General features: G+C 45.2%; 1 protein-coding gene and 1 non-coding gene across 2 annotated transcripts; both read left to right on the top strand.

Annotated features, from left to right (window-relative positions):
- Window positions 1-61,630: 61,630 nt before the first annotated feature.
- RASSF3 (Ras association domain family member 3) lies at window positions 61,631-142,611 on the top strand. The gene is made up of 5 exons (XM_070409802.1): window positions 61,631-61,900; window positions 132,177-132,284; window positions 135,110-135,329; window positions 137,240-137,349; window positions 140,004-142,611. Exons 1-5 carry the CDS (start codon window positions 61,790-61,792, stop codon window positions 140,151-140,153), a joined length of 699 nt encoding a protein of 232 aa, XP_070265903.1. The 5' UTR covers window positions 61,631-61,789; the 3' UTR covers window positions 140,154-142,611.
- LOC139007787 (U6 spliceosomal RNA) lies at window positions 128,140-128,246 on the top strand. The gene has a single exon (XR_011470949.1). It is a non-coding gene; the product is annotated as a U6 spliceosomal RNA (small nuclear RNA).
- Window positions 142,612-144,179: the final 1,568 nt, after the last annotated feature.

Genomic DNA, 144,179 nt, shown 5'->3' with positions numbered 1-144,179 from the left:
TCCTCTCTGTAAAAAATCAATAAAATATATTTTAAAAATCAATGGGAAAAAAATATCATTAGGTGAGGATTAACAATAAATAAATAAATTATAAAAAATTGAAAGAAACTTGGGCCCTGGCTGGGTAGCTCAGTTGGTTAGAATGTCATCCTGATACACCAAGGTTGTGGGTTCAGTCTCTGGTCAGGGCACATACAAGAAGCAACCAACGAATGCATAAATAAGTGGAAGAACAAATCAATGTTTCTCACTGTGTGTCTCTAAGAAAATCAATTTTAAAAAAACTTGGTAATACTGAATTCCATCACACTTCCAGTTTCACTTTAATATTGTATAATAATAAAAGCGTAATATGCTAATTAGACCAGATGACCTTCCGGATGACCTTCCTGATGAAGCCCAGGCTGTAAGGGAAGCCCAGGTCCAGGTGCCTGCCTGCGGCCAGAGGGAAGCCCGGGTTCCAGATGCCAGAGGGATGCTGGTGCTGTTATCGGGGGAAGGAAGGCCTACTCTTGCACGAATTTCGTGCATCGGGCCTCTAGTACAATGTAACGTTAATGCTCCTGAAAGATGAACCATAGTTAACCTGAAGATGAACCTGAAGCTTTGTGTGGGTTCCATCATATTTCTTCCTCCCCAGGTTGTGCAAACTCCAGCTAAGAACCTCAGAGGAAGGCAGCATTTACAGAGACCTCAGAGGTCACTTCCAAGCGCCCTTGGTTTTACAGATGTGAAAACTGAGAACCTGATCGCAGGCTGGTAAGTGGCAGAGCCAGCTGAGAAGTGGGAAATGCTATTTCTGTGCTGCTGAGGGGTTAGCACCAAATCCCGGCTGCCTCGCTCAGAGATCCGGCTTCGGCTTCGGGGAATAACATCCTCCTTGGCTAAGGCGCCAGGAATGTGATGCAACCATCTTCCCCGAGGGCCGACTTGAGATTAACCGAGGGACAGAAATGCTTCAAAGTCAGCAAAAGAGGGCGATCGGGGACAGGAAGGCGCAGCTCCTAGGAAGGCTTTCTAACCACTAGCGCCACTGGGGAGAGGATGCTTAGAAAGAGTTTTAGCAAGGAGCCAGACCCGTGTGACCGTCATCACAAATAAAAGCCATCGGGTTTCCAGTCCTGCTGAAGAGCGAGCAGCGTCGCTTCTTGTAACTCTGGACAATCACAGCGCCCCTTTCCCCAGCGCTGGGGATCTGGTCGGATGCGGGTTCCCAGCACTCTTGGAAGTACAGTAGTCCCCCATCTGCGTTTCACTTTCCGTGGTTTTTGTTACCCATGGTCCACCATAGTCCAAACATACTACATGGACAATTCCAGAAATAAATGAGTCATAAGTGGTCATTTGCACGCCATTCTGGGCAGCGCGATGACATTTCTCGGGCGCTCTGTTGCTCCGGGAGGTGAAGTATCCGCACTGTGTTCTCCCGGCCCATTAGCCCCTTTGTAGAAACCTCGGTCATTAGACTGACTGCCATGGTTTCATACTGATGCCTAGAGGCCCCAGTGCTGGTGGGCTCCCCTGTGAGAGTGTTTTCTTCTTTCTCAAGTCCAAGTAACCCTTCTTTTAGTTAATAATGACCCCAAAGCGCCAGAGCAGTGAGGCTGGCAATTCCGGGAGGCCAGAGAGGCCCTTAAGTGCTTCAGTTTAGGTGAGAAGGCGAGCACAGCACAGCAAGGCATTTGGAGAGAGACCACATTCACATAGCTTTCATTATAGGATATTGTAATAATTGCTCTGTTAGTTATTGTCGTTAATCTCTTACTGTGCCTAGTTTATAAACTAAACTTTATCACAGGTGTATATGTATAGCAAAACGCATAGTATTTCTAGGGGTCAGCACATCCGTGGTTTCAGGCATCTGTGGAGGGTCTTGGAATGGATCCCCTGCAGATAAGGGGGCGCTACTGTATTTTACAGGAGAAAGGGGGGCACAGTGAGGTTAAGTAACTTTGCAGAGGTCACCGGCTTGCCTGGGCTGCTGTGTCCAGCGGCCTTAAGGAAAACATCACAGGCATCTCCAATCCACCCTGTTAGCCCCTCCACCTCTTCCAACCTGATTTACGGGCGCGGCTGTGACCGTTTGACAGCCCTGATGGAGCCGCTGAGCAGGCTGGTGGCCAGTTGGAAAAACCCGCGATGAGGCTGGGAGTGGAGGGAGCTGGCCTCCTGGTGGGCTCTGACACACAGGTCAGCCGGCTGGCCGCTCAGCCTGTCGCCCTCAGCTGTCTCGCTGTGTTGCCGCAGAGCCGGGCCTCAGAGATGGGAACTGCGATTTACAAGCTCTCGGGCAAAATCAACTTTCAGGTGAAGAAAACTCACGTTCCCGGTAGGTCACCCTTGCTTCTGACAGTCTGATGGCAGTGGGGCCACAGGGAGGTGAGGAGCGCCCGCTGGTTCCATGGTGTGTGCCTTTGATGTTCATGAAGGACCCGGCTGGCCTTCAGGTAGGGGAGGAAGGCGCGGCCGGGCCTGCTGTGTTGGTTTCTTGTCAGCTGAGTTCCATTAGAAACCAGTTCATGAGGAAGCCTTACTCCTATAGGCAAACGTGCTTTCAAATTTTGCCCGAGTTAAACAAAGGATGGAGACCACGAGCCCTGCAGCTCCTTTCTCGCACAGGACAGCTCCAAGGCTGAATTTTCCATAACAGATGGAACACTAACTCCAGCGTTATTCGGACCAGTTATAAATATCAAAGACATGTGTTCTGCAGTTCAGATTCTTCCTAAAAGGGCTCAAGGACTTCCCGGCTTTAGTCCACGGCTCCTGAGTCTTTCTTGAGAAGCAACAGAAAATGCATTGGGGCTTGCAGGGCTGGGAGTACTGGGGGAGGTGGCCAGGCACAGCGGCACACCTGCAAAAGCTTGGTAATTACGTAATTAAAGATTACATAAAAGAGGGGTGTCTTCACTTTTCTCTTGCCAGTGGCTGATAGATTGCCCATCCCAAGGCTGATGACCGCTGCAAGGTTGGGAGTAAGAAGGAGGTGTGTGTGTGTGTGTGTGTGTGTGTGCGCGCATGCGTGTGTTTAGAGTAGGACGGGCTAGCATGAATTTAAAGAGGAATCCTGCCTGGTTTTGCCACAACCTGTCTTATTGCCTGGCGTGAGCAGCAAGATGCTTGCCTTCACACTAAGCTATGAGAAATGTTGCCAGGGCAGCGTGTCTGCCACATCACCGAATATCATGTTACTATTAGAGGCTTTCAACAACAACAACAACACGTAGGTGTATTTCTAGAATAGCTTGCCTGGTGATGGAGCAAGGCATTACCACGCTTCATCACATCTAAGACACCTTCGGTAGAGACACCATTCTATGGACCATGCTGTCGGTTACACTTCGACATGCCACTCACTGTAAGGTGTTTGCCCCCTTTAGAGATGTTTATCTGTGAAAAAAGAAGTGTTTTCAATATAGATGACATTTAGCAGAGAGCTGCCCTAAGTTCCTTTTAGTCGTATAATTCGGTGCCTCCTCACAGGAGTGTCCTGTCCTATCAAAGCTGCATTTACCTTAAGAAGAAAACTTCCCCGCTGCATGGGCTTGCCTCCCTTCTGTCAAGGGGGTTTGGACAGGAGAGAGTGGCCTGCTGTAGGCTCAGCATTGCAGAACTAGAGATGAACATTAATTAAGAATGAGAAACAAAAATGCATCAAAAGAGAAACTGTTTTCTACATCAGTAATGAATTAATCCCCTCTTACCACTGCACCGGGGAGCACACAGCTCTCTAATGCAATCTGTCTGTGAGGTTTATTACCACAGAGGCTCATGCACATGGTAACAGTGTCAATCTAGTTCCCAGATCAGCTAAAAAAGGGGAAAAAAGATAAAAGATGGTGCACAATCTTGAAAGAGGAAAAGTATGGAATAAGGAATTGGAATATATTGTATATCCCGTTCTGTTTTGCATTAAATACAGACAGTCCTCGGGTTACGTCGGAGTCGACGTACGTCATTTCGTGGTTACTTCGCCATCTCTCATTTATTTATAAAATCCGTCATTTCGACATATGTACATGTGTGCTTTATGTTTTTTATTATTTATTTATCACAAGTAAAGGTCAGGAATTATCTTTCTTTTAAACTTTTTTTACTGTTTCACTTCATTACTGCTGTGTATGTGCTCCATGTGAGTGACATAGGTGCTTATGTAGGTGGGTTCTGAATTACGGTTGAAATCGCGTTACGCCGCGCTGTAGGAACGGATCTCTGACGTAACCCAAGGACCTACTGTAAGGAGTTCTGTAGGATTTCAGCTCCAATTCCATTTGGGGGTTGACTTGAACAGAAGGTAAGCAGACAGGTGGAGAACTGGGTGCCCCCTTTCCTCTCAATATCTTGCCTGTATTTTTCGGAATAACCCAATACATGGCTGGTGTGTCTGCAGGCAGGACCTAGTCCCATCCGCCTTTGATCCCCCCACTGCCTGCCAGACTGCAGTCCAACTTCTGGGAAGAATGGTCGGCACTCCATGTCCCCACTCCCTAGCTCTCATTACTTCAGGACAATCTCTCTTTACTCTGACTTCCTAACGGCCAAATCTCTGAGCTCTGTTCTGTGCTCATCAATCGACCTCAGTGACACCTGACAGAGCTGACCTGATTTTGTCTTGAAACGTCCTCCCCTTTTGTCCTCCTCCCCCACTGTAGCTTACTTCTCCCCTTACCTCTGATCTCACTCCTCACGCTCCTCCTGATGCCCATCTCCCTCTGAGCACCCTTTCTGTATCAGTGATTGTTCTTGTCCTACTTCTTATTGTAGTAGGAGTAGCTGCCACTTTGTACGAGTTTCTATCCCAGAACATTCGAGGACACAACATGTTGCATCATTTATGGCTCACAGGAGCTCTGAGAGGCCCCATTACCCCCTCTGCTCACAGGTGGTAACGAGGGTCAGAGTGGATTAGTAACTTGTGCAAATCCTCAGGCTAGTAAGAGGTGGAGGCAGAATTGAAATTCAGAACATGTGACCAACCAACCATGCTCTTTCCAGTGTGCCGCTCTCTCAGACTCCTCTCGGTCACACTCGTCTCCCCTTCCACCCCAATGGGCTCAATGATGCTCACTCCACAGCCCACCTCGGCTCCCCCGCTCCAGGCTCACACACCCGATGACTTACTGGACATCCTCTCACAGTCCACGGGCACCCGAGTCTCACTCCGCCCAGAGCTCAGTCACCTTTCCTCCCAGGGCTCTCACCTCGTGGAAGGCCTCACCTGGAGTCATCTTGGCGTCCTCTCGCCCCAGATCCGAAGCCTGACAATGCTAGTTATATTAGCCTGTTCGGGCTGCCATAGCAAAACACCCAGATCAGGGGCTCAAACAACAGAAATGTACTTTCTCCCTGTTCTGGAGGCTAAAGTCCAAGATCAAAGTGCCAGCAGGACTGGTTTCTTCTGAGGCCTTTCTGATTGGCTTGTAGATGTCCACCTTCTCACTGTGTCCTCACGTGTTGCCCCTTGGTCTGTGTCCCAGTAGCCTCTCCTTATAAGGCTGGGAGTCAGATTAGACTAGAGCCCAGCCATGTCCCTTGCTTTATCTTAGTTACCTCTTTAAGGCACTACCTCAAACTGTAGCCACATTCTGAGGTACTGGGGGTTAGGACTTCAAGATATGAATGTGAGGAGCACAAAATTCATCCCGTAACTAGCTTTTACGTATCCCTAACATTTTACTTTCCATCTTCATCTGCATATGTTGGCGGTATGTGCTCAATATATATATTTTTCATTGACAGTAGTGTGGGTTCCAGAATGTTTAGAGACTTTACTGTAGAGATTATATTCATTGTTTTTTAAAAATATTTTTATTGCCGAAACCAGTTTGGCTCAGTGGATAGAGCGTCGGCCTGCGGACTGGAAGGTCCCAGGTTCAATTCCGGTCAAGGGCATGTACCTGGGTTGCGGGCACATCCCCAGTAGGAGATGTGCAGGAGGCAGCTGGTCGATGTTTCTGACTCTCTATCTCTCTCCCTTCCTCTCTGTAAAAAATCAATAAAATATATTTAAAAATAAAAAAAATAAAAAAATAAAAATATTTTTATTGATTTTCAGAGAGGAAGAGAGAGATAGAAACATCAATGATGAGAGCGAATCATTGATCGACCGCCTCCTGCACGCCCCCTACTAGAGGTCAAGCCCACAACCCGGCATGTGCCCTGACTGGGAATTGACCATGACCTCCTGGTTCAAAGGTTGATGCTCAACCACTGAGGCACTCATCTCCCTCAAATCTTGCTCATTCCCCCACCATCTCAAGATGATGGTGACAACATAGACTGCTTTATCCTGGGCCCGAATAAGAACCTCATGTGGAGCCCCCTCTAAATTTCCCTCCAGGGTTCTTCTTGCCCAGACACCACTGTAATCGGTAAAGTTATTTCATAAGAAAGCCCCTTAAATATTTCATAATCTAAGATCCCTCTTGACTACTGTTTAGAGGATTATGTTTGCTGGTAAATGGAGTTGCAGGCGTTTTTATCTGTGTTGTAATGTGGCTGTTGTAAGAGCTCTTTAAAAAATATTTACATAGTTTGTCAGTCCATCAAGAAATTAAACAGAGTCGCCACGTGACCCAGAAATTCCACTCATGGGAATCCAAACAACCCAATGTCCATCCGCTGATGAGTAGATAAACAAAATGTGGCACTTCCAGGCAATGGAATACTATTCAACAATGAAAAGGAATGACATTCTGGTACACATTAAAGCAAGGACCAGCCTTGAAAACATTTTGCTGAGTGAAAGAAGCCAGACACAAAAGGCCACCTATTGTATGATTCCATTTACTGGAAAGGTCCAGAATCGGCAAATCCTCAGAGACAGAGAGGAGTAGGGGATAGAGGAAGAAGAAAGGGGCGGGCGAGTCACTGTGACACGGTCAGGGATTTGTGCTCGGAGTCACGTAAATGTTCTGGAATTCGCTAGTGGTGATGGTTGTACAACAGAATGAATACACTAAAAAGCACTGCATTTTAGGACTTAAAATGGTGAATTTTATCTCAATTAGAAAGTTGCAAAACATTTTTACAGTCGCCTACTTTCCTGCCTTTGTGAAGCGCACCCACTGATACTATGTTTAATTTCAGAGAAGCCGAGACAGTCTGGCGTGAATGGTTCAGAGCATCGTTGTTCTCCTTAGTCCAGGTCGGAAGCTGGCTTCTGGTCTGGGGGCTTCGATCTCCCTCTGCCTGTTGGATGGAGAGAGACCCATAAAACCTCTAACCAGGAGCCCCGCGCTTTCTCTTCCAGACGGCAAGTCGATGTGCCATTCTTACTGCCGGGACCTGGTGCACCTGGACTGCCCACAGCGCGGGAAATCACCGAGCTGCGTGCGCACGGGTGAAGCGAGCCATCCCCGCGGCCAGCACCCCCAGGTAGGCACCGTCCCCGCGGCCAGCACCCCCAGGTAGGCACCGTCCCCGCGGCCAGCACCCCCGGGTAGGCACCGTGGGCGCCCCAGGCTCTGGCTGCAGGCGCGTCACCCACCTGCCCTCGGCGGGCCTCTCCCCTCAGCTTCCCAGAGTGTCTGTGCAGTTCCGGTTCTCTCGGTGCAGCGTGGAAGCTCAGCTGGGCTGCGGGGGGTGGTTTTAGAAATAAACGATGGCATGTGTCAGTGGTTAATCCAACAGATTTGGAATAAAATGAGAGGATTGGATCTTCGCGATTCAGGATGTGGCCGTGTTCACAGACGTACTCACCGCTGTGTGTGTGTGTGTGTGTGTGTGTGTGTGTGTGTGTGTGTGTGTTTCTCCCCCTGATGCGGAACCTCAGCGTGAGCGCCCTGCAGGGACTCCATCCTTTCCCCCCATTCCCGGTCCCATGAAAGGCAGGATTTCCCGCTGGCAGGCTGTTCTCTCCGTCCAGCAGCCTCAGCCTGTCTCTGCTGCACCCCCACGGCACTGCTCTCCCCGGTTTGCTGATGTTCTCAGCGGGAAAGGGGCGCCACGGGCAGCGATGCCCGTGTCTCTGCCAACGTGGTGATTTCTCGCATCTCCTCTCCTGGCACAGCAGGAGTTTTCTTGAGGAGTCGGTGGTCTGTTTCCAGGAGGCTGGGGACACGCGCATTACATGGTCTTCGGCGTCTTGTCCGTGTCTGGGCGCTCCCTGGCGTGTGGGACCAGGATTACCGAAACCAGGCAGCAGCAGCCACCTTCCCTTCCTACGCGAGTGAAATGCTATTCCTTCTGGGCCAGGAGGCTGGCCGCCTGCAGGCTGCTCCCCGACCAGCGCGAGTGCCAAGGCCCAGATGCCTGCTCGTGCCGCCTGTTTCCTCTAACAAAGGGAGCTGTGGTCACGCAGGAAGGGCTCTTGCAGAGTGTCTCTGGCGTGTGGGTCCCATCAACCTGGTGATGCTGGGCAGGGGCTCAGGAGGGGGGGGGGGGGGTCTGTGAGGGCAGAGAGAACCGCTTTTATGGCCGACTGAGGACTTCATGTCAAGTGGCAACTGATGTGAATTTCTTTTTTTTTTTTTTTTAATATATTTTATTGATTTTTTTACAGAGAGGAAGGGAGAGAGATAGAGAGTTAGAAACATCGATGAGAGAGAAACATCGATTAGCTGCCTCCTGCACATCTCCCACTGGGGATGTGCCCGCAACCCAGGTACATGCCCTTGACCGGAATCGAACCCGGGACCTTTCAGTCTGCAGGCCGACGCTCTATCCACTGAGCCAAACCGGTTTCAGCTGATGTGAATCTCTTAACTGGAGCCTATGGGAGCTCCTGCAAAGCTGTGCCCGCCTCACAGCTAACCCAGGGAGAAAAGCCTGGGGAGGGATGCGGTTTGTAATTTAACAGGGTGACTCGGAGCGAGCAGAGACCATAATGGAAGTATCACGAGAGGCTCTCGGGAGAACAGACCTGTGCTTGTTTGGCTTGAACAAATACGGAGTTCAAGTGTAAGGTTTACACAAGTGGAAGTTTCCCAAAAGGCACCTGCGCTACTGATGCTTGAATACTTTACATTTTTTATAGAGAATTTTAAAAAGTAATACTGAGCTCTCCCATGTGACCTTTTAAAAGTTTTAAAGAATGATAAAGCTGTTTGATATTTAAATATTTTAGTTCAATTATTTTTAAATTGTAGAACTTCAGATTTAGAAGTTGATGTTTGGGGAGCCCCAGGTTTGGTTTGCCAGACAGGGCCATGCAGAACACGTGAAGAAAGCATTCCCAACAAACAATTCTCCCAGGTGAGGTTAGGAATGTTCTCAATTGGGAATGCCACTCTAGCAAGTAATTTCCTGTATGTGCATCTAGGAGATTAGGAGAGGTACCTCACAGGAGCGACGATAATTAAATTAGATTTTGAATACTTTCTTTTCATGAGGCATACCCAAAATGTGGTGCTATACTGCAGTGCTTTAATATTTTACCGATGATCTATTCTTGTGAATTGGGCTTTGATACCGTGCTTTTCTGTTATTGGCCTTAAATTTACTAAATGCACCTTGGCCGGTGTGCTCAGTGGGTGGAGCATCATCCCCTGCATCGAAAGCTCACCAGTTCAATGCCTGGTCAGGGTACATGCCCAGGTTGTGGGTTGTGGCCTCGATTGGGGTGCATACAGGAGGCAGCCAATCGATGTTTCTCTCTCACATCCATATTTCTCTCTCTCCCTCCCTCTTCTTTCCTCTCTCCGAAATCAATAAAAACATATATATTTTTAAAAAATAAATAAAAACAAATGCAATGGCTCTAACATCACTAATAGAATTCTGAGTCTTGGCAATATCCCGGGTCTGGGATATGACCTTTTTGGAAGTGTGCACCAGCTGATTACGTCACAAGAGCTCTCTGTGTAATTATAATCCCCAATGCTACTGGCTTCACCACTGATAGAGAATTAACTTCAGAATGGTTTCAACTCAGTGGAGAACCTTGGAAAAAAACCCAGTTCAAACAGAATTTCCTAGAAGCTGCAGAACTTGACCAAGAAAATAATCCTCACACATCCGTCTTGCTGCTGCATTGTGATATGATGAGGACTTTGAAAGATTACTGGAGAGCACTTTTCAACTATAAGATGTATTTATCAACTTTAGATTTTAAGGAAACCTTGTGTTCAGTTTCTAAATTCAATACCATGAAGATTATAAAACTCAAATTCGACTGACTTTTCAAATCAAATTGCTTATGTATTGTATATAGTTTTGTGATTATGAAAGTAAATCATAACTATTATAGAAATTTTGGAGAATGTAAAACATTTTAAGGAAAGCATTAAAATTGCCTATAATCCACTACTCAGATAATCACTCTTAATATTTTAGTGTCTTGCATCCTTTTTCTCAGTATCTATTGTCTACATGTATTTCTTTGTGAAATTGGAATAATTAGATACATAGATATACAGATGGAGAGAGAGATCTATCTTCATTCTTCATTACAATGGGACCATTTTCCCTGTCACTCCATATTCTTTGAAAACAACCTCTAAGCTATAATAGTTCATCTTATGGATATTTCATACTTGATTTAACAATCCTGTTTCGGTTGGTGCTCTTTCTGACTATTGTAAATAACAGCTTTGTACAATAATCTTTTCCCACATTCCTGCTTATTTCCTTAATACAGATTCCTGAAGGAGAATTACTTGGTCAAGAGCTTAAATGGCTCATAATACATATTGTCAAATCCTTTAACAGTAAGTTTGTAGCAGTTTACACCTTCCCGAGCAGTCCCTAAGCAGTATAAATTCTCCTGTAGGCACCTGCATAATGTATTCCATTTAAAAATTCTTCTTTTTTTTTAAAACGCTTAGTTCCTTAAGACTTGGTGGTGAGGTGGGGACATAATTGAGTAATTCGGTCTACTCCAATGTTTGAAAATTGTAATTAGTGAAGGTGTTGATTTTGTGACCTCTTCACCCCTACCCCCAATCTGGTCTTTCTCAGAGGGTTATGCAGAGGGTGTGGGCTTCACAATCCATTGTCCTCGCGAGACTCAGACAGGGGGTCTTTTCCAAAGTGGGGAAAGAAATGGCTAGGAGTGAACTAGCAGTGCAGGGAGCGCAAGAGCCCACAGCCACCTGTTTCTGGTTGGGAGAAGGGCGGGCTATAAGGGTGAAAGCTGTTAGAAGAGATTTAGGAAAACAGCCCCAATTATTAAAATCTGAGGGGTTTGACTAAAGGTGAGGAGGGATTGTCCTTTCCCAGCTCTGGATCCCACAAGCCACAACATCATGCTTAAGGTCATTGTGCGTTTTGTTTGCTTTGGTTTAGCGCTTTAAGCTACACACTCAGACGCTTAATTGCTCCCCATACAGCAGCAACCATTAGGTCCGACCACAGGAAATTTCCATTTTTGTAGGTCAGAAATGGTTCAACACCAGCTAATTTCACAAGGATCAAACTCAAACATACTTAGGGAATTATTCTTAATCGTTATGAGTTCATGTTAACGTTTTCTGATGAGAGCACCTGTAGCACGGGCTCCGCTTCTTTGTGTGGGCCCACTGGGCGATCAACAGCAGGGAGACAGAAAGGTTGGGTTATTGGGCCAGTCAAGATCATTGGTTTTGTTTGTAACCGGAAAGCCACCAGAGGGCGCTCTAGCATTGACTATTGTATACGAGTATTTGAGCCCCAGATTCCAATTAGAAACCAGTAAATAGAAAAACAACGAAGAATAAAAATAAAATAAAAAAGATAAAGAAAAAAATTAAATAAATAAAAACCAGTAAATAAATATATAAAGATTGTTAGTATTTATTGAGTACCTTCTCGACAGAACTAAAGTTTTGACACATGACCATTAACACACACATTTGACACATAACCATTAACATTTTTATTGTTAATATTAATTAATTTTTCTGTGTGTTTACCACATATTTCATTTTATGTTTTCCACCGTTCAATCGGCAAGATATTATTTTTTACTTTTACAGATGAGGAGATTTCAGACTTACAGAGGTTAAGTGATTCTACAAATGAGAAGAATAAAACAGTTTTTATCTACAGACTCATCCCTCCATTAAAGTTCTCTTTCCTTCCCTCCCTCTTTTTTTTTTTTTCTTTTTCTAGTAGGAATCGAAAGGAGATATGCCCTTGCTTAAAAAGAAAAAGAGCTGAAGCTAATGTCTATAAAGTCAGTACACTTTCCAGTCCTGCCTCCTGGTCCTAAGGCAATACCACGTCCTGCCCTTCCCCCACTTGCCCCCTCCCCCCGCCCCCGCCCTGCTCCCACGCATTTCTCAGTCTACTGCCACTCCTCTCCCCCATCAAGCTCGCCCTAGATGACTGTATGATCTTGGTTTCATCTGTATTCAAATTTAAAGGGGTGAGGGCAGACAAGAGGAGAAGGTCAGGAATCTCCACAACCCCTTGAAGATGACAGCTACACTTCTATAGTCCTTTACAGTATAGACCCAAACTACCCACACCCAGCAAGTAAGAGCAAAGAGCTACAGGCACATAGCCACACCAGCTGGGTGGCCTGAGTTCAATCATTTACTTCATCCAGAGAGTGTATGTAGCAAATGTAATACCTTTTTTTAAATTTAACTATTTTTTTTATTGATTTTAGAGAGAGAGGAAGAGATAGAAACATCAATGAGAGAGAGACATCAATCTGCTGCCTCCTGCACGCCCCCTACTGGGGATCAAGCCTGCAACTCGGCCATGTGCCTTGACTAGGAATTGAACCGGGGACCTCCTGGTTCATGGTTTTGACATTCAATCACTGAGCCACACTGCCTGGGCACAAACGTAATATCTTATTCTTAGGGTTATTGTGGATTTACTTAGATGATGCATAGAGAAGCACTTAGCCCAGTGCTTCTCAGGAAACTATTCACTTAGAGTTAGTGATATTACTATATTCTTTAATTCTCCCAACAACCATATAAGGTAGGCATTTAGCATAGAATCTGGCCTCGACCCTGATTTGTTGAGTGCTCCAGAGGAGGAGACTTGGGTTCCAGAGAGGCCAAGAGACTTGCCAAAGGCCCACGTCTAGGATTACAATACAAAATATTTTCAGAAGTGTTTCAGGTTTTTGCTAGGCGAGCTAACAGATATTATTTCCAAATCAATTACAAGGCAGCAGTGCCAGCCCACCTCACACAAGTGCTAGGGGCCTTCCAACCACCATCAGAACCGCCGGTGTTGGTCACTCAGGGAATCAACAACCAGGGTGTCACACCCCACCCCAAATTTAGGGGAGCCTTAAAGTTGATTTTGTTTAAATATTGTAATGTGACTCTACAAGCAATTAACATTTTCTTTATGCTTTGATTATGTTTAACAATATATGGACCCACACCCAGCCAGTATATTTCAGTGGTTGAGCATTGACCTATGAACTAGGAAGTTATGGTTCAATTCCCAGTCAGAGAGTATGCGTGGGTTGCAGGCTTGATCCTGTGCAGGAGGCAGCCAATCAATGATTCTCTCTCATCATTGATGTATCTCTCTCTCTCTCCCCCTCCCCCTCCTCCCCTTCTTCCTCTCTGACATCAATTTAAAAAAATATCTTTTAAAAAAGAAGAATAAAAGTATAAAAGCCCTGGCCAGTGTTCTCAGTGGTTAGAGCATTTGCCTGCGCACTAGAGGGTCGTGGGTTCGATTCTCTATCTAGGGTAGATACCTGGGTTGCAGGTTTGATCCCTGCCTCCAGTTAGGGCACGTGTGGTGCGGGAGGCAACCAATCTCTCTCTCTCTCTTTCTCTCTCTCTTCCTCTCCCTCTCCCTCTCCCTCTTTCCCTCCCTCCTTCTTCCCCCTCCCCTCCACTCTTTCGCTGATTGTTGGACATTCAGAGGCATTGGTAGCTGGGTCAGCCCGGACAGACGGGAGTTAGTGCTGCTGGGCCCACACAGACTCATGTCTGCCACCATGCCATGCTGTCCATGGGCCCAATGCACCATTTGGGGGCTGGCTGATCGTGAAGGCTGACTAATGTCACCTGACTAATGTCACTTTATCTAATCTGTTGGTCAGTACCTCTTCCACGAGAGATGCTTTCTGGTGGTTGTTAACACATGACAGAGATGTACGCCATGCCCACTCCCGTGTGCCCACGCACATACCTTCACGAGCCCTTGACTCGTCAGGCCACTGGTCAGGCACTTGTGTACGTTCGGGCCACTTCTTCCACACAGAGTGAGTGAGCAGGTGCCCTGCCCGCAGTGCTGCCCAGAGGAAAACTCTCCCCTCGCCGTCTCCCAAATGTGGCTGTAATGCGGTCACCATCCATTTTCACTCACACCCACGCACAGAGCCAACCCATCTCCGAATCGAGCTCAGCCTTTTCTCTCCTCCTTCAGCTGCTCGTACGAGAGGCCACCCTGCCCCCATAGCCACATGTCCAAGTGAAACTGCCGGGTGGCAGGGGCTCTGGTGACGGGCTACTTGCTCATGCAGCACACTGATACCCGCTGGGCCGGCTGGGACTCAGTCCTGGATGTGCCATTTCCATCCTACAACTGACTGTGGCCAGGCCGTCCCACTATATGACTCAGTGGCTGTGTCAGAACCCAGTTGCTAACGGGCTGTCCGGGAGGAGTGGCTCCTGGGTGCATGTGGTCAGCATTCTCTCTGCCAGAGCCCAGTCACATGCCCAAGGGGGCTGGATGGCTCTGGGAACCGAGTCAATTTAGACGCTCTGTCGACGAGTCCTGGAAATCACTAGATACCCCCGTCCCCCTGTTTATAGTCATGACCAAGTGTGTCTTTGGGGAGTGGCTGCAAAAAATATATATATATTTTAATCCTCACCCATTGATTTTTAGAGAGAGGGAAAGACAGGGAAATATCGATGTGAGAGAAACACATCGATTGGTTGCCTCCTTCACTGCCCCAACCAGGGCTCTGGCCGGGGAGAAACCTGCAACCAAGGTACATGCCCTTGACTGGAATCAAACCCGGGACCCTTCGGTCCACAGGCCGATGCTCTATCCACTGAGCCAAACCAGCTAAGGCTGCAATATATATTTCTGCAGCGCTGCCGGGTCCTTCCCACTAGGAACCTGACCCCTCTTCAGTCAGTGGGTTTCAGATCTGAACACTAGCTCAGGTATGGGCACCGTGTGAGAGGTTGTGACTTTTTATTGGAGTGAACTCTCTCCGTGTCCCGCTCCTCCAGGCTGGCCTTGCCCGGTGTAGATGCTATGCAGCACCTCTTGGTGCTGGGGACACCGTGCTCCCTTAACCATCTCATAGGTCCCTGCAGGGCAAGCCTCCTTGGCTGTCCCTCTGACCTTGCTGGTTATCCCAGGAACTGTGGCCTCCTGGTTCTTGTCCTGTAAGTGTGACCACCTGGCCTCTGTCACTCTGGAGCCTCAGAATCCCACGGAGAGTAACAAGCCCCACTCTTATTAGTGCCTGACTGCCGCTTCTACCACTGGCCCTGACCTGCGGGGGAGCCGCCACCAACCTCCTCAGCCATGCTGGTGCCCCTCTCAAGGCCTAGGTGAATGGCCGGTCTTTTAGGTCCTTGTGGGTCCATTTTCCTCAGCATCTTTCGTCTTTCCTCTCCCATTCGTCAGGGTAACCAAGCATTTCCACTTCGCTCGGTTGGCTATCATGTCTCTAGGTTTCCGAGAGCCAGGCTAGCAGTTTGCCACATCCTCTGGGGTCATTATCACAGTCACGTTCTGTGTCCCAAGACAGTGGCCCCAAGTCAGTGAATTCTTGCTTTTCTAGTCTTATCTTCTGGCTTCCTTGATCAAATACCCTCAAATTACAATCCCAAGGTTACTCCCAGTTTCCGGCTGATACATCCTGGCTTCTTCTCACAGCTCCTTTGATGGGCAATCTCTTTCCTCGGCACTAAGCCCAGAGCATTCTAGGTCCTGCTGGGGTTTCACCCTACAGCTTGGTAGCTAGTAGAGGCAGCCGGTGGGCAGCTCCTGAGACTGCACTGGCCACCTTGCAGGAGAGGGTGGCAGCGCTAGCGCTCCTGTGAAATGTGGGCCAGCTCTGCAGCCTTGCAGGGTTCAGGGCCTCTGCCCAGCCCACAGCCCAAGGGCCAGCCATCCAGATCCCCATCCCACGTTTCCGAGTCCCAGCTTTCTCCAGTCAGCTTCCTGATCGCAGCATAACAGACTCGCCTTAGCTGAGCATTCAGACGTCTCTGTAGCCACGTGACTGTATCAGATCCCCCGTCAGCTGCTCAACTCTGTCAGTTTCTGAGGAGGTTCTCTGGCGCTCACACGCGTCTGTTTGTTCCTCAGCCCTTTGCAGGGCATCAGGGCAACTTAGCAGTAACCAGCCAACGCTGCTGTGCTTGAAGGTCCTGTCCCCCTCCTGTCTTTCAAATGCCTGGGTGCCTGCACCTGCCACAGCCTTCCCCTCCACGGGACACTCTCCCCGGTCGCCCCCGGAGAAACCTTTAGGAATCGTGCCACCGCCTTTTCCAGGGACCATCCTTGTGCCACAGCTGGCACCACAGGAATACGTTTGAGTTCTCTGAGAAGCAGAAGCCAAGATGGAATTAGATGTGTAAGACATTTATTAGGGGGACACTGGCTAAGGATAAAGGGGAGGGGGCCAGAATCGGCAGGGGAAGCCGTGAGGGAGAGGGGAAAGGCAGCGGGATCAAGTGGGAGAGTCCTGGGCTGCAGTGGCAAGAATTGTTCAGCCAAGCTGAGGGGGAGTCCATGTCACTCGAGTCACTCCCTAAATGAGTCCTGCGTGTTGCAGGACGAGGCCTGTATTCGTGCCCCTCCCTCCTTGCTCAGCCATTGGCTGGGAGCTGCCTGGGAAACTGTGCTCCAAGTAAGTGTGGGAGTGGGTCCAGAACATCAGCAGCTGGAGCCATCAGTCATCCGCACTCCCCACAGCAGGAGATCTGAGTGGTGTGTTTTCGTGGCCACCACAACCTCCCCCAGCTCCCCTGCTTACTCCGCTGTTGTCTGTATATCTTGTGAGTCATACAGTAAGGTGGTTGGAGCTAACATCAGAGACGATTTCATCTTAATGTCATCATTTTAAAGATGAAGAAAGACTCCTAAATTTTTATTTGTTTGTTTTTTAAATATGTTTTTACTGATTTCAGAGAGAGGAAGGGAGAAGGAGAGAGAGATAGAAACATCAATGATGAGAGAGAAAATCATTGATCGGCTGCCTCCTGCACGTCCCACCCTGGGGATTGAGCCCACAACCTGGGCGTGTGCCCTGATCGGGAATCGAAATGTGACCTCCTGGTTCATGGGTCAACGCTCAAACACTGAGCCACGCCGGCTGGGTGAGACTCCTAAGTTTTAAATAAACTTTCCCGAGGCACAGGAATTTTGGGTTGGACCTGTTCCCCACGTTGCAGCACACGTAGCATTCCTGGCCCCAGGACTAGATGCAGTGGCCTCCTTCCCCCACCTGGTGACGAGAAAAACTGCCCTCTCCCTCTGTGAGCACTCCTGGAGGCAGGAGTCCCAGGTACCGCTGAACAAAGCTCCCTGCAGATGTGACCTCTGTACAATGCACTTGCTTAACATCCCGAGCACATGCCCCAGGGAGCCCCACCCGTGCTGCTTCCGGGAGGGTCTGTATTGCCACAGCATGCATCTTGCATACAGATGCTCCTTAGCCATCCTGGTGAGGAGGAACCGAGCAGGCAATTCTGTGCTAGTTCAGCTTGCCTCTGGGCATCTCCACCTGAGTGGGTGAAAGGTACCTCAAAACCAAGCTGTCGCTTCTCCATCCTTTCCCCTACCTCTCCTCTCGCCTCTACCCAGCTTTCCCTTCTGAATATATGACACCTTTCTGAAGCTTAAAACCCAGGAGCCTTCCTCCATTTTTCCTTTCTCTTTCCCCCTACACACAATGAACAAATGCATTGGGCTCTGTCTTCAAAATACTGTAACCAATGTCTTTCCTCCATGTCCACGCTGCCACCTTTGTCCAAGGCCCCATCTTCTCTCCCCAGCACCCACTAGGACAACCTCCTGTCATGTTTCCTGCTTCTTTTACACACGACAGGTAGAGAATATTTTAAACACACAAATCCGGTTACATCACACACCTATTTAAGCCCCTAAATAAAATCCGCACTCTTTGTGGTGCCTTACAAGGCCCTTCGTGATCAGGCTCTTGCTGCCTCGCTGAGCTTGGTCCATGCAGCGCTGCACACCGGTTCGGCTCAGATCGGCTGGCTCTTGCTCTGTCCCTTACAGATGCCAAGCTCAGTCTTGAGCTCCTGTGCTCTTCACCAGCCTAGAATATCCCCCCAGAGCCTCTCAGCTGGCTCTTTAATTCACGTCTCAGTTCAAGTGTCACCTTCTCAGTGAGGTGTTCTCTGACCACTCAAATGAAGGGAACCCCCAAACCACCATTGTCCTCTCACCTATTACCCTGTTCTGTCCTCTGAACACCATTTACAATCATCTGACTTGATTTTGTTTATTTCTTATCTTGTCCATCTAGAGCAGCGGTTCTCAACCTGTGGGTCGCGACCCCTTTGGGGGGTCAAACGACCCTTTCACAGGGGTCGCCTATGACCATTGGAAAACACATATATAATTACATATTGTTTTTGTGATTAATCACTATGCTTTAATTAATTATGTTCAATTTGTAACAATGAAAATACATCCTGCATATCAGATATTTACATTACTATTCATAACAGTAGCAAAATTACAGTTATGAAATAGCAACGAAAATAATTTTATGGCCCGGGAGACCAAGATGGCGGCGTAGGTAAACACCGGAGACCGCTACCGCAAACAACCATTTCAAAAATACAACTAAAAGACTGAACGGACATCACCCAGAACCACAGGAAGGCTGGCTGAAGAGAGACTCTACAACTAGAAGGAAAGAGAACAGCAAATCGAGGCTCAGAGGCGGCGCAGTGTGGAAAATACAAAGGTACCGAGGTGCGCGCCCAAAGCAGGCTGGTGGCTGAGGGCGCGGTTGTCGTTTTCTGTCGGGAGTGAGTCTCAGACTCTGGGCTCCAGATCCGGGCGAGTCTCTAGGGACCCAGACTCAAACGGGAGAAGCGGGATTATCCGGCATCAGTTGGAACCTGAGGGCAGCTTTCTCTCCGAGGTTTGCAGCGGCTGCCGGGGTTCTGAGAAGCAGAGCCTCTGGGAACGGGACTGAGCGTGGCCATAACTGCTCCCTCCGCCCGCCCTGCTGATCCCGCCCCGCCCAAACCCTGCGCACAGCCATTTGCCGATCGCCTCAGGCAAAGGCTGGATTAGCGCCTCCCCAGAAGGCAGACCTTTTCCATACAGCTGATTCCTATAGCCAGTCGGCCTGGTGGTCAAATCCCTCTAGTGTTAACTACAACAGTTAAGGCTTGGCTAGAACAAGACTGCGCACAGAGACCACAAGGGGGTGCACCAAGAAAGCATAAAAGATGCGGAGACAAAAAAACATGACAGAAATGGAGGATATGGAGCTAAGAATCGCAATTTTGAGGGCTTGCCATAAATTTGTGCAGAGCCTCACGAAAACTAATGAGACCCTCGATGCTACGATAAAGAAATTAGAAAGTAAGCATACACGGACTGAAATAAAGAATATTATACCCAATAGCAGACCAGAGGAGTACAATAATCAAACCAAAGATTCGACAAAAAACACCCAATTGGAAAAGCAAAATGAAAAAAGAATCCGAAAGTGTGAAGATAGTGTAAGGAGCCTCTGGGACAGCTTTAAGCGGACTAATATCAGAATTATTGGAGTGCCAGAAGATGAGAGACAGCAAGATATTGAAAACCTATTTCAAGAAATAATGGCAGAAAACTTCCCCCATCTGGAGAAAGAAATGGACTTACAGGTCCAAGAAGCGCAGAGAACCCCAAACAAAAGGAATCCAAAGAGGACCACACCAAGACACATCATCATTAAAATGCCAAGAGCAAAGGACAAAGAGAAAATCTTAAAAGCAGCAAGAGAAAGAGGCTCAATTACCTACAAGGGAATACCCATACGACTGTCAGCTGATTTCTCAACAGAAACTTTGCAGGCCAGAAGGGAATGGCAAGAAATATTCAAAGTGCTGAATACCAAGAACCTACAACCAAGATTACTTTATCCAGCAAAGCTATCATTCAGAATTGAAGGTCAGATAAAGAGCTTCACAGATAAGGAAAAACTAAAGGAGTTCATCACCGCCAAACCAGTATTATATGAAATGCTGAAAGGTATCCTTTAAGAAGAGGAAGAAGAAGAAAAAGGTAAAGATACAAATTATGAACAACAAACATGCATCTATCAACAAATGAATCTAAGAATCAAGTGAATAAATAACCTGATGTACAGAATGAACTGGTGATTATAATAGAATCAGGGACATAGAAAGGGAATAGACTGACTATTCTTGGGGGGAAAAGGGGTGTGGGAGATGCGGGAAGTGACTGGACAAAAATCATGCACCTATGGATGAACACAGTGGGTGGGGAGTGAGGGTGGAGGGTGGGGTGGGAGCTGGAAGGAGGGGAGTTATGGGGGGAAAAAAGAGGAACAAATGTAATAATCTGAACAATAAAGATTTAATTAAAAAAAAAAAAAAAAGAAAATAATTTTATGGTTGAGGGTCACCACAACATGAAGAACTGTATTAGGAAGGTTGAGAACCACTGCTCTACAGTGTAATTTTCTGCGTGTCTGTTTGGTTCAGCCTGTCAGATTGGGTTCTCAGAAATATGTGTTGAAATCTGATGCACATGGTCTCTGCATAGCTAATGTCATTGCGTGTATTGATCACCGACTTAGATCCTTTGGCTTTCAATACACACGATCCTAAATCCTGGGGTTCGTTGTCTTAAATACTATCAATTGTCGGTGTTGACTTCAGCTCTCTGCTGATAGACAGTATTTGCTGTTTGACAATGGAACATGTGTAATTTCAAAACAGGACTTTTTTTTATAAACAAACAAGTGAGAGGCCTCCTGTCCTCCGGTAACTACTATTCTAATTTTATTGGGCTGGGGCTGATAATTCTTTGTTAGTCCCTAAATTTAATAAATGCCATTTGTCACATTTCTGCGAGCTGCCATTTTCAACAGAGAACCAATCATGTTCTTTGAGAAAACAATTCGGTTATGTCTCAAAAATTTTGCATGTATTTTTAGCAACCTCAAAACTAAATTCTGCATCCATAAGTAGTAGAGGAAGATAAACTACAAATATCCCATGAGCAAGAAATGAAAGGTTGAAGGGATCAACCAAAGAACTTGTATGCATGTATGCATAACCCATGGACACAGACAATAGGGTAGTGAAGGCCCGGGTTGGGGGGCAGGGCAGGCTAGAAGGGGTCAATGGGGAAAAAGAGGGACATATGTAATACTTTCAACAATAAAGATTTAAAAAATAAAAACAAACAAACAAATGAAAGGCTGGCATTTTGAACGGTGCACCCGAAAGGCCAGGGCCATGGAGCAAGACGGAGCACCTGTGGGTCTGGAAGCGCTACCTACGGGTTCTCGTCAGGGCAAATGATGAGAGGTCGGTACATTAGTGGGGGAGACAGATATGGAAATAAATACTATGAAGACAATAAGCACTTTTTTGCCCGTCCCTGATGGGTTCTATATGCCACGGAAATGAACGGTACTGTTGGCTTCACTGTATGACTGATGATCCGCTAACACCAAAACCACCTACTGCTCATGAATGCATTTGGATAAACCATAAATTCAAGACGAGTGGCACTCCAGAACAGTGTGCACCTTACTCTACCACTAGAAAGAGGGTTCAGGATGGCTCCCACCTTCAACACCTTACAAGTAAAGATAATGAAAAACAATTTAGCCCTGGCCGGTGTGGCTCAGTTGGTAGGGTGGTGTCCAGTGCACCAAAAGGTCGCTGGTTTGATTCCCAGTCAGAGAACGTGCCCAGGTTGCAGGTTTGGTCTCTGGTTGGGGTGCGTGCAGGAGGCAGCCCATCGGTGTTTTGCTCTCACATCAATGTTTCTCTCTCTCTCTCTCTCTCTCTCTAGAATAAAAAAAAATTTCATAAAAAATATTTAAACATGTAACGTATGGGGCTTTTCATGTCATTGCTTACTGTTAACTTTTACTGCTTACTGTTAACTTGATTTAAATTATTTGATTAAAAAAAAAAAGAAGACATGAAAGGCTGGTCCAGGAGCAGAGAAACATCTCCTGCTTCAGTTTGGGGGGTGTGTTAGGAGGGCACTGAGTGCGTCCTTTTGCACTGATCCCCGAAGACTGAAGAGTCTTGCTGATAGAACCCTATCCCGAATAGGAGAGGAGGGAAACTTCTCTAAGAATGCTCACCATCCTAGACACGTCTGCTTTCTTCCCCTCCAAGGAATGTGAACCATCATGTTTTACATTTTTTATTTTATCAACTAATCCATTTGCAGGGCACTGTTGCAAAGCATCCGAAAAAACATTCCAAAGCAGAACTCATTGGAAGTAAGGCCCTTGGCCTCCAACCTCAGTGCCCAGCCGCGCTCGCTCCTCATGAGCCCCCCTGCTGCCGGAGTGTTAACCAGCCCCAGGCCCTGACAGGGTCCTGAAAGGAGACAGAGCCCCAGTTCCCAATGGCTGCGGCAGGAGGCTCATTGTCCATATCACCCAGGTGGAAGTAAAGGTGGGGGGCTGAGGTGGTAAAAAATAAATCCTAAAATGGCAACGCTGAGAGCTCTAGAACAAATACAAACTGAGGGATCCACATGCAGCCACTCACGAATTCTCTACGGCAGCGGCCGGTGGACCACAGGCTATTCCTACCAGAAGCTCATGCTGAGGCTTATTAAGGATGGCGGACAGGTTCACGGCAGATAAACATGATATTTTACTTCTCTATCCACTCAGTGTCCCGGGCATCTTTGAAATGGAGATGACAGGGCATGCCTGTCCCTGTCTCCCCCGAGGGCTAGGGTTTCTAGGCTCTTGGGAGTCTGAGGTGCTGTCGCCAGGTGGGGACCCAGGGCAGAAAGCAGTTGTTGAGGTGATTAGGTCCAGATTAAGTAGAGCCTCAGGGCTGGGGCTGAGGCCCTGAATCCTATCCCGGGCAGATCAGCACACAGCACAGTGCACGAGGGCAGGGATAATTGATTCTCTCTCTGCTGGCAGAGGAGTGGAGGAGCAGCTGGGGTTTGCAACTGTTGTGGCAGATCGATTTCAAGCAGCCTGGTGAGAAGAAGCCTGCTGCCGAGCTGGGCTGAGACAAAGGCGTGGTGCACAGCCACTCCCGGGGGGAGGAACCCGGGTGGGTGCACCTGAACCGAGAGGGTGACAGCCACACCCTGGTTCTCGGTGCTGCCTTATCAGCCCCAGCACCGCAGCAGCTCTGCCTGAGCAAGCACAGGTACAGGGGGAAGGAAGGAAACCCCTCCCCAGTGGCCACACCAGCACTTCCTCTCTGTGGAGAGCAGCAGCTGGCAGCTCTCACGTCTCCATGCTTGCCTCTTGCCAGGCTCACAGCCACGTTTCCCAGGCTCCCTTGCGTTAAGTGTGGTCATGTGACTGAGTTTCCCCTGAAGAAACGAGTGCACCACCATCCCTCTCTCTCCTCACCCACTGGCTGAATGGAGACAACTTAGGGAGTATATTCTTTTCTTAAATATATTTTTATTTTTTAAATATATTTTTATTGATTTCAGAGAGGAAGGGAGAGGGAGAGAGAGATAGAAACATCAATGATGAGAGAGAACCATTGATCGGCTGCCTCCTGCATGCCCCACACCGGCGATTGAGCCTGAAACCCGGGCATGTGCCCCTGACCAGGAATCCAACGTGACCTCCTGGTTCATAGGTAGATACTCAGCCACTGAACCACGCCACTGGACGCTGTTTTTCTTCTGTTACAACAGAGGGCTCTGGGCCTTGGTGAGAGTCACCAGTCGACCTTCAGTTTGGGATGGGCCTTTTCCCATAGCTGCTTTTTCCTCACACCCCCACAGCACATGGTGGCCATGCCTCTCTCCCTGTTTCCAGAACAGCCTCTGGGCTCCGCCAGAGCAGGTTGGCACTTCCTCACCTGTTTGGGGGGCCCACTCGACAGAAAAATCTCAAAAGCTATCTCATTTTCGTTCACCCACTTGTACCAGCCCTAAGATGTCACAGACCCTCAGTGAGCTGACTGTGGCCCCCTCCCCGAAGTAGCCAGGTCAACCAAGGGTCTCCAGTGGACCTCGAGAACAGTGGGTGAGGAGGACCCAGGTTTGTTCCAGAAGTTTCGGTCGGGACAGCTTTGTTTATAACTACTTGAGTGTTCAGTGACCCAGAAACGGAATGTGTATGTGGATGGCTGCTTCTCTCTCGCCTCTCCCCCAATAATATCCTCTTCTGCCAAAATTACGTCCCCCTCTTTTAGAGAAGCCCTTTCCAAAAAAGCCATACCCCCTTCTAGAAAAGTCATCTTTCACTGTTGCTATTGCAGAGTTCCTTTGGAGACAGTTTTCTAGACAAATTAGAAAAAGTCTCCTCCTCGGGCAGCCACAGCGCCGCCCGGAGCCCCGGCCTGGCTGGTGGGGGGGCAGGCTGGCCTCCAGCGGGTGCTTGTGCAGGGCAGCCCCTTACCTGGCTGCTGCAGTCTCCTCCCTGCCCCCCTCCCCCCAATGTCCCCGTCAGTCATAGCCAGTCTTCCCCCTTCAGCTCATCACTGTCACTCCAGGGGCTCAAAGGCCAAACTTGAGGATCTTAAGGTGACTGGAGGTGACTAGTTACACTGAGCCAAATACAATTCTGTGGGCAGATATGAGAACACAACTATCTTCAGATCAGTGTTCCTGTGGGGAAGTGTGTTCCTCGGTCTTTCTAAACAACCAACTTCACAATAAGTCTTTAGCCCTGGCGGGTGGCTCGGTTGGTTGGGGCATGGTCTTGTGCACCAAAAAGGTTGCGGGTCGATTTCTGGGCAAGGCACGTGCCAAGCTTGCGGGTTTGGTCCCCGGTTGGGGCGCATATGGGAGGCAACCAATTGATGTTTCTCTCTCACATCGATGCTCCCCCCACCCCTTTCCTCTCTCTCTAAATCAATAGGGGGAAAAAACCACACATATCTTGGGTGAGGATTTTTTAAAAACTATTTGGGGGACAATCTGCCCATTAAAAGCACAGGGCCTGCCTATCACTGACTGCCTTCCTCTCACCCGCAGGCCTGTGGGTGTCTGTCACTTACTCTAACTTTGGTCTTAGCTGGCTCAGATTCAACCTTGGCTCTCAGACTTTGCCCTACAAGTTGCACAAGCTTTGGAGAATAGGTTTCTGCATGTAGTCATTTCTTTGAAACTTGAACCCCAGGCACAGGCTGTTTCTTTGCAAATGATTGATGTAATTAAAAAGTGGACAGACGCTGCGTATATGCATTACTCCCCTCCAGATGTTTATTTTGGTGCCGTCCTAAAACTGACGTTTAGTGGCTGATGGGTTAGGAGCACAGATGTTTTAGGTCAGACTTTTCCCTCTGATAGTTCTCATCTGGGCATCATAATAATATCAAGGGACAAACAAAGCTGAACTCAACGCCATCACTTGACCTCATTTCTGATTTATAATTCTCCCTGCGACCATGCAATTTGAGCAGAAGGCCATCTCTGAAGTGTGTTTTTAATTTCAATATCTTTTTGTACTAGCCTCTTTGTCATCCTCCGTGTGTGCATCTGGCTTAACTTGCTGACGAGAAAATTGAAACATGCTTCTAGCCGGCAGCCAGAAACAAAGGGAAAAATTGTCTGAAGAGCCATTTAGCTGCCTGCATTCACCCCCCCCCCCCCACCCCAACACTGCCTTGCTTATATGAACAACCCCCGCAAAAATCTGAGCTGCTTTTGTATTAACGTCAGCCATGACGTTTCTCTCAGGGTGTGTTTAGCGTTGAAGAAACGAGGGCTCTGCAGGTTCAGCGTGGTTCCTCACAGCCCAGCCAAGGGCTCTGTGCGGCCACTGGAGGGACTTGAGGGGCCTCAAGCCAGCTGGCAAGGAAGACTCTGGGTTAAGAGGTGTCTAAAAACCTTGCTCAATGTATGTCCTTTAAGCCATATATATATATATTATTGATATATATATATTATTGATTTCAGAGAGGAAGGGAGAGGGGAAGAGAGAGAGAAGCATCAATGATGAGAGAGAATCATTGATCAGCTGCCTCCTGCCCGATCAGAGCCCGCAACCCAGGCATGTGCCCTGACTGGAATTGAACTGTGACCTCCTAGTTCATAGGTCGATGCTCAACCACTGAGCCACACCGGCTGGGCGTTGGATGTCCTTGTAATTCTGCCTGCTTCCCAGCTTCTTAGGAGCCAATCAGGATGGTTTCAGGAAATTGGCAGCAACTTCATCTGGAAGCATTTTCCTGAAACATGTAAATATTTGTACTTCAGAGGACTGTCCGACTCCAGGAAGGTTTATACCAGTGTGAGCTCTGTGGAGGTTAAGCAACACCCACAGGATACTCTGAGGAGAGACCAAGGTCTATGTCACCCATGAGAGAACTGTGAATTCCGGGGACAGGAGTAACCCTTCCATAGCAGGAAAGGTCTGTGGGAACAGGCAGTGCCTGAAAGTCAGGCTTCCAGATGGGAACTCACTGGTGGAAGTGGCACCAGGAAATGCCCTTGAGAATCATCATTTGTCTCCCAGCTTGTCCTGCACTGGGCTTTGTGCAGACGCGCTGCAGATGCTGGGCCCAGACATGGCAGCACAGAGAAGGGAAGCGGTGAAATTTTCAAGACAAGGGTTTCAGAGGACTGTGGGGCCACTGGGCGTCAGGAAATGAGAGCCCCCCCACCCCCAAGCCTGGTGCAGCTGTGGAGCCTCATTATTACCTGGCAACAGTGGAGAAAGCTGGCGATCTGCCTGTCTGGAGATCTGCCGGGAAGGGCTGAGGTTTCAGCATTAGTACGGTTCCTGATCGTTCAGCACCCTCCTCTGTGCTTTCTCTTCTTTAAGACACCTGTGGTTTTTGGCTGCCATGCGGGGAAAAGAGCCAAGCGTTGGCAGCCTCCTCTGATCTGGCATTAACAGCCTCACACTAGTCATTCCCAGCGATTATCTCCCCATCATAGATGTGCTGGGCAGAGATCTGGGGCCTTGCTTTGTGTGGTTCCAATGCATACGTTAAAATCTCCAATACATCAGGAGATGAGATCTGTTCAGATGCTCTGTCCCCTCTTCTCCTCGGACTCCTTATGCTGGTCCTGCCCAGTCATAAATGGATGAACACACAACCCAAGGAGCTGGCAGGGACAGTGGGGCAAGCGGAGTGATTTCTGAAATTCTGCTGGTGCAGGCATCCCTCACTTCAGTTTGACAGCTAGAGGGCAAAGGTCCTTCCATCAGGCTCCGAGTTCATAGGTTATGACATCTATAAGCTTCCTCTTACCTTGGATCAGGCCGAGTTTCCCCTTCCCTTTCTCTCACGGCTCCCCGAGTCTTTCTTTCATGACTCACATCCGAGTTTGTCATTGTAGATTTGTCTGTGTGATTATTTACTTTATGTCTTCCTCCCATTGACCGCATCACTTCTGCTCATGCCTGAATCCCAGAGACTGGCATGTAGTTGGAGTCCAGTAAATAGTTATTGAATGAATGGGTAAGTGAATGAATGAATGGAGCTTGAAGATACCAGAGACTGAGTCTAGTGCCTTCACTTAATAGGTGAAGATATAGAAGTTAAATGACTTGTCCGAGACAATGACGTTTTTTTACATATATGAAGACAGATTGAATTTGTCAATTCTAAAGTAGTAATTTGTTGTAAGTAAAACACAGAAATTAAACCGGAACACGTGGTTTTTCCTCTGGGCAGGATGCGAAGGTGGCTTCCCGGGTTCTTGTCCAGGTGGATTTGAAGAATGAAGCCACGGACAAAAGGTGGTACAGGAAAAGGTGGGAATTTATTGGGAAACAAGCACAGACTCCCACGTGGGGAGGGAAAGAGAGAGACCCGCCAAGTCCCTCTTTCCTAAGGTGTATAAAGGCTGCAGTTCTTTGTGTCCTGATATCCCCTCTGATTGGTCACTAGAGCAGCTTCTGAGCTCAAACCCCAGGTGGGGCTCCCTCTTCTTCTATTCCCTGTGGCCTTCCTCTTTATTCCTCTCCCTTTATGCTGTAAATGTGTACCTTTGGCAGCTCCCAGCCCCCTTATTCTGTGAATATATGCCTCTGGCAGCTCCCAGCTTTGCAGCCCCGTTCTCCCTCATGAACCCCTTAAGTCCTAAAACTCCCTAAACCTGCCTTTCTTTACCCCTAAAAACTCCTTTCATAAGTATTAGAGAATTCAAAGATGAATAAAACTCAATTCCTACTTTAAAAAAACAGCAGTTAAACTGTTAAGATAACAATAGTGATTCATGAAGTGCTTACTAGTGATTATTTCACTTAAGGCTCACAACAGTCCTATGAAATAGGTCTTATTATTACCATTTAACAGATGTGGAAAAGTAAGCTCAGAGATAATATTGCTAAACTGTATTGAGCTTTCCCCAGAGCAAGGCCTGAGAGAGAGACAAATAGATTGAAGTTAAAGTCTTTATAACTTAATCTCAGAAGTGACCTCCCATCACATCATTGTTGTCATTTTTTATGCATTATAAGTGAATAGAAATTAGGGTGGTGAACACACAATGTGGTGCACTGATGATGTGTTGTGGAATTGTGCACCTGGGACCTGTATAATCTTGTTAACCAGCATCACCCCAATTAAGTCAATGAAAAGGGAAAAACAAAAAACAAAAAAAACCAAAGAAGTGAACAGCACGGCCCAGCCCATACTCATGGGAGGGTGTTACACAAGGTTGTGAACACTTGAGGCAGGGATCGCAGGTCATCCCAAAGGCTGCCTACAACAACAAGGTCAGTTAAATCCAAAATCATTCAGTGTAATTCAGCATATTAATAATAGAAAGAAGAAGAACACATGCACCTCAATAGATGCAAAAAGAAGTATTTGATAAAATGTGACATCCATTGATGATAAAAACCCTTAAACTAGAACTCGAAGGGATTGATCTTGTTCAGATAAAGACATGTGATAGAGTGTATTGATGGCCTCACTTCCTAAACTAAACTAAAACAAAGATTCTAGAGCAGTGGTTCTCAACCTTCCTAATGCCTCAACCTGTTAATACAGTTTCTCATTTGTGGTGACCCCCAACCATAAAATTATTTTCGTTGCTACTTCTTAACTGTAATGTTGCTACTGTTATGAATCGTAATGTAAATATCTGATATGCAGGATGTATTTTCATTGTTACAAATTGAACATAATTAAAGCATAGTGATTAATCACAAAAACAATATGTAATTATATATGTGTTTTCCGATGGTCTTAGGCGAGCCCTGTGAAAGGGTCATTCGACCCCCAAAGGGGTCGCGACCCACAGGTTGAGAACCGCTGTTCTAGAGGATATTGTAAGATGTCCCCATGATTTAGGGGTAGAAAAAATTTATTAAATAGGATGCAAAAAGCACTAACCATGAAGGATTGACAGACTAGGGGCTGGGAAACCACAGCCCACAAGCCAAATCTGGCCACTTGGTTCTTGTAAATAAAGTTTTACTAGAAGGCCGCCAAGCCCATTGGTTTACATATTACCTATGGCTGCTTTCACACTACAATGGCAGAGTTGAATAGTTGTGTCAGAGATCTTATGGCTAGCAAAACCTAAAATAGTTACTATCTGGCCATTTTCAGAATGGTGCCAACCCCTGAATTAGACTAACTTAAAATTGGAAATTTCAGGTCATCAAATGGCACCATTAAGAGAATGAAAAGGCATCTCAGAATGGGAAAAACATATAATTGACAAAGGCCTCCTATCCTAAATATATAATGAATTCCTATAAATTAATAAGAAAAAAACTCAGTAGAAAAACAGGGAAAAGACACTAATAGGTACTCATGTCACAAAAGAGGAGTGACCAAAAAAAATTAAGATGTACTTGACATCATTAGCCGGGAAATGCAGCTCAAGAAATTACTAATTAAAACCATAATGAGATATCACTACACTCTCACCTAAATGACAGAATTAAAAAGACCAAAAATAACAACTGATGACTAGAATATGGAACGATGGGAACACCCATTTGCTATTGGTGGTGGTGTAGATTAGCACAACTACTTTGAAAAACTATTTAGCAGTATCTACTAAAGGAGAACATTATCTGCACTCCTAGATATGTACTGAATAGGTAAGCATATGTTCACCAAAATTCATGTACAAGATGTTGCTAACATTATTTTTTTCCTTTTCCCCCCTTTATTGATTAAGATATTACAAATGTGACCTTATCCCCTCAATGTCCCCTCATCCCCCCAATCCTGCCCTCACCCTCACCCCGTTGTCCACATCCATCGCTTATGCTTATATGCATGCATACAAGTCCTTTGGTTGATCTCTCCCCCTCACCCCCACCCTCCCCTACCTTCCCTCTGCTAACATCTACACTAATAAAAGACAAACATGCAAATTGACCACACCTTCGCTACACCTTAAGCCATGCCCACCAGCCAATCAGAGCAACTATATGCAAATTAACCCAACCAAGATGGCGGCCGGCAGCCACAGAGCTGGAGCGAGCAGGAGGCTTGCTTGTTCCAGTGATGGAGGGAGCCAAGCTTCCCCGCCTGCTGCGGCCAGCTCTGAGCTCCACTGAAAGCAACAAAGTTTCAATTATAGAAGGTAAATGAACCCCAGATACCTGCTTTCAGCTGGCCGTGGCCATGGAGCGGGAGTGAGCAGGAGCCGGCTCTGAGCTCCACTCAAAGCAACAAAGTTTCAATTATAGAAGGTAAACAAACTCCAGATACCTGCTTTCAGCCAGCCGTGGCCACAGAGCTGGAGCGAGCTGGAGTGGTTTGCCCTTGGCGATGGAGGAAGCCAAGCTTTCTGCAGGCCTCCACTAAAGGCAACAAAGTTTCGATTATAGAAGGTAAATAAATCCCAGAATAAAAAAAAAAAAGAAAAAAAGGAGAGGCTGGGAGTTTACGTCACCAGGGGGCTTGGCCAGCCTGAAAACGGCCCTTAGCCCCTAACCCAGACTCGCCAGGCACCCCAGTGGGGACCCCCCACCCTAAAGGGGGTGTGGCCAGCCTGAAAACAGCCATCAGCCCCTCACCCAGACTGGCCAAACCTCCATGGGGTGAGAGTCCCCACTGGGGTGGACATCCTCCAAGGGGTCCCACACTGCAAGAGGGCATAAGCCGGGCTGAGAGACCCCCCGAGTGCACAAATTTTTGTGCACCAGGCCTCTAGTTATTTATAATAGCCAAAAACTTGTAACAATTCAATGTCCACTAGTAGTCAAATACATTGAGGTAGTCATACAACAAAATACAGCAATAAAAATAAGTAAATTGCTACACTTAACATTATGGATTAATCTCACTAACTGAGTGATTATAGAAGCCAGACTAAAAAAAAAATATGATTCCATTTATATTAAGTTGAAATTCAGCAAAACAAATCTGTGATGTGCGAACTCTAGAAAGTAGTTTCCTTTGGGGGAGAGGGAAGGAATCATGACTGGGAAGCGGCCTGAAGAGCTTGATGCTGCCAATGTTCCACGATATATATATATATATATATATATATATATATATATATATATATATATATATATATATAATTATTATTATTTATTTCAGACAGGAAGGGAGAGGGAGAGAGAGTTAGAAACATCAATGATGAGAGAGAATCATTGGTTGGTTGCCTCCTGCATGCCCCCCACTGGGGATTGAGCCCGCAACCCAGGCATGTGCCCTTGACCAGAATCGAACCCGGGACCCTTCAGTTCACAGGCCGACGCTCTAGCCACTGAGCCAAACCAGCTAGGGCCCATGTTTTGTTTTTTATGTTTAATGTACTTTTATTGATTTCAGAGAGGAAGAAAGAGGGAGAGCGAGATAGAAACATCAATGATGAGAGAGAATCATTGATCGGCTGCCTCCTGCATGTCCCCTACTGGGGATCGTGCCCTGACCAGGAATCAAACCATGACCTCCTGGTTCATAGGTCGATGCTCAACCACTGAGCCATGCCAACCAGGAAATGTTCGATATTTTACTCTAAGTGGTGGGTATGTAGGTATATTTATTTTGTCATGATTCCTTGAGTTGTACTCCAAAGAGTTATGCACTTTTATGTATGTAAACTAGAGACCCGGTGCATGAAATTAGTGCATGGGGGGGGTGTGTCTCTCAGCCTGGCCTGCACCCTCTCACAACCCCTCGGGTCCCTAGGCCTAGCCAGCTATCAGGGCCTATCAGGGCTTTCCTTCCCCTGGCTGCCAGCAGCTGGCCCCACCCACCACTGCCACTGCTTGCCATCTGTGCAGTGCTGCTCCCCTACCACCACCACCGGTCACCTCCCTCTGCAGGCAACAGGCATGGGGTACCATCGCTTGGCTGGCCTGGGCTTCCCTCTGCGGTGCAATCGTGGGGCCATGGCGGGGCTCCCTGACCAATCGCATCACACCCGCCTTGGCTGGCCTGGCGCCAGTGCATGTCATAGCATGGTTGTCCAGAAGGTGGTCCAGATGGTTGTTCTGCTGTTCGGTCGTTCAGTCAATTTGCATATTATGCTCTTATTATTATAGATTACACTTCAATTAAAAGTTGTCAGTTTTGAGTTGCCAGTACTGAGTATAGAGGAATGGCAAGGTCTGATTGGCTGAAGACTGGGTACCTGAACCAATCACTGTGGAAGAAATGATGAGACTGTCTGGATGGATTGTAGACTGTATTTTCCTGCAGGGGTGCTGCTGGCATTTAGAGCAGATAGTTCTGCATGGTTCCCATATGCATCCCTGACCCCTAAACACTAAATGCCAGTAGACACATCACCCCTCCCCCCATTTCCCAATTTGGTGGAGGAGGGACACATTCTGCTTTGTTTGAAAGCAATCCCTTTAGACCAGCAGTTCTCAACCTGTGGGTTGTGACCCCTTTGGGGGTCTAACAACCCTTTCACAGGGGTCACCTAAGACCATCGGAAAACACATATATAATTACATATTGTTTTTGTGATTAATCACTAGGCTTTAATTATGTTCAATTTGTAACAATGAAATTGGGGGTCACCACAACATGAGGAACTGTATTAAAGGGTCGTGGCATTAGGAAGGTTGAGAACCACTGCTTTAGACTAATCAGGACCAACTTTTAGAGCTGCGGTCAACCCCACCAAAGCCACAAGCTGATATACAATAAGGGAGGGTGGAATGGCTTTGGGGAGAAAAGGGCAAAGGCCACTGCACACCCATGAAAAACTGGGAAGGAAAAATCACTCACCCCCTCAGTCTGCGCCCTTGTTTCTCATTACTTAGGGGGGATTCGGTTTTCTGAGGGAGGTAGTGTGTGCAGGTAGGAAAATACTGATGTGTTTGCTTTCATTGTGAGAAGTAGGTAAATGAAAAGTAATTGGTGAGCTGGTCAGCCTTTCCTTATTTGCAAGTTAGTCTAATATCTTAAATGTCTGTAAACATGCTTCTGCTCACACAAAGAAGCAAGTCTGTTTGACACACATGCTGTTGAGAATTTGCATTTACTTCCTGAAAACTGACTTAAATGACCAGACAATAGAGGACTGGTTTGGTAGAGGGTAGCTCACTCACACAGTGGTCTTAGATGCAGCCATTAAAAATTATCTTGCTCGGCTGGTGTGGCTCAGTTGGTTGAGCATCATCCCATGAACCAGGAGGTCACGGTTCAATTCCCGAACAGGGCACAGGACCAGGTTGCCGGACCAATCCCAATAGAGGGTGTGTAGGAGGCAGATGGTGGATGTTTCTCCCTCTCCCTTTCTCTCTCTGAAATCAATAAAAACATATTTTTTTAAAAATTACTCATAATTTTTAAAAATGGTCTTTAGGATGAAGTGTAGGAATGTGGGAAAGGATCTATGATATTATGCAAAGTACAGGATGCAGGGTGCACAGAGGCCCACACACTCTGATGGCAAATATAAGGTGTCCCCCCAAAATGTATACACACACGTTGAATAATTATAAAAGCAGTGTTTATTAAAATACATTTCATTTTCAAAATTGAGCTATCAGCTGTTAAAAGTATGTATGCACTTTTTGGGATACCCTGTATGTAAAATGTAAGTGCCTCTGACCAAGGACTGAAGGGTGTTTTGCAAAAACAAAGAGTTGGGCCTGGCTGATGTGGTTCAATCGACCTATGAACCAGGAGGTCACAATTTGACTGGGTCAGGGCACATGCCTGGGTTTCAGGCTCAATTCCTAGTAGGGGGCATGCAGGAGGCAGCTGATCAATGATTCTCTCTCATCATTGATGTTTCTCTCTCTCTCTCTCCCCCTCTTCCCCCCTCCCCTTCTCTCTGAAATCAATTAAAAAAAATTTCCTATACCTCTAAGACTATTCCTGGGAACACCAGCGTTTCAATATCCCAGTTTGATGATTTAAGAAATGAAAATTTACTCTGTGAAAATGTCTTTCATTTAAAAATTATCTCTAGAATATTTTATTTATTTATTTTTAAATATCTTCTTATTGATTTCAAAGGGAAAGGGAGATGGAGAGAGAGATAGAAACATCAATTCATTGATCAGCTGCCTCCTGCTCTCCCCACACCAGGGATAAACTGGGGCATGTTCCCTAACCAGGAATCGAACTGTGACCTCCTGGTTCATAGGTCAACACTCAACTGCTGAGCCATGCTGGCTGGGCTCTAGAATAATCTATAATAATCAAAGGACAATATGCTAATTAGACCGAACGTCCTTCTGGGCATCATTTTGGACATCCTTCCGGATGGAACCCGGGGCCGGAGTGAAGCAGCCCGGGTCCCAGGCACCTGTCCCCAGCGGCCGGAGGGAAGCAGCCCGGGGCCCGGGTGTGGAGGGAATCCAGTGCCGGCAGCTGGGGGAAGGAAGGCCTACTCTTGCTCGAATTTTTGTGCATCGGGCCTCTAGTCCTATATAATAAAAGGCTAATATGCAAATACACCAAACAGCGGAATGACCGGCTGCTATGATGCGCACTGGCCACCAGGGGGCAGATGCTCAATGCAGGAGCTGCCCCCTGGTGGTCAGTACGCTCCCACAGAGGGAGTGCTGCTCAGCCAGAAGCTGGGCTCACGGCTGGCGAGCACAGAGGTGGTGGCGGGAATGGGTGATGGGGAGTGGGCCTAAGCCGGCAGTCAGACATCCCCTGTGGGGTCCTGGACCGTGTGAGGGCACAGGCTGGGCTGAGGGATCCCTCCCCCCTCCAGTGCACGAATGTCATGCACTGGGCCTCTAGTCTACACTAATAAAAGAGAAAAATGGTAATTGGCGTACGACCGCTACCCTTCCGATTGGCTAATCAGCATATCCTTATGCAAATTAACTGTCAGCCAAGATGGCGGCCGGCAGCCAGGCAGCTGGAAGCGAACGTGAGGCTTCCTTGCTCCCGTGACTGCAGATTCCAACGTTCCCCGCCTGACTTGCCGGACTCTGAGCTGGCAGTTTGAAACATTCTAACAAATATAGCCGGCTGGGATCTCAGAGCTGAAGTTATACATTGTTTCGATTATAGAACGGCAAACAAACCAGCAGCGGAAGCCTCAGAGCTAGAGCCAGAGCTAAAGCTGGCCCAGAAGAAAAAAAAAAAAAGAAAAAAAGGAGTGGTTGGGAGCTTCAGTCAAAACCCCTAGCCTGAAAGCAGTCCTCAGCCCCTCACCCAGACTGGCCAGGCACCCCAGTGGGGACCCCCACCCTGAAGGGTGTGTGACCAGCTGCAAACAGCCATCATCCCCTCATCCAGGCTGGCCAGGCACCCCAGTGGGGACCCCCACCCTGATCCAGGACACCCTTCAGGGCAAACCAGCCGGCCCCCAGGCCTCTATCCTATATAGTAAAAGGGTAATATGCCTCCCAGCACAGGGATCAGCGGAGCCACGAGGCCTCCTGGCACCAGATCAGCATGACAGGGGGCAGCGCCCAAACCCCCTGATCGCCCTGCGGCTCTGTGTGTGACAGGGTGTGGCGTCCCAACCCCCTGATCGGCCCTGCTCTGTGTGTGACAGGGGGTGGTGCCCCAACCCCCCCCCCCCCCACGGGCCCTGCTCTGTGTGTGACGGGGTAGAGCCATAACCTCCCCATCGGCCCTGCCCTGAGTGTGACAGTGGGGGCGCCCCAACCCCCTGATTGGCCCTGCTCTGTGGGTGACAGGGGGCGGTGCCCTAACTCCCCTATCGGCCCTACTCTGTGCGTGACGGGGGAGCTCCCCAACCCCCTGATGGGCCCTGCTCTGTGCGTGACAGGGGGGAGCTCCCCAACCCCCTGATGGGCCCTGCTCTGTGCGTGATGAGGGGGGCGGGCAGTGCCCCAACCCCCTGATTGGCCCTGCTCTGTGAGTGACAGGGGGCAGTGCCCCAACCCCCTGATGGGCCCTGCTCTGTGAGTGACAGGGGGCAGCGCCCCAACCCCCTGATTGGCCCTGCTCTGTGCATCACAGGGGGTGGCGCCGCAACCTCCCCATTGAACCTGCCTTGAGTGTGACAGGGGTCGGTGCCCCAACCCCCAAATCAGCCCTACCCTGAGCGTGACTGAGGGTGGCATCGCAACCTCCCAATCTGCCCTGCTCTGTGCATGACAGGGGGCGGTGCCCCAACTCCCCAATCAGCCCTGCTCTGAGCCCGACCAGGGGCTGCACCTAGGGATTGGGCTTGCCCTCTGCCACTCAGGAGCAGGCCTAAGCCAGCAGATCATTATCTCCCGAGGGGTCCCAGACTGCAAGAGGGCACAGGCCGGGCTGAGGGACCCCCTCTTCCCCCCCGAGTGCACAAATTTTTGTGCACCGGGCCTCTAGTATAAAAATAAAAACCAAAGAGTTGGTAGTGATCATTTTTTCTTTCCTCCCAAATGATCCCTATAATTTTGTTGCATGGTTTTCCCATGAATGAGAAAATTAAAAAGCCTTTCTTCCTTTTGAGAAATCCCATTTGCCCCAGAATTGTATCATAGTTTGTTAAGCTTCTCTTGGATGAGATTCTTTTCAAAGTACTAGTCCGCCCCCCCCCACCCCCCCCCACCCCCCCCCCCCTCCCGCCCCCCAGGACCATGCTGTGGGGATTCTGGCTTCTGTTTGCAGCCTGGCTGACAGCTTGAAGATGGAACTCACACAAGTCCTTTAACTTTTCCCATCTTTGAAGCAGAGAACAGTTCCACTTGCTACTGCCATTTAGATTAATGAGCTGCATTTAATGCCATGAAGTTCATTGTGCAATTTGAGATTATAGCCTTCCTGTGAGAAATAGGTGGTGTTTACAAAGAAGAAAGAAACAGTGGGAGTGCTATTGTGTTGTTAGAAGTGCATTCCCTCAACCAATATAATTGTGCAACTCCAGTGTGCAAGGCGCTGTGCTCAGAATTAGGAGGTATATATACAAAGATGACTAAACTGCCATCCTGCTTTCCAGGAGCTTACAGTCTTATGGTGATAAAAATATCCAAGAATTATTCAGGGTTTACAATGTGATAGGCACGACCCTTTATGGATTCTGTGCTGTTTAATTAATTACTTGTAATTAATATTATTATGTATTAATTACTATGTAATGAATTTAATCCCCACAACAACCCGGGGAGATGGGGTTATTATCATCATTTTAAGAGATCCGTAAATTGAAGCTGAGAGAGATGAAGTAAGAACACAAAGTTGTGACCCTAAATCAATGGCCTTTCGGTCACTCTCCTGTGCTGTCTCCCAAGCATTAGCCAAGGTGGGAAGCAACTGTCTGTCTCAGCCTGCTTGCAATCCCTCAATCCTGAGGTAGGTTCCGATCCACAAAATAAAGCCTTTTTGATGGAGGATGAGTCAAATCTACTGGCCAAATAACCAGGTTGGAAAGTCTGTACCCCTTCTCAACTTCAGAGGCATTTGTATTGGGCTGGAATTGTCAGTTTAAAAAAAAAAGAGAGAGAGAGATACAATTGACATAACATTGTGTAAGTTTAAGATGTACAGCATGTTGATTTGATACAGGTATATACTGAAATATGATTCCCACTGTAGCGTTAACTAATACCTCCATCAGATCACATAATTATCATTTATTTTTTTGTGGTAAGAACATTTAGGATCTAGTCTCTCAGCAACTCCCAAGGATGTCGAAGAGTATTGTTAATGATAATCCCCATGCTGTGCCCTAGGTCCTCTTCTAACGGCAAGTTTGTACCCTTTGTCCAGCGTTTCTGTAATTGTCAGGTAATCTGGGATGTTTTTAGGTTACAATTAGGTGTTGTTTGGGGAAAGGGAACTGTTGTTAAAAAACAATCTTAATGTTATAACTTTGTGTTGTCTAGTGTCAAATTATTTGTCTTTTTCCAGAATCTATAGGGAGTTCAGGGTAAAGATTGGCTATGCTGAGAATAGGACACAAAACCAGGTCTTTTTTGTGTCTGGTTCTTCTGCTCTATGTCCCACTTATGCCTCAGAGGGTCACAGACTCTCAAGTTTGGAAAGAACCTTAAAGTGCATTTCTAGTCCAGTATTTTTCACACCCTGTTAGTGGGTTGTGAAATCAATGAACCGGTTATGGTAAGCATTTTCAAAAGATAAAACTGCACCTGGTAAAGGTAAATATCATTCAGGAAACTTTTACTTATTGTCTTAGTTGCATACGGCTGCCATAACAAAGTGCCCCAAACTGGTGCCTTAAAAGCCGCTGAAATGTATTCTCTCACAGTTTCAGATCAAGAAGTCCAAACTCGCCCTAACCGGTTTGGCTCAGTGGATAGGGTGGGCAAACTTTTTGACTCAGGGCCACAATGGGTTCTTAAACTGGACCGGAGGGCCGGAACAAAAGCATGGATGGAGTGTTTGTGTGAACTAATATAAATTCAAAGTAAACATCATTACATAAAAGGGTATGGTCTTTTTTTTTTTTTTAGTTTTATTCATTTCAAACGGGCCGGATCCGGCCCACAGGCCGTAGTTTGCCCACGGCTGGGATAGAGCATCGACCTTCGGACTGAAGGGTCCCAGGTTCGATTCTGGTCAAGGGCATGTACCTTGGTTGCGGGCACATCCCCACTAGGGGGTGTGCAGAAGACAGCTGATCGATGTTTCTCTCTCATCGATGTTTCTAGCTCTCTATCCCTCTCCCTTCCTCTCTGTAAAAATCAATAAAATATATTTTTTAAAAAAAGAAGAAGTCCAAACTCAAGACGTCACCGAGGCCACGCTCCCTCTGGAACTCTGGGTGGAATTCTTCCTTTCCTCCTCCAGCTCTGGTGGTGGCCGGGAATCCTTGGCTTTCCTCAGCCCGTAGCTGCATCCCTCCAACCTCTGCCTCTGTTTTCACATGGCATTCCCTTTCTCTGTGTGTCCATGTCCACACTTCCTTCTTCTTCTAAGGACACCTGTCATCCTGGATCAGGGCCCACACTACTGCCCTCAGTTGTGATTTTTTTTTTAATTTGGTAAATAATACGACTCATCCACTTCTTGATCTTTCTGTAATGACCTGACAATGGTACTTGGGGCTACACTGAGCCCACCAGCAAGGGGTGATCATCTCAGGAGACACCCGTTGGCTCTGTGGACAACGCTGGTTGTTGGCAGGGCTTTCATCGGGGAAGAATTTGTCGGACTGTAGACATAGCCCACAAGAGACCTGACAGAGCCCGCTTTTAGTTGCAGTGGGTGTAGGTAAAGTGCTCTTTGGAGCAAAGTATCATATGACTTGAAAGTACTCATAGTGATGGAGAGGATAAGGATTTGGAAGACCTCATTGCCAAAGCCTCATGAAGGATGCATTTTTTTTTTTATTTTAAATATATTTTATTGATTTTTTACAGAGAGGAAGGGAGAGAAATAGTTAGAAACATTGATGAGAAAGAAACATTGATCAGCTGCCTCCTGCACATCTCCCACTGGGGATGTGCCCGCAACCCAGGTACATGCCCTTGGCCAGAATCGAACCTGGGACCCTTCAATCCGCATGCCAATGCTCTATCCACTGAGCCAAACTGGCTTCGGCAGGATGCATTTTTTAAAAAAAAAAAAAATCTGAAAGCCTTTCTTTTCTCTCTCCTTTTTTTTTTTTTTTTTTCAGGGAAAGGGGCATGGAGGGGTTGATCAGAAGGACTTGGGCCCCTGAAAGCCTTTCAAAAGAAATTAGGGCTTTTTTTTTTTTTTTGCTTTTTTTAGAAGACAGAAGAATGAACTAGGTCAAAGTTCTCCCAAACCAGTAATCGAACAGGATCTGCTGTAAAATGGGAAGCTTTGCCGTTCCACGTGTCCCAGCATGTGGCCTGCCGTCTGCCCACCTCTCTGAAATTTGCCACATTCACTCAGACACATTGCTGCAAGCACTAGTAGAAACGCCTTTCCCCTGAAAAAGTTACCTAGACTGACCTTTCCTTAGGTAATTCCTAAATAAATGAGTATGTCTGCTTTTACATTGAAACGCTTTACTATTTTATTCACAGAAGATAATTTTTGAGTTTGAAGGTAGATGGTTTTTTTTAACTTTAGCTCAATTTGATTCTTTTTTTTTAAATATATTTTTTAATTGATTTCAGAGAGGAAGGGAGAGGGAGAGAGAGAGAAACATCAATGAGGAGAGAGGATCATTGATTGGCTGCCTGCTGCATGACCCCTACTGGGGATGGAGCCTGTAACCCGGGCAGGTGCCCTGACTGGGAGGCGAACCGAGACCTCCTGGTTCATAGGCGACACTCCACCCCTGTGCCACACCATCCGCGCCAGGCGGCCCCCTTTTTCCTTGTCTTCATGACTTTCAGGTTGGAACCGGTGCTACCAATGACAACTCCTTATGGTGCAGGGATTCTCCGAGGGGTGGGACCTTGGGGGTGTCCTAGAATGAGAGGAGAGAGGGCATGGAGTTTGAAAAGTTCTCATTCTGAAACAACCTCCCCCTAGCACCCACCCTCAATCAGCACGCCCTCACCTGCTCCTGGGAGGGAGACACCAGGCCGGGCCTTCTGGGGCTCCCCGCGGGGCTTGGGGCTTCGCACCACCCGGGTTCTGCTCGCCATGTCCCTAAGATGTTGACCAGCTTGTACGGCCCTCTCCCCACCTCTCCCACGGGGAGGCCGAGAGTGGAAGGAGCCGCTGCTCACTGTGAAGTGCAGGATCACAGCGAGCCCACAGTGGTACCCACCCTGGGCCTCTGCGCCTACATTCTCAAGGAGCCCCGTTCCTTTTGTCCATTTGCAAAACAAGTGGCCTCACCACCCCCCCCTCCCCACACACACACATCTCCTCCCCCCACCCCCACCCCCACCCCGTTCTCTCTACCCAAGGCCACCGGAGGTCCTGGGGCACGAATGGGCTCCACCCTCTGGCACAGGGAATGCCCATGTTTTGTTTGGGCTCTTTCTGAAATGAAAAAAAAAAAAAAGGAATCCCCCTTTTTAGTTACCGTTAAGAGGGTGAAAAGCTCAAGCGTTGTGTGTCAAGTAGGGGGAATCAGATTTGTGTTTCATACAAAACCAACGGCCAGGCCATCCACAGGATCTCTGCGGGCCCTGGGCGCATGCCGCCCGCTCTCACCGGCCGAGAGGAACCCAGCTCCTGGGTGGAGTGTGCGGCCTGCTCGTCCCCAGTCACAGCCACTTCCTGTTTCCCTTGGAGGCTCGCCGCCGAGGTCCTATTCTGCATGAAAAACGCGGTGGGTCTATCTGCTCTCACTTTCCGATACACCTACGCCTTCGTTCTGTGGCCAGTGTCCAGGCTCTACCCCGGCTGGACTGGGGCTGCACAGCTCTGCCCAGAAGGGCTGCCGTCCACGCCCAGCGCCCAGCCAGGCGGCTGTTTACACCGGGCCCTGACCGTGAGCTCCGCTGCTGTGCTAATCCAAGCCATCTGCACTTGACGACAATTAAAACCTTCAGATCTCTCAGGCGTTTCCTTCCTCTGATTATAACGTAGGGGTTGCAGCCACACTCGAAGGGAAACAGAGCAGGCTTTGTGGCAGCTTGATTTCTGCAGGGCAGTTCTAACAGAGAAACCCCGCTTTACGAACGGCTTTTTTCTCAGCTGAAATCCAGGTACTTAACATCTAACAAACCCTGAACTTTTAATTACTCTGCTTGCCCAGAGGGCAGGGGGACCTCTTGTTTATGGAGCCAGAGTGAGGAAAATTATGAGGTGAAGTTTGTTCCGGAGATCTCCTGTCTCCCCTGTTTTCCTCGTCTTCCTCTCAGCCTCTCTGTCTGTTTTCCATACCTCACAGGTCTTGCTGCCTTCTACTAAACAGGCTCAAACAAACAAAGGGAAAGCAAGTCAGTGTTGCATTCCTTACCTCCTTTCTCTCCCCTCAAAATTCCTACATTGCTGCCTGGATGGCGTGGTTCAGTGGTGAGTGTCGACCTATGAACCAGAAGGTCAGGCAAGGTTTGATTCCCAGTCGGGGCATATGCCTGGGTTGTGGGCTGGATCCCCAGAGGGGGGCATGCAGGAGGCAGCCCATCAGTGATTCTCTGTCATCATTGATGTTTCTATCTCCCTCTACCTCTTCTTTTCTGAAATCAATAAAAAATATTTTTAAAAATTTCACCCTGACCGGTTTGGCTCAGTGGATAGAGCGCCGGCCTGTGGACTGAATGGTCCCAGGTTCGATTCTGGTCAAGGGCATGTACGTTGATTGCTGGCACATTCCCAGTGGGGGGTGTGCAGGAGGCAGCTGATTGATGTTTCTCTCTCCTCGATGTTTCTAGCTCTCTATCCCTCTCCTTTCCTCTCTGTAGAAAATCAATAAAATGTTTATATATATATATATATATATATATATATATATATATAAATTTCCACATCATTATGATTGTGACCTTACCTATGAATCACAGAGATAATGCACACAGTAAATACATTCCACCAAAGTGGCCAAGGGCACACTGTTGCCCTCAGGAGACAGAGGTGAGGAGTGGTGAGTTCAAGTCCTTAAGGGAATCGATTCCCTATGTAAAGCATCCAATCCATGGCATCCTTGGGGCGAGGAGGCGTGGCTGGCTGGAGCCAGGTAGCCACACTCTACCTCCTGCAATGTTATTCTGCACCGGCTCTCTGGACAGGTGCAAAAGGGTTCTTTGACTCGGGTTCTCCTGCAGAATGGAGGCCGCCAGCCTCAGTCTAGGACACCAGTGAGGATTGGGTGGGTGACCACTGAAAAATTCAAGATCATAAAGATGTCTTTTTCTGACTGGGCACCAGGCTGGGGAGAGAACTCTGGAGATGTAGAGCTTTTTCTCAAGCACTAAGATGTGAGAGAACAGCTCCTAACAGATACCAATAAGTGAGGAAGGCGGCGGGGGGGGGGGGGGGGGGGGGGGCGCGGGGGATGAAACATTTCTTTCCCTTATATTTAGTCAACACTCTTACTGAGTTTTGCTAGATGTGTCTTTAACAGTAATCATGGTAGAGCATTGGTGTCTACAAAAACTTTTAGTCATTGTCTCACTTAATCCTCTTTAAATTATGAAATAGGCCTTCCCATTCTCAAAGAAAAAAAATTAGAAAGTGCCTGGCCAGTGTGGCTTAGTTGGTTGAGTGTCGCCCAGTACACTGAAATGTTGCTGGTTCAATTCCCCATCAGGCACATGCTCAGATTTCGGGCTCCATCCCTGGTGGGGGGCATGCAGGAGGCAGCAGCCCATGGATATCTCGCTCCTGCATCAGTGTTTCTCTCTCTCCCTCTCCCTTCCTCTCTCTCTAAAAATCAATAAAAATATTTTTAAAAAATCTATAATTTAATTTGAAAGGCCTGGGTTTTGATAAGTGGGTCCCCATCCATAGGATGAATATGTCTGAAGCCTGGTGGTATCACAGTCCCCCTCCCCCTTCACTTGTGGGGCAATGACAGATGCTTCTAGTGGAGGGGGTGGTATTCTGCTGGTATTTGTCAGGTGGCTGAGCTACAGTTGTAGCTTCTATACTAAGATAACAACTCCTGGTTGGTTTTTATCATTCCAACCACTTACAACATGCAACTGAAAAAAATGGAAACTGTAACCATTCTATTTTTATTCCAGTTAAAAATACTTCACCATGCTCTAGCTGGTTTAGCTCAGTGGATTTGGCCTGCAGACTGAAGGATTCCAGGTTTGATTCCAGTCAAGGGCACATACCTGGGTTGCGGGCTTGATCCCCAGTAGGGGGCATGCAGGAGGCAGCTGATCAATGATTCTCTCTCATCATTGATGTTTCTCTCTCTCTCTCCCTCTCCCTTCCTCTGTGAAATCAATAAAAATATATTTTAAAAAAATATTCACCATAGGTCAACATAGACAATCCAGTATTTTTTCAAGATCATATATTTGGTTGTTTCATGGTATGAAATGAATACACCCCTGGAGAGGGAGGGAAAAAGAGGAAGGAGGCGGGGAGAGAGAGAGAGAAAGAAACTTTGAATGAACATCAATGTGAGAGAGACACATGGATTGGTTGCCTCCGCACCGGACCCAACCAGGGCCAGGGTGGAACCTGCAACCTAGGTACATGCCCTTGACCAGGAATCGAACTCGAGACCCTTTGTTGTGTGGGCCAATGTTCTAACCGCTGAGCACACCAGCCAGGGCAAGCATAATTTAAAAATAGTTAAAGGTGCTATTTTAAGTCAACAACTTTTTTTTTCCCCAATGAAGAAAAGGTGTTCAAGACTGAGGCTTGCCCTGGAACAATGCATTCTGTGACTATTTGATGAACTTAATTACCTTAATTCTTCTCTATAGGAAGGAATGGGGACAAGACGGCATAAACACATTCAATAACCATGTGTTCTACCATGATGACGGACTTTCAAATAGAGGAAGGGACACCCTTGGCTTCATAGTAGTATTGACAAGAGAGACAGGTGGATAAACACACACACACACACACACACACACACACACACACACATGCAGTAAGAGCCCAAATGCATAGTAAAAATTTTCACTCGTTCTAAGCTATCCATTCCATAATGCAATTTGGGGTATTAAGGTGATCTTTCTAATATTTATACTATTTAACCAGAGGTCTGAAGTAAATGATAAAGTATTGTGAATTTAATTCATCTCTTGTTAATTCCCTCTGTAGTCTGAATTAACTAGTGGAACAGATGGATAGGAAACCTAAGTCCCAATGTCAGTTCGACTGTGATTGCGGACACATTGCTTAACTTCTTCAAGACTCGGTTTCCCACCTGTGAAGTGGCGGTAATTACAAAGCCCTGAGGTGGAGCTGAGATAACTACATGAGAAAGTGTTGTGAGTGTTTAAAAAGCATTCCCAGGACACATCAGGCTATTATTACTCTATTCCTGTTATTAATTTCCCCAGGGAGAAATGCAGCTATTAACTGAAATACCACTCAATGACACAGTGAAGGTCTATCTTTAAGATTTTTAAAGAGCTTTGGAGATGAAAAGATGCTAAGAGGTTTCTTCCCACGAGTTCAGATCTGGTCCCAGCTGAATGTGTTTTAGTGTAAAGGGTAGTGATTGTGTTCCAGCGGAGTCACTAGAAATAGAGATCTTACGCTTTTTAAAACATTTAAGAAACATTTTTGATTATAAAATGTAACATGAGAATACATCCCCATAGATCCATCACTGACATCCAACAGTTGTCAAGATTCCATTCCTTTTTATTTTCTTTTGATCAAACAACTCCCAGACAGTATGTCCTCCCATCCATCCGTACTTTAAAATTTATTTATAAAAAATATGAACATAAAAAAATGCCATTAGTATCACTTAATTACTTTATCCTACAATATACCTATAATAATTTCAAACTAGCAATACCAATAAACACGATTGCAGTCAAGAGTACTTGGTTATTATTTTATACTGAGAATATATACATTATGGACATACCATCAAAATACTATCTTAAAGACATTCAGAACACTTATTTTCTTGTGTGTCTCTAATACTAAAAATTTAGTTAGTTTCATTTGTAAAAAATGTGTTTTCAATTTGTAGTGGTTGCTTTTCCCCCCTTTTGATTTAACTTAGATTTTAACTATGTAAAATATTCACATAGTTTCAAAGTCAAAACTATAGAACAAGGTATTTTCACATAAGTTGTGCTTCTGTTCCCTGTGCCCTCACCTGGTTTCCTCCATCCCCCCTAGAAGTAACTAATTGCTATTATTCCTTGGTTTATCGTTCTGTGGCTTCTTTTAAAAAAATATTTTCCAAATAGCATACTACAAACACCGTTCTGCACTATCTACATATATAAAAGCCTAAGCAACCATTACAACCGAAAGACCAGAATGACCGGTCAACCAGTTGTTATGACACTCACTGATCACCAGGGGGCAGACACTTAACGCAGGATTTGATGGTCAGTGCGCTCCCACAGCCAACCTCCCGTGGCCCCTTCCCCCGGGTGCCCGCCCCCCCCCCATCAGCTCTGATCCCCAGACAACCTCCCGCAGCCCCTCCCCCTGGCCAGCCAACCTCCCTCAGCCCCTCACCCTGGCTGGCCACCCCGCCCCCCCCCACCCCCCCCCCCCCAGTTGGCCTGATTGCCAGCCCATCTCCTATGGCCCCTTCCCCCAGCCAGCCAGCCAACCTCCTAGGTCCCTCCCCATGGCCAACCCCCCAATAGGCCTCAATCGCCGGCCAGGCCGAGGGACCCCCACCCGTGCATGAATTCGTGCACCAAGCCTCTAGTTCTTTTATAATGATTGACCCTAGAGATCATTGTAGATCAGTGTGTTGAGACTGTTCCCATTTTTTGTTGTTGTTGTTAATCTTCACCAGAGGATATTTTTCCATTGATTTTCAGGGAGAGTGGAAGAGAGAGGGAAAGACAGAGAGAAACATCGATGTGAGAGAAACATCGATCAGCTGCTTCCTGCACACCCCCTACTGGGGATGTGCCTGAAACCCAGGTACATGCCCTTGACCGGAATCGAACCTGGGACCTTTCAGTCCACAGGCCGACGCTCTATCCACTGAGCCAAACCGGTTTCAGCAAGAGTTGGACCATTTTGCATTCAAACAACCATAAGCAAGAATGCCTGTTTCCCTGCTACCTCAGTAACAAAGGATCTAACTTTTCAATTTTTGCCAATTTGATGGAAAAGAGTGGTATCTTGCAGTAATTTTAATTTGCATGAGATTGAGCATCTTTTTTCTATGGGCTATTTTCATTGACTTTTCCGTGATCTTATCTTTTGTCCATTTCCATGGGGGTTATTGCTCTTCTTGAAGTTTAGGAGCGCGTTATGGATTATAGATATTTGCTGTTTGTGACAAAATTTGCAAACACCTTTCTTGGTTTGTTAGATGCCTTTCCCCTCATTTTAAAAATCAGGGAATATTTATGTACAGTAGAATTCACCCTTTTTAGAACACAGTGCAAGGAGTTTTGAGAAATGTATACAACTGTGTAACTCACCATGATCAATATCAAGATTTAGACCAACAGGTTCTGTCATTTGCCTTTGACCTTGCCTATTGTTTTCTATTTTGCCACAATTTTGTACTTTTTAAAGCTACTACAGCCATGATTTTTAAAAATATACATTTTCATTGATTTCAGAGAGGAAAGGAGAGGGGGAGAGAGATAGAAACATCATTGATGAGAGAGAATCATTGATCGGCTGCCTCCTGCATGCCTCCTACTGGGGATTGAGTCCACAAACCAGGCATATGCCCTTGACCAGAATTGAACCCTTGACCCTTTAGTCTGCAGGCTGACACTCTATCCACTGAGCTACAGCCATGATTTAATGTAAACAGATTCTTTCAACAAATAGCTCATAATTCTCTGCTGTGTTTTAAACAAACAGATTATATAGCCTGAGTGTACATTCTACCTGGAGAGATGAAAACACATGTAACTAATAAAATACTTTTTCTGTTCTGTTAAAGGAATTGCTAAATTTAGAAGTTCGGAGTTTAGGAGTTCCTTTAGCAAAGCTGAATAGAATTGCTCTTTTTAATTTGAGGGGCGGTGGGTAAGCAGTGGTTGAAGAAGCAAAAAGGAGTGTGACAGCCTCTAAAATGACTTTTGGTCATTTTGCTATTTCAACATGTAACTGCAGGGGCCAGGATATACCCACCCCTCCCCTGGCCCCCCAAACATGTGCTTTGACATAAGGATTATCTTGAGCTGAAGGTAACTGAGGAACAGCTGACTTAGAAAAAGCTCTAAAACCAGAGGATAGGCCCTGGCTGGGTAGCTCAGTTGGTTAGAGCATAGCATTAAAACACCAAGGCTGTGGTTCAATCCCTGCTCAGGGCACATACAAGAAGCCACCAATGAATGCATAAACAAGTGGAACAACACATCAGTGTTTCTCTCTCCTTTCCTCTGTCTGTAAACATCCTATATAATAAAGAGGTAATATGCAAATTGACCGTCACACCCCACACAAGATGACCATCCCCATGTAGTCACAAGATGGCTGCCACAAGATGGCCAGCAGGGGAGGACAGTTGGGGGCGACCAGGCCTGCAGAGGAGGGCTGTTGGGGGCGACTGGGCCAGCAGGGGAAGGCTGGTGGGGGCAATCAGGCCAGCAGGGGAGGGCAGTTGGGGGCGATCAGGCTGGCAGGGGAGCGGTTAGGGGGTGATCAGGCTGGCAGGCAGGCGAGCAGTTGGGAGCCAGCAGTCCCGGATTGTGAGAGGGATGTCTGGCTGCTGTTTTAGGCCTGATCCCACAGGGATCCCAGATTGGAGAGGGTGTAGGCTGGGCTGAGGGACGCCCCCCTCCAGTGCACAAATTTTGTGCACCAGGCCTCTAGTCAATAAATAAAAACATTAAAAAAACCCAGAGGATATAAGTTTGCCTTTTGTACAAGAACTTTTCATTTGTAGAGGGGTCTTTTTCTCCAGTACCAGAAAGAGGAGACTGACACTGAAGACAACTCATCTCCTGAGATGACTGGAGCCTGCTTGGCAAACCCTACAGCACTCATTTCCCAGTTACCTCCCCAGAGCCAAAGCCCAAAGCCACCTTCTCCACCTTGTTGAGTTTTTACTCCTTGTCTGTGAAACTCCCATATTCCTATGTAACAACTCCCTTTCTCCTTTATTCTGTCTTTTGTCAGATTAATTTGTAGGGTCCCAGATATAGGACCCAAGGAGATAGAAGAAGAAGTTTCTTCCTCCCCTCTACTACCCACGTCATTTAACATTTTTTAAAGTAGAAAAATTTTTAATTAACAATAGGCAAATGCATTTTCAAAGGGAAAAGTTTAATATAAAAGATTCAAGATTCACATTATGATAAGTGATAAAATTAAATACCCTTCTCTTTATAAGTGTTCATCTTTTGCATTTTTTTCTACTTAATTTATCTTGCCATTTAATTTTCTAGGCTTTCTATTACTCTTGCCCCCATTTTCCTATTTGAATTTTTTCAATTTAGTGGGAGATTGAATTTTGCCTGACTGTTAGTTTTTTAACATATTTTTTTAAATTAATTTCAGTGAGGAAGGGAGAGGGAGAGAGACAGAAACATCACTGAGGATCGAGCCCACAACCTGGGAATTGAACCATGACCTCCAGGTTCATGGGTGGACGCTTGACCACTGAGCCCTCTGCCGGGCTGCTTGACTGTTTTTGACAACAGCAATCAGTGATTGAGTTCAAGGATTTGGAGTCATGTTTCCCAATGTCCAACCAGCAGTCACCCTCTGCACTTTGAGTCCCTCACAAAACCACAGGAAGTTTCACAAGAGATGGTCAAGCCTGTTTGTCTGCTTCTCTCAGCTGTGTTACAACACAGCCCCCCACCCCCAACACTCTTGTCTTCATGTCATGCCTGGCAGTTCCCACATTTCTGACAGGTACAGTCTTCACTCCTTAGCTTATGTTTTAACAACAGCGTTGCCCTCACCTCTTCGGTCAGCCTTTCTTCACAACTTCAGGTGTTTGCTGTGCTTATGTTTTAGCTGATCACCTTTCCCCTCTTCCCTGAACTGCCTGTTGTCTTCCTCTCTGCCCGTGTCTCTTCTTGAGGACACACCAAATCCCTTCACATGTTCTGGTCTTGGGTTTACATTTTTTAAAAAATATGTTTTATTGATTTTTCACAGAGAGGAAAGGAGAAGGATAGAGAGTTAGAAATATCGATGAGAGAGAAACATCAATCAGTTGCCTCCTGCACACCCTGTACTGGGGATGTGCCCGCAACCCAGGTACATGCCCTTGACCGGAATCGAACCTGGGACCTTTCAGTCCGCAGGCCAACGCTCTATCCACTGAGCCAAACCGGTTAGGGCAGGGTTTACATTTTTGATGCGTTCTTCCTAGGCTTATTAAATGCCTCATCACAGTCCGTAACTGTTGTGTGATTGCTCCATGGGGCGTTTTCTCGCTGACTGTATGAGAGCCTTTGGGGAGAGGGACCCTATGTCACGCTTCCTTTATGCCCTCCCCAGCTTCCAGGGTAGTGAGGCCTTCATGAGAACTCAGCCTGGAGGTCGCAGAGCACCAGACCGCACCAGGAATCTCCCCATCAGCAACCCTTCTCCCCTCAGATATGGTCAATGTATGCAGCCTGGTTTAAAGCTGCCCTTAAGCGCTCCTCCATAGAAATTCTGAAGCCACCATTAGATTTCTATTTGTATTTATTAAGAAAAATCCCCGCCCTCGCCGGTTTGGCTCAGTGGATAGAGCACCAGCCTGCACTGAAGGGTCCCAGGTTCAATTCCAGTCAAGGGCACATGCTTGGTCCAACGTGCAGGAGGCAGCCAATCAATGATTCCCTCTCATCATTGATGTTTCTATCTCTCTCTCTTCCTCTCCCCTCCTCTCTGAAATCAATAAAAATATACAGTAGGTCCTCGGATTACGTCAGAGATCCGTTCCTACAGCTCGACGTAATGCGATTTTCCGCCATAAATCGGAACCCACCTACATAAGCACCTATGTCACTCACATGGAGCACATACACAGCAGTAATGAAGTGACACAATAAAAAAAATTTAAAGGAAAGATAACAATTCCTGACCTTTACTTGTGGTAAATAAATAATAAAAAACATAAAGCACATATGTACATACATCGAAATGACGGAACTTTTTTTTTTAAATAAATAAATGGGAGATGGCGATGTAACCGCGAAGCGATGTACTTCGACTCCGGCGTAACCCGAGGACTGCCTTTTTAGAAAAATCCCAGTCTCCCTGGAATACCTACCTTTCCTGAACAAGAAAGCATTTCTGTTTACCCTAAGCTGTGTCTTAAGACACAGATTTCAAAGTCAGATACCGTGAGCTCTTGGCACAGTCACTATCTATTGATAAACAGTCGTCAGATCTCTGCCTTGTGTTTGTGGCAAATGTGTCATATTTAACCACAGGATGCTCTCTATTTCTCCATTCCTCCCTCCACCCCTCAGCTCCCTGAGATTATTTAAATCTCAAGAAAAATTTGCAGAAAAATGCTCTTCTATTCTTCATAGGTTACACCATAAATATGTCCTCAGTGTGGACCCACTGATAAGGGGGCCCAGTCGTGGGTAGTGACTCCTGACTTTGAGCATGTGTCTCCCTGTCACAGCTTTGCATTGAGACCCCCCGTGACAGACAATGGCCTTGTGAATGAATGGGCCGTAATAATGGTGACTACCCCGTGGCAAAATGAATGCAGGTTTTCCCCATCCCTATTCAAAATAGGAATCAGAGAGCTAAAAGCCCCTTAGCAGAGGCATGGGGGTGGGGTGGGGTGGGGACTTAAATTAGTTGGCAGGACTGGTCAAACTAAATAGTAGGAAGTTCAACGTCGTGGTCAATTGAATAAAAACAATCTTCTCTCGTTTAAAAACTTCAGATAACAAATAACTCTCACAGGAATACACTAGATTATAACACATTTCAAATCAATTCACGGATGCCATTTCTGGCAGACTGACACCTTCTGGTTTTTCTCTGAGGAGTCTGACTCTACTCTCACCCTCGGCTGGTGGAAAGCAAAAGGCAGTGTATTCGGTGTGTAGGAGGGTGGACTTAGGAGCCACTTCACCACCAGGTACTGTAATGGCTACCCCACGCTTCTCTTTCAACAGGGGGAAATTAGAGCTGCTGTGAGGATTACATGAGTCAATACAGACCAAACCTTCAGAATAGTGCCTCGCACATAGTAAGAACTCAATAAATGTTCAATAATTTTTTTTTTCCTTATTTGAGGGAGCCTCTTTAGGAATAATATCTTAGAAATTAAAAAACACAATACCAGTTGTTTTAGCTTTTTTCCCCAAAGGATTTCTTTCATTGGACATGAATAAACTAGTACTTTAATGAAGGCAAACAAAGTGTGTTTACTCAGTAAAATTTCCAGCTATTTGAGGAACAACCCATCTAATTAAGTTTTAGTTTCAAATGCCTTTTGGAAGTTCTGTATCTTTGCCAAAATGACTCAGTGTTGTTGTTGTGTGTGTGTTTAAACTCATTTGAGGGAAGCTAAAGTTCTCTAGTTTCTCTTCACCATGTATATATCCATCTTTTTAGCTTGGCTTGTAATATGAATTTTTAAGTGACCTATATGTAATTAACAGTAAGTGGAAATTACCAATGAACATCTTAGACCTCAGTGAGTTCGTGTGGTGTTTGTTGGATTTTTAAAATTTATGAAGCTGTAACTTAAAAGTTTTATTGTTACTATCTTTAGCTTTTCATTCTTAAATTGATTTTTGCTCTGGAATATTTTTTATTGTTTTCTGTTTAGATTTCCATGAGAAATTTTTAGACGTGAAGTGCTATCTTTTATTCCTTCTGTCTTTTTTTAAAAATTGTTTTATTGCTTAAAGTATTACAAAGAGTATTACATATGTCTCCTTCCCCCCCCTCCCCCCCTTGACAATCCCCTGGCCTCCCCTACCTCCCAGGGTCTTATGTCCATTGGTTATGCTTATATGCATGCATACAAGTCCTTCGGTTGATCTCTTACCCTCTCCCCCTGCCCCCCAACCCTCCCCATCCTTCCCGCTGTAGTTTGACAGTTTGTTTGAGGCAGCTCTGCCTCTGTATCTATTTTTGTTCATAAGTTTATAATGGTCTTTATTATCCATAAATGAGTGAGATCATGTGGTATTTTTCCTTCATTGACTGGTTTATTTCACTTAGCATAATGCTCTCCAGTTCCATCCATGCTGTTGCAAATGGTAAGAGTTCCTTCTTTTTTACAGCAGCATAGTATTTCATCGTGTAGATGTACCACAGTTTTCTAATCCATTCATCTACTGATGGGCACTTAGGCTGTTTCCAGATCTTAGCTATGGTGAATTGTGCTGCTATGAACATAGGGGTGCATATATCCTTTCTGATTGGTGTTTCCAATTTCTTGGGATATATTCCTAGAAGTGAGATCACAGGGTCAAATGGGAGTTCCATTTTTAGTTTTTTGAGGAAACTCCATACTGTCTTCCATAGTGGCTGCACCAGTCTGCATTCCCACCAGCAGTGGATGAGGGTTCCTTTTTCTCCACATCCTCTCCAGTACTTGTCGTTTGTTGATTTGTTGATGATAGCCATTCTGACAGGTGTGAGATGGTACCTCATTGTTGTTTTGATTTGCATCTCTCGGATGATTAGTGACTTTGAGCATGTTTTCATATGTCTCTTGGTTTTCTGAGTGTCCTCTTTTGAAAAGTGTCTATTTAGGTCCTTTGCCCATTTTTTGATTGGATTGTTTATCTTCCTTTTGTTGAGTTGTATGAGTTCCCTATAAATGTTGGAGATTAAACCCTTATCGGTGATAACATTGGCAAGTATGTTCTCCCATGTAGTGGGCTTTCTTGTTGTTTTGTTGATGGTTTCTTTTGCTGTGCAGAAGCTTTTTATTTTGATGTAGTCCCATTTGTTTTATTCCTTCTGTCTTAACAATCTTCTGTTAATACCATTGCAACCCCCGAAGTGCCTAAAGAATCACATTAGATTTTTATCCATTTGGACTTTATTGAAGCTCTGCCACCCTAGCCAGTTGGGCTCAGTGGATAGAGTGTCGGCCTGCAGACTGAAGGATCCTGGGTTCGATTCTGGTCAAGGGCACATGCCCGGATTGCGGGTTTGATCCCCAGTAGGGGGCGTGCAGGCAGCCGATCAATGATTCTCTCTGATCACTGATGTTTCTATCTCCAGCTTCCTTCCTCTCTGAAATCAATAAAAATATATTTTAAAAAAATTTAGCCCTAACTGGTTTGGCTCAGTGGATAGAGGTCGGCCTGTGGACTGAAGGGTCCCAGGTTCGATTCCGGTCAAGGGCATGTACCTGGGTTTCGGGCACATCCCTAGCAGGGAGTGTGCAGGAGGCAGCTGATCGATGTTTCTCTCTCATCGATGTTTCCAACTCTCTATCCCTCTCCCTTCCACTCTGTAAAAAACCAATAAAATATATTTTTTAAAAAAAGAAAAAAAAATTTACAGGATTAAAAAAATTTTTTTTAAAAAAAAGAAACTATGCTAGTAGTTAATACCATTTTAAAATAAAATATTTTCCACAGAATTGTAGAGCCTGTTTTACTATCATGACTTAAGTTTCAGATATATTTGGGCTGAGGCCTCGTACTCTCATTCTATAATCTATGGATGAAGTCCCTTGTAGTGTTAAAATGTAATTGTTTTAAATACTGCAGTTAGCATCTGTACTTTAGTTTCCTTTTAATTTTATAAAATTAAGAAATATTCCAGGCATACAAAAATACAGACAATAAAAATATCTGCGTTCCAATACCCAGCTAAAATGCACATTAACATTTTGCCATATTTGCCTGAGCCTTTTAAAAGAAACCAAATGCCACAGCTATGGTTAGAGATTGCTCCCTATTCTTCCTGCCTTCACTCTCTGAAATTTGGGGTGTAGCCTTCCCATCTCTCCTTTTTAGTTCTTTATCTTTAAAAGGAGACGAGTAATTATCACTTGATGAGAGTTAGTGTTAATGTCAAGGGCTTTGAGGATCTGAAATAGAAGGTAACATGACTAAGTATCATAATGATGAAGGACTTTTTCATCAGATATATGCTTTCCCGTGGCCAGTTCTTATGAGAGCAGTGAAGAAACGCAGAAGCCGAAGATGAAATCTACCAGACACAGACATCAAACTATGTGGTTCATGGAGTTCTCACACTAGGTAGCATCCCTCGCATAAACCATTTTGGCTCATTCTAGTAGGCCCTAGATATTTGGGGTTGACAAATCTACTTATGGGACAGACCATTTATTTTCCTCCCCCACCTTGTCTTGTACTCCTGGGTAACCTCCAGGCTCACAGAGAGCATATCATTTTCTTGGGTACGGAGGATGTGCCCAAATTTGGAAACCTTATCCTTATATGTAATCATATAACTTCATTTGATTTCATCCCTGTAAGAACTCTTCAAGGTAAGTACTATGAGCCCCCAGTTTTCAGATGTGGGACTGAGGCTTAACCAGGGGAGACAATTTACGGTGGGTCACACTATCTTGGCCTGCATTTCAACACTGGCAGTCTGATTTTCAAGCCCACAACGTAACCACCAAACATACTGCCTTCCAGTTATTATTTATTTCCATTACTGTCATGAACAAAATGGAAGTAACCAGAGTGACAGTTCATGCCCAGGAACTGTTGCTGTCGGAACAGAGAGGCAGACTGTGCTAGTGTAACTACCCCAGTGCACATCCTCTAAGCACAGTCCTGAAACAACCAACTTCCATCATTCAGCTTGAGTTCATAGAATTTCTCAGAGAAATTTCAGCGCATCCCCTTTTCAATATATTTTTATTGATTTCAGAGAGGAAGGGAGAGGAAGAAAGATAGAAACATCAATGATGAGAGAGAATCATTGATTGGCTGCCTCCTGCACGTCCCCTACTGGGGATCGATCTGCAACCTGGGTATGTGCCCTTGACTGGAATCAAACCAGGAACCCTTTGGTCCACAGGCTGACTCTCCATCCACTGAGCCAAACTGGCTAGCGCTCTCTTTTTCTTTTTTAAAGCCATTTTAATTACCACCTTTTGGAACAGGTGCTGTTTGCTTAAATGTGAGAGAATGCCCTTTCTAAATTATTGTAAGGGGACCCATTCAATTATCATTTTGAAAATCTTATTTCTGATTCTCTTCTGTTGACAGAGGAGAACAGAAGTTGGCAGAAATATGATGAGAGGAACTTTTCCATCAGAAAATAAGTAAATACCTATATACCTAACCGACCTACATAAATAAATAAATAATGAAGATATACCAGTTAGGATGATATGGGCTGACTCATCTGGCTTCAACAATAAAGCACATATATTAACTCACATAAAAAGGCATCCTAATTAAGACGGCTTCAGAGTTGTTTATTTCAAGGACCCATGCCAGTGCCTCGCATTATTAAGCGTTGCCGTCTTTAGCCTGTCAGTTTTGTCCATAAAATGGCCACAGAATTCCCAGGTACCACATTCAGGCAAGAAAAGATCCAGTAGGAGAAGAGATAGTCTTTTTTTGTGAGTCTTTTTTAAGGCGAGGAAATTTGTCCGAAAGCCACCCAGCAGACTTTCCCTTAGGTCTCAAAGTCTCCGTGGCCAGGGCTGTGCCTAAAGCGATGGAGAAGGAACCCCTGAACCTAAAAATCAGGCCTTCCTGGTGGGACTGGAACTCCCTGCCTGAAAGAGAGGATTCCTGAACAAAGTCCTTGTTTGGTTAACAAGAAAGTGGGTAATGGATGCTGAGTATGCAAAAGGTCTAAATTTGGGGCAAAAAAAGTCTAACATTGTGTTTGTACAATGGATTCTCTTGGTTAACCCTTATAGTAAAGTAATGAGAATAAAATGGGACATTGTTATTCCCATCTTACTCATGATGAACCTGAGGAACAGAGAAGCTAATTAAATTGTTACAGGTCACACAAGAGTAAGTGACAGCGTTATTATTCTAACTCACGTCTGCCTGACCTCCAAGGCCATTTCTTTTTCCATATGACATAGGTATCAAAGTTGTAGTTATCTGTCAACATGACCTTTTTTATAATCTTCCTGATAAATTATCTTAGTTCCTAGTACATCGTAAGACTATTACCTACGATCATGTTACACAAATGTAATCACAGTATGCATGGTGTTTTATGACCTGCTTTAAAGAATACTTGCTACTCGCCTTGGCCAGGTTGCTCAGTTGGTTAGAGATCATCCCTATACACCAAGGTTGTGGGTTTGATCTCCGGTTAGGGCACATATAAGATACAACCAATGAATGCACAAGTACATAGAACAACAAATCAATGTTTCTCTCTCTCTCTCTCTCTCTCTCTCAAATAAATAAATATATAGTTAAAAAATAGTCCTGGGCCCGGCTGGTTTGGCCCAGTAATTGAGTGTTGACCTATGAACCAGGAGGTCATGGTTCAATTCCTGATTAGGGCATGTCTCATGACTGGGGTTGTGGGCTTGATCCCCAATGTGGGATATGCAGGAGGCAGCCTATCAATGATTCTCTCTCATCATTAATGTTTTTATCTCTCTCTCCCTCTTCCTTCCTCTCTGAAATCAATACAAATATGTATTTTTTTAAAATTAAAAAAAGAATATTTGCCAATCTTATGAGTGAAAAATGAACCTTGTTTTTATTTGTTAGAGTTTCAGAAGCCTTAATAATCTATTCTCTACCCTGTAACCAAAGGGGTCCTTTAGAAATGTAAGTCAAATCATGTCATTCTTTTGCTCAAAATTTCCAGTGGTTTCTCTCTCATCTCAGAGTAAAAATAAAAATCAAAGTCCCTATAATTGCTTTTGAGGCATTATAGGGACAGTCACCTCTCTGATAGCAATTCCTACTACTCTCTTTTACACTCACCCACTTCAGACACACTGGCTTCTTCTTCTTTAACCCTCACCCTAGGATATGTTCTCTGATTTCAGAGAGAGGAAGGGGAGAGAGTGAGAAACACTGATGGTAGAGAGAAACATCGATGGGTTGCCTCCCATACATGCCCTGATGGGGGATCAAACCCACAACCTAGGTATGTGCCTTGACTGGGAATTGAACCCACAACCCTTTGGTGCATGGGATAATGCTCCAACCAACTTAGCCACACGACCCGGACCACACTGGCTTCTTTGCTCTTATTTGAACAGAACAGCACACTCCTGCCTCAGGGCCTTTGCACTTGTTGTTTTCTCTGCCTGACAGGCTTTCCCCATGGACAATTGCATGGCCAGCTCTCTTACCTCCTATACAACTTTGAAAAGTTACCTTCTTAATGAGAGCTTCAATAACCAATCTATATAAAACAGTCTTTATCTTTTTTCCATGATTTTTGTGAGAGTATTTAGTGCCTTCCAACGTTCCATATAATTCCCTTATTCATTTTGCCTGTTCCCCTCCCACCCACACTACAATATATGCCGAGCATTTTTATGTATTTTGACCAGTGATGTATCCCTTGTGCTGAGAGCAGTGTCTGGTAGATAGTGTGTGCTCAATAACTATTTGTTGACTGAGTGACTGTTTTAATGTATAAATGACTGGTAAGTTTTGGTTCTCCTTTTATAAATGAATTGTCATATCCTTTGGTTACTTTTTTATTAGGTGTTCTAAGTTTTTATTGATTTGTATAAACTCTTTATATTTTGAGGATATCAATTTTATCATAAATTCCCCTCAGTTTTTTTCTCCTGTCTTTTACCAATGTGTGTAGGCATTGTGTTAAAAGTACTTAAACTTTTACAGTCAAATCTAGAAATACTTTCCTTTTTGATACTGTGTTTTATAAGGACAAGTTGACAAAAGAAAAAGGTTACTTCTCAATATTTTTAGTCAAAAGGTGAGCAGTGCCTAATTTTTTCCTACATTTATTGTATTTGAATTTCTTCTAGTTGCAGATGATTTAAACTTGTTAATATGTAATCACATTTATACAATTATTTTTCTCCTGGGTGGTTTATCTAGTAAGCAAGAAGGGTAAACTGTTACTAAGGCCTTCCCTTTTACTTTAAGGAAAATAATTCGGTGTACAGGATGATTAAAATTATAAAACCTTTATGTTCATAATATTTTCATATATTTATTGTTTTAAATATATTCTCCATTCAAAGAAAAGGCTACTAGCCTGTGAATCTAAACCATTAGCCTTTTGTGTCACTGGAACATTTATGGTAATTGAGCCCACATATAAATTCTATTCTGTGTTTGACAGTAAGTCCTTTCAAAACTGAACTTGGTTGCATACATTTATTTATCCCACTCCTTCCCTGAATTTTAAATATTAAACATGTCTACTGGTTTAATGTGACATTTTGAATTTTTACAATATTAATTTCATGAACCAAATTTTAAATTTGTAATATTTAAAATTAAGAATACTACCAGAAAAATATAGAAATATGATTATTATGCTGCTTTTAGAATGCCAGTTCTTCCTTTATGTTGTTTAAAAGCAGAGCTTCGACTTCATTATCAATTATGCCTTTTTATTTATTTTATTTTATTTTTTTAAATATATTTTATTGATTTTTTTACAGAGAGGAAGGGAGAGAGATAGAGAGTTAGAAACATCGATGAGAGAGAAACATCGATTAGCTGCCTCCTGCACATCTCCCACTGGGGATGTGCCCGCAACCCAGGTACATGCCCTTGACCGGAATCGAACCTGGGACCTTTCAGTCCGCAGGCCGACGCTCTATCCACTGAGCCAAACCAGTTTCGAATTATGCCTTTTTAAAAACAAGTATTTTTTTATTGACTTCTGAGAGGAAAGGAAAAGAAAGGGAGAGAGAGAGAAACATCAATGATGAGAGGGAATTATGGATTGGTTGCCTCCTGCACACCCCCCACTGGGGATGGAGCCTGCAACCTGGGCATGTGCTCTTGCCTGGAATCGAACCCTGGACCCTTCAGTCCATAGGCTGACGTTCTATCCACTGAGCCAGACCAGCCAGGGCACCTATGCATTACTCTTAAATTCAAGTATTTAATAAGAATTACTTAAGAAAATAATGAAAACCAAATCTACATAAGTAAATCATCCTATTTTCCTTGTACTGGGTTATGTCCATGGCATACACAGGGATCAGCTTAGGCTGTGCAAACCAATGTGGAATTAGAATTCCTGGTTTCTAATTATTCAGTAGCTGTGTGGCTGGTGTAGGGGAGAAAAAGTACTTTTCCTTCTATCCTTCTAAATTCTTCTAGATGGGCTAATGATCACATTAACATGAGACAAATTAACAGGAGAAAATGAGCAAATTTATTACGTATGTACATATGAATGTTCCAATAGACTATGGGTGCAAGACAGGTTGAAGGTTTTTCAGCTTAAAATAATACCTAGAAAAGGTCACGTTTTGGATTGGTAAACTCCGCTTCCTCTCCCTGGGAAGAGCCTTTAATGTCGCAGAATCTGTAAAATGGGCTGCCAGTGCAAGGCCTGGCCCCTGGAGTGGCTGTGAATCGGCTGGGGCCATACTCCAGTTTACAAGCCGGATGTGTCGGGAACTGAGGGCCGGAGAGCAGTTGCGGGCCTCCTTTCCGCCGAGGCTAGGATGACTCTCGAGCCCGTCCCCCCTTCCCATTCTCCCCAGACCAGCTCTCCCTCCCACTAGTCCACAAAGGACCTCGGCGGACCAGGGACCCGGCAGAGGACCTGGAAGGGTATCTGAAGAACTTCAGGCCAGAAGAGGCCCAGCCCTGCCACCTGCAGCTACTTTTCTCTCTTATGCTTCAGCTGCTCGAGGGGGTAAATTGAGCTTGAAATAGTACTATCTAGCTTATAAAGTTGTTCTTAGGATTAGAGCTATGCAAGAAAGGTTGGCTACAACAGGTGAAAATTTTGTTTCCTCACCCCTCTTTCCCTCCTAAGGAAACCCCTCCTAAGGCCTGTTTTACCATATCAGTGCCGAGGCTTCCAGAAACCTCCTTTCAATCAGAATCCTGCAAGGAAACTAGTGTTATTTAAATCAACCCAGTAAGAGAAAGGTGTGACCGACGGGCACCGTACCTCTGGTGTCTTGTAGGAAAAATTTGAATTTTAAAAGAGGATTACCTGACTGGAAGGATTTCAGAAAATATGGGACTTTTTTTGTAGGACAGTGAATAGAATTCCCTCAACTCTTCACCCCCTCCCCACGCCCCCACTGAAACCATGCCTTGTCGGTTTAACGCAGATTGTGGGAGCGGGACTTTTAAAAAGCACGTTTAATTAATAAACTCGAATGACAGACCTAGTTCATCCCCCTCTCCCACCCCCGCCTTTTGCACCGAGCGGCTTCTGCGATCATAATGACCTTGGCTGTCCTCATCTGGGAATGAACCCTCGCTAGAAAGAACCGAAGCTCATCGGAACTAACAGGATGTTTTCATTTGAATAAACTCAACCCAGTCGTTACCTCCCCGCTCCGCACATTGCTAACTTTCAACCCTGCAGGAGGGGCGAGCTGCGGGAGGTCAGCCCGGGGCGAGACCGCCGCTGGACGCCCGAGGGTCTGGGGCCCCGTGGCCCGGCAATCCCCACCGCCACCCCGGGACCCCGGGACCCCGGGACCCCGGGACCCCGGGACCCCGGGACCCCGGGACCCCGGGACCCCGGGAGGCGGCGGCGGGCTGATCGCAGAGGAACGGGCAGTTTCCGGGAGGTTGGGCAAACGACCCCGAACCCAGCCCCACCGCCCGCAGCCATCGAACAGAGCTTTCCGGCTTCTGCTCGGCGGGAAGGGGCGGCCGCCGGTCCCCACCTGCGGCCGCGGGGGGAGCGTCCCGAGCCTCACCGGGAGGGGGCGGGGCGGGGCGGGGCGGGGCCCCGGGGGCGGGGTCGCCGGGCGCTGGGAGGCCGGGCCGCGCCGGGAGCCGGGCGGGGAGGCGGCGCGAGGGGCCCGGGCGGTTGGGTTGAGCGGCGGTCTCAGCTGCAGCAGGACGGCCCGTCGGCGGCTCGGGGCCGCGCGCCGAGAACCTCGCGGGGCCGGCGGGCGCGGCACCCCCGGCCTGGCCGCCTGCGCCCCGGGGAGGCGGCCGGCGCGCGCCTGGACCAGCAGCATGAGCAGCGGCTACAGCAGCCTGGAGGAGGACGCCGAGGACTTCTTCTTCACCGCCAGGACCTCCTTCTTCAAGAGAGCGCCCCAGGGCAAGCCCCGCGCCGGCCAGCAAGTGAGTGCGCGCCGCGGCGCTGCAGCCCCGGCCCGTCGCGCCCTGGGGGGGTGGGGGGTCCCCGGGCGGCGGGACCCCTGACGCCACGTGTGTGCGCGGGGCGGGGATGCTCGCCGGCTGGGAGGAGGGGGCTGCGGGCAAGTGGCCGCTGCCTTTTCGGATCCCGGGCTTCTGCCTGGAGTTTGTGCTCGTGAGCGTGCGGGCGTGCGCCGGGGGCGCCCGGGGCCAGGGAAGGAGGAAGGGCGGGGAGGCCGAGCCGGCTCCAGCCTTCCGCGCCAGATGGCCTCCGCGGCCCCGCCTCGGGCGGCCGGCTGCGGGGGAGCCGTTCCCGGCGGGGAGGCGTCCCCGGGCCGCTCCCGGAGTTTTCCCTGCGACCCGGGACGCCCTCCGCGCCCCCGCGGAGTCAACGGTCAGGTCCTCGCGCGGCGCCTCTGTGCCGGTCCGCTCCGTGGCCTGCGGCCCCCTGGGCGGCTCGGAGGGCCGCGTGGTCGCTCGGGGTGGGCAGGGTGAGCTGGCCGCCGGGCCCCGCGCCCCGGGTGGGGAGGGAGCGCTCAGCGACACCGGGGCCCGACGGTAGTAGGCGCTCACGCAGACCTTGGTGGCGGGTGTCAGAGTTGGGCGTTTCCTGTAAAGTCAAGCGGTAGGTGCCTCCAGTCTGTTTTGCAAACAAGCTCCTGTGGTAGGTAAATACTAGCGGGCGGGCGCCGAGCCCTAGGCCGGTTTCTTCCTTTTTTGGAGGAAGCATGCCGTGGGAAGCAGGACTTGGGAGAAGATGGTCGGGGAGCTTGGGCCCGTTCCGCCGACCGAGGCCGTGTTTTGCAGAGAGGCTTTCCCCCAAACGGGGCATTTGGGCTGGACTTCCAAGTCTGGCGCTTGAGCCTCCCGGTCCTTGGAGCCACACCAGGAAGCCCTGCCAACCCAGCCAGGCTCACATCAGATTAGAGAAGGCTGTAATGGAACAAATGGGTTGCTCTTAAAACGACAGGCGTGCACCAAGCATTGCTATCAAACTTAGTCCCGGAGACTAGAAACGAGGGAAATCGTTCACGGGTGAGGACCGAGTCATGTGCAGCTCGGGGTTCCTTGCCAGAGCCTTTAAGGTTCTTTAACCACCTTCCGAGGATAGATTTCTTATGTTAGGAAGTGTTAGTCTTTTCGACCTCTTAACTTCCAAACCAGAAGAAGGGGGAGAGAGAAGTCATGTGCCCTTACTCAGTAGCAGGTGATCCTGAGTGAAGCCTGGTGCATGAAGTCCTCCCCTCTGGACTACTATTTCCAAGGTTCAAGGCTGCACTGTTTACTAGTCACTTTGAGTGATGTCTTCTCGGGCTGCTGTAACAAATACCCCGGCCTAGGTACTTAAATAAATATTTGCTTCTCACAGTTGTGGAGGCCGCTAGTCGGAGATCTGGGTGCCTCCATGGTTGGGTTCTAGGGAGGACCCCTTCGTGGACTTCCTGGCTTGTAGACAGCTGACTTCTCACGGTGTCCGCACTTGGAGAAAGGGCTCTCTCTCTTCCTCTTATGAGGACACTAATCCCGTCGTGGGGGCCACCCTCATGACCTAATTACCTCCCAAAGGCCCCCCTCTCCAAATACTATCACATTAGGGCTCCACCATATGACATTGGAGGGGTCACAAACATTCAGTTCACAGCAGACGATCTCTTGTTTTCAGTAGAGTGTATTCTAATGGTGAGAGTTTGCTGTGAAGTTTGGAAATCAGAAATCCCCTTCTTCCCCCTATTGGTTATGGAAGAATTGCATTTCCTTGTGCCTTTTTTTCACTTTTCTTTCTTTCTTGCCCTCCCCTTTTCATTCTCCACTTTGTATTTTCTCCGCCCACTTATGTTGCTCTCACCATTTGACACTTAGACTAGAGCTTGTCAGAGATGGTGCTGGTTTCAAGTCCATTCCCGAGGTAGCTAGTAATCTCCAGAAAACTTGCTGGTTCTTGGCTTCTGCAGGTGTGAGGTGCTCCTTCACAAGGGCCAAAGTATCTAGGTTGGAATGGTGTGGAGATGCGTTGGTGCTTTAAAAGTAAAAACATCATTCCCTGGCCGGCATGTCTGAGTTGATTGAGCATTGTCCCATGCGCCGAGAAGTCCCTGGTTTGATGCCTGGTCAGGGCACATGCTTGGGTTTTTAGCTTGAGTCCCAGAAGGGGGTGTGCACCAGGCAGCCAATCTGTGTTTCTATCTCTCCCTCTTCCTTCCTCTTTCCCTAAAAGCAATAAAAACAAATTTTTTTAAATCTATTTTTTCTGGACTTAATAAGTTCAATATAATATTTGTGTTATACTCATTAATTTATGTATTATTCACCTAGCATATATGTTATACTCATGTAGTGTTACTTATTTAGCATTTAGAATTAGTCCAACATTACATGTATTTTGCTGAAAATCAGGACAATAAGACCTAATTCTTTGCTTGAAGAGTTTAATATGCATATTCTGAAGCTATATTGCCTGTGTATTTCCCCTTCTAACATAACACATGTAAAGTGTGCTGTGTTATAGGACTTATTTGCCAGGTGGAGAAAATGTTCTAAACTCTGAATTTTAGTAGGTATTTTAGTTTATTTAAAGAATTGGTTGTCTGTTAAATTCCTGATAAAATTTGTAAGTTAGGGAAGTAAACTTTAGAAAGCAGGGTACTCAATATCAAAGGTTAGATAAGCCTTTTTCATTTTAGCTAACTTGGAATTATAAGAATAAGGTAAGCATTCTGACATAAAGTGTAGTAGTGAAATTTTTCTTTTCTCTAGAGAGTTGGAAAGAGAGGTGTTGCTCTAGGGATCTATTATCAATAATAATGATTTTTTTTTGGGCGGGGGGGGGGGGGGTGCTGAATCCCCTGGTGTAAAAGCCAGAACATGTAGTTTTAGAACTCCTGAAAATATCCAGAGAAAGCAAGATGTTTATGGTAAATGCAGGATGGGGAGGAAGGGGGAGAGGGTGAAAAATGTCTTTCTTCTCTTGCCAGGCAAAGGAACATAGCCCAACTTTTTTCTGTCTCCAACAATAACAAAAATTTTACAGATATAAAGCAACTGCTTACCATTTTATTTCTTATTTTATGTTGGTACCCTCTTTTTTTAAAGGAAAAGGGTTAAAAACCAGTAGGAAGGATGTAAAGGGAATGAACATATAGCCTGTTTGTGGCAGTTTGAATGTCACATTTATTACTGTATTCACAGGGTCCCAGTCAGTACCTGACACAGTGGTTGGGCATTGAATGCAGTATTAGTTGAATGAATGAGTGCTTTCCCGGTTTGATAATAATGGGCTCTTCGAGGGTTTAAAGATCCTATCTTAAGATTTTCCCAAAGATCCTCTGGAGCATTAGCATAATGAAAGGTAAGGCCTCGTTAATTGATTTGACTAAGGGGCCACATTTAGGGGAAAGACTGGAACTCATGTTTTCTGACACAGATTCCACTTCGCTTTTTGTTACTTCTTGGTTATAAAAATAATTTGAAATTTTTGATTGTCCCTTTGCAAAAATGGACATCTATAATTTAGGTGTTTCTTAAGATGTTGACCCCCTCCTTTTCTGCATGCATCTTTATTACAGTGTTGGTAATTCAGACTTGTGGGTACACTCTATTGTTGTTTCAAGCAGAACCAAGAATGTGGGCAGGTCTGTAATTCATCATTCTCTGAGTTTCCAACAAAATCAAACTACCTATATATACAGGACACATTTAGACTTCCAAGACTAGATATTGATCAAAATTATTAATCTGTTGGAGCACATCTTACTCCATATCTAAGGTGATCACTTTTCTTTCTGAGCCTTTGGTAGTTAATGGGAATAAGGATATTCTGCTTTAGAAGTAGAATAGTAAAGAGATCTTTTTTTTTTTACAGTGTAATTGAATTAAAAATTTGTCTCCAAATTATATTTTATTTAAAAATGTATTGAATAAAATTATTTAGGTTTCAGGTATACAGTTCTGTAATACATCAGCAGCATTTTTTTATATATTTTATTTATTTTTTTACAGAGAGGAAGGGAGAGGGATAGAGAGTTGGAAACATCGATGAGAGAGAAACATCGATCAGCTGCCTCCTTCCTGCACACCCCCTATTGGGGATGTGCCCTCAACCAAGGTACATGCCCTTGACTGGAATCAAACCTGGGACCCTTCAGTCCACAGGCTGATGCTCTATCCACTGAGCCAAACCAGTTAGGGCCATCAGCAGTATTTTGTATTGACTATCCAAAGTCAGATTTCCTTTCATCACCATTTATCCCCTTTAACCTCTTCCACCTCCCCCTACCCAAGAGGTTTTGAAAAACTTGAAATAGTCTTCCGAACCGCTCACACTTTTTAAAAACTTGATTAGAGAGAGAGAAAAACATCGATTTTTATTGTTCCACTTATTTATGCATTCATTGGTTTGCCCTTGTATGTGCCCTGACTGGGGTTCAAACCCACAACCTTGGTGTATCAGGACACTCTAACCAACTGAGCTATTTGGCCAGGGCCCCACTCGCACTTTTTATTTATCTATTTTTTCCACTCATACTTAAAAAAAAAAGTTTTTTATTGTTTTTAGAGAGAAAAAGAGAGGTAGGGAGGGGAGAAGGGAGGGAGGGAGGAAGAGAGAGAGAGAGAGAGAGAGAGAGAGAGAGGAGGGAGAGAGAGAGAAAAACATTGACGTGAGAAGGAAATATTAACGGTTGCTTCCTGTATGTGCGCCAGCCGGGACTGAACCTGCAACGTGGGCATGTGCCCTGACCAGGAATCGAATTGGTGACCTGTTGGTGCACAGGAAGACACTCAGCCCGCTGAGCACACCAGCCAGGGCTCCATTAGAAGTTTTGATGTTTTACAACGTCAAAAGTATTTTGGCTGTCCTAACTTTTTCAGATTATAATTTTTTTTTCCATTTTCCATTTTCTTTATTTGGGTCCTCCCTCTCGTTTTCTTAATGAGTCAAGTTAAGGGTTTATCAGTTTTGTTTGTCCTTTCAAAGAACCAGCTTTTGGTTTCATTGCTCATTTGTATATTCTTTTTAGGCTCTGTTGTTTTATTTTCACTCTAGTCTTTATTTCCTTCCTTATACTCACTTTAGGCTTTATTTATTCTTTTTCTAGTCCCTTTAGGTTTTAGGATAGATTGTTTATTTGAGATTTTTTTTTTGTTTCTTGAGGTAGGCAATGAATTTTTCTCTTAGAACTGCTTTGGCTGTGTCTCAGATATTTGGGCTGTTGTGTTTTCATTTTCATTTTGTCTCAAGGTATGTTTTGATTTCTTTCTTGGTCTCATTGTTAATCGTTGATTGTATAGTAGCATATTATTTAGCCTCCACCTGTATATACTTTTCAGGTTTTTTTCTTGTAATTGATTTCTAGTTTTATACCATTGTGATTGGAGAAGATGCCTGATACAATTTTAGTCCTCTTAAATTAGTTGAGACTTGTTTTGTGGCCTAACATGTGGTCTGTTCTGGGAAATGTTCCATGTGCGGTTAAGAAGAATGTATATTCTGCTGCTTTGGAGTGAAATGTTCTAAAAATAGAAATTAAATCTGATCTAATGTGTCATCTAAGGCCACTGTTTCCTTGTTGATTTTTCTGTCTGGATCATCTGCCTATTGATGTCAATGGGGTGTTAAAAGTTCCCTACCATGACTATTACTACCGATCTCTCCCTTTTTGTCCCTCAATATTTGGTTTATATATTGAGATAATCCTATGTTGGGTGCATAAATGTTATAGCCTCTTGTTGGGTTGATCCCTTTATCATTATAAAATGTCATTCTTTGTCTCTTGTTAAATATAGCCTTTGTTGTTGTTTGTTTTTTATTTTTATTTTTTAGAATATATTTTATTGATTTTTTACAGAGAGGAAGGGAGAGAGGTAGAGAGTCAGAAACATCGATGAGAGAGAAACATTGATCAGCCGCCTCCTGCACACTTCCCACTGGGGATGTGCCTGCAACCAAGGTACATGCCCTTGACCGGAATCGAACCCGGGACCCTTCATTCCGCAGGCTGACGCTCTATCCACTGAGCCAAACCGGCCACGGCTGTTGTTTGTTTTTTAAGTATATTTTTACTGATTTCAGAAAGGGAGAAGGAGAGAGAGAGAAACATCAATGATGAGAGGGAATCATTGACCAGCTGCCCCTTGCACGCCCCATACTGGGTACCCAGCCCACAACCCAGGCATATGCCTTTGACCGCAATCAAACCCAGGACCTTCTGGTTCATAGGTCGAAGCTCAACCACCAAGCCATGCTGGCTGGGCTAGCCTTTGTTTTAAAGTCTGTTTAGTCTGATATAAGTATTGCAATCTAGCTTTTTTTTTTTTCCTGTTTCCATTTGCATGAAATATCTTCTTCTATCCCTTTACTTTTAGTCTCTGTGTTGTATCTTTTTATCTGAAGTGGGTTAATCCCTATATTATTTAATGTAAACATTCCCAACAGTCCTTTGCCTGGTACATGGTGATTTACACATCTCGTCTTCCTGTCTGATATATCCTGTTCTTACATAGTATTGATCCATTGGAGTTTTGTGTTTGTGTGAGCAGGACCCACAAAGACTCATCCTTTAACTGAATTTCAAAGAAAATTAGTCACCGATGCATATATCCTCATATATGAACAACACACTCTTCACTCCTTTTTTTTTTTCTTCTGGCTAACTCGGAAGACTTGGAATTATTTGGAAAGCAGTGACACAAAATATTTATGAAAAGAAAAGCTAAAAATATCTAATAATGTGGTTATTCTTTTTAGACTTCCTTTGGCAGTCAGTGCATGTCATAACTGTAAACATTCATTTTCTTGGAGAAAAAATGAGGCTGACCAAATGCTTTGTACTGTGGCTTGATCACCAGCTCTTCTTAGCCCTGAGCAAGCAGCTCTTGCTTGCCCCCAGCCCAGTTTGAGGCTTGCCTTTCTTTCTTTTTTTTTTAAATATATATTTCTTTATTGATTTAAGAGAGGAAGGGAGAAGGAGGAAGAGATAGAAACATCAATGATGAGAGAGAATCATTGATTGGCTGCCTTCTGCACGGCCCCTACTGGGGATTAAGCCCGCAACCCAGGCATGTGCCCTTGGCCAGAATCGAACCCGGGACCTTTCAGTCCGCAGGCCGACGCTCTATCCACTGAGCCAAACTGGCTAGGGCTGAGGCTTGCCTTTCACTTCTAATTTGGCCCAAGGCCATTAGCCAGCCGGCCCCTCTGCAGAGAAGACCCAAATGGGATGTATGATAGATGCATGCAGAGGAGCTGCTCATTTACTGTAAATGTCTTATCTCAACTAACTTAGCCTGTTTGCGTCCTTGTCTCATTGAGGAGCTAATGTATACGGGTGGGCAGAAGAAGCTTTACAGTTGTGAGTACTCGAAAGAGTTTATTGTTGTATTATTATTTAATTATTGTATCATTTTCCATATGAACAACTTTCTTGGCCATCCCTGTACATTGTCTAGTAGTAGGAGGATTTATTCTTGCTAAGCAAACACTGCCTATATTACAAGGCCTTGCTCTCTGATGCAACAACTTTTAAGTAATAGCATGTAATGAGGACTCTAGTCAAAATTAGCTTTCTCTCAGTTCCTTTCTGAATCCATGTTATTCCTGTATCACAGAACCTGGACCTGAAATTGCTTCTCTAACTTTACCTTCGCATGTCAACTTACACAATGCCTTCTCAGAGAATTCTTCCTGAACCACCAGCCCAAAGCACCTCTTGCTTCGTAACACCCTCTGCTCTTCTCCTTCAAAGCAAAAATTATAATTTGTTGTTACATTTCCTTTAACGAGGATTGAGACTAGCATGTTTAACAACACATAAAATAAATGTCTGGTCCTTAGTAGGCAAATGAAAGCCTACTCATTATTAAAAGGACATACTTGGTACTCTTAATTTTCCTTTATACCCAATTGTACACAATTTTCTGTCATCTCCCAAGTAGACCCTAAGTCTCCACAGTACCATACATGTAGTAGTCATTTAAAAATGGATGAGCCCTAGTCACTTTGGCTCAGTGGATAGAGTGTCGGCCTGTGGACTGATGGGTCCCAGGTTTGATTCCCATCAAGGACATATACCTTGGTTGCAGGCTTGATCCCCGGCCCTGGCGGGGTCATGTGTGGGAGGCAACCAACAGATGTGTCTCTCTCACAGTGATGTTTGTCTCTCCTTCTCCCTTCCACTCTCTCTAAAAATCAATGGAAAAATATTCTCAGGTGAGATAACAAAATAAAAATGGACAATATTGGTGATGTTATTACTAGTTAGATATAAATCACTGTATACTTCCCCCTTATTTTAAGAAAACCCATCATTCATTCGTGCATTCAACAACTTTTTGAGCGCTTTCTCTGTGCTCCCCACACATAAGCTTGACTCTGGGAATAGAGCAGTGAACAAAACGAGGTTCTGGTCTCACTTAGTAATATTTTTTAAAAGCTTATTAAATAGACAATACATCTCTCTAATTTTCTTTTAAAGAACTTCTTTCTTTAGTGGAAAGGAAACTTTTCACTGTTCACAAATTTTCAGGAGCACACTCATTGGTACAGTGTGGTGTGGAAATGTTGACTGAGAAGTGTACTCCTGAAAAACTAGTCACATTTCCCTGACACCTGCCTAAAATTGTAGATGACTGCTCCAACAGAAACAATCATGCTCAAAGTCATAAAATGCATTAAACAGTTAATAAGTCTAAGCAGAGTTTACCAAACTCTTGAACGAGGTTAACCGTCCAGGTTTCTCTTAATAGTTCAGTTAGTTCTGGTTTGGCTATGAATGGCTAGTCAAATAGTGTTGTTTTTTTCTTGTTAAAAAATTTTTTTTTTCTTTTTTTTTTTAGTGGAGAGGGATAGATATGCACTAAGAAGGATGTCAGAATTCATTAAAAAAATGATTAATGCCCGGCTGGCGTGGCTCGGTGGTTGAGCATCAGCCTCTGAACCAGGAGGTCACAGTTCGATTCCCTGTTGGGGCACATGCCCAGGTTGCAGCCTCAATCCCCAGCAGAGGGAGTGCAGGAGGCAGCTGATCAATGATTCTCTCTCATCATTGATGTTTCTAGCTCTCTCTCCCTCTCCCTTCCTCTCTGAAATCAATAAAAAAAAATTTAAAAAAATGATTAAAGTATGAAATACATGTGAAAATGTTACACGTGATTCTGAAATAGAAGTGACCATCATGCTAAAGCTATGCTGTCCAGTATGGTAGATAATAGACACAAGTGGCGGTTGTGCGCTTGAAGTGTGGCTGTCCTGAATGGAATAGCATGCTGTAAGTTTGAAATGCACACTGGATTCCCAGGACAAAGGAAAGAGAATATGCAACATATCACAATATTTTCAAGTATTGGTTACATGATGAAATTATAATATTTTGGATATATTGAGTTAAATGAACATTTACTTGTTTATTTTTTAACGTGGCTATTAGAAAATTGGAACTTGTATAGGTGGCTAACATATTTCTGTTGGACATCAGTGTGCTAAGGCAGAGCTGCCAGCTCTTGCTATTAGGGTTTGAATCTCCATCATCTAGATCAGTGATGGTGAACCTATGACACGCGTGTCAAAGGTGACACGCGAACTCATTTTTTTGGTTGATTTTTCTTTGTTAAATGGCATTTAAATATATAAAATAAATATCAAAAATATACATCTTTGTTTTACTATGGTTGCAAATATCAAAAAATTTCTATATGTGACACAGCACCAGAGTTAAGTTAGGGTTTTTCAAAATGCTGACATGCCGAGCTCAAAAGGTTCGCCATCACTGAACTAGATGGCAGGTGGCTGGCTGGCTGCAGGGGGTTGGTTTTTCTCTGTGAAAGGGAACTTGCCCTTTGCTGTTGGGAAGGGTGTCTTCTCAACCTATCTTGGATAACACAAGCAGCATTTTGGGGTTGTGAAACGTGTGTGGGGAACTTCCCTGTTTTTTCATGTTGAGCTGAAGGACAAAACTATCCTACATTCAAACCACAACTTCGCCCTCCGTTTATAGAGAATAGGGCTCATTATGTCGTAGAGTATTAAAACAGCAAGAGGAATATGCATTTTATGGCCTGTAATTGCTTACTGCTGGTACATGATTCCATCAGCTAAGAATAATTACTGATTATATATTGCAGCACTCAGTTCTTTTTCCAGATGCTAAACAAAGTGAGATAATTAGAGGACGAAAAAGGATGAATTTGGGAATTGGAGATCAGGAGAATAGATTCAGAAGATCTTTGATTTAGAGATTGAGAATGTAATCAGCAAAGTGTTTTCATGAAGTTAATGCTGGTTGGTGTGTGTGTTAAGATTGTGAAGGTAGTTTTCTAAATTCATTTCCCAAGTCTATTGAATATCACAGTGTTCAGACTGGTGCTAGAGATTTGGTGAACCAAACAGATTGAAATGTGCTCTCTTGGAGCTTAGTGAATAGTCTGTATAGATCATCTCTCATCTGTCTTTTTTGCTAAAAATTTGAGTAATTTTTAGTAATATGCTAAAAAATTGAGTAATTTCTCGTAAACATGCCTTTTTTTTTTTCTGGAGGGACTTTAAGCTTTGGGTTTTGGGTAGTTAGAGAAATATGTTTTTAAATGTTTTTAAAATAACAAGAGTGCTATAAAAATCACATCACAGAGTTTTGCTGGCGGGGGGTGGGGGGGGAGGGTGGGGGTGGACATTGTCCATTATCTTACTATCCTAATCTTAATATATGAAAAGCCAGGGGCTGTCACAACCGAAACAACTGGAAGGATGACCGAACAGCAGGCTGCGTGGGGCGACAAGGCCAGCAGGGGGGGTTAGTGAAGGATGACCAAACGACTGACCAGCAGGCTGTGTGGGGTGACCAGACCAGCAGGGGGGGGAGTTGGGGGCAACCAGACTGGTGTGGGGGGGGCAGTTGGGGGCGACCAGGCCAGCGGGGGGGGGCAGTTAGGGGCTATCAGGCAGGCAGGCAGGTGAGTAGTTAGGAGCCAGCGGTCCTGGATTGTGAGAGGGTGTCTGACTGCCGGTTTAGGCCCGATTGGGATTGGGCCTAAACCGGCAGTCGGACATCCCCCAAGGGGTCCTGGATTGGAGAGGGTGCAGGCTGGGCTGAGGGGACCTCCCCACCTCTCCCACTCCCCTGTGCATGAATTTCGTGCACCGGGCCTCCAGTCAAAATATAATTTTGCAGAATTGTTTCCTAGGTTTTTTCCTTTGTCTGTTTTACATGAATATAATCGTACTGTACTGGTACATACACTGGTATATATGCATAACATAATATATATAAAACAAAATTTGCCACTTAACCATTTTTAAGTGTACAGTTTAGTAGGGTTAAGTAAACTTATATGGTTGTGCATCCAATCTTCAGAATCTTTTTATCTTGAAAAATTTGAAACTACCCATTAAACAATTCTCCATTTCTCCCCCACCCTACTGTTGGCAACTACCATTCTACTTTCTGTTGCTATGAGTTTAACTGTTCTAGTCATGTAATACAAGTGAAATCATACAGTATTGGTCTATTTGTAACTGGCTTATTTCACTCAAGGCTCGTCCATGTCGTAGTAGATGTCATAATTTCCTTCCTGTAATTAAGGCTGATTAATATTCCATTGTATGCATGTAACACATTTTGTTTATCCATTTGTCAATCAGTGAACATTTGAATTTTGGCTATTGTGAATAATGTGAACATGAGGTGTTGCTGCATGATGTCACCTATCATTTTCAGGTCCACATTGTATTTTCCCAATAGGCATTATTCCCCAAATATTGGAAAACTTGGATGTTTCTAATTTTTGCTACTGTAATAAACATATTGAGTAAGAAATCTTTTCCATTATTGATTAATTTTTTAGGACAGATGTGTACAAAATGGAATTTTACCGAGCATGAGGGTGTGACCATTTTTATGGTTCTAGGGCAACATTTTGAATTAGTTTCATGCAGTTCCACTATATTCAGTGGAATGTAGTCGTTAAAATAGAGGGGAAAACTTTATAAAGGCACTTCTAGGTTATTTAATTTGCATTCCTTTAATTAATAGTGAATGTAATATGTTTTCTAATTCTGAGTGGGTCTTCTTGGTGTGAGCATTGTTCTGCATGGCCTTGACCATGTGTCCGTGAGGTAGGCGGAAGTCCTGAGAGAGCATTGCTCTTAAGTCCTATGCATACATATTTAGCTCGGTAGATGCTTCTCCTTTTTTGTGGTCAGCTGAACTTCAGGTTTTTTTTTTTTTTGCTTACTCCGTTTGTACCAAAGACACATATTCTGGCATTTTGAAATACCTTAGAGTGTGTTTCAGTCTGACATCACTGAAACAAGGAGCAAAATACTTGTTGCTCCTGTAATTACAGCACAGGAAAGGCATTGCTAAGAAAGCATCAGCGTCCTGTGAGCTACACCATGGGATACAGAGGGTGGGGAGCTGGGTGATGTGCCTCTTACTAAGCGTGTAGGAAAAGGGTGACTGGAAGTGCCTGTTTATCTTTGAATTTCAATCCATTTAGTGCAAGTTTCCCAACCCCATAGCAGAATTAGGAGGAACCTAAATTACCTTCTAAGTGGACTATGATGGTAGGACAAATGACTAAAATCCCCATCTACCAAAGAGGATATTTATACTATTTACTTATAAACTTACTGTCTTTTGTTGAAAATTTGCAAGTAGATATAGTCAGGCATCGCTGTCTACTTAAAGGTGTGCCTCTGATGAAAATTGTTGCTTAATCTCTCATCCTCTGATTAACTCCTAGTTTGCCCTGATTTAGTGTGTTCCTTGATACAGAGTCGTTTCATTAAGCAAATCTTTTAAAAAAGATATGAAGTTATTTCTGACTTTAGATAGATTATGAATCTTCCTTAATCATTCTAGTCTTAGACAACGCAAACTTACTCTGAAAATTTCCCACAGATGCTTGTTTTGAGGATTATTTTTTGCTATTTTGCCAGGTAAGGCATAGAAATTTATGTATATATGATATAGTTCTCAAACAACATAACAAACAAAAACCAAAAAAATTTTAAGAAAACAGAAAACCACCTAGCTACACGTATTAGGGAGGAGGGGAAATACCAACACTAAAATGAAATTAATTTTCCCGAGTGTTTTACTGTTAATAGAACATTCCAAAGGAATTAGAATTCAGTTGATTTCTTGGACTCTAATTTCAGTGGAAGGTTTGAGATGAGAAATGAAACTAACAGAAGTTTTATCGGTTTAGGCCTTAAGCAGATCCAGGTTCAGTGGCACGGCAGAGTTGAATTCAGGGGTCCTCGACTGTAGTTAGTGATTTCCCAGCTATGAAAATGTAAATATTATGTAGGTGGTTTAAAGAAACAATATTACTTTTGACCACGTAAGGTCTGTTTCTGTTTGTTGTGGATTGTTTTGTTTTTGCCAGTTTTCCTTGGGGGGAAGGATACTGCCCTTTTAGATCCCTGTGGTGTTTGAAGTTGCTCTCCTGCTCTCCCTGATGACCTGCGGTGGCGACATGTGACCTGTGCAGTTGGAGAGAGGGTAGGGCTGCTGTGCGAGGCGGGCTTTGATCCTTGACTGTCCTGATGGTCTCGGCTGTATAAGTAGCTGTGTAAGACGGCTTGGGTTACCTCAGTGCTGTGTTATCTTGGGCACCTCTTTAAGCCTCAATTTCCTCATCTGTAAAGTAGCAGCATGCCTGTCAAATAATAAGCAGTAATAAGTATTGGTAATTGTTATTTAAAAAGTTGTACTCTATACGATCATGTACTTTTCATTTCAGGGTGCTAGGTTTAATGGAGAACTGACGATGGTTGAGAGATTTGAGGTGAACTAATAATTCATCCAAAGAATAAAAGGAAATTAGGTTGTATCTCATTAAGTGACCACAATGAATTGGGAATCTCAATGTAATTGCTCAAGAAGGAGCTTCAGTCATTCCTGGATACTTAATATTTTCCCTCTCTCTGTCTCTGGTCTCTGTGTGTCTCTCTCTCATCTCTTTGTCTGTGGTGCCTTTGTTTTCTGGTAAAAGATCTGTTTCCTTCTGACCACGCCTGAGGCCACCCATCAAAGTCTTCACCAACTTTCCGAATGAGCAGGCATATGAAAGTGTGGTTCTTTTGCCCAATAGTTGATGTATAAATTAACACATTGTATGAAAGTTTTTCTTTTTTCCTTTTCAACTTCCTCTGTATTCTCTCTCTCATCTGCCTCTGGCTGTAGGATTCTGGCTGCAGCTTCTCCCAAGGCTGCTTGCTTGACCCGTGACAAATTCTGCTTCCTCCCGGGGGCTTTCCTTTTTCCTCCAGGAGGCTTAGATCACCCTGTGCTCATTGTTTAGGGACTTAGTCACTGTCTTGTTTCTGGTTTGTGTAAGATCAGATCAAATGATGTAATTTGTGTGAACTGCGTCATGCACTGCAAAGGGAGATGCTGTGGCTGGCAGGGCCCAGCTCCACACGCTGTGGCTGGCTTCCCAGTCCTCTGGCCTCCCACCCACAGTGTGTCTCTCTCCTCTCTAAGGGGGGCCAGCCTTGTTGGACACATCCACAGCTCAGAAACAAGCTTGCTTATGCAAAACTTGAATGCAGGCATTAAAGAAGCTCAGGGAGTCATGTGATCTATTTGGCTAGGTCTTCAGAGTTCATTTATGTTCTGTAAAACTGGTCTGAGGGTTGGACTCTGGTGGGAAACCTCTTCCTTTGGGCCACGTGAGTCCCTCTTCACTGCCAGCCTCCCCTTCCTTTGCTTGTGTGTCTTACAGGAAATTGGTTGTCTAAAACTGGCTTTATATTCTGAATGCCATTGTGAATATCTTTAACCACTTAAAATTTTTTAGAATTTGACTGAACTCTGTAGTATTACTGATACACTCTTATGTAAATGATTATCATTAATTCATATAAAGGATTTGGAACATTATCTACATACAAGTACATATTCAATATAGGTTAACTTTTATTTCTAGCGGTGTTAGCATTCTTAATTAAAATCAGTTTGGAAGGAGCTTTTATTTTTTCCATTTTTAAAAAATATATATTTTATTGATTTTTTACAGAGAGGAGGGAGAGGAGGGATAGTTAGAAACATCAATGAGAGAGAGATTTGGCTTTATGTTCAAGGCTCTTTTTGGGGTCATTGTCCAGCTTCAGTCTAGTGATAGCACCTTGCTGGGGCGAGCCCACATGAGCAGTTGTACCTTGAGCTTTCTCCCGCTGCACCTTTCAGTGTAGATGCCATATTTCCTCCTGTAAACCCGACCACTGTGCTGCCCTCTGTAGTGTCCTCACACAACCTGACCTTCATCATCCTGTAGGACGGGCATGGATCGAACACCGAGCTTCTGTCTCAGCTCTTTGGAAAGAGGAGGAGACATAAGGTTCCTGCCAATGTGGGAAGGGGCAGTGAAATGCCTTTTATGGGTCTTCCATCAGAAGTCACAAAGGGATTGAACTTCATTTTGGCTTCTGGCGCTTCAGCGATGGCTGCAAAAGGGAAGAGTTGGTAGGAGCTTTTACTAAGAGAGTGTGATTCAGTAGAAAAGTCTAGGGATCTAGAAATGGGAGACTGTTTTGGTTTTGGGCCTGTCATTTACCAGTTCTGGAAGCAGGAGCAGGTTCCTTAACTTCTTCGAGTATCAGGGGTTTTTTAAAAAATATATTTATTGATTTCAGAGAGGAAGGGAAAGGGAGAGAGAGATAGAAACATCAATGATGAGAGAGAATCATTGATCTGCTGCCTCCTGCATGCTCCCCACTAGAGATTGAGCCCGCAACCTGGGCATATGCCACTGGCCAGAATTGAACCCGGGACCCCTCAGTCTGCAGGCCGACTCTCTATCCACTGAGCCAACCTGGCTAGGGCAGGTTTTGTTTTTGTTTTGTTTTTTGTAATACATACCACTGGACTACAAGGCTTTATTGATTTAAAAAAATTTTAAAAATATTTTTATTGATTTCAGAGAGGAAGGAAGAGGGAGAGAGAGATAGAAACATCAATGATGAAAGAGAACCACCGATCGGCTGCCTCCTGCAAGCCCCCCATTGGGGGTTGAGCCCACAACCTGGGCATGTGCCCTTGACTGGAATCGAACCTGGGACCTTTCAGTTTGCAGGCCGACGCTCTATCCACTGAGCCAAACCAGCTAGGGCGAGTATTGGGTTGTTTTTTTTTAAAATATATTTTTATTAATTTCAGAGAGGAAGGGAGAGGGACAGAGAGTTAGAAACATCAATGATGAAAGAGAACCACCGATCGGCTGCCTCCTGCAAGCCCCCCATTGGGGATCGAGCCTGCAACTTGGGCATGTGCCCTGACCATGAATCAAACCATTACTTTTTGGTTCATAGGTCAACACTCCACCACTGAGCCACACCAGCTGGACGACTATCAGTTTTTTAATCTTTAAAACAGATACAGGGGATTAAATGAGGTGATGTGTGTGGAAAGATTCCTAGATTATAAGTAGTTGCATAACGCAGTGTGACAGCATCACAGGTGTGTTTAGAGACTATACAATACCATTTTCTCCTACTTTTATTTTATTTATTTATTTATTTTTAATATATTTTATTGATTTTTTACAGAGAGGAGGGAGAGAGATAGAGAGTTAGAAACATCGATGAGAGAGAAACATCGACCAGCTGCCTCCTGCACATCTCCCACTGGGGATGTGCCCGCAACCCAGGTACATGCCCTTGACCGGAATCGAACCTGGGACCTTTCAGTCCGCAGGCCGACGCTCTATCCACTGAGCCAAACCGGTTTCGGCATCTCCTACTTTTAATATACACTGAGTGGCCAGATTATTATGACCGGCCAGATTATTACTACCACCCCATCAGTACTTCGTTGGGCTACCTTTTGCCTTCAATACTGCTGCAGTTCTTCTTGGCATTGACTCCACGAGATGTTGAAAGGTGAATCGAGGAATCTGACACCCTGCCTGATGAGTAGCACTGTCCAGTTCTGTGAGATTTGATGGTTGTGGAACCAGCTGCCTGATGGCTCTTTTAACTTCGTCCCACAAATGCTCAATTGGATTGAGATCTGGTGATTGTGGGGGCCACCTAAGCAAGGTAAAGTCTCCCTCATGTTCTTGAAACCACACCTGCACAATATGAGCACCGTGGCATGGCACATTGTCTTGTTGGAAGAAGCCATCTCCACTGGGATACGCCATCAACATGATAGGATGAACTTGGTCAGCAACGATACTTAGGTATGTTGTGCTATTCAGACGTTTATAATGATCTGCAACTTCAGCGCGAAATTATAGCTACTTCTAACAACTTCAGTGCGAAATTATAGCTAATTTGCCTACAAACGTCAGGTGGTCATAATATTCTGGCCACTCTTGTAAATTGATTATACATTCTCAGCCTACAGTAATATTGGAGCTGACACTTATTTGATAAAATAATTGTTGAAAAATGAGTTTAATCCCCCATCTCATTCATGTGTGTTTATTTTTATCTGCATAGTTGGGATTTATGTTTGGGACCTGAACAGTTATATTTAAACAGCACATTTGAATTACTTTATGAATCCATTGTGATGTTCATGAAGCCCTAAGATGCTTTGGAGGAAGATGGCATCATTGTTAGATGCATCAGGGGACTTGAGCAAATTTTGTTTTAAGCCTTCCAGATTATCCTGTCTGTGAGATTCCTGAGGGCGGAGCACTTCTGTCCTGTTCACCTGGTCTCTTCATTGCTAGTGTGCCTGGTGCAGGGCACAGGAGAAGGCCGTTGGTATTTGTTAATTGACCACCTGATTTCCATTTGATCAAATGTGCGGTAGAATTATAATCAGAAAGAAGGTGGCTCACGGCAGTGAAGCAGATTTCTTTTGGTTTTGGGGGAGTAATAATAAAACAAACAATGGTAATAGATTGTGTATCATGTGAAAGTGAGACATTTAGGTGAAATGGAAAGCGTTTTGGGCTGGGGGTGTGGAGACCTGGGTTCTAGGCCTGGTCCTTTATGAACTAGCAGAGGTAACTTTGGAGAATTACTTTAATCACTGAACCCTTTTGTATGCCGCAAGCGTCTATAGACGCAAGGGTGGTTTCCATTTTGGACGCGTGGCAGTTAACTGGTTAATCACGTTGGACTTGTGTCTTTCTCAGAGGACCTGTCCAGTACTGTGACAGGTTTATTCTAGACCTGGATTCCTGATTGGGGGGAAAGAAACAGAGATAAGACTGGAAAGAGATTCCTTGAAATGTATTAAGATGCCAAATGAATTAGTTTGGGAACAGCTAGCTTAGGCCACATCTGGTTGGGTGGGGTTGAACTTAAGTGAATTGATTAGTCATTGGTGTTTGAGAAATAAGTATAACATGTAAAATGATTTCTTTTCCTAAAAAGGGAATGTCTTAGGAAAGAAATCAAGGGGGCATGAGTGGTGTAGTGAATTCATCCCTGTATAGTACCAACAAGAATGGGCTTCATGCAAGCCAAAGGGAACACTGAATTGTCCTGAACATTTATATTGCTGGAGTTATTGATATAATGTCAAGAAGCATTTAAGAAGGAGCCCACCAGCAAGGCCACCTTCCTCAGACAGGGCAGGATGAATGTAGGAGAGTCCTCTGCTTGCTGAGAATGCTAGGGCATTTAGTCACTGTGCTTCCTGGAAGGCTGGGTGCTTGTGGGTTGGGGCAGCATTTGGGAGTGAAGGGTTATTCATTTCCTTTGAAAGACTGAATTTTTTGTTTTTAGTGTCTCCTTTATTCCAAGAGATCTACACAAACCCTTGCCAGGTAAATGTTCTTAGAAAACTTCTTTAGCAAGTTAAATTCTGTTATAAAACACCAGCGTCTGTTGTCTAATAGAACATATCCAAATGGGAGGTTTCGGAGGCTGCTGCTCCCTTGCCCACACTCTGTGTAGAGTGACTTCGTCTCTCTATTCCTCGATCCCAGAATACCCACCCAGTTCAAGGCTCATTTCTTATCATGTCTTGTCCTCTGGTTGCTACATTTTAGAATTGCCCTCCTGACACGAACGAAAGCTCTTAAGATCTAGGGACCTTAGCTTTTATAGAGACCATGTCGAATGATTCTTGAGGGTGCTGATTAATTTGATTCATTATTAAGACATTATCTTTCCCGAGAAGAATTATTTTTAATCTGAGCCATTTGTTTAGAACTTTCATCTGTTTTAAATTTCTTGTATACTTCAGTGGCTATTTCAGCAGGATCCTAAGGGGAAAGATATTTCCTCAAAATTAGACTTTTAAACATTGGAAGGATTATTGATAACTTAGGATGACATAACTTTAACTCCAAAGAAATGGATTAGCGGAAATGGCTCCTTTTAATCTGAAGAGTCTGAGGTTTTCTGCTGTTCTTTTAGTTAGATGGAACACACTTAAGTGCATAGTTATACGACATGTTTTCAGCCATGGAAAGAATAAATAATTATTTTTCTAGTGACTCTATTTCTTTACATTAAATACATCGTAGTATTCCTAAAAAATGTGGTACATTTTAGATTTGGAAAATGTGTGATGTGATAATATGAAGAGATGGCTGATGTAGGTAGCTCTTACATTGTGTTCATTTGAATTTGAAATGTTGGCCATATGGAAATGAGTATCATGTCAAAATGGTTTAGGTGAAATAAAGTATAATGTTAGTATTTTGTATGAAACAAAGCACTGAGTGTCCAGATCCTAAAGTTATAGTTATTAACATTATTTGAATTCTCTCTGAGGTCATACATAGGTATTCTATTTATTTAGGCACTTACGGGTTTTAACAATTTTAGTGAACAGAAGAGAGAATGTGGGCTTAACTACAAAGTAATAGATTTCCCCAAATGTAGTTTGTCACCAAATAAGATAGAAATATAAAGTTAAAAACCTGTTTGGAAGTTTTGAGCCTTTCTTTGTGGCTATCAACATATTTCCACCCGTGTCCACCTCAGGAGTAAATTCTAGCCCAGTGATGGTGAACCTATGACTCGCGTGTCAGAGGTGACACGCGAACTCATTTTTTGGGTTGATTTTTCTTTGTTAAATGGCATTTAAATATATAAAATAAGTATCAAAAATATACAATCTTTGTTTTACTATGGTTGCAAATATCAAAAAATTTCTATATGTGACACGGCACCAGAGTTAAGTTAGGGTTTTTCAAAATGCTGACACGCCAAGCTCAAAAGGTTCACCATCACTGTTCTAGCCAGTCCTCAGTGGCTGTTTAGTCGCTGGGGTGGGGAATGAAGATAGTGAGAGTGGAGATCAAGAGGAGGAGGGGCCAGGTTGGAGGTACTGGGGAATTAGGAGGATTTGGTAACATTGAATGTGGGTTTTGGGATGAGAGAGAGGAGTCAGGGATGAATTGTGGGTTTTAGGCTTGGGTGGCAGGAGGGATGATGCTGTCACTCACCAGGAAAGGGAATATGGAAGAAATGTCAGGTTTGGGAGGGAGGGTAAGTTCAGACAATACATGGATTCCAGGCAGTCAGTAAATAATGAATGAATGAATCTGGGTGTGTGAATTGAGACGTCTGCAGGGTATAAAAGTTTTCTAGGTTTGTCTATAAGATAGAGAAGGTAGACCTGGTCTGGGGAGAGAGCCTTGGGATTTGTTGAAGCCATGAGGTTGTCAGAAGCATGGAGGATACTAGCATGCAAAGAAGGGTGTGACCCTGGAGATGACCAGGGTGAGTGGGTAGGGGTATGGGAAGAAAACCAGGAGAGAGTGGGTGGTCTGAGAGCCGAGGTAGAGGCCCACCTCAAGAACAAGGGCTTGGTCATCAGGAAAACTGCTGCAGAAAAGCCAAGAAGTTGAGCCATTAGTAGGGTGATATTTGGAGAATGGGGGGCGGTGGGGGAGTTAAGTCTGACACATGTACATGATATAAGGGGTGATAGGTGACTAGGAGTTTGATGAGTGGCAGGCAGGCATTGATAGGCGAGGTGGGTGTGCATACGTGTGTGTGTGTGGAGAGGAACCTGCAGAGGCGCAGAGGCAGAAGAGGGAGGGCTGCTTTTTCTAGAGAACCAGCTGGTGTTGTGGGTGGAGCAAATGATGTCACCCCGAGGGTGTGGTCTGGGTAAGGAGGAGCCATTTAGGGAGAAGTAATGTGGTCAGATCTATGATTTTGAAACCGATAGCAGTGTATGGCAGAGAGTGAGTGAGTCAGGGATATTGTTTGGGAGGCTATTGCAGTAACCTGGGTGAAGGTCATTAGAGCTACAAATGGGGCAGCTGCAGTGGGAGAGATGATTCCAGAAGTTGGGTGGGCAGATTAGCACCAGATTGACCAATGGGTGGACAGAGAGGAAGGAGAGGAGGGAAAAGGAGGAGAAGGAGGTGTGGAAGGTGCCTGAGAGGATGGCGTTGCCATTGAGGAAATAGAGGACACCGGAGGAGGAGGAGAAGCAGGTCCAGTGAGGTGGTGGGACAGTTCAGTATTGGGCACCTTTACAGAACATTTGTGTAGCAATCAGCTGGCAACCAGAGCCCAGGGGTCTGAAGCTCGGGAGAGTGGTCATGGCAAGTGACAAAGATTTGGAGCATGAGCTCATCATCCTTGAATTGGAAGTAGTTGAGATTTATTTGAAGGAACAAGAGAAAAATAAAGCTTGATGTGGCTGTGGACTGTAAAAGTAAACTTCTCCAACCATTTCAGTGTATTTTTAACTTTCTTAGAACAAAGTCTTTGATGACCAGAATGTGGACATGCCCCCCAAATAGCTGAAAATTAACACAGCAAGAAGATGTTAGGAAGTAAAGTCAATACGTTTCAATAGAAATGCTGTTATCTTAATGGTTTTTTCCTCTCGGGTTAAAATCTGTTTCTTCAATTCTTCTGTTTATTATTGTTGATAAGAGACTTCAGAAGACTGGTGGGGAGTAGTTGGTTATATTTTTGAAAAGTCTTTGAAGATGGAATATAATGTGTTGAATGTGGTATCATTGCATGTTATTCCCTGGCTTTGGCACCAGGATACCTAATAATTAGGTATTTTGATGTAATGTCCAAAGAGGAATGAAAAAGAAAACCCAAAGTGGATTTTATCTTTTCTCAGAAAATAGGCTGATTAAAATATATTTAGCTAAATGCTGATTTGCAGAACCTTGCTTTGGGATTTTCCATAAAAATCTTCATTTTTCTGCTTTCCTTCCTAAAATGTATAAGCAGGTAATATTGCTATTCTGTGGAAATGTTAATTAAAACAGAAATGAGTATTTTAAATCTGTGGGATTTCCAGCGGTTTGTTGGGTGTTCTAGAATTTGTGTAGGGATGTGAGTGATGGCAAGTGTCCTAACTATGCTACTCTCTGTTGAACTATCTGTACTACTTCCATTTAAAAATTTTTTAAAATTGATTTCAGAGAGGAAGGGAGAAGGAGAGAGAGGTAAAAACATCAATGATGAGAGAGAATCATTGATCAGCTGCCTCTTGCATCCCCCACACTGGGGATTGAGCCCACAACCCGGGCTTGTGCCCTGACCAGGAATGGAACTGTGATCTACTGGTGCATAGGTCAGTACTCAACCTCTGAGCCACACCGGCCGGGCCTTCTTCCATTTTGATTTAATTCTGTAGAAGACAGATTACTCTTCCTGCTTTATTCCCAGTACTTGGCTCTGGGGATTCAAAGAGGAATAAGCCAGTACCCTCAAGAGCATGCTGTCTGGTGGCAAGTCATACAGAACCATTGTGATACTGTGATTTATAACAAGAAATATATATTGTTCCTGGAACAAAACTTCAAAAACCCTTGAAATTTCCTAAGTGGTCATTTCTATAAAAGTGAGAAAAGTGCCTTTTGGTATTCATAACAAGCTCCTTTCAACCACACTTTAGTTTGTTAAATGAGGTGACTTTAAAAAAATATACTTTTATTGATTTCAGAGAGGAAGGGAGAGGAGAGATAGAAACATCAATGATGAGAGAGAATCAGCTGCCTCCTGCACACCCCATACTGGGGATGGAGCCTGCAACCTGGGCATGTGCCTTGACTGGGAATGGAACCGTGATTTCCTGGTTCATAGGTCGCCGCTCAACCACTGAGCCACGTCGGCTGGGTAAAAAAGGTGATTTTTGAAAACCTCTAAGTCAAGCATGTCAAACTTGTGGCCCACAATGAATATTTTTGCAACCCAGCCAATAAATATAACGGTATCTAAGAAAAATTTCAATAAAAATTTCATAACTTACTTCTTACAGTATCCTGTTACACATAACTAGAGGCCCGGTGCACAAAAATTTGTGCGGGGGGGGGGGGGGGGAGGCGGGTGTCCCTCAGCCCCACTTGTGCCCTCTCACAGTCTGGGACCCCTCGGGAGATAACGACCTGCTGGCTTAGGCCTGCTCCCAGGTGGCAGAGGGCACGCCCAATCCCTAGGTGCAGCCCCTGGTCAGGCTCAGAGCAGGGCCGATTGGGGAGTTGGGGCACTGCCCTGTCATGCACAGAGCAGGGTGCATCGGGACGTTGCGATGCCACCCTCAGTCACGCTCAGGATAGGGCCGATTGGGGGGTTGGGGCGCCGCCCCCTGTCACACTCAAGGCAGGGTCGATGGGGAGGTTGCGGCGCCACCTCCTGTCACACACAGAGCAGGGCCCACCAGGGGGGGTTGGGGCTCCGTACCCTGTCACAGACAGAGCAGGGCCAATCAGGGGGTTGGGGAGCTCCCCCCTGTCACGCACAGAGTAGGGCCGATAGGGGAGTTGGGGCACTGCCCCCTGTCACACACAGAGCAGGGTGGATCAGGGGGTTGGGGCGCCGCCCCCTGTCACACACAGAGCAGGGTGGATCAGGGGGTTGGGGCACTCCCCCCTGTCACACTCAGGGCAGGGCCCATGGGGAGATTGTGGCTCCACCCCGTCACACACAGAGCAGGGCCCATGGGGGGGTTGGGGCACCGCACCCTGTCACACACAGAGCAGGGCTGATCAGGGGGTTGGGGCACCGCAACCTGTCACGAACAGAGCAGGGCGGATAGGGAGGTTGTGGCCCCACCCCCTGTCACACACACAGCAGGGCTGATCAGGGGGTTTGGGCGCTGCCCCCTGTCACGCTGCTCCAGGGGCCAGGAGGCCTCGCGGCTCTGCTGATCCCAGTGCTGGGAGGCATATTACCCTTTTACTCTTATAGGATAGAGGCCTGGTGCACGGGTGGGGGCCGGCTGGTTTGCCCTGAAGGGTGTCCTGGATCAGGGTGGGGGTCCCGCTTGGGTGCCTGGCCAGCCTGGGTGAGGGGATGATGGCTGTTTGCAGCTGGTCACACCCCCTTCAGGGTGGGGGTCCCCACTGGGGTGCCTGGCCAGTCTGGGTGAGGGGCTGAGGGCCGTTTTCAGGCTGGTGGGTGACTGAAGCTTCCAACCTGTCCTTTTTTTCTTTTTTTTCTTTTATTCTGGGATTTATTTACCTTCTATGGCTGTCACTGGAGCTGAAGGCCGGCTTTAGCTCTGAGGCCGGCTCCAACTTGAGGCCTCAGCTGCTGAAAGCAGGTATCTGTTTTGTTTGGGTTCTATAATGGTAACACGGCTTCAGTCCTGCTCGCTCCAGCTCTGACGGCTGAAAGGTATCTGGGGTTTTTTTTTTTTTTTTTTGCTTCTATAATTGCAACAATGTTTCTTAAACTGCAGCTCAGAGGCCAGCAGCGGAAGGCGGGGAACCTTGGCTTCCTCCATCATGGAGCAAGCAAGCCTCCTGTTCGCTTCACTGCCTGGGTGCCATCTTGGTTGGCAGTTAATTTGCATATCGCCCTGATTAGCCAATGGGAAGGGTAGTGAAGTTATGGTTAATTACCATGTTTCTCTTTTATTAGATAGGATTATTAATAACGAACTACAACATTCGCTAATGACTGATTACTATAATCGTGTTGCATTCATTTCCTTTATGCGCCTTACGTGCAGGCACACCATTCTCTCCACTAATAGTAGCAGCGCATATTTTAGCAGCCGATGGCCACGTCATTAGTCTTGGACTAACTTGTTTGGTGTGCACAACAGGAAATATTTCGCTTTTGGAGAACAAGAAAAATAGGTTTATTTGCGTTACGCTTATTAAATTGTGCAGTTATTCAGTGTCTGGTAAGTTAATGTTCAGGAAAAAATTAATTTTTATTAAAATGTTCTATATATTATTTTTTAAAATATATTTTATTGATTTTTTACAGAGAGGAAGGGAGAGGGATAGAGAGCCAGAAACATCGATGAGAGAGAAACATTGATCAGCTGCCTCCTGCATACCCCCTACTGGGAATGTGCCCGCAACCCAGGTACATGCCCTTGACCGGAATCGAACCTGGGACCTTTCAGTCCGCAGGCCGCTCTATCCAGTGAGCCAAACCAGTTAGGGCAAAATGTCCTATATTTTATGTTAATGATGACTCATTTATTTCAGCCCTTTGTATTCAGCATGTCTCTTATCGAAATAAACCTACATTTCTATGAAAATTGAAGCTTTTGTTTTTGCGGCCCACATAAACTTAAACTTTGTTTATTTGGCCAGTGTTAGCCTTTGCGTTTGATGTGCTTGCTCTAAGTATTTGGAGGCTGGTTGCTGGGGACCAGAGATTGAGCTCAGTCACCAATGCCCTTGATTTAACCAATCGTGCCTGTGTCATGAAACCTCCGTAAAAATGCCGACTGATGGAGTTTGGAGAGCTTCCTGGTTGGTGAACACCTGGAGGTGCTGGGAGGGGCCACCCATGGAAAGAACATGAGACTCAGCCCCTTCCCATATGCCTCATGCAGTGCATCTCTTCCTTCGGCTGTTCCTGAGTTGTGTCCTTTGTAATAACGGGGTAATAGTAAGTAAAAAAGCACTTTCTTAAGTTCCTGAGCCATTCTGGCAAATCACTGAGCCTGAACTGAGGGACTTGGGACAGTCAGAAGCACAGGGGACACCTGGACTTGCCATTGGCGTCTGAAGTGGGAAGGAAGTCTTGTGAGACCGAGCCCTTAATGAACCTATGGGGTCTGTGCTAACCCCAGATATTTCAGGATAGAATTGAGTTAAATTGTAGAACACCCAGGTGATATCTGCAGAGAGTTGCTTGGTGTGGGGCAAAACTCCATATATCTGATGTCAGAAGTGAAGTTTTGTGAGTAGTGGATCAGAGAATACAGAAAAGGAGTTTTGTTTTCTTTTCAGCTAAAAAGAGACCATTGTCAACACAAGTGAAAGAGGCACACTGACTGTTGATAGCCATGATGGCTCATGTGTATGGTGCACTTACAAGGCATTTTTACCTTTATAGGTTCAGTTCATACTCACACCAGCTCAGAGAAGTAGGCAAGGTTATTCTCTTTGCACAGAAGAGGCACAGAGAGGTTAAATAGTAGCTGCTAAATAGAGGAACCAGGATGAGAAACTGGGCAGTCTGGTATGAGAACCCATACTTTTAGAGCAGGGGAAGTGGCAGTCTATATTTAGGGTGACTCTGCCACATTAGCAAACATCAGGATAAGGACTCTATGCTGAGTGCATGCACCTTGGGCTTTGGGTTGGGGGACAGTGGGAAGGGAAATCATAAAGTTAAATTAAGTCGGGATGGTCTAGTCCAGCGGTTCTCAACCTGTGGGTCGCGACCCCTTTGGGGGTCAAACGACCCTTTCACAGGGCTCGCCTAGGACCATCGGAAAACACATATATAATTACATATTGTTTTGTGATTAATCACTATGCTTTAATTATGTTCAATTTGTAACAATGAAAATACATCCAGCATATCAGATATTTACATTACGATTCATAACAGTAGCAAAATTACAGTTATGAAGTAGCAACAAAAATAATTTTATGGTTGGGGGTCACCACAACATGAGGAACTGTATTAAAGGGTCACGGCATTAGGAAGGTTGAGAACCACTGGTCTAGTCTGATTTTAAGAAGTGGATGGTGGAAAGGGGATGGGGACCAGATTATGAAAATAGGCAGTCTCCTTTTACATCATGAAATCCCTAGAAATATACAGCTCTGCATATACTGAATATGTACTGAGTACATTCAGAAGAGGCCTAAGACCTTTCAGTTTATAGCATTCTTATTTTCATACTGATTACACTCATTGTAATGGTAAAAATGTGCATGTATAACATGGGTGGAAATTATGATCATTATAATGGGAGTGGCTCACAATTCCAAAAAAAGTTAGGGATTTCTGCATGGTTTATTGTAATTTTAAAGAGTAGTCTGTAATTGTAGGCTTTGGAAATTTGTTTTAAGGAGTGGTAAATGAAGGAATTCCAGAAGATGGTTGTATGTTGCTGCATTTTTGTTTACCTCTCAGATCAGAAAGAGAATTTAAAGGACGTGGGTGTGTTCCAAAATTAAAATAAGTGACTCACACCCTTGTTGGCACACTGACATTGCTGGAATGTTTGCAGTAAGTATTACTGAGCAGGGGCCATGCATAGAGCCTGGTCGGGCATACAGTTGGGTTTATTACGAAAGAAACCTCCTCCTTTCGTATAAGGAACTCTGGGATTACATGGGGAGACCAACGTAATATGATGCCACTTGTGAACTGAGACAGCTCTGTAATAAGCATAGAGCAACCCAGAGAGATTAAGATAAATACATTTAGAAGACCCATAAAAATACCCTTGATTTATCTATATGTGTAAGTGTTGAGCAGTGGGTACCTGGAGACTGAATAGAAAGAGGCAGACCTAGTTAGGAATACCTCCTGAAGGTGGTAAAGCTTGGTTTTGGGTTTTGGAAGGCTAGAAGCTCAAACAATGACAAGTGTCTTTTATTTTTCTATAGAAAAAAGCACTGGTTTGTATATTGAAAGGGTTTAGATCGCCTCAAAAATGTAAGAGGTTTTATAGACTTAGTTTCAGAAATGCCACATATGTCTCTAATAGGGATCATCTCAGGGATAGGTTAGTGTGAGTAGTTACTTTATAGAATCCCTGCACAGTAGGTCTATGAGATTGGGATATCTCTTAATTTAGGATGTTCCATTCCACCCTTTTTCTGTAGTTAAGACATTTTTGCTAGAGTCCAAAATTATATTAAAAAGGAAATTAAAGAGAATTGTTTTTGAGCTACTATATTGTCAAAGTAAATATGAATTTCTTGAAGCAGGTCAAAATGTTAAAGATTTTTTTTTTCAGTTTACTATTATAAAGTAATTCAGAATATAGTAATTATTAAATAATATTTGGTAAATAGAGGTATTATGAATACCCTTTTTGTTATGTCCGGTTTAAAAGATACAACATTGCAGATGCTGTTGAAGCCCCTGGAATCACTTCCTGGCCCCATTTCCCCCCTCCTTTTCTTCCCAGTTCTTTAAAAAAAATTTTTTTTATTGATTTCAGAGAGGAAGGGAGAGAGAGAGAGAGATAGAAACATCAATGATGAGAGAGAATCATTGATTGGCTGCCTCCTGCACCCCCCCGCCCCCACCCCCCCGCCCCCTTTCTGGTGAACGAGCCCGAATCCCGGGCATGTGCTCTTGACCGGAATAGAACCCGGGACCCTTCAGTCCATAGGCTGATGCTCTATCCATTGAGCTAAACCAGCTAGGGCCTTCCCAGTTCTTTTTTGATCATTGCCACCCATGTATTTTATACTTCTCTGTGTGTCTGTGTAAATAGTTGTCATTAGTTAGTGTTATTTTACTGCTTTTAAAACATATTTTCTTCTATTGGTCACTTCTGTTGCTCAACCTTGTTTTTGAGCTTGATCTTTGTTGTTCTAGTTTATTCTTTTAAACTGCTCGACACACCATAGTGTATCCATTTTGCTGTTGATGGACATTTGATTGTTATTTTCTTCCATTTTTCTCTATAACAAATGACATTGCAATAAACATCTTTATGTGTTTCCTTTGGTGCATGTGTAAGACTTTCTGTAGGTTATGACCTTGCTTGGTTATAGGGAAGGGAATTAGCTTCATGTTCATTGGCCTTAGGTAGCACCTGCCTTGGGTGCCTCAGAGCCATCTTTAAAATGGGAAGCTTGAGGATTAAGAAGTTATTTCTTTTCAACTCGTAAGCTAATATTTTATTGGAACTATAATGGAACTAACTGAAAACTTGTTTGGGGGGAAATGGAATATAGAATAAGCAATATATCTGTTACTGGTTTGTAATATCAACTGATGGTCTTTGGTGCCAATTAAGTATCAACAGGTATCCCCAATTCAGAGTGTGGTGAGGAAGGAAGCTACTCAGTGCAAACAGCTCAGTTATGACCCAGCAAGGCTGTGGGTATCGCAACAGTGGTACAGCTCCATTGTGAAACAGCACGCCTGTGAGGCAGCCCAGGGGAAAGGCCCCTCTCGCTAGACAGCTCTGCTCTGCCCCAATCTGGTCTGTTCCCCTCTGCTCCTGCAGAACATCTCCAGCCAGGGAAGTGCAGTCTTTAGTCTTCAGTGGAAAAGGAAAGTGTGCCCTCCAAGGCAGGGAGAGGGGAGCTGACTTATGTAGAGAGAAATCCCCGCTTGCTCCTGGTTTGTCCTCATGTAAATGAGGACTCCAAATCCCTACAATTTGATTAGTCCCAAAAGTAGGTGGAACCGCTCTGATTGGTTGGTGAAAATGCTGATGGCCTATAGCTGCACAGCTCTGATTGAATGGGGGAAAGTCTCAGTCTTGATTGAAATACAATTCCAGGAACTTGTTTATAAAGGAGCTGACTCAGTCACCAGGAACACAGTGCAGGAGGCAAGCAGTTCAGTGCAGTCTTCTCCCTGAAGCGTGGCTTATGGGAGAGGTTCCTGTTTAGAAATGGCTACTAGACTCTGTTGTTTTGTTTTGTTTTTAATTTGAGCCCAGTTAACCACCAGGAGAGGAGACCTTCTTGGTGTAGATATCTTCTTTCTTAGGGTTCACAGTAACTTTTGTGACTTACATACATTTCTATTTAATTGAAAAACATGGTTGCGTATCTTCTAGAACCACAATGAGAGATTCTATAAAAAAGGAATTCCTAAACTGTATTTCTTTGATTCTCAGTGCTCACTTGAAGTTACAGTGAGGGTGGCTTGGTGGGGTGGGGGAGATTTTTGAGTAGATCATATTTTTGTGGCATTTAAATTTTCTGTACGCAGTTTATTTGAAAATCTCTTTCAAACTCTCATTATGACTCTAGGTGACCAAGTAGAAGGGAGCAGGTGCTTGAATGAAGAAGAATGGCATAAATCACAACAGGATTGGTGTGTTCCCTTTGGGTGAAAGAGGGTTCTGCTTCTGATCGTCGTCTTCCTGCTCAGGCTGCCCAGGTTTAGTGTGCGGTTTCCAAGGTGCCTGTTGGACTGGCTTTAGGCTGACAATAGCTGTGCCTTCATATTTCCTCCACCTCTTTTTTCAGAACTTTTATGTAGCTCTTCATTAAGATCCTAAACCATTTGCTAGCAGAGTTTAGTTGCTTCTCCAAACATTTATTTCCTACTGGCAGGCGTTAATAAGAGAGCTACTTCTCATGGAGCTTAACCACAAGTTCGGCAACGTGTCATTATTGACAGACCTGTTGAGGGACCGCAGCATGGATGATCTCCCTGTCATCTGTCATGAAGAAATAAGGGGAAAACTTTGCATTTATGTGGATTTAATAGAGATCACTGACTGAGTCACCTCAGGGCCTTTCATATTCTCCATTCACTCTTCCACTAATTTGGTGGAAGTGAAAGCATGCAGTGTGTAGGGGTTTTTTGTTGTTGTTTTACAGCCGACAGCCCTGAGAGGTTAATTTGGACTTAGAATCTTAAAGCAGGTGATGGTTAAAGTTGAGAACAAATGGGAAATCCTATAGATATGGGTTCCTGTGCGGCTGTACAGTTGTTGAGACTGGGTTTGAGAAATAAATGACTCCAAAGGGATGTTTAAGCAGTTAATCTGTTGGTAAATACCAGCATTTCTTTAATCATGTGTAGCCAGCGTCCTGTGTGACTCTGCAGTACCTAGTAATTCTTTTTTTTTTTTTTTTTTTTTTTTTTAAATTAAATCTTTATTGTTCAGATTATTACATTTGTTCCTCTTTTTTCCCCCCATAACTCCCCTCCTTCCAGCTCCCACCCCACCCTCCACCCTCACTCCCCACCCACTGTGTTCATGCATAGGTGCATGATTTTTGTCCAGTCACTTCCAGCATCTCCCACACCCCTTTTTCCCCCAAGAATAGTCAGTCTATTCCCTTTCTATGTCCCTGATTCTATTATAATCACCAGTTCATTCTGTACATCAGGTTATTTATTCACTTGATTCTTAGATTCATTTGTTGATAGATGCATGTTTGTTGTTCATAATTTGTATCTTTACCTTTTTCTTCTTCTTCCTCTTCTTAAAGGATACCTTTCAGCATTTCATATAATACTGGTTTGGCGGTGATGAACTCCTTTAGCTTTTCCTTATCTGTGAAGCTCTTTATCTGACCTTCAATTCTGAATGATAGCTTTGCTGGATAAAGTAATCTTGGTTGTAGGTTCTTGGTATTCAGCACTTTGAATATTTCTTGCCATTCCCTTCTGGCCTGCAAAGTTTCTGTTGAGAAATCAGCTGACAGTCGTATGGGTATTCCCTTGTAGGTAATTAAGCCTCTTTCTCTTGCTGCTTTTAAGATTTTCTCTTTGTCTTTTGCTCTTGGCATTTTAATGATGATGTGTCTTGGTGTGGTCCTCTTTGGATTCCTTTTGTTTGGGGTTCTCTGCGCTTCTTGGACCTGTAAGTCCATTTCTTTCTCCAGGTGGGGGAAGTTTTCTGCCATTATTTCTTGAAATAGGTTTTCAATATCTTGCTGTCTCTCATCTTCTGGCACTCCAATGACTCTGATATTAGTCCGCTTAAAGCTGTCCCAGAGGCTCCTTACACTATCTTCACACTTTTGGATTCTTTTTTCATTTTGCTTTTCCAATTGGGTGTTTTTTGTCGAATCTTTGGTTTGATTATTGTACTCCTCTGGTCTGCTATTGGGTATAATATTCTTTATTTCAGTCCGTGTATGCTTACTTTCTAATTTCTTTATCGTAGCATCGAGGGTCTCATTAGTTTTCGTGAGGCTCTGCACAAATTTATGGCAAGCCCTCAAAATTGCGATTCTTAGCTCCATATCCTCCATTTCTGTCATGTTTCTTTGTCTCCGCATCTTTTATGCTTTCTTGGTGCACCCCCTTGTGGTCTCTGTGCGCAGTCTTGTTCTAGCCAAGCCTTAATTGTTGTAGTTACCACTAGAGGGATTTGACCCCCAGGCCGGCTGGCTATAGGAATCAGCTGTACGGAAAACGTCTGCCTTCTGGGGAGGCGCTAATCCAGCCTTTGCCTGAGGCGATCGGCAAATGGCTGTGCGCAGGCTTTGGGCGGGGCGGGATCAGCAGGGCGGGCGGAGGGAGCAGTTATGGCCACGCTCAGTCCCGTTCCCAGAGGCTCTGCTTCTCAGAACCCCGGCAGCCGCTGCAAACCTCGGAGAGAAAGTTGCCCTCAGGTTCCAACTGATGCCGGATAATCCCGCTTCTCCCGTTTGAGTCTGGGTCCCTAGAGACTCGCCCGGATCTGGAGCCCAGAGTCTGAGACTCACTCGCGACAGAAAGCGACAACCGCGCCCTCAGCCACCAGCCCGCTTGGCGCGCGCACCTCGGTACCTTTGTATTTTCCACACTGCGCCGCCTCTGAGCCTCGATTTGCTGTTCTCTTTCCTTCTAGTTGTAGAGTCTCTCTTCAGCCAGCCTTCCTGTGGTTCTGGGTGATGTCCGTTCAGTCTTTTAGTTGTATTTTTGAAATGGTTGTTTGCGGCAGCGGTCTCCGGTGTTTACCTACGCCGCCATCTTGGTCTCCTCCTCCCTAGTAATTCTTGTCCCTGTGTTTGAAGCCATACGATTATAATTATTTGTTGCAAATGATCTTTTCTACTGCATTAGGCGTGCTTGTAAGCTGATCAAAATGAGCTCTGGTTGACAGCTCACCTGGTTAAATTGTTTGCTTTATCCTCTGACCTAGCAATTCTGTTTCTAAATATTTATCCTGAAAAAAACAACCAAGATACATGAAAAGATTTCTTATAAGAAGGCTCATCAAAGCATTGTTTTGGAAACAGTTTACAGGCCCAACATTAAACCTCTCAGATATATAGACATAGAATTGTTTACAATTATTTGGAGAGTACAGTGGTTAAAAGTACAGGTTCTGGATGCAGACTGTTTGAATTCTATTGCTGGTGCTGCCACTTAGAGCTATCTGATCTTGAGCAAGTTTCTTTTGCTTTTTTTAATGTAAAATATACATAACATAACATTTATCATTTTAACCCCTTTAAAATGTACAATTAAAGTGGCATTAAATGCATTAATATTGTGTGAGCAAGTGTCTTAATAAAATTGGTAATTGTAACCTACAACTATCTCTGGGTTATTTTGAATATCAAAGAAGTGAATACATGTTAAAAGCTTAGAATGTGCCTGGTCGATAGTAAATACTCAATAAACATTGGTGATTTTATATATATATAGATATATATATATGTATATATAGATAGATATGTACATATGTATATATATTTAAATAAAAGTTATGTATATTTAAAATACATGATGTTTGATAATACGTATGCATAGTGAAATGATTACTACAGTCAAGTAATTAACATATCTCTTTATATAGTTATCATCTATTTGTGATGATTGTACCTGAAATCTACTCTTAGCATATTTCCAGGATTCAGTATTATTAACTAGAATCAAAATGCTGTACAATAGATCTCTAGACTTATTCATCCTGCATATCTGCAACTTTCTACCCTTTGACCACAAACATTAGCTATTGTTAAAGTATTCAATACATGGGTATTCATGAAATTTTTAAATGGAAAAGATTAAAAATAGCATGCATAGTTTATCATTAAACATAAAAATAGAAAAAAAAAACTAGAAGGATCTACCTCTGGTTTATAGGGTAATCTCTTTTTGTTCCTGTGTTTCTTTTCTTTCCTATAATTGCCCTGTTTTGCTTTTGTAATTGAAAAAAAATTTTTTTTGCATACAAAAAGCACCCAGCCATTATTGGCAGGTTATCCTAAAAATAACAATTTGATTTTTTGCTTTATCTCAGAGTTTCATTTGTTCTCCTTGACTAATTATTTAAATAATTAGTTAAAATTCATTGTGGCATGCATGCAGTTGTGTCAAAAATACACTTTCATACAAATGCAAATTCCTAAGGGTATCCTTAAAATATTATATAGTTCATTTTATTGTGGTATTTTTGTTTTTCTTAACTATGGTTTCCTGTTCATTCAATTTTGCATTTAACATTGCTGAAAATAAATATTTTGCTCAGCAGGGTAGTAAGCCAGATGGAGTGGTGTTTATAATTCAAGGAAATAGCCTAAACTGTTATCAGTTAAAATTGCATGAAAGCCAGCAGTACTTTGGTTGGAGTTTTATAAGGTAGAGAGCCAGGAATTTTACATTTCCTGTGTCCTTGCTGTTAAAACTATTCCTGAAATCAGGGTGGAGAGAGGAAGGAGGACATGGGGTGGGTTTGTGGGGAGGTACCAGAGAGCAAAGCTTGAAGTGACCGGCAGCTGAAAGCTCAAGACTGCTCTGCAGTATCATGTATTATCTTAGCAGATGTAGTGTTCTTAATATCTGTTTAAATATAAACATGTTTTCTTCTAAATTTTAAGATTGGCCTCAGGTATATGTGCCATATTTATTCTTACCTCCAGTATTCCGCGGGGTGCCCAGAGGTCTGTGTATACGCTGGTGTCAGAAGCAGGCCTGGACAGCTGGGGTATTATGGATTCAGGTGGGCGGTGTGCTTGAGAGAGCTTCTCTGTATTTATTCAACAAATATTGAATGCCTTGCTCGGTTGAGAGTTTTTGTGGGTTTGAGTTGTAAGGGAATGAGGAAATGGATAAATAATTATGTCAAAGATATTAACTATCCAGCTTAATGTGTTTCTCTTTCTCCTCTCCTTCTCTCCCCTACCCACTCACTACCACCGATGAAAACACAGTACATTTCTGTCACCCCAGAAGGTTCTTTTGTGTCCATTCCTAATCAGTACTCTTACCCCTTGGCTAGAACCAATATTCTAACTTAGATCACCGTAAATCAACCAGCCTCTTCTTGAACTTCGTAGAAATGAAAGTATGCAGTATGTAGGGGTTTTTTGTTTTGTTGTTTTACAGCCGACAGCCCTGAGAGGTTAAGTAATTTGTCCAGATTTATCCAGTAGTAAGTATAGAAGCTGGAATTTTAATCTAAGTAAAATCACAAAGGACAGAATTCAACTCCCTCCCTATGATTACTAGGTTGTCAATAATTAACTAAATGATAGATCTCCACATAGTTTTGATTTACTAACACAATTTCTCTTTTACTGAGCTTTCCCCTCCTTCATCCCTATCCTGCCAAAGATAAATGAAGCTTATAGTTTTGTTTTGTTCCCAGGTTTGTTTGTAGTACCTTTGGGGAGTATAAAAGCAATGAATGGGAAGACGATCTAGTCTTCCAGAGTCAATCTATAATACCAAGGTTAGAAATGCAGACAGCCGACCATGACAAAAAGGCCCCGAGGAAGTGGTACCAGGCTTTGTGTTGGAGGTATCGGACCTTTGCCTTGAAAAGTGGGCACTGGAGGTTGGGCCATGGGGCAGGGGATGGCATCTTTGCCTCAAATTGCAGATCCCTGAGTTTGATGAGGCGTGAGAGGTGTGACAGGCATCATCTTGGCTGGTAGGTGCCCCCCAGATAGATCCCAGCCAGGTCAAGCAGGCTCACTCTTGAATGTCTGGCCCTGTAGTCTTTGAGGTGTTTCTCGCTTTGGGGAGATTAGTTGGACAGTGGTATGGCATTCGGTAGGATATCTGCCAGGTGGGACCGAAGGTTAGGGAGATCTGGGATGGAGGAAATAGACACAGAACTGGTTGTAGGAGCAGTGGTAGTGAATGGAGGCTCCTGGCTAGAGAACTTGAGTTATAGGGTTAACCAAGGGTGGGTGTCAGAATCGCTAGTAAAACTTGAAAAATACACTAGATTGAGCCAACCTCAGAGCTTCTGATTGGTGGTTCACAGCAGCCATCTGGATTTTAAAAAGTGCCTTGGTTTATTCTAATACTTTCCTCCCCACCTGCAGGTACGAGTCAGAGATGAAAATGAGTCCGGGGTACCCCTCCAGGACATGTCTCAGGCTGGAGAATCAGAGGCAGAAATTGTGCTGTCTTAATAGCCGGGGGAGCAGTGTAAAATGGCTCCAGGTCTTGTTTCAAAGTGGTCTTGCTGTCCCTGGGCAAGCCCTTCCAGAACAAAGAGCTTGCCAACTTCCCAGGCAGCCATTTTTGGACAGTTTTGAGGATCAGAAAGCTTTTTGGTGAAATAAGCCAACTGTCTGCTTGTTTGGCTTCCAGAGACTGGGCCTTACTGGGTGCACAAGGCTAGTCCTCCGTACATGCTGTTCTTTATGCCTCTAAGGACCATTTTCACATCTCCCACACTAAGCATCCTCAGCGTGCTCTGTGTAGCTTTCAGAGCCTTCATTCTTGAAACTGTTCCTCTTTGCCACCATTGCTCTTCAAAGAAAAATTTCCAAATTTAGACGTTTGACCAGCACAAAATAGAGTGGGACCGTGTCGTCCTCTCTGATGTAGACAGTACACTTCTGCGTATGTTTTGGAGGGAGAGTGGAGGCACCCCAGGTATAGACCCTAAGTGTACCTTTAATTCTTCTTGGATGCAACCTGTTCTTTCAGCCTGTGGATCTTAGCTGTGTTAGCTGGCCCACCCTCTCAGGTGGCATTTTGCCATTTTGATAAGCAAAGCTGATCCTGTCCAACCAAAGAGGAAATAGTGTCTGAAAGCCAGGCTGAGGTAGCTCTGCCCGGATGTCTCCATCATACGACTCTCATGCGTTCAGTTATGAGCTTACAGATAAGACCAGGCCCTAATGTGTAATCAGTGCCCGGCTGATGAGTTGTCCTCGGCATGCTAAAGTAAAAATTTGCCTTTTCACCCCAGATGTTTACTGGGAAAGGAATTTTAGGGGTCTTGCCGTTTCCTGCACCTGAAGCAGTAGTTGCCCTAAAGAGATTTGTTGGTTTGGATGTTTCATATTGATTCTTACACAATTTTTACTTAAAATATATCACATTCATTGGAAAGTCCCTGCACAGAGTATTCACTTTTAGTCACACTGTTCTGCAAACTTCAGGACTGGGCACGGGTGACTGTTTGCATAGCTGTCCTGTGCCTTCTGCCTCTGAGGCCACTAACACTGCTTGCTTATATGCTTATTGAATCGCTTCCAAGCAGCATTTGCTATGTTTTGCTGCATTTGATATAAATAGACTTGAGGCTGGTGTTTGAAAGTGCCGTATAACCAGATACAGAGCTAACTTAGTGAGGGTATGTTACTGCATTCAGACACTTCAGTCTAATAATAGAAAAGGCAGTCTCTTACTGGGCTGTGCCTCTCTCTGGTGCACCCCTCCCTCCCTGTTTTAAATTTTAAGTGCTGACAATGTCAGGAACTTTGACAGTTTACCCAATTTAAGGGTAGGAGAGGGTAAAGAGGGGTAAATGGTGATGGAAGGAGACTTGACTTGGAATGGTGAACACACAATACAATAAAAGTTTTAAAAGAAATGTTAAAACACACACACACACACACACACACACACAAAAACAAAACAAAACAAAAACCCCCACTATATTCCACCTGGAACAAAGTCACCAAGATAGCCTTCTCTCATTTCCAAGTAAACAACATCAGCAATGCTCTCCTTTGCTATTGCATTAACTTCTGTGAGAGCTATGAAAACAATACTTACGCTACGATTTACTGAAAATTATGAACTAATGATAACAGTACCTGTTCCAGGAAACATCAGTTCCAAAGAGATCAGTAATTCAAAATTGGATGTGCAATACCCATATGATGTATTATAGAATTATACACTTAGAACCTGTATAATTTTATTAAATAATGTCACTCCAATAAATTCAATAGAAAAACCAAAACTGAACAAAGCACCTGCCTTTCTAAGCAACACTGGTATAGATCCATAGAGGTTTTCAAGTGGACATAATGTTCACAAGGTTTTTATTTAGTATTTAGCTCTCTCTAATCATAAATAAATAATTTACCCCCCCCCTTTTTTTTTAAAAAAAAGCTTGTATTATTCTATTTATGTTCTATTGTTTCATATAAGAGGACACAGCATCTGAGTTTAAAAAACACACACAGCTAGTACATGTTTGTGGTTTTTTTAAATTCATTGATTATAAAAGGGGTGGAGAGAGGGAGAAAGAGAAAGAGATTTGTTCCATTTATTTATGCATTCATTGGTTGATTCTTATATGTACCCTGCCTGGGGATCAAACCCGCGACCCTGGCATATCGGGGTGCCTCTCTAACCAACCTAGGGACCCGGCTGGAGCAGTACGTGTTGTTTTTGATGGGGGAGAGGCAGGAATCTCTATAGAACAGGTGGGCAGATCTAGTCTTCTGTGGTGGTGATGAAGCAGGGAACAGAGAAGGGAGGCCCGTTCTGGAGAATGTTACTGGTTTAGCAACACACATCTCGTTTTTGTGTGTGTGTTTTTTTAAGAATCATAAATTTTTTTAATCCTAACTGGAATCTGAAGTATGGGAGGAGGACAGGATCTTGGGATATGCCTAGTAACAAAATTTCTGAACACAGTGTTTACTGGAAAGAATTATTTTCAAGGTTATTTATGGCATATGTATATCTGCATTTGATGGTATTGGACAAGTTATTGGGCTTTTAATAAGTACTTGCTACATATTTTGGGACATGTAGGAGGAGTGTAAGACTTTATCAATTAGATATAAACTTTAAAATGGTATTAATGGGAAGGAGAGAGGCATAACTACCAATGGGTGTACAGGGGTTCTTTTTAAATTCATGAGAATGTAAACTTGGGTGGTGGTAATAGTTGGACAACTTTGTGAATAGACAAAAACCATTGAATTGTACACTTCCAAGTGGGTGAATTTTATGGTATGTGAGTTGTAGCACAGTAACGATGTGTAAAAAAGAGATCTTATTAATGAATCTGCACTGTAGAGAATATTCCAAAATTGCTTCTGATTCCGTGTTCCTTTTCTGTTCTCCAGATCTCCCAAGTAGTTGAAATGAAAGATATGCCAGCACTGTTATCTCCTGGTGGTGGGGAAGTGCTGAGTGGCCCGAGGTGAAAGCTGTTTACACAGGCCTGAGTCTGTGAGTCCAGAGATAAGAAAAATCAGGCCCAAGGTCCACTCAGGCAGAAACTGACCAGAGAGGTGGGAAAATCTGGGATTTCCTGATTGTGGTCCCTAATTTATGGACCCTTCTAGGCTGTTGACAAAGCAGTAGTTAGTCTAAGGATAAAATCCTGACACATTCTACAAATGGATGAACCTTGAAGACAGTTCGCTAAGTGAAATAAGCCAGTCACACAAGGACGGACATTGTAGATTCCACTTACATGAGCTACTTAGAGTGGTCAGGTTTATCGAAGAGAGTAGTAGGTTGGTGGTGGCCAGGGGCTGTGAGGTGGGGGCGGGGAAGGGGAGGAACGAAGCGGAAGAGTCATTGTTTCAGGAGTAGTTTCATAAGGAAAGATCAAGTTCTGGAGATGGACGGTGGTGCTGGTCGCACTAACTGCCACTGAACTGTACACTTAAAAAGTGGTTAGAATGGCCCTAGCCGGTTTGGTTCAGTGGTTAGAGCGGCAGCCTGTGGACTGAAGGGCCTCAGGTTTGATTCTGGTCAAGGGCATGTACCTCGGTTGCAGGCTCGATCCCTGGCCCCCCTCTCTCACATCCATGTTTCTCTCTCTCTGATTCTCCCTCTTTTCCACTCTCTAAAAATCAATGGGAAAAATATCCTCGAGTGAGGATTAACAAACAAACAAAATGGTTAGAATGGTAAATTCTATGTTATGTATATTTAACTACAATAAAAAAAATAAAGTAAGAGTAAAATCATTGAGAGGTTGTTTGGATTCTCGGCCAGGCTGGGCGCCTTTTTAGATGGTCTTGCGTCCTGAGTGTGTGTGAGGGACAACCATCCAGGATGCTTATTGAGGTCCCTGCCCGCTCCCGTTCGTGCTAGTCCTTCCAGCAGTCACTCATGGAGCATCTCCTGTGTTCCAGAAACTGAGCTTGGCACTAGCGAAGGAGAAAATGTGACCCCCAAGGCATTTACAACCAGAGGAAGGTTGGGAGAGACGCACTTGCTTAAAACATTTTGTCACATTGTGTTATGCTCATCTGTGGTAGGAAGTGTGGGTGGCACTATTTAGGTAGTAGTACTTGGTGGGGGACAGTGTCATGTCTGGAAGCCTAATTTAAAGTGGTAAAAGCAACATGTAGCTGAAATCAGATACCAGCAGATGTACTCTTTAGAAAGACAGAGCGTCTCTGGAGAAATAAGATTTGTCTATACCCTAAAAATTCTTCATGGAAAACCCCCGCATGGGGCCAGAGGAACTGTGCTGTCTTTGTGAGGGGCCGCCAGGATGAGGATGGGGTTAATCAGTGGCTCCTGTTTCCTGAGGCAAAAGAAGAAAGACACATCTAGTTCCTAAGGAACTGTTGGGCCAGTCAGCGGAGGAGAGACTAAAATACAGACATGTGTGCCCTGGCTGGGTGCCTCAGTTGGCAACAGGTTTGATTCCGAATCAGCACGTGCCTGGGTTTTGGGGTTCGATCCCCTGTCGGGGCATGTACGGGAGGCAACTGATTGATGTTTCTCTCTCACATCCGTGTTTCTCTCTCTCTCTCCCCCACCTTTCTCTCTTTCTCTAAAAACCAATAAAAACATCCTCAGGTGAGGATTTAAAAAAATAAAATACAAACGTGTATTTTGTTTGTACATGAAATGTCATGTTTACAGTGTCTCAGTCCTTTGGGCTGCTATAACCAAGTACCATACACTGAGTGGCATATAAGCCACAGAAATGTATTCCTCACTGTTCCGGAGGTTTTGAAGTCACAGATGGAGGGGCCAGCAGATTCGGTGTCTGGTGGGGTCCCGTCCCTTGGTCACAGCAGCCTTTTTGCTGTGTCCTCACGTGGTGGAAGGTCTCCGGGGCTCTCTCATAACCTAATCACCTCCCATAGCCTCACCCCTCATCCCACCCCATTGGGGGTTAGGATTCAGTGTGTGAATTTTGGGAGGACATAGACATTTACTCTGTAACACAGAGCCGTCTATAAATAAGGAAGGATTAATTTATTAAATAAATTAAGGACAAGAAGCGTGGTGTCAGGTGAGTTCGTGACAACGAGCTCAGCGACCCTATTTTCAAAACACATGTCACAGTGCTGTTAATGTTTTCAACAGCAGGCTCGTTCTCAGAGGCAGTCTTCTGTTAAATAAATGCTTTACTGGGAGGAGGAGGAGGAGGAGGAAAAGGAGGAGGAGGGTGAGGTGGAGTAGAGGTGAAGTGGGGGCAAGGATGTGATATTTTTGGAACAGTTTGAGATCCAAAGCAAATTTCCTGATAAGATTTATTTTCTCCTGAGTTAAACCTGAGCTGTGGTCATTCTCTAACTAATGAAAAAGTAAAAAAGTAAAGTGGACCAGCTTGGAAAGACGGGGCGGGGTCCTAGCTGCTGGGCTCGAAGCACGGTGGGAGAGGGGGCTTTAGGATAGGGAGGGCGGGTTTTCGTGGGGCACCTTTTTTGATTTGAGGTTTGTGAATTTCATAATAAAACCAAGTCAGGGCCTTTACTTTTTTGTCACTTTTCCCCTGCGGGGTGGGAGGGGATTGCACCAGTTCAGAATATTTGAAAGGAAGCTTAGAAAGATCAAATGCTAAGAATTTATTAACAGTGTTTCTGGAAATAAATCCTCTATTTTTTTGTTTTTTGTTTTCTGAAGAGGAAAACTAGAAAATATTTGCACTAGTCTGGCCAGTGTGGTTCAGTGGTTGAGTGTTGACCCATGAACCAGGAGGTCAGGGTTCCATTCCTGGTCAGGGCACATGCTGAGTGCCCTGGTAGGGGGCATGTAGGAGGCAGCCTATAGATCAGCGACCAACAACCTTTCGGACCTCACGGACCACTAGTGGTCTACAGACCACCAGTTGGCAACGACTGCTATAGATGACTAGAGGCCCGGTACACGAAATGCATGCACTGGTGGGGGGCCCCTCAGCCTGGTCTGTGCCCTCTTGCAGCCCAGGACCCCTCACTCCTTACTGCCCACCTGCTCGCTGCTTCTTAGCGCTGCCAAGGAGGCGGGAGAGGCTCCCGCCACCACCACTGCACTTGCCAGCTGTGAATCTGGCTTCTGGCTGAGCAGTGCTACCTCTGTGGGAGCGCACTGATCACCAGGGGGCAGCTCCTGTGTTGGGCGTCTGCCCCCTGGTGGTCAGTGTGCATCATAACGACTGGTCATTCTGGTCATTCTGCCATAACAGTCACTTAGGCTTTTATTATATAGACTAGAGGCCTGGAGGCCTTGGCCAGCAATCAGGGCCATCTGTGGGGTGATCGGGGGCCCCCACTCACATCTGCCTTGGCCAGGCTGGCGTTGCCCACTCGCCGGCTCTGCCCCCTGCCGCCGCCACCAGTCGCCTGCCTTTGTGGGACAACTGGTGGGGCGATTTGGTCCCCCCCCCCCCGCCCCCCACTGGCACCTGCCTCGGCTGGCCTGGCACCACCCACTTGCCGGCCCCTGCCCTCTGCCACCGCCCACCTCTGTGGGGGCCCCTGCTTGCACCCTCCTTGGCTGGCTTGGGGCCTGTGGGCTGGGGGCAGCTCCTGTGTTGAGTGTCTGCCCCCTGGTGGTCAGTGTGCATCATAGTGACGGGATATTCCGCTGTTCAGTCTATTTGCATATTAGGCTTTTATTATATAGGATTCTCATCATTGATGTTTCTACTATCTCTCCTCCCTCTCCCTCTCTAAAATGAATAAAAAAAATATTAAAATAAATAAAGGAAATAATTGCACTAAAAGTGATACTTATTTTTTCCACTTATTCATAATTCTGTTGTCATTAACCAGTGGCAATTAGAAGCAACTGTGATAGGCATTTTAAAGGAAACTATTGAAGAGTTATCTCATTGCATTTAAAGGTGTGGATACTGAGGGATTTGTGTTGGCCAGTATTTGTGAGAAAACTGCTTGAACCTGCCTTGGTAATATTAGGAACAAGTAACAGCTTCACATTTCATAAATAAGCTTACTATTTTGCCCATAAACTAATTTCTTGACCGTTAAAGAGTAGGTCACGACTTTCTCTTTTCTTTTTCTTAATATATTTTTTATTGATTTCAGAGGAAAGGAGAGGGAGAGAGAGAGAAACATCATTGATGAGAGAGAATCATTGATTGGCTGCTTCCTGCACGCCCCCTACTACAGATTGAACCTGCAACCTGGGCATGTGCCTTGACCTGACCCGGAATCCAACAGTGACCTTCTGGTTCATAGGTCAACACTCAACCACTGAGCCACGCCGGTCGGGCAAATTTTTCTTTTTTAATAAAAGTCAGTGGCCCTGGCTGGGTAGCTTAGTTGATTAGATACACCAAGGTTGCGGGTTGGATCCCCTGGTCAGGGCACATATAAGAATCAACCAATGAATGCGTAAATAAGTGGAACAACAAATCAATGTCTGTGTCTCTCTCCCCTCCCCCGCCCCCATCTCAAGATCCATGAAAAAAAGTTGCTGACACTGTCATTTGTTTTTCCTTATAAAAGCAGGGAAATTTCTTTCGAAATTGTATTTTTCCCAGTGACTAAAATAACAAACTCAGTGTGGAAATCTTGGAAATTTGAAAAAATGGAGACATTTCTGGAAAACCTCTTCCTTTGAGGAAATCTCTGTCAAGATGAATGTTGGTTCTGTTTCGAGCAGCTCTGTCCCTGTGACTTGCCTTCAGCCGTCGTACCAGTCCGCCCTGGTTTGGAGGACACTTGAGGAGAGCTGGTCAGGCAGGGTGGAGGCCGACCTTCCCCTGCCTCCTCTCAGTCTTTTGTATTTGGAGGATTCGGGAGTCAGTCACCTGGCCTTCTCACCCCATGAACTTTCTCTCTTCTTCACAGGGCACTTGAGTTTTGTTTTGAATTTGTTAAACATTGAATTCCGTAGTTCTGCTTAACAGAACGGCCTGCGGCAGCCCCTTTCTTGGGAACGTGTGTGCTCAGGGTTGTGTCTAAGTCAGGGTCTTGACAGACGCTTTTGTGTGGCGCATGGGGTGCAGATTCTGACCCATGACTCAAGGAAATTGTAGCCGTGACGAGTTCCCCTGGTTTACTTGTGTACTTGGTAATAACGTGTCTTCGTCAAAAAGATCTGAGTTTCCTGATGCAGAACAGGCTCTCAGGAAGAGCTCTCTCTGTAGATGCTGTGCACACAAACGCCTGCTTGTTTCCTTTATTCAGGATTGTTCTTGAGCCCCAGCTGTGTGCCAGGCCTTGCTTTAGGTGCTGGATGCCGAAACAACAAAATAATCCCTGCCCCCAGGGAGCTCAGATTTTTGTGGGAAAGGCAGAAATAAACAAAATAAATGCCTCAAATATATGATACAGTAAATAGGAGTAAGTATGAAGGAGGAAAAAAGGAAAGCATGGAGGAGGGTCTGTGTGTGTCGGGGAGATGGAACATTGAATCATTTAACCTGCAATGTAACCACATATAGTTTCCACATGTGATGGGTCTTTCCTGCTCCAGCTGGAGGCCAGAACCCCCCTGTGTTGGTGAGTGCTGTCCCTGGCGTGGTGTTTTTGGGAGGAGGTGGGCTCCAGGTTTGAGTGTGTGTGTGTGGTCTTTGACTATACAAGGAGAGTGTTTAGAATAGTGTCAAGCATTCAATAAATTTTAGTGATTATATGTTAGTACTGTTTAGCTATTATATGTCTTATGTTATAAAACTGAAAGCTTTAAATAGAAACCGGAGGGGCCACTTTCGGAAAAAGTGCCCAGGGCTAGAAGCATTAATTACATAAGCACCAAATTTGGAGCATAGACTAAATGTTGACCACCTCCCCCAAATCTTCCCAGACTGGTATTTCTTTCTTCAGATCTCTCATCTCCTTCGCTCTGCTCCCTTTCATCCTCTGGAGCCGTTTGGAGGACTAGTTTTTACGGCAGGAACCAGGGAAATGTATGTAACAAAAACCATCTTTTGTTACTATTTAGTGACTCCAGCAAAAGAAGAGACATTCTCATAGCATAGTCAGGATTCTAAAAATGTGCATGGATAAAGGGGAGAGGGTAAGAAATCTAGTAAAAGTGGTATATACTGATTAGTGGGGGAAACATACAGTGCTTTCCTAAATTCTAGCCATATCTTGTTTAGTGACTAAGTTTGGGTTTTGGAAAATACAGAAACTCATTGAGGGATTCAAGCTTATTCTGTGTGGCTGACACCTGAAATTTCTCATTACTTCCCAGTGATGCTTTTTAGTTCAAGGAATATGGATTTCATTACTGGCATTAAAAATTATACTTCGACAACTTTACTGAAACGACTGTTAATTATTTCACTTCCCTGTACAGTATATGTACCTCCGCTTAACAGAGGTCACTGTCACTTTAATAGCAGGTCTCCATTGAAAATATTAGAATTATCTCCCTTCCCTAAAAAGTACCAGAGGTCCAGAATTAAAAGATACAGGGTTTTCTGTTGGTTATGGTATTTTGTGAGCTAAATGAGCTAAATCAGAAAAGCAGTGAAGTACACTGGAAAGTTAGCATGGATCTGGGTTAGAATGTTAGCCTTTTTCGACCAGTTACATAAAACTTGGATAGATGTCTCTCCATGTCAGTTTTTTTAAAAAATATATTTTATTGATTTTTTACAGAGAGCAAGGGAGAGAGATAGAGAGCTAGAAACACCAATGAGAGAGAAACATCAATCAGCTGCCTCCTGCACATCCCCTACTGGGGATGTGCCCGAAACCCAGGTACATGCCCTTGACCGGAACCGAACCCGGGACCCCTCAGTCCGCAGGCCGACGCTCTATCCACTGAGCCAAACCGGTTTCAGCCCATGTCAGTTTTTGTCACATGTAAAATAATTACTATTGTCTCAGGGTTGTGATGAGTAAATGGATTAATATATGTGTCTGGCACAAGGTAGATGCTAAAATCAAGTCTGACTTTGCTTCTGTCAGAAGTAGCTTGTGCACTCCTAATAATTGATTTTGAGGGCCCTCAGTCAGATTACCCAATTGATAAACATTAATTTTTAGTGTTAGAATTTAAGTTTGTTATTGTTAAACACCAACTTTAATAATAATAATACTGATAGTAGTGAGACAGGCTGGTAAGCCAGGACAAGTAGAATAGGGAAACTGAGACAGATAGTTAAAAGGCCAAGCAGTAAACTGCAAAATCCTATCTTCCCTAACCAAGGACACTTAAGAGTAAATGGTTGACACTTCTCCCCAACCAGAGGGTAAGCAGCTTAACTCACCCTCCTCAAGGAGATTGATAACAACAATACAGTTAGTGCCACTTGTGCCAACCACATCCAAGGACAGATGAGGTCAGGGGAGTAAATCTCATTTTGGCTCATCAGCATAAAGCTGATGACTGTTCTATTGCGATCCTTCCCTAAGACCTTCCCTTAACTCCCAGCCTTTAAAACTCTCCCTGTCTCTCTCGGGGGCAGGCCTGCACCTTTCCCTTCCCCCTCTTCCCGCTAAGAGTGTTACCTTTGCCTCTCTCCCAAGCTCCAAGGGTCTTTCTTTTGCTTCTATAACTTGTTTTTTGAGCCTACACAGCCAGCTGGCTCACCTCTACTATGTCTGTAACTTTCTAAGTAAACTTTCTCTTGTAATTTGAGTTCTTGGTTGTGAATTCTTTCTTTGCCAAACTCAAGAACCAAGGTCCAACTTTGCCAGTAACACCTGATAACAGTAGTAGTATTAATGATGATGATAGCCAGCCAGATATTGTAAAGTTCTTTATGTGTGTTATCTTGGTTACTGTGTGTGTGGGGTGTGTGTGTGTGTGTGTATGTGCGTGTGTGAGAACTCCCCTCTTACTCCTCTGAGTTCTTTTGGCTGGATTAATAATAAAATTGATGTAAGACAGATTGATAGGGGAAAAACCAATTTAATACATGGGAGAACATAAAATGATGCTTAGTGAGTGCCCAAAGCAGGCAACTTTTATTTTTTAAAATATGTTTTGATTTTTACAGAGAGGAAGGAAGAGGGATAGAGAGTTAGAAACATTGATGAGAAACATCCATCAGCTGCCTCCTGCACGCCCCCCCCCCCCCCCCCCGACCTCCTTACTGGGGATTGAGCCCGCAACTAAGGTACATACCCTTGATCAGAATCGAACCCAGGATCCTTCAGTCCGAAGGCCGACGCTCTATCCACTGAGCCAAACCAGTTAGGGCAAGCAGGCAGCTTTTATATCTTTTACATAAGAAATATAAATTTGTGAATAATTGACAGGTTTGGGTGCTCATCAGTGAGGAATCTAAGCAGAGTTTGGGCTTGGGTATTAAATTACGAAAGGAGTCACGAATTTTGTTTATATATGCTTTATGGCCCTGAATTCCCTAACTCTGGTGATAAGGATATATCTTGTTAGCTTCCAGGTACAGGGAGGGCACCTTTCACTTGGGAGATTTATCTCTTGCTTTCAGAGGGTCAGAAAGAGGTCAGAGTGTTGTTCTTGCATTGGCAGATTCTTAAGTAACTTTAATTAAAAATAATCTATAAGCCATTATGAGATATTTTGGGGTGGCCTGCCATGGCCCCGACTATTCTGAACAAGGACTGTCTGAGGGCAGGTATTTTTATTATGTTCATTTTGTTGACTAGAAACTGAAGCTTGAGTGAGATTAAGAGATTTAGAAAGTAATGAAAAAAATGTTATGTTAAGAAGATCACTTTTTTGTTGGTCAAGTTAACATGATTTGAAAATCATGGGAGGTTGCTTATAAACGATAGCAGTAAGAGCTTTTCCTTTTGAATCAATTCAATGTTTTTCAGGACAGAAGGCAAGTCTATTATTTATTATCGACTTTAAAGAAGTGGACAATCAGGTATTTCTCCAGCAAAATGGGTTTATTTGGGAACAACACAGAGTTGCAATGGGGCACATACAGTCTCATGGCAAACCATGCAAGTCCAGAGAGCAAAGGAGAGGAACCTTCTTTTATAGAGGAAAGGGGGAGTTCAGAGGAGCTGTTGTAAACGAAGAGTCCATTGGAGGCAACTGGGAGTTTGAAGTGTAGTGGCTTTTCATTGGTCAAGTTTTAAGTCTTTCATTGGCTAGGTGGTTGACAGGTGAGGAAAAGATCCTCCTCCCTCTGTCAGAGTAATAGAGTAGAAGAACATATTCCTGACATTTGTAATACTTTCAACAATAAAGATTAAGAAAAAAATAAAGAAAAACTTAACCCTGAAAAGAAGGAAAACAGCTTTCTGTCAGAGGTGGAAAGTACATCTCTTCCTGTTTGGGGTAATTGGTAGGTCATGAGAACTCCCCCAACTGGCCCTCGAAGCTCTAATTTAAATGAGGTTTCTGTTTATCAATCTTCACACTCTCATCCTTCAGTGACTACCTCCAATCATGTTTCATGAATACAGTAATGGGCCCTTTGAAGGCTGATTGAATAGGATCCTGAAACTCTGGTGTCCTGTCATGCACTGTATAATGACATTTTGTCAACGAAGGGCCACATCTATGAAGGTGTTTCTATCTATATATATAAGAGGCTAATATGCTAAGTGTCTCTCTGACCGACTGACCGCTATGATTGCTATGATGCTCACAGATCACCAGGGGCGGGTTCGATTCTGGTCAAGGGTATTACAAAGGAATGGCACCTCAGACCTGGTGCTGACAAAGCAACACTTGGCTTCCCCCAAATGGGACACAGGCCTTGCAACCACCCCAGAGCGACACCCCACCAAATCGCAGCCAATGCTGCCAAGACCCCATGGTGCAAAATGTGGCCCACAGCCCAGCCGGGAAACGGTTGCTGTGGGCACTGGGTAATGACATCATGTAGCAACGCCCAGCTTCCTCTCCCTAGCAACTAGACTCCTTGCAGTTTCTTCAGCCCATGAACCTGACTTGCTTTATAGCCAGGTGCAAACATTTCACACTTTAACCAAATGTCTGTGAAGTGTTTCACTACCTCATCTCATTTGATCCTCACAGAAGTCCTGGAGTAGGTAGGTAGGAGACTTGGTTGAATCCTATTTTCTTTTCATTAGCAAGAAAACAGAGATTTAGAAAGTTTAGAAACTTGATCCGACTGAAAAGAAGTAAGAAATAGTGGAACTTAAATGATTTCAGGTTTTCTCACTGTGCAGAATATAGTCAAACACTGCTACAGTTAAATATTTCACCCTTTGTTCTCCCTGCATGATCTACAATAAGAACCTGCTTTGTGTTGATATTTACTGCTGTGTTGCTGACAATTACCTGAAAGAGAAGTTGGGGTGCTTCACTGGGCTGGGAAAAGTTCAGCTAAATCAGAAAGCAGGCCTAATTAAGCAAGTTTATCTATATACTAGAGGCCCGATGCATGAAATTCATGCCAGGGGCTTGGCCCTCGCAGCCCCGGCTTCATCCGGAAGGTCATCTGGATGTTCGTTCTGCTCTTTGATCTAATTAGCTCTTTATTATATAGGATATAAAGCTCTCACTGGTGCCAGTCACCCGCATGTGTTTCCGTCTGTCAATGTCGATTGTGAATTTGGTTGACACTTTTATTATAGAGAAAGGGCGAATAGTGATATTAAAATATTTCTTCTAATTAATTTCCTTTCAATGTGCATGTATGTGTGCAGCAGGCCTCTAAAAATATTATAATGAAGCTGAAGCATTCCTAGTCATTTTTTAGAGCAATGCATTCATTACTCACGTGTTTGTGGTGATGCTGACGTAAACAAACCTGCACTGCCGGTCAACTTAAAGTATAGCTGCTATAATCATGTACTGTACAGAGTAGTTGGTAATTATAATATGCGACTGTGTTATTGGTTTATGTATTTACTGTGTTATACTTTTTGTCATTATTTTAGAGGGTCGTGTAATCTTTCTACTTAGTAAAAAAAGTTTGCTATAAAACAGTATGCTGTGTTATGCAGGCAGCAGCCTCATGCATCTCATGTTTACTGTGTGTCTCTCTCTCTTTTTAAATACATTTTTATTGATTTTAGAGAGAAAGAGGAAGGGAGAGGGAGAGAGAAACATCGATGAGAAAGAAACATCAGTCGGCTGCCTTTTGCACAGCCCCTAGCCTGCAACCAGGGCTTTCCTGTGTCTCTTGATTGCATCACTTTGCCTCATGATTGACTTAACATGTGTTTTGTACAGACTTGTAGCCTAGGAGCAATAGGCTGTACCAGTGGTCGGCAAACTGCGGCTCGCGAGCCACATGCGGCTCTTTGGCCCCTTGAGTGTGGCTCTTCCACAAAATACCGACTTCTGCACATGGGCCACGAAGTTTCAATCGCACTGTACATGCGTGCCCGCACGTGGTATTTTGTGGAAGAGCCACACTCAAGGGGCCAAAGAGCCGCATGTGGCTCTCGAGCCGCAGTTTGCTGACCACTGGGCTATACCATCTAAGTTAGGTGTGTAAGTCGGCTATACCATCTCGGTTTCTTAAGTGTGCTATTGGATGTTCACACAACAACGAAATTACGTAATGATGCTCTTCTCAGAATATAGCCCTCATTAAGAGGCACTCGACTGTATTTGCATAGTCTTCTTGAAAATTCCCAGGAAGTTTCTAACTTTGCTTTCTTCAAAGTTGATCTGTTCACCTGGGAAATAACTGGTTTACTGCTGACTGATTATTCTTAGTTCCTGCAGGAATGAGAGTCCAGCCAGTAATCTCTGTTTTGCAGGGAAGGAAACAGGCCAGAAAACCACAATGGATAATGTGGTCATCAACACCCTGGGTGGGCTGCGAGATTTGTATTGCGTTCACCTCTCCTTTGGGATCCCTGATGGGAGGCTCTATAGGCAGCGGGAACTTGTGGTGGGTGGATCAGCAGTTGGCCATCCTTACACTTAGCAATTTAGAATTTTTGATATACCCAATACTCTAGTCAGCTGGAAATGAAAAATAAAGTTCTAGAATGCAACATTACTCCCCCCCCCCCTTATATTTGTGCTTATTTCCTCTGAATGTTGACATTTTAGTGAATTCAGTGTGAGTTATATTGATTTTAGTGTTTTGTTTATTTATTTAAATATATATATATATTTTTAATCCTCACCTGAGAATATTTTTCCATTGATTTTTATTTTATTTATTTTATTTTATTTTTTATATATATTTTATTGATTTTTTTACAGAGAAGAAAGGAGAGGGATAGAGAGTTAGAAACATCGATGAGAGAGATCGATCAGTTGCCTCCTGCACGCCTCCTAGTGGGGATGTGCCCGCAACCAAGATACATGCCCTTGACCGGAATCGAACCCAGGACCCTTCAGTCCGCAGTCCGACGCTCTATCCACTGAGCCAAACCGGTTCAGCTTCCATTGATTTTTAGAGAGAGTGGAAGGGAGAGGGAAAGACGTAGAAACATCTGTGTGAGAGAAACACATCGATTGGTTGCCTCCTGCATGCGCCCTGATGAGGGCCGGGGCTGGGGATGAGCCTGCAGTTGAGGTTCGTGCCTTTGAATGGAATCAAACCCAGGACCTTTCGGTCTGCAGGCTGACACTCTATCCACTGAGCCAAATCAGCGAGGGCTGACTTCAGTGTTTTAAAATGAGACCAGAAAGACTTAACAATATAAGAACCTTGATTGTGTCAAAAATCTATGAAATATATTTTCGGGATGGATAGGGAATGCTGAATATGGGAAGGATATGGGATGATATTAAGAAATTAAATTTGCTTACGGATCTAGGGATAGAGTTAGTTTTATGTCTACAATTTAGAAATGGTTCTGCAAAAGTAAGTAAAGCTCACTCCTCATACAGGGATGGGTTAAACCCACTGAAGGCAAGAACCACATGTGCTCTAGTGCCTGGCACACAGTAGCAATAAGGGTTCGCTGAGTGGAAGGCTATTAGACAGAAACCAGCCAGCCTGTTACCCCTGTCCTTTCCTCGGTGCTTGTTACTCATCCAAAGTCCCTGTGCCGATACTTTGAAAGGCCAAAACTCAAAAGGTCAGTCTGAGGCAAGTAAAGGTTTACTGATTAAGAAGCCAAGAATAAAGAGCCCTAGTTCTCAAATCCATCTTTAGACAGTACAGGGTTCAGGCTTTTATATCAAGAGAAGGGAAAATGGGGGGAGCTGTTTTTATGAAACCTCAAGCCCTTAGCCGAATTCCTTTAATGATCTGCATGTCTAAAGCAGGAGCTTAGCCTGAAGGCTGAGGGAACTAAGGCTGAGGGAACTTGTTCCATCCTTGAACCAGATGGAATCCGAGAGCCTGAGAGACCCAGCACTTCAGTCTGTTACACATCGAGCTCTCTAAGGGCAGGGTCTGTCCCAAAGCACCTTGCACAGCGCCCAGCACTCATTAATCTCTGTTGAGTGAACAGGGAAAATGTGAACAGCACAACTAGTGTAACAGCATGAGCATCTGAGAGTGGGATGTTTGCTTTCCTTGCAGACGTGCTGACTGGCAGGAATCCAAGGATGAGGAGGAATCTGGCTTCTTGGGGGTGTTTTCAGGAAAATGAGGCTAAGTTAGTAACAGATCTGAAAAAGGAGTGTCAGGGTACTGGATGGCGTAGCCAAGATTTCCAAGACCGATGGCTTTTTGCAGAAAATAAGTAAGTGCCATTGTGTATAGTGAAAGCTGAACTTCTCGATCCTCCCACCCCAAACTGTGGCATGGTCTCAGGCTGGGCTAGTCAGAGTTTGTAAGAGACTGGGGCAGGCTTGAGGTTCCCCTTAAGCTAGGGAATGTTGGAGCAGTTCTTGGGTGGTATTGGAAAGGGAAGGAAACTCAGGTTTTGTGTTAACTTATTGCCTATTGCTCGTATGTGTTTCACATTGTTCAATATTTTCTCAAGATACGCAGCGAGGAATAGCAGCTGTAGGCCACTTTCTTCCCTGAGTACAAAGCAAATACTTATGGTGTTTAGGCATAGAATGGAATTTGTTATAGAATGTCAATTGTTTATTTTTTTGTTTTAGGATGAAAAAGAACGAGGCAAAGAAGGAAAACCATTTTTCCTTGTAATAAATTTGAAATGGTTTTTTCTCTTTTTTCTTCCTTTCTACTGAGAAGTTAAGATTGGTTAACTGAAACAGACTAAAAATACCCTTTTGTAGCATGCTACGGTATTTTCTCTTTGTCTAAAATTAGCTGATTTGAGCTGTGTACTCTGGTTTTCTAAAGCCTTCCATTAGTTGCTCTAGCTACTTCTCTCTAGTTTTGAGACAGGCTAGTAAGCCAGGACAAGCTGAATAGGGAAACTGAGACAGATAGTAAAAGACCAAGCAGTTTACAGCCCTCTAGTAAATTGTAAAACCCTCTATTCTGTAACCAAGGACACTTAAGAGTAAATAGTTTACATTTCTTCTTATCCAGGGGGTAAATAGCTTAAATCTCCCTATTCAGGGAGCTAGATGACAGAAATCCAGTTAGTGCCATTTGCCAACCTAACCCAAGGACAAATGAACTTAAGGGAATGAATCTTATTTTGGCACATCTGCATAAAACTGATGAATATGCTATTGAAGTCCTTCTTTAAGGCCTCCCCTAAATTCCCAGCCTTTAAAACCCCTCAACTTGAAAGTCCTTTCCCTCTCCCCCGACCCTTTTCCCACAGGCATGCATCTCAAGCACTAAGGGACACAGCGAGACTTGCAATCAGGGAGCAGTGGCAGCGGCTGCTTGTGCTGGCAAACCCCCTGAAGCTGTCCCCAAGGTCCCCTTTTCTCTGACTTCTAAGTGAGCCAAAGCAGCCCAGTCTAAGCTCATTGCCCACCTAGTCTCTCCTGTTGCTTCTTCTATCCTAGGCTCTTCCTTGTTTCACTGTCCCCACCTGTAATAAACGTCCTCAAAAAATCGCCTGGACTCGTTGTGGAATCTTTCCTGCATGAAGTCAAGAACCCACACACTACCGGCCGGCCCTAGGCAGACCCGCTCAGGACCTGGTCCCCTTTCCAGTAACGTTGTCATGAGCTCTGGATAATGTGTTTGATGGGGAAGCAAACTGTGAATTACTATCTTTTTTTTTTTCCCCATTGATTTTTTTTTTTTTTTAGAGAGAGTGGAAAGGAGGGAGAGAGGTGGAGATAGAGAGAGAGAAACAATGATGTGACCAGGGCTGGGGATTAAACCTGCAACCGAGGTATGTGCCCTTGACTGGGAATTGAACCTACAACCCTTTGTTACACCAGCCGACACTCTAACCACTGAACACACTGGCCAGGGGGGAAATGACTTTAACTTTCACACAAGAATTTACAGATATCTGAGGCAGGTTCCAGCCTAGCTCTCACCTCGTCCAGGGTGCCTTTCTCTCTGCTGTGCTCCTTCTGTACCACCTGTCACTTTATCTTCCATTTAGCACCTTTTCCTGTCCCACTGTTGCCCTGAAGGGCAGAACCTGTGCTCTTAGCCCAGTGCCAAATATTTAGGTGCAAATACTTGCTGAATGCCAAAATTGACCCATTTCTAGGCAGAATGAAAGGAAAATATAATTTGTTAGTGGTGTACACAAAGAGACTTAATATTTTCTCGAGAAAATTAAGGAATGGGGAACAAAAGGAGTGGGAGAGACATTAGTTGAGATGGGAGTGGCTGGGAAGTGTTGACAGGTGTGGATGCAGAAGCCCTTGGTCTAGAAGCCAGATGAGAATGTCTCCACGGGGCGGGAGGGGTTGGGGGGAGGCAGCCACCGCCAGCCTTTCCTCTGCCTGAGCCCTAGACGGCCTTGGACATTTCTAAGGCACGTTTTTAAAACAGGATCTGTGCTTTCAAAAATGTGTACCTGCCTCAGTAGGGGAACATTTATTTTTGTGAAAGTAGGTGTACTCGTTAACAGTTTCCATTTGTTAATGTCTGAAAATGGTTTTCAGTTTTGTGGGTGTGTGTGTTCTTTCTATTACAAGTTCCTTGAGAGAGAAGGGAGTCATCATGCTGCTGGTGGAAATGAGGCCCTTTGACGGAGTCGCAAGGAAAGAATTCGAGGGACCCACAAATAGGAGGACGAGGTTTAGCGGTCAGGTTATGTTGGTTGAATGGAAGGCTGTGCCCAGGTTCCTGATGGCTCACGTCTCAGTCCTGCTGTGAAAGTAGTCCAGTCTTGTCTTCATTAAGCCCAGAAGGAGGACCACAATCCAGAGACTCTGTGCCCTTGCTTCAGAGGCTCAGTCCTGTCCAGCCTCTGTTCCCATCTGCTCCCCCTGTGCTTGGGCAGGTGGCTGCAAGGGGTTGCCTGGCTGCTATAGAGAGAGAACAGCCAGCAGGGCAAGCGCTACCTTATCCTGGGTTTGGGAAGGACCAGGCGCTTTTTCAAACTGACCAATCCACTTCCCCCAATCAGTGCATTTCCTACATCTTCTGGGTCCTGTGTCCCTTATCCAATCCTTCACTCAGGCTAGGCTCTACCCTTTATGGTCACTGTCTTCGTTCCTACAGCCCATGCCCCATAGTACAAGGACCTCCCGGCACCTTCTTGGCTCCTACTGGGCATACGCCCAGCAGAGGAATTCCTCCTGCTGTTTTTATTTCTCCCCTGGTAATAACTGGTGACATTCTTCCTGCCCTCTGGGGATCAGTCCCGATACAGCGGCCTCCTGGGGAGCCTGTGAGTGATGCAGCTTCCTAGTGAACACGCCCTGTGTCTGCTCAGCTCCCTAGCTCCCCAGGCTCAATAGTACCTGATTCCCTCTGCTCCCTTCCTTTATTAATACTAGCTACCGACGCTAACGATGACTTCTATTTTGGATAATAGAGTTTCTGTCTGAGAAATGTTTTCATTTTGCAGGTGCGGGGGTACTCAAGGAGGACCAGATTTACTGTTTCCCTGTCTGGGTTTGAGTCAGTTGAGAAATCAGGAGCAAGGAACATAGGCAGCAAAATTTACCTTTATTGCTGATAACAGACAAAGCTGGTAGAGAGAATGTGGCCTTCCTGAGATTAACCTCCAGTGCTGCCCTGGGGCTGGCCCCCTTACAGGGTCAGGCTGAATGTTGTGAGGACGGAGGGAGGGGCTGGCTGTGCCTGCATGCCTCCTTTCTCCTCCCAGACTTACTGATCAGATCCTTGTAGGGAAGGGAGACTGATGGGTGGAGAGGAAGCCTTCCTTCCCTATTAAGAGGAAAAATAAATGACACCTGTTCTATACTTCCCCGAGGTCACACAGCTGGTTGGCAGCGACAGATTTTTCTCCTGGGCTCTAGAAGCTGTTAGGTATGAGAACAAAGGGCATGGCATTGGAGCGGGCCAGGCCTCATGTTCACATTCTACTTCTGTGATGTTAGCCTTGGTTTGTGCACCTGTACAATGGGGTTAGCTTTCTATCTCGAGGGCTCTTGGGGCGGTCGAATTAGATCTAACCATTGTTGAATGACCTGGACCAGTATCTGGCCTCCATTTCCTCATCAGTAATGCAGGTACCATCCAGCCAACCTGGCGTTTACCAATCCCTTTGTTCTTTCTTCTTAATTCAGGCTGGAGCCTCAGAAAATTTGGTGATTGGGGTGGTTCTCAGCAGAGTGGGACTTAGTAGTTGATTAATTTTGATCTTTTGGGAGGAAAAAAAAAATGTTCCTGAGGAAGTAACTTCCTAAGTTGAAAGAAGTTTACATGCCACACATACTCTAGAAAAACTTGCGTTACACCTGGAATTGATTTTATAATCAGGAGTTAAACAATGTGGCCCACGTAACCTTGGGGAACAAATATCTTTCAATTTGAAATATCTTCAGTTCTTTTCTAGGACATTCTTTAAGTGGTTATTTTTAAAGTTTTGTTTTGTTATACAGCTTAGAGGTCTTTATGAAAGGTCCTGGGCAGCGGAATTGGTGGTCTAAACATTCACGGTTTTGAGTGAGGGATGTCGCCCAGAATTTGTAAAATGTGATGGAGACCTTGCCTTCAGGCTTCCTTAGATCAGTGGTTCTCAATCTTCCTAATGCCGCGACCCTTTAATACAGTTCCTCATGTTGTGGTGACCCCCAACCATAAAATTATTTTTGTTGCTACTTCATAACTATAATTTTGGTACTGTTATGAATCATAATGTAAATATTTGATATGCAGGATGTATTTTCATTGTTACAAATTGAACATAATTAAAGCATAGTGATTAATCACAAAAACAACATGTAATTATATATGTGTTTTCCGATGGTCTTAGGCGAGCCCTGTGAAAGGGTCGTTCGACCCCCAAAAGGGTTGCGACCCACAGGTTGAGAACCGCTGCCTTGGATGAACTGGATAGATGGTACCCCGAGCCCTCAGGACACTGTTGTTTCAGGCGACGCCCTCGTGGGGTTGCGGATGCAGCTCCAAAGCAGGCGCACATCCTGTGTGGAGTACTGTGTGTTGACCCCCCTCTTTGAGTGTTTGCTACTTGCTTCCCGTCCAGATCTTCAGTTTAGTGAAGTACAACGGTGAACAATGTTGATGCACATGTTGGTGTCAGACCCCTTAGTGCTAACATGTTTGAGACATCAAGCAAACCAGATTTTACTTTTACACTTCCTAGCTGAGCTGCCCTCTCCTTGTCCATGCCCCGCCACCTCCTGGCCTGGCCCCGGTTGTGGGGGTGGTGCCGGCCGGGTCAGTGACCCACAGCATTGAGGAAAGGTGGGGCGCGGGGGCACTTCCTCCGGCCCTTGGACTTCCTGTGCACACCAGGAGGAAAACGAGCTGGAGGGTGTGTGAACCCTCAGGTTAAACCAGCAACACAAACACTCCTGCACAACAAAGAAAATGTGAATTGTGTAGGTCACCTCCCCCCCCCCCCCCCCAAATTACTGGCAGATCAATTTCCAGGACAGCTATAGGGTAGCTGTTACCTATAAATTGGTGAACTGAGACGATATTTTAAAAACCCACCTTTCCTTCTGGCAGTCGTTGGCAATAGCAGTATGATTTTAGCAAAAGAAAAAAAGACTTTTTTATTTCCCAGATGACAAGGGCCTGTTTTTACCTTGGAGATCTCTCTCTGGTTTGCTCTCCCGCCCTTCCATCCGTTGGTCTCTGTAAGTGCCATTGGCTGTCAGCGTGGAGGAGGGGTATAGCTTTGCCACCTCAATGCTTCTGTTCTCAATGTTGGCGGTGGGGGTGGCCCCCCCGGGAGGTACAGGCGGCACATCAAAGGGTGTTCAGTTATCCTGGCAAAGTGCTGAATTGCTTTGTGTTTACTTTTGTTTCTAAGGCTGTTTTAATTTTATTTTTTTATACATGAAAGTCTTTTTTTTTTCCTTCCCTCCCTAGATTTTACTTTTTTCCTGATTCACAGTCATACAGACATAGGGGAAGTTTGGTACAGAAAAAAAGAAAAACACCATCTCAAATCTCTCCAATCAGGCATAAACACTATTAGCATTTGGGAATAGTTCTCACATAGTTTGTCATATTAGATATACAGTTTCTCCTCGGATTTTTCTTTCCAGTTAAAAACCTCTTCTGGCCTGGCCAGCGTAGCTTAGTGGTTGAGCGTTGACCTATGAACCAGGAGGTCATGGTTCGATTCCTGGTCAGGGCACATGCTTGAATTGCGGGTTCAGTCCGCAGTGTGGGGCATTGCAGGAGGCAGTCGATCAATTATTCTCTCCCATCATTGATGTTTCTATCTCTCACTCCCTCTCCCTTCCTCTCTGAAATCAATAAAAATATATTCTTAAAAAAAAAAAACAACACCTCTTCTGTAGGCTTCATATAAACAGCCTCCTGTACAGGCCCCACGTTTTTTAAAAATATATATATTTTTTTTATTGATTTCAGAGAGGTAGGGAGAGGGAGATAGAAACATCAATGATGAGAGAGAATCATTGATTGGCAGCCTTTTGCAAGCCCCCTACTGGGGATCGAGCCCACAACCCAGGCCCTTGACCAGAATTGAACCCAGGATCCTTAAGTCCACAGGCCCCATGCTCTATCCCAGGGGTCCTCAAACTATGGCCCGCGGGCCACATGCAAATACAAATATTGTATTTGTTCCCGTTTTGTTTTTTTACTTCAAATTAAGATATGTGCAGTGTGCATAGGAATTTGTTCATAGTTTTTTTTAAAAAACTATAGTCCGGCCCTCCTACGGTCTGAGGGACAGTGAACTGGCCCCCTGTTTAAAAAGTTTGAGGACCCCTGCTTTATCCACTGAGCCAAAGCAGCTAGGGCTACAGGCCCTTTTAAGATCTGAATGTATTTATTTCCTTAATGCTGGGCATACAGTTTCTAATTGTTACACGAATTATCTGTGGTCCTGGTGTGATTAGTACTTCACCCTCCAAAATTCAGGTTGAATACTGTATGTCAAAAGCCAGCCATGCCCGCACCTGAGGGTCTGGGCAGCTTTCACTGTTCTTATCCAAGGCTCTTCCTCCTCCTGCTTTCTTGGCTTAATTGGCTTTGAATCAGACCGACCCACCTCACTCAGCCTCTGACCCACCTGCAGGCCCTTGGGCACATCCGTCCTCTTAAGCCTCCATGGTCCTATTCGCAAAATGGAGATAATAGTACCACCCAACCACAGGTTATTGTAAGGACTGTGAGTCAGTTGTGAAGGGTGTGGCAGTGTCTGGAACCTGGCCAGGAGGAGATTCACGAAGAGCAGCGACGGTCGGTCACCTTCCTCCCAGGGACCGGGGCTGGCTAGTTCTGCCAGTCCTGGTTGTGGGAGAGACCAGAAAGGAAAGGGAAGCCAAATGGGGGAGGTGTACTGGAAAGATATTTTTTCCCTCTTCTGAGTATAAAGTTCAAGTGTTTGTTTTGGGCACTGCCTGAACCCTCCAAGGTCTGGGCCGGGGAGCGAGCCCCTGCCTGGGTTCAGGGAGGTGGGAGAGGTGCGCCGGGGTGCCAGGCCCTTGCAGTTCTGCCAGCAGCGGGTCTGCCTCCTGGGTCTCTCTCCTGCTGGTCTTCCTTTGCTTGTCGCCTGACTCACCCCAGCCTCTGAGTGAGCAACCATGTGCCCCTGACGTTTTCCCTCCCGGTGACTTTTGTGTTTCTCACTCCATCCACAGCTAAGAGGATTTCTGTAGAAAAGAGGATCTTTAGAAATTGCTTATGTGTAGCTCTTCAGGTCCTAATCCACCCGATTTTTATTTGAATTGCTCTAACATCTTTTAATTACTCCAGAGTGCTTTCACCTTGGTAGGAAGGAGGACGGGATTCCTCAGATAAACCCCAAACCCTGGGCTGCACCTGGGAAAGAAATGGCCACTAGGGCGGAGCTGGCGGTGCAAGCATTCTCCCTGCACCGTTCTCTGCATCTGTCTTGGAGGGCAGCTGGCGGTGTCTCCCTTTGTTCTTCGTCATGTATTGCCTGTGGCAGAAGAATGAGTCCTTGTACACTTGGTACTTCAGCTCTGCCTTTTAAAGGCCAGGAATAGACTTAATCTAAAGAGCCATCTCGAGTGGCGTGTGGGGCAGGAGAGGAGGAGAATTCAGGAAGAGGGGGCGGATTGGATTAATGGGAACAAGAGTGATATAAAACAGTTTATAACTTCTTGTGCCCCCCTTCAGACTTTCAAATTTGTCTATTTAAAAGAAAAAAACAAAAGGTTCATGGTCTGGACATTTGGTTTAGAAGGGCTGCCTCTTCTCTGCCTATGCCTGTGTGCCGTCCCTGGACCTCGGATGGTAGGAGAGAGAGGCACACACGTGTTTGGACTAGTGCATTGGAAAGGCTGTGATGAGTGAGGATTGAGGATTGACAAATCCAGGCCTCAATTTAAATGTGACTGTCTCCCTGGACATTGTCATCCTGAACAAGTAAGTTGTTGTCATCTACACTTTTAAACCCTGTGTTGCCTGAAAATATAGAGCCTAAGGCGCTATTAGCTCTTCTATTATGTGGTGGCATCTTAGACTCCATATTATAATTGGCAAGGAAGAAGACATCAAATAATCGGAGGAGCCTGCTTTTGATCATTTTTCTTGGAGTGCTGGTCTACAGACATTTCTAAGTTTCCTGAGACTGTTCTTTGATCAAATTAGGTTTCAGCTGGCAAGGTGGTGCGTCAGTTTGTTGCAAGCCTCTGCCCTGACTTTCAGATTCCTGCCGTCGGAGGAGCTGGGGCAGCCCGGAGCCTGCTGAGTTTGCCCAGATGGGCCCCACCTGCCTCCTCCTGGCTGCCGCAGCATTCCTTGGCGCTTCCTGTCTGGCTCGCCTCCAAATGAGCCTGCTCATTTCCTTTCTCCGGAAAGTCCATTATTGCCCAGGTTCAAAGGTTCCAAGGTTCCATAAAGGATATGGTGGGCCTGACCTTCAAACTCTGACCTTGGTCAGAGCCTCTCATATCCCGGAGCTAATCTGAATTAGTGGGCTGTGGCTCCAGAGTCACAGTTGTAGTTGCTGTTAGCCAGAAGACATGGGCGGCTGCCGGATGGCCTGCAGAACCTGGGGCTGTGAGATGCTTTTATCTAGAGTTTAGGGTGGGCATTGTGTACGTGCCCAGCATTGGAATGCCAGTCTCACTTCCCTTCTGGCTTCTCCACAACCTCTATGCTTACTTTTCCAGTTAATTTTCATAATACCCAGTGGGCTGACTTGTAGGTACTTGATTAGGGTAGTGTTGTAGGTGGTATAGAGCATTGGAAAACTTATTGCTGAATGTCCAAATGCTGTCATTTAAAAACGTTTATTGATTTGAGAGAGAGAGAGAATATTGTTTTTCCATTATTTATGCATTTATTGGTCGAGACTTGTATGTGCGTGACCGGGAATAGATCCTGCAACCTTGGCATATTGGTTGGACGATGCTCCAACCAACTGAGCTGCGTGGCCAGGGCCTTAGTGCTCTCTTAATAATCAGGGAAACGAGTCCTGGGGAACATGCCTGACTTTGAAAACCTAAGAATTCATTGCTCCTGAGACCTGAGAGAGGTGTGCTGAGGCCAGAGTGCTGACTCGCCTTCGGCCACATTCTTTCTCTAATGATCAGAGCTGATTGGCTGGACTGGGATGTGCTTGGCTCTGAGGCCTGTAATAAGCTTTCTTTGTTATCTAGCTCACCGAGAATTGGAAGAAAGTTAAACCAGTTGTGAAATGTATTACCTTTCAGAGATGAATAGCATCTTAATTGACTCCCTTTGAAAACATGTCAAACTGGGATTTTGAAGTCTGGTGTAATCTGGTAAGCCTTGAGGTTGGGACCTCAGGCAGGGGCACTCTGGGGAGGCTGGTCCGCCTCCAAGTTTGTTTTCTGGCTCCAAACAAATGAGTGGCTGTTTGACTATTGGCACGCGACCCAGTTTTTAAAGTACAACCATATAGGGTATGGCCGGCTGGTAACCAGGGGGTTTGAAAAGTGAGGTCATGAAAGGCCCAGATGAAACTCCTTTAATGTGTAGCACAACTGCAATTAATCTTATTAACATGCTGGGCCCGCGCCTGCTCTCACTGCCCCGGGTGTGCGAGGGTATTGAAGGGGCATGCTTTGAAGGGCTCTCTTCTTTGATGGTGCAGATGGATAACAGAAGCGTATAAAACTCTGTATCTGCTGTTATAAAGGCCTTTTGTGTGCCCTTGCAGATTCATTCAGTTTGGAGAAGCCAGCAAAAAGCTTCAGGCAGATTGATAAGACGTACAAAAGGGGATTGATCGTAAATGCTGTCTTGTAACTGTGGGCTCTGTGAGCAGACAGAATCGTGGAGAAGGCGTGCAGCGCCTGCTCTGTGCCCAGCATCAAGCGAGTTCCAGCCCAGTGTTTGGAAGTGAGAGATTTAAAAACACTGTTGGTTTGTTGGGAGGCAAGAGTAAACATAGAAACAGCAACACTGAAGGTGCTGTGGATGCTAAATCTGCATTGATGGGGCAGCATGGGGATTCCTAAGATAGAGAGGTGAGTGAGGGCTGCTGTGGTTAGGCCTGCTTCCTGGGTGGGGTTGCCCTTCACTAGGAGGGTCACAAGGTGAAGAGCAGGGTGAGGGGTGCACAGGGTGCTCTTAGGAGAGAGTCGGGTATGACCGAGTGGAAGGCTTGTATGAGGTAGGGGACAAGACTGGGAGAATTTAAAGGCAGTAGATGGCACCCTAATCTGCCTCTCACCAGTGCGTGAGAGAAGGCTAGTACTGTGATGCATCCTTATAAGGCTGCTGCCTAGTTCTATTTTTGAAGTCCATTTTTTTAGAAGTTATCTAAAATACCCACCTAGACTCCCTTCTGCTGCTCTCTTTGTTGTTTAACAAGTAGCCTTGGGGACAAAGAAGTTGTTTAAAATTGTCAAGTTCAACAGATGTGGTTTGGGTATGCTAATATCCCTAATGAATACAGAAACTGCTCATGAAGTGAATAATTAATAAGAGAAATATCTGTTCCTGTGTAATGTACCCACTTGCTCATAATGAATAAATGCCACACTTGTAACATTATTAAGTCTGTTCTCTTAACATTTCCTTGCTGTGTGTTTGTTTACACAGGTTTCTTACCTGCAGGACTTGTCAGAGCCCTTAAGCATATTTTGGGCCGGCCGGTGTGGCTCAGTGGTTGAGCATTGACCTGTGAACCAGGAGGTCACAGTTCAATTCCCGGTCAGGGCATGTGCCCAGGTTGTGGGCTCGATCCCCAGTGTGGGGCATGCAGAAGGCAGCCAATCAATGATTCTCTCTCATCATTGATGTATGTTTCTCTCTCTCTCTCTCTCTCTCTCTCTTTTCTTCCTTCCCTCCCTCCCTCCTTCTCTCCCTCTACTTTCCTCTCTGAAATCAATAAAAAAATATATATTTTTAAAAAGTACTTTGGGCCGCCCTAACTGGTTTGGCTCAGTGGATAGAGTGTCGGCCTGCGGACTGAAAGGTCCCAGGTTCGATTCCGGTCAAGGGCATGTACCTGGGTTGCGGGCACATCCCCAGTGGGGGGGTGTGCAGGAGGCAGCTGATCGATGTTTCTCTCTCATTGATGTTTCTAACTCTCTATCCCTCTCCCTTCCTCTCTGTAAAAAATCAATAAAATATATATATATATAAAAAGTACTTTGGGCCCTAGCCCATTTGGCTCAGTGGATAGAGCATCGGCCTGCGGACTAAAGGTCCTGGGTTCGATTCTGATCAAGGGCACATGCCCAGGTTGCAAGCTCAATCCCCAGTAGGGGGCATGCAGGAAGCAACTGATCAATGATTCTCATCATTGATGTTTCTATCTCTCTCTCCTCCCTTCCTCTCTGAAATCAATAAAAATATGTTTTTTTAAAAAAAGAACTTCGGGAAAGGAGGTGGGGCGTGCCCTTCCTGTCCGTAGAACACCATGGGGCACTCTGGGAATGTGGTGCTTTCTGTTTGGCAGTTTGTGTGTGCTGCCCTCCATTTTCCCATTCACCTTTTCTACCTGACATGACAGCGATGCTCTCTTGGTTGAAGGAGGATGAGGGGGCTGTTACATCCCTCCCTTCCTTTTTCTTTGCTGTTGGAAATATGAACAGCAAACATCTTATATGGCTGTATAGAAGAGTTGCTGACAAGCTGAATTTGGGCAAGACGAATCTCTGACTCCTCACATTAATAGAAATAGAACCCCAGCTCTCTACATCCTGCCTTTAAAAAAACCCTTCCCCTCTGGCAGGGCAAAACACCCTAGAGTGGACAGGATGAATCAGCTGCCATGGCTGGACACCAAGATAAGCCTCTCTAGACATGGCACCGGCCGGCGGTCAGTGCCGGTACCGTGAGAACTCAGCAGCCAGCAGCACATGTGCTTTTAAGGTCAAGAACAGCAGCACCCTGCTCCCCAGAAACAACTCTTCTGATTTCTTCCCTTGAGGAATAGAATCTTGTGGTTCTAGCACAGTTGTCTTTTTTTGTTGTTGTTTTTAATCCTCACCCAAGGGTATGTTTATTGATGAGAGAGAGAAACATTGATCGGCTGCCTCCTGTACATGCCCTGACCAGGGATCGAACCCGGAACCTTTTGGTGTGTGGGACAACACCCCAACCCACCGAGCTGCCCGGCTGGGGCTAGAACAGTGCCTTTCCACTTAACATAGTATTTGATGTTGCTTTCTTCTGGGTTTCTCCTTCCTCGTTCTGCATTACACCTGTGCACACTACATTCTCGTTCACACTGTCCAGCAGAGCACCACGAGCCACACGTGCTGTTTATATTTAAGTCGTGGACAGCGCAGGTTCAGCACGTTTCCATCACGGCAGACACACGTGCTGCTGGATAGCACCGTGCGTACCGCGATGCAGAGCCTTACCCGGGGGAACTGTCTGGGCCCCTCAGTGCCCCTACCCATTTAACGTCTCATGGTACTAGAATTGTGGAAATAAAAACAATTTTAAATGCAACAAAATACAATAAAAATCTTATGGCACCGAAAGTGAAGGACGTCTGGCAGACATCATGACTGTACATACACACCTGTCTGCCGCGGCCCTTCCCACACACATTCATGAAACGCTGAGCAAAGCGAGCTCCCAGCCTAAAATACCCTCTTAGGGCTTTGCCGGTGTAGCTCTGTGTGACAGCCCTTCCTGTATTCCTCACAGGGTTTCCACATCTGAAATACATGTCAGGACAGCTTTTTCCTGTAATCATATTTTAAAATCTAATTCAGGGGTGTTTAACTTGACTTGTTGAAGGTTTCTTTTGAGTCCCCAAACAGCTTGCTCTCAAGCTCCTGGAAATCACTGGCTTAATACCGCGCTCAGTGCGGACCTGCCCTGTGTGCTCGGAGGTCCCTCCCTGACTGCGGTGGTGGGAGAGGTCTCTCCCGGGGAAGATTCTTCTGTTCCGGTTCGGTCCTTGCTACTTTAGGGTGTCTGTTGGAACAGAGCCTGGAAGGAAGCCCTCTAATGGCATCATTACTGAGACTCCGTTCCGCTCAAGCTGTCCCTGAATTCCATTTGCAGCGAGGGCCCACTCTCCCAGGAAGTGCAGTCTTAGGGTGCAGGGTGCACAATAAGACTGGCACATGTCCTGTCTGTATTGCACCGGGGACCAGTTTGAGACATCAGTAGGTGATTGCCTATTTCCCCAACTGGAAATGAGAAGGAAAGTAGGAATCCATGAGTTTGGAATCTAGCCTCCCTTAGAGAAAGCACCAGCACCTGTTGGCCTAGTACATTTGCCCTTCTCCCCTGACCTGGGCTGGACCCCAAAGCTGGCCAGGGTCAGAGCAGCACCTGTGAGAGCAGTGGGACCACCATGGAGAGATGAAGACACCACTGACTGAGTGTCTGCCTCACCCTCGTCACCAAGCACTCAATTGGAAAACTGAGGCTTTTTGCATTTTTTTTGTAAAAAGGTCAGTAATGCTCTCCTTGGCAGCACATATACTAAAATTGGGATGCTACGGAGAAGATTAGCATGGCCCTTGCGCAAGGATGACTCACAAACTCATGAAGCGTTCAATATCTATAATAAAGGCATAATATGCAAATCGACCAGCAGAACGACCATCTGGATGACCTTCCGGATGACCATGCTATGACACGCACTTGGCCAGGCCAGCCAAGGTGGGTGCGATGCGATTGGTCAGGAGCCCTGTCATCGCCCCACAATCGACCTGCAGAGGGAGGCCCAGGCCACTGGCCAGTGAAGCTGTGGTGGGTGTGCAGGGCCTGCCAGCGATCACCCCACACAGAGGGAGGCCCAGGCCAGCCAAGTGATTGCACCCCGTGCCTGTCGCCTGCCTCCTGGCGGGGGAGGGGTGGAGCAGCCCTGTACAAAAGGCAAGCAGTGGTGGGGGCTGGGCCAGCTGCCAGCAGCTGAGGTGGGGGAAGGAAAGTCCCCATAGGCCCTGATCTCCAGCCAGGCCTAGGGACCCTACCCGAGGGGTCCTGGATTGGGAGAGGGTGCAGGCCAGGCTGAGGGACACCCCCAGCCCCTTGTGCACAAATTTCATGCACCAGGCCTCGAGTTTTAAAAGAAAGGTCAGTAGCTTTATTTCATAAAGAGGTCTACGATGCAAAAAAAACCCCATAAAAACCAAAAGACCAAAGGGGAGAAAAACCCAAAAGGGGGTCGGGTGGGGGAAGTAAGACAAACTTTACTAGGCTGTCAGTCAAGAAAGGCAGGGACCACAACTATCTTCTCAGCCTTAAGTGCCTGGCACAGAGCCAGGCTCCAGTAGGCACTCAATAAAGATTTGTTGAATAACAGATGGTATTGTATTTTCATAACAGTCCTATAAAGTGTGTATTGGTTTGTACATTTTAATGAGATGAGAAAACTGAGCTCAGAGAGGTTGAATGACTTGCCTTTGGTCACACAGCTGGAACATGGCAGGCCTGTGACTCAGACCTCGTTATGTGTCAGCCACGGGCCACGTGCCTTCAGGAGTCTAAAACAGAGGGAGTGGTAGGGACACGTTCATCTTCTCGCTCGCTTGCTTGCTCTCTTCAACACAGTCACTCCCAGTTGCTTTGTATTTCTGTTTTGTTTTTTGCTGTTATATTGTTAACTTTAAATCTTTTTAAGTTTTGACATAATTTCAGAATTACAGAGAAGTTCGCAATGAGTATAAATAATTCTCAGACCCTTTGCGCATGTCTGTAGAGGTATATTCTTGGAAAATCTTGTGAGCCGTTTTAACATGAGATCGGGCCACACTGCATAGGGATTTCCAGGTATCTGTGAGGTAGGGTGTGTCCCTTTGAGAATGTTTACGGGGTGTGTGTGTGTGTGTGTGTGTGTGTGTAAAAAACAGCCATGTGACCCCACCCAGGAACTAAAGCTAACCCAAGAGCAGCCCTCAAGGGCTTGCTGGATGAAAACATGAGAGAAATAGGGTTTATAATTTTGCATGGAAGAACTCCCCCTCTGAGAAGCTGGAGGGTTTGGGGAATATAAAAGTGGCTTATGAAAAAGATGACTTCAGCTTCCCAGTCGGACACCCTCAGGCGTGGCATCATACCTCCCGGCTGCCAAGAACAACAAGCGATGGTTTCCCAGACGGCTGCGCCCCATGCCATTTCCTCTCCTCGCTGCCGCAATTAAAGATTAATGTTTATACTGTTTTATCTGGTCCACGCCCTCCACACAGGTTGTTCTTAACCCTCTCCTTGCTTTCACTCTTGGTACCCCTGTACCCACCTTCTCACTCTGGTTTCCAGGGTTCCTCCTCCTTCCTGCTACGGCAGCTGCATTCCCAAAGGCGTTGCATTTGGAGGAGGGCATGTCTGAGAGGAAGGGGGTCTCCTTTAAGGGGGAAACAGTTTGAAAGTTTCCCAAATCAGGAGTTTCTCCAGTTCTGACATTAAAGAAACCAGTGTCCACTGCCGGCTTTAAGTTTCCTTGGAAATACTCATTGAAGCTTCTGGAAAGTTATTTTAATATACACCCTTTCTTTTTTGCCCTAACCAGTGACACCAAAAAATAAGATTGCTTTGGGGTTTTTCATTGGCAGATAAAATGCTCCCAGGGGAATTCGAGGCCGGCCCCTGAAACTAGGGGAGGACCATTCTGCCTTGGTATTTGTTAGCCAACTCGGGCCGCCAGGAGAGTGCTGACACTGAGAAGTTCCTGAGATAATTTATAGTCAGCACACCGCTCTCAGGGTCTAGAACAGCCGTGGGCAAACTACGGCCCGCGGGCCGGATCCGGCCCGTTTGAAATGAATAAAACTAAAAAAAAAAAAGACCGTACCCTTTTATGTAATGATGTTTACTTTGAATTTATATTAGTTCACACAAACACTCCATCCATGCTTTTGTTCCGGCCCTCCGGTCCAGTTTAAGAACCCATTGTGGCCCTCGAGTCAAAAAGTTTGCCCACCCCTGGTCTAGAATCAAAGCACCTGAACGGATCAGGAGCCACTTTACGTCTTAACAGCATCTGTGCAAGTTCGGCTCTAGCCCATCCGTGTGTGATCCGTGTGTGATCCGTGTGCGTGATCCGTGTGTGTGGAACTCTAGCTCCCAGTGAGCGGTGGGACGGTGCCTGCTAGGGTAGGCTCCAGCGTGAGGACGGTGTGGTGGATTCGGCTGGGACAGCGGCCCCTCTTCAAAGGTTTAATTGGGGGGATAAATCATTCGATTTTAAGTGCTCTTCCTCTTTTTGTCTGGGAGGTTGCTAGGTCCCTTCATCTTGTCTGAGTTGCTGCTCTGGTTCGGATGTGATTATGCAGCCTTTAAGTTTTCAAACACCCACGTGGGAACAGTGGCACCTGTTCGGGCCGTGGAAACAGCACAGAGGACCTGGATTAAAATTGAGCATGGTCTGTTAACTAGTTGGGTTACCCCAGACAAGCCACTTGACTTCTGTAAGTCTCAGTGTCCCTGTCTGTAACTCGGGGGTGCTAATTAGTTCTTTGTCGGGAGGATCAAATGAGGACACCCTTTGGAAGTACTTAGTGTTTCAGTAAACGTTTGGAGTTACTCTGGGATCCGGCTTCAGATAAGTTCCATCACTTCCACAGAATAGTTAAGTTCCTATTGGCAGGTTAATTTACTTCTTAGAACTTGATCTCATCCGGAAACTGCAATAATAACACCTACCTGGTTAACTTGTTGGGAAACTGGAATAATAACACCTACGTGGTTAAATAATAACACCTACTTGGTTAAACAAGTCAGATGCCCGATATACCTGGCTTCAAGGGGTCACAAGAGCTTGGCCAACTGCGATCACATGGTAGCCTTTGCATGATGTCATACTAGTACCCTGGCTGAGCTCTTTGAGACAATAAACGACTAGTGAATTCTTCAACAGGGATAAGAGTATTTAACTGGTATTGTCCCTGCAGAGAGTGAGTAGGGAGGTAAGGGTAGGGGATGCGAGTGGGTGGGTAGGGGAAGTCTGGCTACTTGTATCTTGACATGAGGATTTGTTTGGAAAATAAATTTCCTTCTGGTAATTGTATATAATGTGACAGGTTGGTGGTTAATGCCAACTTTTATTAACTATTGTACAATATTGTAAAGCTGTAAGATCATAAAGGTCATAAAACTTGCTAAAGAGAAGCTTTTGATATGTCTTTAAATAGTGTTTAAAATTGAAATAGGCAATCTAGCAGGTACTTTTAGGGAATGGTGTTTTTGCAGAAGGGAAAATTAGCAAAGACAGTTTTGCAAAACAATATTTGATGAAGTGTTGCTTTTAGCTGCTGACAAATTAGTTTTTGATATATCCCTCAGGAAGACTGAAGGAATGAGAACCGTAGTTGGTGGGTGAGAGTTTGAAAGTGAGAGGCGAAGAAAGTGTTAGAGAGAGAGAGAGAGAGAGAGAGTGAGTTTCAAGGTAAAGTGCCCCACAGTTGGTCATAATGGTCTCATGTGTCAAGAATTCTGACTTATCTGCATTTTTTTCTCTGATTGCTCATGTGTGGCATGGCTTGTTTTTCTTCTAGGATGTGGAGAAAGAGAAGGAAACCCACAATTACCTCAGCAAAGAGGAAATCCAAGAGAAAATTCATAAATACAATTTAGCAGTCACAGACAAGTTGAAGATGACCTTGGTAAGCACCCCTGATACACTTTAGGTTGACAGAGGTAAAAAACAAGTATGAGCTGTTGCTGTTACAATCCATCTGTATGTTTTAAAGCAGTGGTTCTCAACCTTCCTAATGCCGCGACCCTTTTAATACATTTCCTCATGTTGTGGTGACCCCCAATTTCATTGTTACAAATTGAACATAATTAAAGCCTAGTGATATAATCACAAAAACAATATGTAATTATATATGTGTTTTCTGATGGTCTTAGGCGACCCCTGTGAAAGGGTCGTTCGACCCCCAAAGGGCTCACGACCCACAGGTTGAGAACCACTGTTTTAAAGTCTCTGAGTCACAGTTGCAGAAGGTTAATGGTCCAGGTATGTAGGACAGGAAAATGTTTCTGCGTCTTTCAAATTATTTTGAAGTAGCTTTATCTCAAAATCAGTTAAATGAAGTTAAATTTTATTTTAAAAGATTTTGTGCCCTCCAAAGGACTAGAGCAGTGAGTGTAATCTTTTCCTGTTTAACATATAGGCGGTAACTCAGATTCTAATGAGGCCCTACATACGTTTATCTTGTGTAAATAAATTTGGAAGTTTCAGGAAAAGGGTTTGTGCTAATGGATTGGAATCTAATTGAGCTCAGACTTTTCACAGCTGGTTGTCAAGAATAAGATGAGGTATGTAGTATCCGCTCCCTGTGTGTTGTCGATTCAAGCTCCTGCAACAGTGTGCCTACACCAGCCGTGGGCAAACTACGGCCCTCGGGCTGGATCCGGCCCGTTTGAAATAAATAAAACTAAAAAAAAAAAAAGACTGTACCCTTTTATGTAATGATGTTTACTTTGAATTTATATTAGTTCACACAAACACTCCATCCATGCTTTTGTTCCGGCCCTCCTGTCCAGTTTAAGAACCCATTGTGGCCCTCGGGTCAAAAAGTTTGCCCACCCCTGGCCTACACTCTGTGGAGTTTGGAGAGGAGCACAGGGGAGCACAGGGCTTGGAGAGGAAAGGAGCGCTGACTGCCAAGCTGGAGTATTCCTGCTCCTTTAACTTGGACTGGCATCTATACCCCCCTGCTCCCCCCACCCCACTTGGGGACTTTCCCCACTGCACCTGCCATCCCTTGGTGCCAGTTTCCAGGGCCCTTGGACCCCTGCCTCTCAGTCTATTGACTGAGCTGACAAGAGTTCAGCAAAGGACAGGGTGACCTGTTTAGAACAGGCCCTACTGAGTTCTGTGACCCGAGGGGAGGAGCTTTTAAATATAAACCCTTGTGATAAAAGATCCCTCCCTTTTGGGACTCTGCCAAAAAGGAGAGAGGGGCAGATGAACTCAAGGCTACTCTTCATCACTCCCACAGTGATGTTCTCCTTTTTCAAACGGTTTTCATCCAAGTAGAGAAATTCCACCCCCCACCTTCTGTGGAGTTTAATTAAAACATGCAAATTTCCATGTTTCAAGATGAAAATTTTGAGTGTTGTATACTACTTTCCACAAGACTGAACAAGTGAATTAGTATTATAAAGTGATCCTGTGGAAAGGAAGAAAAATAATCCTATATAATAAAACCCTAATATGCAGATCGACCGAATGGTGGAACGACTCGTTGCTATGACGCACACTGACCACCAGGGAACAGACACTCAACACAGGAGCTGCCCCCTGGTGTGCTCCCACAGGGGGAGCATCACTCAGCCAGAAGCTGGGCTCATGGCTGGTGAGTGCAGTGGCGGTGGCGGGAGCCTCTCCCACCTCCACTGCAGGCCAGGCTGAGGGAACCTTCCTCCCCCCCCACCCCCACCCCTCCAAGTGCATGAATGTCATGCACCAGACCTCCAGTGGGCCAAAAAGGAGTTTTTTAATGTCCTACTTTAACTGTGTCATTTATACGTAACACCTGATAATTTATTTAAATAAAACATTACAATAAATTTTAAAAAAAATATGCTGAATGTAAAATAGAAAGTGAAAACAAGACCATTATTACCATTTTTGGAAATTAAAAAATAGTAATTCTACCATAAGTTAAGATAGGTGCTAAAAGTCCTATCAAATTATGTATATTAAACATATGCAGGGTTTTTTTGTATAAAAGTTATAACCTCACTAAAGCTAGTAAAAATATATGTATATATAGAAGGAGACATAAATACCATGTTAAATTAAAAAAAGACAAGTGCTTATATTATATCTGTAGTTCACACTACAGCTTGGATTTATTTAAAAAATGTTGTTGCTTGAGGTGCCTGAAGCCCATCGCGTACCCTGTGGTCCACGGGATGTACTTGTGTAAGAGTTTCAGTGAGATTGCTAACCTAGTGCATGTCTAACAGCCAGGAGGGTGGAGAAGAGCTTGCTTCCTTACTGCCTGCTCCTTGTCGACTTAGGTATTTCAAAGCCCTGCTTGTGACCTTCCTTTTCTGTGTAATGGCTGGTCATCAGTTACAGATGTCGCTCCTTCGTGCCTTAGCCCCTAGACCTGTGCCCCGGGCCTTACGGAGCCCTGTGGTTCGGCTAGCTTCCACTCCAGGGGCTGTACCCTCGCCGGGGCCCCGTGCAGCTTCAGAGGTGGGTCTGGGCTTCAGTCGGTGCTGTGTCAGAAGGCGTCTCCTCCCCACATCTGCCCTGCAGACCTTGCCCCTGGAAGCACTTAGTTGGGGTTGTACCCTCCCCCAGAGGTCATGCACCTAGGAGTGATCTCTAGTGAAGTTTGGCCACAGAGCTGTATGCGGCAGGAACAAGCGCAGGAGTGTTGCGTCTTCCTTGTTTTGTTTGGATCTGACCCTTCCCTCAAGTGCCGCCATCCGCGCAGCTAAGAGTTCGCTTTTCTTCCCGCTTCAGAATCCGAATGGGACTTACACTGGCTTCATCAAGGTGCAGATGGAGCTCTGCAAGCCCCCGCAGGCGCCCGCTCCCGGCAACAGCGGCGGCATGAACACGCTTCACATCAGCAGCACCAACACCGTGGGGGAAGTGATCGAGGCCCTGCTCAAAAAGTTCCTCGTGACCGAGAGCCCTGCCAAGTTTGCACTTTATAAGCGTTGTTACCGGGAAGATCAAGGTACTGGCCACGTGTAGGATGAACGTGGTCTCTGCTTTTATTTATGTCTCCTGTGCTCATTGGCAGGAGGAGGGCTAGTGGGTGTGGCCGTCAGTTACGTCAGCGCCGGGCAGGTTCTGGAGGACCTGTGGTCATGGCCTGGGCTTATGCTTGCTGGCTGTCCGTAGTTTTGAGCTGGACAGTGTGCACCTCAAGAGCTCAGGCATCACGTGTGATGAGCATTCATGTGCAGGGAGATGGCTTTGATTTTCTTTGGTAACTTTGATTTTAATGCTCTTTAGGACAAAAAGCATGCCCCGTGCTTGAAGCCTGCAGTAGCACATCCCACGTGAGATGTGCAGCTGAACGGGGAGTGGCCTGGTGGACTTGCGTTCTGAGGCCCTGAGGCTGGGAAGGCCCATGTGTCTAAGGGCACATCCAGACTCGTGCATGGCCAGCCGAGCTCTTCTCTCCCTGGCTTGCCTCTCTAGCCATTACACTGGGGCATTTTGGCACCCAGTCCCCCAGAGGCACTTACAATCTGAACTTAATACCCACATTCAGTGGATAGAAGTAGAATATTAAATTTCTGTGCGAAATGGAATAAGATATTCCAGGTCAGGTTCTCGGGCAGAAACTGATACCAGTCGTGGACAACAGTGATTGAATGATTGACTTAAGTAATTAATTTGAAAATGGTGTCTGAGAACTCAGCTACTTATTTATTTTTATTTAAAAGATTTTTAATATATTTTTATTGATTTCAGAGAGGAAGGGAGAGGAAGAGAGAGAGATAGAAACATCATTGATCAGAGAGAATCACCGATCACCTGCCTCCTACACACCCCACATTGGGGATTGGGCCCACAACCCGGGCATGTGCCCTGACTGGGAATCGAACCGTGACCTCCTGGTTCATAGGTCACTGCTCAACCACTGAGCCATGCCAGTCAGTCAGAACTCAACTATTTATGTTCTCTAGTTTTTCTGGGGAAAAGCCTAAAGCAGCTCTAGAAAAAGATAATACTAACACGATAGGAATGCCCTCAGTTGGATGAGGATGGAACCCGGCTAGTTGCTGAGTGTGTGCACATTTTTGGAATACATGCCATGTATGGGCTGGGCCCTGCAGAATACAGGTATGAATGGACTGAGGTTCCCATCCTCGAGGCCACAGGCTCAGTGAGGGGGTGGGGGGGCAAGTTCACTTCTGTAGGGAAATGAGCACCTACAGTGCAGTTGTACCCGAAGTGCCAAAGGAATGTAGATAAGCTCAGATGGCATTTTTACCTTGCCAGCTTACTTGCTGTCTCACCTGGACTTCAGCTGTGCAGTCCTGTTGAGATATTACCTTCATGGCTGCAAATCTTTTAACATTACAGGCAATGCCAGTACTGTGTGTGTGTGTGTGTGTGTGTGTGTGAGAGAGAGAGAGAGAGAGAGAGAGAGAGAGAGAGAGAGAGAGAGAGATATGAGGCATCTAGCTGTGCTTAAAGTCACCTGAGCTCATCATCCGGCTCTGTGGCTCCAGATTAAATTAATCTGCAGAGAGATTTTCTGGAACTCTGACTTCGTGTTCTTTGGATGGTATATGTTTATTGTTTTTAAAGGGGTTGCAGATTCTTTTAAAAGAAGTTTCTTATCTTGCTTTCTAAAGGGAGGAGCAGAATTAATTATTGGCCCATTTGGGGGAGGATTACCCATTTAAATTCATTCTTGAAAATTATTTCCTTTTTGATCAAGGCACAGTTTATATTGTGCAGCTACAAAGAAAATAGTGTAGCTTTCATCCCACTGTGGGCTATTGGTAATAAGATGAGGAGGATGTGACTTGGGGCTGTTGCCTGACCTGGGGGAGGGCTGGGGAGGGGTGTGTGGCCCAGGGGATGATGCAGTGCTCCACCGTGACTTGCTCCTGTTTCCTCACCCAGTCTACGCCTGCAAGCTCTCAGACCGGGAGCATCCACTGTACCTGCGCTTGGCAGCAGGGCCCAGAACAGACACACTTAGTTTTGTTCTCCGTGAACATGAAATTGGAGAGGTAAGTACATTACTGCTTTAAACTGTACACACCAGCTGGTCCTGTTTGATTGCTCCAGTCTAGTGGGTTTACCATTGAAAGAGGGAGGGGTGTCCTGCAGAGGGCAGCTTCCTGTGTGTTTTTGTATTGTTAGAAATGAACCCAAAGTTAGTCTACACTATACTTCTTTACAACACTCGCTATATTGGCCTGTAGATTTCAGAGGTGGAGGAAATAAAGTTTTAACTTGATCCCCACCCGAAGAGGCATTCTCGCCCCCTCCACCTCTGAATTCCTCTAATCCAGCTCAACTTTGAAAGTTGACACTCTCCATATGTTCGCTACTAACAAAGTCTCCAGGCTAATTCACTCCAAAGGGAATTCAATCTCTTTACCAGGAAAGACATTTAACTTTGTAGAATCTTTTTTTCTCCTTGGCCCAGATGATGAAGAAATTATGTTTATGTATGTACCATCATTTGCCATTTTCTCTCCAGGGAGGATTGTATTTAGGCCAGTCAGTTGAAGGAGAAAGCACTTTGGACTGTCCTTCTAGATCAAGTGTCACCTTTAAAAGAACACTTGAGCAAGTCTCTCAGGCTCTGGGTCCCAGTCCTTTGTCTGCAACAGGAAATGGTATGACCTGTCCAATTAGTGATGCAGCGAGAATGGGGTTTCTGGGTTAAAAAGTTAGGGAACCAGGACTCCACCTCTGTTAGATTAGGAGCATGACCTTGGATTAAGTCTGATCTTTTCAGTTCTCAGTTTTAACATCTGAGAAGTGGGACTAAGGACTTTAAAAGGTGGTTTTAAGTTGCAAATTAGAAACGTATGTAAATATGCTTTGTAAATAGTATGTTTATGTCCATGTGAATTGGAACTTTATTTGGGCACTTTTGAAGTTTCTTTTGATTCTGATGTTCTGAAGTTTTAAAATTCGCTGTCATTTTGGGGAGAAAACTGGGTGTGGCTTTGGTTGACACGTGGCAGTGTGTCCTCTGTGAGCGGACATGTCAGCCTCGTCTTGCTAGTGTCTTATTTTCCTGGCTATTGGCCTTGACATACTGCACATAGTGGTGCAATTAGAGCCACATTTATTGGCGGGGAGGGAGTTATGGTTTTGAAATTTACATTGTGTTTTAACGCTCTGAATTGCTTTATTAGACTTCTGAATGGTGTTCTTATTTCTCAGTGTTTTAAGGTTAGCTAAACTGAGGGAAGAAATCCATAGCTGTCAGGAAGAGGGAGGAGCTTATTTTATTTTGGAGAACATTCGGGAAAAGTAAAATGTTAATTTTTAAAGCTTAACAGAATATTCCAGCCTAGAAAGTTTTACTCTCCTGTTCCATGTTTCTCATTTTCTTTAATAATGATCTCCATCTCCGGGACCTTCTGTCATGGAGCCACTGGGTGGTTTCACTCTGTCCCCCTCTGTTCACCGTATTGGATTCTCTCCAGGCTTTTCCCTGCCCCCCACCCCTGGGAATTCTCATCGGAGTTGTTCCTGGCTGTGGTAGAGATTGCAGCCAGGACCCAGGCCCCCTTTTGGGAGGGGAGGATGTCCGGTTTGAAAAGTCCTCCCAGGTGATGCCAGATACCCTTCTTGATATTTACTGTTCTACTGAAAAAATAAAAAACAGCCCCACAAACACTTATTTTGTGCCTTCTAAGTACCCAGTGCTTTTAGGGAAGCAGAACTCAGAGCCTCAAGGGCGAGAGACAAAGCCCAAATAGTGAGAAGCATGACAGCTTGGTGTAGGTGAGAGGAATACTCAGCAAATGATTATTATAATTGTTATATCTTTTTTGATCAGGGTTACCAGTGCTCAGTGAGAGCTTTCTGATAGACTTAGTCCTGGGTGGGAAGGGAGGGAGGAAGTCATGGAAGGCTTCTTAGAGAAAGTGGCATTTAAGCCGAGACTCGATGGTTGAGTAGTTCGCCAGGCAAAGTGGAGGAAGGGAAAACATGTGCCAAGCCACTTGGGGTAGTAAGTGAGGGGGACAGGTGAGAGAGGTTAGGGTCTTTCACACTGAGCGGAAGCAACCGAGGGAAGCCATTGAGTGATTCCCAGGAGGGAATGATTTCCATTGAATGTTTGTGGACCATGGTTGATGGGGGTAACTGAAGCCATGGACAGGCATCGCGGATAGGGGCGGGACCTCTGTGTTCAGGCTGGCTATTTGGGGAGCAGGTTGGGGAGCGTGGAGAGGAGTGAGGAGGCCAGGGAAGGAGATGACGGTGGCCGGCACAAGGGCCGGTTGAGATGGAGAAAGCACGCAGATGGGAGCACTGTTTGGGAAGTGATCGCATTGACTGTGGGAGGAGAGAAAGAAGACAGTGGCAGCGATGGCTCCAAGGAGAGGGCAGGATGGAGGGAGTGTGGAGTTGTTGCTAATGCTCTGGGGGTCAGGCCAGGAGGGAACGTGTCTAATGGATGTGGGGCCGTGCAGGTCCCGGCCTTAGGGAGACCATGTGGGCCATCGGAGCAGCCAGGGTGGGGTGGGCATGGCAGCCTCCCTTTCCGAGTGAGGCTCTGGGAAACCGAGGCACTGGAGGCACGGGGCTGTGAGTGCCCAGGCGGGAGGCCCGCCACACCTTGGGGCGCTCATGGACGGCATCCTTAGTTCTGGCAGATGAAACACCTGGCATTTTTCGTTTTTGCCTTCTCTCACAGTGGGAAGCCTTCAGCCTTCCAGAACTGCAGAATTTCTTGCGTATCTTGGACAAGGAAGAGGATGAGCAGCTGTATAACCTGAAGAGGCGCTACACGGCCTACAGACAGAAGCTGGAGGCGGCCCTCAGCGAGGTGTGGAAACCCGGTTAAAGGCCGGCTCCCGGAGGCTCAGGGCGCGCAGGGACTGGGGACAAACCAGCAGCGAGTCTCTTCTCGGAGGGCTGTTTCCTGGCCCCGTGATGCGAGGGTCTTCCCCCTTTTATCTCTAGAGCTAGCTCTCCAAACCCGGGCCGCAGCCCCTGCGCCTGGCGACCTCTGTCCGGGATCCCGCGAGCTTGTCTGTTACAGCTGCGTGTCCCTCCCGCGAGCTGGGCCACGCGATGCTCGGAAGCATGGACTCTGGGTTTTGTTTTCTCGTCTTCTTTGTTATTTTAATTATTTGATGATGATGTTAAGCTTAAGGATGTGCAAATGATTTTTAAAAAGCTTAACAAGGAATCTTATCTGATACTTGTCCTATGTTGAAACTACCTGTCTTTTTTTTTTTTTTTTTTTCAATATCAGAGGGAACATCCATGTGAATGAAAGGCACAGGAAGCTGGGAACTCTGAGGAATTTGGGAGGGACTTTGGAGGAGCGTGACATTTCAGGAAAGTAAAGAGCAAGTTGGGAAGAAGGCTTGAGTGGAGTTGGAGGAGCTCTGAGTGAGGGTGGTTTGGGTAATGAGTTGATAGAGGAGAGAGAAAGGTGTATTTGTTTGTCAAGGAGTTAAAAGCATTCAGTTTTGAGGTGTTAGACCCACTGTAGCACTGCTTGGTTTCTTAGTGAATAAAATATGGAAACAGCACCAAAGAAAGTAGGAGCTAGACCAAAGAGGGGGTGGTGACTGAGGCCGACCGGAACGTTGTTGGCAGGTGATGGTCCAGAGCCGGGGAGGGGAGCCTGCCTTCCCGGGTCCTGCCTTCCCAGATTCTGCCTTTTCAAGTGGAAGGTGCAGCTTCCTGGGCAGGTGGAGCAGGGACTATGTGTAACTCCTGCTAAGTTATTGCTTTTCCCTGAGGTTGTTTCCAAAGCTGAAAAGGAGTCTGGGTAGGGCCCCTGTTTCTCCCGATGGCTGGCTGGGAGATTTGTTCAGGAAAGAGCTCACTGCACACTTTGTGACAATCACTCCTCCGTTTCCCTTTCCCTTCCCCTCCCCATCTTTTCCCTCCTTCCCTTACCCTTCTCCCTTCCTCTTACCAATGGAAGTCCGTTCTGTGTAGTGGAGAACAGGGCTATGGATGAAAGACCCAATACTACCAGAACCTCGGTTCCGAGGAGGCCTTCACTGAGGAGGACGACAGCAAGAAGGGGGAGGGCCCTCCCCTGGCACCACAGAGGGGCAATTTATGGAAACATTTTATCAAAAGTGCATGTTCCTTCCGACCAAAGAAATGCATGTGCAATAGAAGCCTTCCTTAAAGCAAGTTAAAGAACCTCATTTTATGCAGCAATTAATCTGAAAACAATGGGAAAGGTGTACTGTGGTTCTAGAGAGGGATTTACAGTCTATTTTTTTTTTTTGTCTAGATATTTTTTGTTTTATAAATTCCCAAGGAATTGTTAACGCTTTGGTGACACCTACTGGATTCTTTGTGAAATTCCAAGGTGCTTCAGCTCTTTGCCTTCTCCGCGAACTGTGCCTTTTAATGCATTTGTTTCCCTCCGGGGGCTCTTCTGACTGTCAGAGAGCTCCCTCTCGGAGGCAGATGAAGTGCTGGCGATGCTGTGCCACACGTTACTGAGACAATCGTATCTTCCTAAGCTTTTCGAGGAAAGATGGAAAAAAAAGTAGAGCTAGCTATAAAATATGTATGGCACATCTTGTTTAATTTTGCATGTGACTTCTTTTTAGTGCATTGATGAGGTTTTAGTGTCATTGTCACCCAACACTTTATTGTTCAGGGAATGCCTTCACGGTTTTTATACTGGTTTTACTATTCAGACTGTGGCTTGGGTTTGAGTATAGTGTTATCAACCACCTGCTCTTTTCTCTACCCATCCCAGTAAGCTTATATTTTGTGAAGCATTTGTTTCTCAGATTAAGACACTGTTAGAACCTAATGTAGTAGCTGATGGGTATCTGTGAATTTTTTTTTTTTTTTTTTTTTTTTTACTTGAAGTAGCTTGTCTAAAATAGGCACCCTCACCTGTATCATCCAGACCCTGTTTATTGTTGTGTGCACTACAAGTTGCAATTCGGAAAATTCTTACTGTTCTTGAAGATCGATGCTCTCTCCAAGACACTGGTTACTGCAGCGAGGTTAATGTGTAAAAGAAGGGCCAGTAAGGCCACTGATTTTTAAAAATCATTGTGCAAATTCTTATGTTAAATTATCTAAGCTTTGATGTAATACTGTTTTCTCTTCACTATGTGATGGTACAGGAATGATGTCAAATGAAGGGGGGAAATATTGCAGGGGAACATTTTAAATTGCAGACGTAAAAGTTATAATATTTATAATTTTGAGGAGTGTAAGTTTATTTTTATAGGGAACATTTTTCTTCCCTAAATTGTTTTTGGAATGGCAATTTGTTTCCATTATTAAAAGTCGATGTTGTCAGTTGACGTTTGTGTGTTTTACTTATGGTACTGCACCAGGTACAAGAAAGTCACAGGAGTGGGAGAAACGTCTTTTGCATATACGTGGGGACACATGCTAGAGGGTGACAGTTTTTACTAGGTTTGAGTGGGGCATATCTGTTCTCAAATGTCATTTTTCCTTTGTCTTATTGGGGAAAATAACCCTAGCTGAGTGTCTGCCCATATAATACACTAGTGGCCCGGTGCACAAAATTCATGCACAGGGGAGGGGGGTGTTCCTCAGCCCAGCCTGCATCCTCTCCAATCTGGGACCCCTTGAAGGATGTCCTACTGCCAGTTTACAGGGATTGGGCCTAAACTGGCAGTCAGACATCCCTCTCACAATCCGGGACTTCTGGCTCCTAACCGCTCACCTGCCTGATTGCCCCAACCACTCTGCATGCCGGCCTGCTTGCCCCCATCTGCCCCTCTGCTGGCCTGCTCACTCCAAACTGTCCCGTCCCCCCCCCCCACCCCCCCCATCCTGATCACCTCCAACAGACCCCCACTGATGGCCTGCTTACCCCCACCTGGCCCCCCTGCTGGTCTGCTTACCCCCAACGGCCCTGCCCCCCACCAGCCTGATCACCTACAACTGCCCTCCCCTCTTGGCCTCTAAACGCCTCTACCTCGGCCCCGCAACCATGGCTTTGTCCAGAAGAATGTCTGGAAGGTCTCCTGGAAGGTCTCCCAGTGTAATTAGCATATTACCCTTTTATTAGTATAGATAGAGGCCTGGTGCACGGGGGGTGGGGGCTGGTTGGTTTGCCCTGAAGGGTGTCCTGGATCAGGGTTGAGGTTCCCTTGGGGCATGGGGCAGCCTGGGAGAGAGGTCTGTGGTGGTTTGCAGGCAACACCCCCATGGGGTGAGGGTCCCCGCTGGGGGGACATGGCCAGCCTGGGTGAGGGGCTGAGGGCTGTTTTCAAGCTGTCCACACCCCCTTCAGAGTGGGGGGTCCCCGCTGGGATGCCTGGCCAGCCTGGGTGAGGGGCTGAAGGCTATTTGCAGGCTGGCCACACCCCCTTCAGGGTGGGGGTCCCCACTGGCCAGCCTGGATGAGGGGCTGATGGCTGTTTGCAGGCTGGTCACAACCCCTTCAGGGTGGGGATCCCCACTGGGGTGCCTGGCCAGCCTGGGTGAGGGTCTGAAGGCTGTTTTTAGGCTGGCCACACCCCCTTCAGGATGGGGGGGTCCCCCTGGGGTGCTGGGCCAGCCTTGGTGAGGGGCTGATGGCTGTTTGCAGGCTGGCCCAGCCCCCCAGCGGGGACCCTCACCCCATGAGGGTGTGGCCATCCTGGGTGAGGGGCTGATGGCTGCTTGCAGGCTGGCCACACCCCCTTCAGGGTGGGAGTCCCCGCTGGGGTGCCTGGCCAGCCTGGCTGAGGGGCTGATGGCTGTTTGCAGGCTGGCCACGGCCCTGGGCAACCCAGGCTCCCAGCTCCTCCTTGAGCGGAAGGCCACAGCGGCTGGAAGCAGGTATCTGGGATTTATTTGTCTTCTATAATTGAAGCTTTGTAACCTTGAGCGGAGCCCACAGCCAGCCAGGGCAGGC

This window comes from Myotis yumanensis, unplaced genomic scaffold (genome assembly GCF_028538775.1).
Source record: "Myotis yumanensis isolate MYYU_CA2020_CCGP unplaced genomic scaffold, mMyoYum1.0.hap1 SCAF_3, whole genome shotgun sequence".
Lineage (NCBI taxonomy): Eukaryota > Metazoa > Chordata > Mammalia > Chiroptera > Vespertilionidae > Myotis > Myotis yumanensis.
Note: the sequence above shows the minus strand (reverse complement) of the source record. Positions and strands in the feature narration are given on the sequence as shown.

What these genes read in the sequence shown, in the direction of transcription:
- RASSF3 (XM_070409802.1), top strand. Translation starts at nt 61,790, where the DNA reads ATGAGCAGCGGCTACAGCAGCCTGGAGGAGGACGCCGAGGACTTCTTC. An exon ending in AGCCCCGCGCCGGCCAGCAA is followed by an intron (nt 61,901 to 132,176) that starts GTGAGTGCGCGC and finishes TTTTTCTTCTAG; the next exon opens with GATGTGGAGAAAGAGAAGGA. An exon ending in ACAAGTTGAAGATGACCTTG is followed by an intron (nt 132,285 to 135,109) that starts GTAAGCACCCCT and finishes TTCCCGCTTCAG; the next exon opens with AATCCGAATGGGACTTACAC.